This window comes from Trachinotus anak, unplaced genomic scaffold, assembly GCF_046630095.1.
Source record: "Trachinotus anak isolate AG129_WGS33_773 ecotype Australia unplaced genomic scaffold, CSIRO_AGI_Tana_v1 ptg000008l, whole genome shotgun sequence".
Classification (NCBI taxonomy): domain Eukaryota; kingdom Metazoa; phylum Chordata; class Actinopteri; order Carangiformes; family Carangidae; genus Trachinotus; species Trachinotus anak.
In genome coordinates, this window is record NW_027273859.1 from 21,343,662 (window position 1) to 21,483,440 (window position 139,779).

The following is a 139,779-nucleotide window of genomic DNA, read 5'->3' on the forward strand; positions in this document are numbered from 1 at the left end:
ATTTGACTATATAGATAGTAGATAGTATAGTAGTGACTATAGATAGATGTTATAATTTGTGTGTATACAGAATTTTCATACCCCTTTGACTGTAGCAGTGTGTACGGTGTGTATGTTTATACATGGATCTTCCTGTATGTTTGTTCTTGACACTGTATTGAGAGTCAGATTCATTGTGTGTTTATTTATACAGTACATACCAATAAAGTTGATTTGAAATCCGCTGTGGGCAGGTGTTTTTTACTTCTGTGACCTTATAAGACCTTTTCTCTGCTCTGTGTGGGCATGTACAGACAGCACATCATTTATTTATTAATTGACTGACGTCTCCTTCAGTCTCCTGTTTTGTTGTTTTGGGTCTAAATACTACAACGCCCATGAGCCTCAGTAAACAGTGGGAAATCAAAATGCTTTGTCGTTAAGCATTTTGACAAATGCAAAACAAAACACAGCGCCATACCTGCTAATTCTATCAAAACTGAACTTCTTGCCAATTAAGCTGCAAATTATGTCTTCAGTTTTTTCACCACTGCTGTTTCTGAATCTTCACCACGGTTAGCGACTCATGTGTCTAGGCTACTGATCTAGTTGAAATAAGTTTGGAGCTCTCTCCATAGTAGGACTGGCCACCGGGATTACCAGAACAAATCCCAGTGGGCCCAGATGGCTACAAGGAAAAACAAAAGCATCATCCTCTTTCTGTTTTGGCAGATGTGTTTCCTTTGTGCCGTAAAACCAGCCTTCGAATTTCAAACCCGGTTATTGCACAGTGAAACTGAGGCTTGTAGGGAACCAATCCAAACACAGTTGGTGACATTATTCTATTACATTGGCAAGTCAAGTAGAGTTTTATTGTCATCACAACAATATACTGAAGACATTCAAGATTTTCTTCAAAATCATAAGTTCATGCAAAAACTTGTCTATTGCCACTTTAAGCTTGGTGATTGGATGTTTACTGTTTTCAAAATGCACATTGGGAATCATAGCTAACTTAGACATAGACTTGCACCTTCAAATTTTTATAAAAGAATTCATTACTTTATTATATAGACATTAATCATATGGACTGATGAGTGAATCTAAATAGTTTCATACTGATCCAAACTGTAGAAATGCTCCACCTTTGTTTAGCCCTTGTAACCACTACTTTCCAATTACAACATCTACTGTTCGGTTAATTGAAATACATTATGACTGGAACTCATTGCCTCAATCCACCTCTTACATGCACAGACCCATTCAGGAAATGAGTGAATACAGTATGTCAGCCTACATTTCCCACTGTAAGATGTTCAGCGTGGGTAGATGAAACACACTGTTGCTGGGTCAGCAGCTCGCCTAACCGCTGCGTTCGCTCATTTAGCTGTATTAACTCACTAAGTAACTGTTGAAAATCTTAATCATCTGACGCTGCATTACACTTCATATTTCTTCTCTATCATCTCTTATAGCTACATTTGGGCTTAGATTTATTATAATGTGTGCCCCTAATTGTATCTTAAGGCTGCCGTGCTGCTCTAACATGATAAAGTGGGACATCTATCATCGTTACATGTTACCTTTTTTTTTTTTTTCTTGCTCAAACACACACATACACACACAGGCGTACAAATGGTTATCCACAGTATGACACCACATCAATCCTCTCTCTCCTTGTCAGTCTGTCCGCCTCTGTCTCTAAGTCTTTCCTGTTGTCTCTGCCTCTCCCTCATACATACACAGGATTGTGCACACACACTCACACACACACACTCACACACATCGTCTCAGCCATTCAAATACACATCTCTATCTACCACACACACAAACTAATATCTCAAGTAAGCACAGGGCCTAAAGTGACCTGCTGTCGTGGTGCGTGAATCCACTAAGGCTACGAAAAGGTAATATCGTGCCCTCCCTATTTCCCCTCCATGGGTTGCGCTGTGATGTGGGCGAGCAGGGGAGGTGCAGAGGTGAGGGAGGGGGGCAGGTGAGGAGGAATAAACAGATTTATTTGCCTGCGCCCCTCTCTGATTATTTTGCCCCTGCCTTTTGTTCCAGACCTTATGAAACCCAAATGTCAAGTGAGGCGAGGGCCTCATATCGAGCCCTGTCAATCACGACCCTCTGCGCACCTGAAGCCCTGACGCCGGATTATTGGCTTCAACACAAGGGCTGCCTCTGCAGCAGCCGCGATGCCTCAGACGATTCGACAGCCACGTTTTCTTTGGGGTTTTTTTCTAAAGAGGAACTTCATTTGGCAGCTGATGCACAGGAGATTGCACAGGAGCGTATTTTGAGGGTAGTTGGGTTGCAGGCTGGGTGTGTGTATGTGTGAGTGTGTGTGTGTGTGTGTGGAGGGCAGAGTGGCTTATTGAGGGAGGGGGGGATTAAGGGCGAGGGAGGTAGGCTTGTCGTGGGTAGTGGGTGGCGAGGAAACCTGGCCTTAACATCTTGCTCAGTGCACTGATCCCGACGAGCTATCAGCGCCTGTACATATGTCTCTTAATCTCACTGCAGCTCTCTCTTTCTATCCCTCCCTCCATTTCACCCTTTCACACACACAAACACACACACACACACACACACACACACACCACGTTCTACAGTATCTGCTTATTTTCAATATTACTTCCTCACTAATATGAACCTTAACGTCCATGCATTCTCAAACACACAGTCCACTCGTCACAGTATTTACATTTTGTCGCTCTTTAGCTTCAGCTCACCACCACCAAAATGTGTAATAGCAGCATATACAGTTACATTCACTGCTGTAAGCTCCCTCCATACATCACAGGACAACCAGCGGGGTAAAGTCAGTCATCTATCACATTCCTTCTTATCTAACACATAAGAGCAATTTAAGAGAATCAGTGGCATTCACCTATTTTTAGGTGCTACTTTTAGAAGCTACTTGATGTTCCACAAGACACTGGGGTATTGTGGAAATACCTGACAATATAAGTTAAGTTAAACATTGATAGCAGTAGCTCCAAGTCTGAAGCAACATTCCTTACACCAAGGCTGCCAGATACAGGTAGAAGTTCCACACAGTCAGACTAAATTATCTTGTATTAGCATTTTAGTGCATCAGTTACCAGAAACCCAATTTTTTGTGCACGTGCTCAAAAGCAATGTACCCAAAATAAAAAAAGGTTACTGTTCTTCAACCCTGATTCATAACACTGGTCTCTGAAAGCTGACTGTTAAAATTTTGAGTGTAAGAGTTTATTGAACCAAAGTTACAGAGACAAAGACAGGGTAGAAATGTTTTTTGTCCAATCTTTTTTTGGCAGGAAAAGGGAATATAAAGCCATAGTACTACCTTTTGGAGCCATAGCCACGTATCTGAACCAATTCTGCATCAACAGCTGTTGCAGTGATGTGAGGATCGTAAAATGCTTTGCACAGATAGAATCGGGGAACTGAGAGCTTTCAATTAATGTAGATTTTGTCCAGGTAGTGTGAAGATTGAGTCCGGTACAGACCAACACACACATTGGTGGTAGCGCTACCAAGGCCAAAGTGAACCACAGGTGGGTACAGTGTATTTTTTAATGACTCAAATATGAGTCTCATAAGGGAAATTTGATGAAGCTATTCAGTTTTCAAAAGGTTTAAAGTCTAACTGAAATTGGACACTGAGAGCTGGCTTCACCAGTAGAAAAACTGTAAAAAAAATAAAAGATGTTTTTCTCCTTTTCTTTAAGCCCAGATATCCATTTAAAATCAGCAGTTCAAGCTGTCTGCCCCTTTATGACATTCAACATTGGGAGATCTGATCGTGTTGGTAAGTTTGTTTTCCACTCAGACTGTTGAAGCTAGCTAGCCAAAGTTGCTAATGTTAGCACTGATTCCCTACGCATTGCTCTTGCTCTGAATCTGCTCAGTGAAGCTCCTTGCACCATCACTGCTGTTGGACCCACGCTGTTATAACGATGGCTGGTTATGTTTAACTGTCTTATTCTCACCAGGTCCACTTGTGGTGATGGCAAATGATCACTCAAACAGCATCGACAAAGTTGGTTGAAAATACAGTAGTGTGTTCAGACAATATTATATTTTAATATTTGATTATGTTTCTTTATTTCACTATATTATTATGTCAATATGACATATGACTGCATTGATGTTGCCACTAGGGGGTGTCAAAGTCAGAAATTTTCTAATCCCACACAGGTAAGTCTGATGTGGTTTGACTCTACTAGACTGCTCATTATGCAATAATAATAAGAACAAAAAAGCCTTTTATTTGTCTGCATTGCAAATTGCATTACTTTTTAAAATCATTTCCAGTGTTCATGTTCTTCCCGTTGTTCCTACAACAATAAACAAGTAGAAACAAGCACCACGCTTCACTATCGTGACATTTGTTGGAATGACAACCGCAGACCAGCGTTAGAGCCGGTTAACATTTCCACAGATGGAGTAGAAACAGAAACATTGGTTGATCACCAACACTATCTGATCTCAAACACATTCACAACATCTCATTCATTATGCTACAGAGTGGTATTTAACAGCAACTTCATCTGTTTCACATGCACACACATAACTGCACACTGCAGTTTAAATGAGGAAAGTACATACGCTGTCTCCTCCGCAAACATTAATAGCCCACACTTTCCACTTATCTATCACCGGGGATGTTATCACATATTGTAGGTTGATCAAATGCAAATCTGTCTCAAGTTTTAAATGTCACTTAGATCCTAACATATCACTTTCAAACACTTTATTTATCCAAGGAACAGACACACATCACAGTTAGACCAGGCATGCTCATATATAGCTCATTGTATCCACCGGGGACATTCAAAGTGCTTTATATACAAAAAATATTGCATGAGACTTAAACTACATAAACACAGAACAGAGACCCCCTTCCAAAGAAATTAAAACAATATAAAGGATGAAATAAATCACACACATTTACAACTGACTTCAAGATGTGTCTGCTGTTCCTGCTTCGACAGTGACCCTGAGGGTTTCTGCTGTTGTCCTACAGGTCAGCAGGGTTACAGGGGTATATTTGCCCTCCTTTCACCACCACACCTCCTCTGGGTATATGGAATAATAATATAGCACCTGTCTGTCATTGTCTGTGTATGTGTGTGTGTGTGTGTGTGTGTGTGTGTGTTGGAGGTTCAGTGTCTAACTAATCATACTTCAGTGAGCACTAACCACTGGTCCATGTTCTTAAATCTCTTGTCCTTACAGCAAGCTGCGTCTAAATCCCCCATGGTCGCCCCTTTAACACGTCATTAATACCCGGCAGCCACCCCTTTGAACAGGGAGCTTGTGTGAGGGGATAACCAGGCCTCCTCAGACACAGAGACAGAGAGGCGGAGGCAGCACAGCGCTGGATTTACTCTGCTACCAGCAGGTTAATCCTGCCTCCACACTGAGCGAGAGAGGGGAGGCGGTGTGTGTGTGTGTGTGTGTGTGTGTGAGGAAGTATGTGTCTTTATTGGAGACAGTTAAGGATCGGCTCCATCACGGTAACGACTCTGGGGGAACATCAGCATCTGGTGCTCAAAGTCATCCAGTCCCCCGAAAGGAACATACAGATTGCTGCCATTTCTTTATTAGATTACAAATGGATGAATGCAAGCGTTCCTACTGATAAAACCGAAATAGCACGGAGCGTCCAGATGACAAACAGACCGAGACGCTGAAAGCAGAAAAAGGGAGGCAGACAGGGAAGAAGAACAATTAATTACCAGGGAAGTGGTGACATCGAGAACAGACGGAAAAAGAAATCCTGGGGGCCCGAATAATGCAGCAAGCTAATCAGAGCTACAACATCCATAAATGTGCATGACACTAGTTTATGGCAGGCATTGTAGAGGGAGGTAGAAGCAGTAAGCACTTAGTAATTTGTTTACAACAGGCTTTGCCGCTGTTGTATAGTGATATTAATTAGGTACACAAGGTAACGAACTTATCCTATAAAGGCTTATTTTTACATTATTACAACTGTGTTTCACTATATCTTCATTCATCATGTGTTTATAGACTAGTCTCCACTTATGGGTGTCCACAACAATTTACTGTGTTCTTATCAATGTCGGGTCTTAAAATAAAGTGTTGTGCTATCATGTCTTACACTACAATGGACAAATGTCTTTGAAAATAAAAATAGATACAATAAATCCTGTATCTGGATTAAAATGCACCACTTCCACTCACCTGTGTTTGTGTCACTGTAAAAAAAAATCAATCCCTTAAATGCATCTAAAAAAAAAAAACTTGTGTAAAACTGATAAATGTTATTATTGTTCGGTTAAGTGTATCTCATTCACAAGGCAGCAATGAGGCTGCTAACTTGTCTTTTTCATCAAAAAATTCCTTCCCTTTGTCTGCTGTGTGGAAGACTCTCAGATAGGCAGTTGGACTTTTAACATTCTGTCTCCTCTTCAGTCTAAAAGACTAATCAGCCACTCTGCAGGGCTCTGGCTGCTAACCAGGACTAATTCTGCCTCCTGCTGGCTGGTGACACACACTGGGACAGCCATGATTGGCTGTTTAGCACCGGGGGGTACACCTCTGATTGTCTGCTTAGCATATTTTCTCCCCTCGTTCTGTTGGCACATACTTGCTCTTATTCTCATTGCACGGCGCAATGCAAAGGAAACAGGGGGGAAGTTATGTCTGTGTGTCTGCAAGTGTGCTATGTGTGTGTGTTTTACATTGCGTGCAGCAGGAGCGTGTTTGGGAAAACAAAAAGCTAAATTCATCACCAAGCCAAACCTCCCTCCCCCTCCCCTTTCCTTTCTCCTTTATTGTTCCCCCCTCGTTTTTCTTCTTCTCTTCCACGGCGGCACAGATCAGATAGAATGTCACCTCTACAAACTGCCGCGAGCTAATTAGCTGTTAGCCATGTTTGTGTTCTTGACTGATGACAGGATCATTTACTCTGGTCTCCAGCTGGCTCTGTTTGTCGGAGCCATCTCATTAGCATGGCAAATTAGTCCCACTCAGTCAGGGTTGCGCCTCGCCCAATGAGAAATGATTGGAATGCAAATCAATCAAGAGGGCGGGGAAATGGAAATCACTAAATTGTGGGGAAGAGGGAAGGATAAGAATATTTTGTATTTTAGAGGAGATAAAAAAAAAAAGCAGCTTGTTTGCTTGAAATGGGAGCTAAAAGAAGGAAAGGTCAAGATTGAGCCAATTTGGGATGGGTTTGTTCCTAGCAGAAGTAGGGTCTGAAGAGTGTATCATTTACCTTCACCCGAGCAAAAAAAAAAAAAAAGTCTGAGGAAATCAACTGTAAACTGTAGGAGCATTACTCTGAATTTGTGAGTTTAATTCCCCTAAAAGCTCAGCTTCACTCTCAATACCAGAGCCCAGATTTAATCAACAGCAGCCATACATCAAGTCAGTGCCAGGCCCACCAGGTACAGTATGTCTCTGAATTCAATAAAATCCCGGAGAAAAAAAAAAATCTATCAATAAATTAACAAGGTTCAACATATTAACAAGCACCACCGGCTGGCAAAGCAACCTTGTTTGTCATCATTGCTCCGTAATTCTGCTAAGTGAGCCGTTAATACATTCCCGGCGTAAAACAATCTCTTTAATTCAATATTCTGACATCAGGTTTTTTCTCCTCATCAGCAGGAAGTTATCGATCATGCTCGGGGCTGCTTTTACAACAAGACAGCTGCGTTTTCTCTGCATGTCATTCAAATCAGCAGGTGCATTTGCATTTCCCTGCTCGTATTGCTGTGATTTATTATGTGACTGAAGTGGAGGAAAGTTTGCGAAAAGCGTATAGCACATGTAGGAACTTTAACAGTGATGCTTTTGCTTTTGGTTTTTTTGGGGGGTTTTTTTGTCCGGCACAGAACAAAAGATGACCAAGCCACTGGGGTTTTCTAGGTACATTTATGTTGTTAGAGGTGCAGGGGGTCTCTGTCCATCTCGCTTTCTCTTTTCTGTGTGTGTTTTACTCCTGCAAGTCAATCTCTGTGAAGCTGCCGCTATCTCCAGTTTCATTTGTCGACAGGCCTGGCAGCGGTGGGGGGTGGGGGGGGGGGGCTGCTGGTGGAGAGAAGGACGGAGGTGGAGAGAAGGAGGGGGAGCAGTAATGTAAGAAAATTGGAGGATTAGACGGCGAGCCCTCTTCCTGTCTGCTGCACCCCACACCCCCCCACCCCCGCGCTTCTCATGCCTCCATCCAACCCTCAGACTATAATAACACGGCCTGACATACTGACGAGCAGCTCCCCTCCCCTCTCTTGCCCTTATCCCTAACAGATCTGTCATAGCTCTTCTTTCTCCCTGCCTTCATTCTCCTCTTCTGTTTTGCACGTCTGAAACCTGGACTTCCTCCCTCTTAATTTTTCTCTTTCAGTTTAAAGTACACTCTGTTTGTGTCTCTCTTTATCACTGTCGTTCTCAATTACCTTTGCTCCCCTCCTGCCATCATCAGCTTCACCAGTCTTTACTGAGACCTGGTCTATGCTGTATCTCTTGATGTAAGTCTGAGGCAGATTTTCATTGACACTGTGTTTTTGCATGCGAGCAACAGAGCGTACAGATGTGGTGCTGACATGACACAAAGCAAAGAGGCAGTGGTGCTGGTGGTGGAGGGAGGGTATGAGCAATGAGCGAGAGTTTCAGAGTGTACACGGAGGGGTCTGAAAGGGCCTAAATGGATCTACGATTGGACTCTCTGAGGTCGTCATCAGCCCAGATTGGAGGCCATTAGGGCCTATTTAAAAGAATTACTTCCAGGATGCAATCAAAAACCCTGATAGGTAATCAATGGCAACTAGATCAGGGCACAAAGGCAGTCCATGTGTCTCAATCAGCCACCATTCAGCAGGACAGGCAGATCAGTACTGGCCAGAAACTGCATTCATTTTTTGTAGTACATGCATGCGTGCGTGCACACGCTGCACATAATGTACAATCACGCATACCTGAGGTACATGTACACATGCATGCACACAGATACACACTGTTATAAAAGTGTACAATCTCTGGGATAACACTATTGCCAGAACACACACACACACACACACACACACACACACACACACACACACACACAGGATAGTAAGTTGATCTGCAGATGGCCATGTTACTCTGCTCTGCTCCTAGACAGTGATTTATCAGGAGGCGCGTAATGCCTCCAACACCACCCCCCGAGCTTTGAAAGAAGAATTACAGGACATAAAGGGGAGAGATGGAGAGAGCAATGGAGGAAGAAAGAGAGAAAGAAGGGGGGGAAAAAAGATGAGTGGGGAGGAAAGGGGAGGGGGGAGTAATGGGGGAATAGGTATGAGCGAAAGAAGGGAGGAGGTTGTAGACAGACAGGTTGATTTATTAGACCTTCTAGTTAACAGAGCCCTCTGCAGAGGCGCACGGTGTGCACACACATGCACACAAGCGCACACAAACGCACGCGTGCGCACACACACACACACACACACACACACACACACACAAACACACACCTGCAGCATCCATTGAGAGTGATGAGTGGGGAGAGGTTGGTAATGCTGCTCAATGATGCGTATTGCGTTTAGTTCAGTCTGAGTGCGCCCGTTTCTCCAGCCATGCAGGCTCACAATATGCCCCGGCAGGTGGATAAAGAGAGAGAAAGAGAAGAGAGGAGCGAGAGAGAGAGAAAGCACCAAGGCCACAAATTGGGTCAATATGCCTGGTTCATAAACAGAGCAGAAACCCTCAGAGCAGCCCGGCACGCTGTGGGGCAAAATTAGCACCCACATCCGAGCTGGAGGGACTTCTGGGTGCACACATACATATGCAAACAGAGACAACGTGCAATAACTTGATTTATTAGGTTATATGCACCAGCACATATAAATGCAGAAACACATATACCAATAGGAACAATAATAGTCCTGACATGATAAAACACCATCAAGAAGGGGATATGAAACACACAGCGCTCCCTGCAATAAGATTACAGGCTATCAGCCCTCAGTAGATTTGCCAGCGGGAGTCCCCAGTATAATAAAATCAGATTAAAGGACAATCATATTTATTTCTAGTATATACAATATATCAAGGTTGCTCAGTAGCTGTTATTGTGATAGGCTGTGAAAAGGCGAGCCTCTGTGTACTCTCCTTCTTCTAAGTTGACGTTAGGCTGTGTTTAATGAGCTTCAGGTGTCAAGGAGTCGGGAATGTAACAGGATATGTTGGCGAGGCTTATTGATTTATTGTTTTTCAAGGAAGCTTTGGTACTTTTGTTATTGCCTGGCTGTCACTCGTAATGTCATTTCACAATCATTTCAGGTGAATAAAAGTTGAGGGACGATGTGTAAATGCGAGCCTGTGATTGCTCTGCAGCTGGATAAAATATTAGAAAGTGAGACGACTTGGGGAGGTTAAAATGACTTCTGACACATCTCCTGCTCTGAGAGCAGGAAAAGCTATGGTAATACATGCAGAGATTTAAATCAGAATCGAGGCAAAGGAGTGAAAAATGAAATGGCACTTTCAAATAACGTAATTAGTTGGTTTTATCTGCATTATTTCCAGCTCTGCTTCTGCAGCTACTACCTCTACCAACACTAATACACAAGTATGGAGGATAACAAATGATAACATAAAATTACTTATATAATGTATACATAAAGAAATCAATTATCACATCTGTCACACAAGAGCTGAAAGTGAGAAACTGATTTAGCAGCCTGCACTTTTATGCTTTCTTTACTGTTATACCGCATGAACAAATGTAACATTTTTCTTGGCCGCTGCCCTTCAGTGTGTGGTCTGTGCAGGTGTCCTTCCTCATTAATTAAAATCTCAAAAGGTTACCACACCAAAGCAAGTTACAATGGCAGGAGACACACACAACCCAAAGGAATTGTTTACTTAAATGTCAGCTCAGCCTTGCAAACCCAAAGGTTCTCCTCATGTATGTATGATAAAAGCTTATGATTGAGTTATACAACATTTAAAAAATGTATGACCATTAATGAAGTGACTAAAAATGAATGCAGCTGTTGTGATGCTGACATTTTAGTGATACTTATCTAGAAAAAGTTTGTTATATGAATGTAATGCAAAAATACAGTAGCTTTGTCTTAAAGCAGCTATGAGCAATATTCTTATATTAACAATGGCTCAATTGACTGTATGTAATGCGAAACAGGTTGTTTATGCAGTGGTAATGAATCCACACAGCTCCCTCAGCTCTGCAGGGAAACTGTTTCAGCGACCTTAAGCTAACTGTGGTTTTACAGTCTGTTAATTTACAGTTTCAGTTCAGTCTCATCACTCAGGTCATTTTTAGCCACAGCAGCCAGGTGTTTTCAATGTTCAAGCTCCACAAAGCCCACTGTACACGACCTGCACAGCACCAAAACAGCACACAGCACAGACAAAGTTAGCGGATGTAGCTAACCGTGAACACAGTGGCTAAAGCTGTGCCGGATATTTTTCCCTGGGGTAGATGGAAACCAAAACACTTAACGGACTTATTCATCAAGTGACGCCAGAAACATAACTCCGAATTATTGTGAATGTTGCTCCATAGCTATTGGATGGCTGCACAGACAACTGTTTGCTAACAAGACCACAATATGTACTTAAAACATATAAGTGTTAATATGTCAGGGTCAGTGACAGCTTGTTTCTACTACCCCCAAGTTGTGTTACGTTGTGTTACGGTCATCAGGTAATGCTGTATAGCAACAATAAATGCAAAGTTGCATCACATAATAGATGATACTAAGAAAATGTGAAATTTCATAATGCTTATCTTGTAAATGCAAAAGATCTTCATATAAAAACTGAAATCATTCTGTTGGGAGTATGAGAGCTGTATCTGTTTGTTTTAACTTTAAATGCCAGAGACATTGCTCATCGGACAAACAGACTGTACACAAAAGGCCCTAAATTACAAATAACTGCATTACATTTCAGAGACATTAAACTAAACAACTTCAAATATCTCTTCAAATGTATCATTCTGTATTATAAATTGTATTATCCCGCCAGACCTTTCATAAGAATTTGAGTCTAAATTACAACATGCTTCCTCTCGTTCTGCACTGCAGGGTTTGAGGTCACTTTGTACCACAACTTACCTTCCTTTGGTCCCCATGTTTTGCAGAGAAGCTCTTTTCCCTCCTCTGAATAAAGGAGGCTCCATGTACTCTGCCCCCAGCCAGCTTCGTGCTTATGCAACCAGCTGTTTGTCTGCTTTGCTCATCCTGTCCAGGGAAAGCAACTGTCTAAACAGCACTTGTATCATTGGATCGGAGAGGTTGTTATCTGAGCCTGATAACACAAAAAAAGGTTAAAAGCCCAAATAGATTTGACTGATTCCACCAGAGGTAGGATTGCTTTTGGTGCTAGGTTTGAGGTTAAAAGAAGAGCCATTTCTGCAGTGACCACAGCATCCTCCATCATCTTTGTCAGATCTGGACAAAGGATATTTTTAAGCCATGTACAGACAACACAACTACAACTAAAAACAATTTAACAAAACTTGAATTTTCTGTCCCCAACCCAGACAAAGGTAAAAATGTATTGCAGTCAGTAACTTGGCAAATTAATGGGCACTCAGCAAATTATTTCAACAGTCATATGTATCAATGTTAAACTTACAGCTCTCTCATATGATCCCATTGGCAAGAAGATGTTTGATTTTTTTGGGGGGGGGGCTAGTATGTTTTCTTCACCAAGATGTCCATCAATCCTTTCATCTTCTAAACATTTTATCATGTTCTGGGTCACAGAGCGCTGGAGGCTAGCCTTTCACAGTGCAAATGTTCAATAGCTTATAAATGGAGTTTATATTATTCATCTATTTTTTTTCTGGAAATATAATTTAGACTTTAGCGCTTTAAAGTAGTGAACCTTACAAAGTAACCAACAAACAAATGTCTTGTCTCTGTTACATCTTTTCCTCCTCTGAAGTTAGCACGCTAACCAGCTTAGCCTGGCCCCGTGTTATTGCTTTCTGATAGCGACACTGCAGCCTTCAATCTGCTCTGAAGACGCAGGGTTGCTCGGAGGGCATATTATAACCTCTTCTATTATAAAGACAATGATGGTTGAGGGTCTGATCAAGCAACAACCTCCTCACCACCACCTGCTCCTGCCAAGAAACCACATTCGGTGGCTGAGAAAACTTTCAAGTAGCCTCTTTAAAGATATGGACTGTAAAACCAAAACTGTGAGCTAGCTAACGGGCTAATGTTCAGTAGCACTGAGGGAAACTGCAGAGAGAGTGGTAATCATCTGTGGGTGACCCCTTTCCACAACGCATATTCACTTGATACAAAAGTATTGAGCAGCTGCTACCATTTTTTTTGTGACTGAAAAAATATAATGTGTCCATAGCTTTAGTTTGCTGCACCTGTAATGGACAGGTACTGTAACTGTAACTTGTGACAATTACAAAGATGCACCTTTTTTTTCTTTTGCTTCAATCCGTTTTCAAAACAATCCAAAACGAAGAGGCATCAGATTAATTTTACAGTATACAAGCTTTCACCAAGCTTGCATGAACATTTCTAGTCCACTTTTTTAGGCTCAGGAAAATTGCAACAGTGCTTAATCATTCTCAAATAACAGCCTAACATATAGAGCTGGGAGGCTCAGACTATTCAGTGATCCACTCGCCCACATGATTAGATGTCCCTCTTCTCTGTCTAAATGCCACACAATTATGAGTGGCTCCAGGTTTGGCGGGCCAAGATGGTTGGGGGTTGTTGAGGAGCGAGACTGCATGTGTGAGCGGTTAAGTATGTGTGTGTTTGTGCGTGTGTACATTGTGTGAACAGGGAAGTCATCTTATTTACCCACCTTGGTGTTAGGGGTGGCCGTTGCCCGCCCAGCTAAATGCCATGCAAATGCTGCTGCTGCCGTCAAGCTGCCAATCACGCCAGTGTTGGCATTCACGGCATGCCGCCGGAGCATTTACAGGGCCTGTGATCTTTACTAAATGAGAAATAACCCTAGCCTGTCCAAGCTGGCCGCGACGTTTGAACAACGCTATAACCAAATTCCCATTGGAAAAATGCTGTGCAGTGAAGACAGCGTATTGTGTCAGAGGAATGATAAAGAAAACAAAGGGGGTGGAGGGGAGGTGGGTGGATGTGGGGTGGTAAGGGAGGTGTCTTACTCCCATAGTACAGCCTCATTATGATGATGTGATTTGCTGGAATGGCAGCAGTGGCTCTCGTCACTAATACCAGCTCCCCTGAGCCACGAAACAGCGCTTTATTAAACTTTATGAAAGGCTTAGCTGTCCAATTTATGAGCCTGCCTGCTGAGGACATGAGCACGCAGAGACAGAGGAAACACTGCAGCACCACATCAGATGAGATTACACACAACAAAAAGTTTTACCCCTGACAGTAGTTTTTCTCTCGCTTTATTCAGAAATGCAAACACAAGACACTGTGATAGATTGTTCTTCCAAGAACTGAAGGTATTGTATCAGCTTGCGTAATAAAATACACCCCTGTCATCTTACATTTATGAAAACACTCAAACTCAAACTCTAACAAAAAAGCATTTTATTATGGTTTTATAACAGTTTTTTGTAATAGTAGAATCATAACATCAATGAATATTAATGTGTCAAAGTCTGCATGATTTGCAGGACTACATTATCATAATTTCTGTCAAGACTCGAGGATGTAATCGCTGCCAAAGGTGCTTCAACAAAGTACTGGGTAAACAGTACAGTACTTATTCAGTTTCCTCTTTAAATTTGTAAGAATTTAAAATTCTGTATTCATTATGGGATACTGAATGTAAATTGATGAGGGAAAAAAATAATTTAAATGTTTTTCGCATGAGGCTGCAACAAAACAAAAAGTGAAAAAAGTGAATTGATCTGAAAACTTTCTGAACACTGTATAAGACACGGATTAAGAGAAAGGTCACGTTTCATTTTAAGAGATTGAGGGTTAGTTTGTAGGGAAATAAGTGTTCAATGATCTAACCACTGAAATCTGTGGAAGCAATCAGACAGCAAAGATGCTTAAATAAAGCATCTTCCCTCTTCTCATTAAACGTCTCACTGCAACTTGAAGACATGATTGTGTTTGCAAGAATTACACAAATCAAAATGTGAGGACATAATAATGTAGCATAGGCTACCTTCTCTAAATCTGAAAATGTTGGATAGAGTTTCTCGGATAGTGAAAAAAAAGGTTTGAACCATCTGAGATACACAACTTTTAAAATCTAAATTAGGGTCATGTTGCTTTGATATTTTTCACAATGTGTTATCCAAACATTATTGAGTACATTATTCACAGATTACCCCAAAAATTACAAAAGATCTGTCCCCATTCAGATGAAGACATTGTACGGACAATTCTTTTTTTCATGACAGCTATACAACTCTGGATGTAAACATTAATGTTGGTGGTGTCCAGTGTGTCCAGTAAGGCTGTCTCATTGTTGATTAGAAAATAAGCAACTTCTTACAGAGATTGTGTTAATTTGTACATTGAACAAGTTGTTCACACACAGTTTTTTGTTATACATCAATTTGCAGCACTGGGAGTTTGGAGGAGAGTCCAGCACTGGGAGACAAGGAACCTAAATGAGCATAATTTTTGGTTCCACAATACAATTTTTTTTCCTCTTTATTATCTTATTTTTATTTTCTCAAAAAAGCAGATGATTAATCAATATTATCCTCTCCTACATATCTAAGAAATAAAGATTGTGGTGATTGCTTAATCATGATAAGAAGAGGCTGATGCCAGTCATGGATTATCCGATGAACTGGGTATCTGGGGATTGAAAAATCATCTAAAAATCACTGTTTACCATACTAATTATGAATTTGAGCATCAGTTCTGATACTCTACACTATGGCTGCACAGACTGCACATATGACAGTCATGATTGTACATAGAAATAGTGCTGACAGAGCAGGATGCACCCTGTTCAATCCACACCTGGTCGCTCAAACGGCCTCATTAACTCTTCTGTCTTTGCTGACATTCTGTTATCACACACTGACAGACACACACAGATAAACACATGCATTAAATATTCACTAAAGTGTTTATGTTGGCAGAGAGACAGTTGGGGAAGTATACAGTACACACAGACGCACACACACACACAAACGCACACGATCCCCAGGCAGCAATTAGTCGTGCCCCAAAAGAGTTCCCTCCCTCATCTCTCTTAGCTGTAGGTGCAAATTAAATGCGTCTTAATGCACTGTCACTGGTCTCTCATCATACAAGAACATGTCAGGGTCACACAGAGGCAACAACAGGTGCACTCACACACACTCACGCTCACATTGCGCACACTGAAACAGATAATTACAGAGTATTTTTTATCTCCCGCTGTGAAAGGAAGAATCTCAAGATGAGAGCTGCAGATTTTAATTCGGTCTGTGTGTGTTGAGAGCTGAAAACAGTGTCATAGAACTGATCTTATAGTCAAGCTATAATTTGCTTGCTGTCAGGTCAATTTTAAGCATGAATATAGACAATCTGTTCAGAATTACAGACATCTAAGATATATTTTTTGTGCCAGAATATAAAGGTCTCTGCAAGAGAAAGGGAGATCATAAAATATATAAATGTAGCAGAAGCTTACTTTATCTTATCCCCTTTTAGGTGAATTTTTACTTTTTTTGCCAGCAATTATTTCTGAAGGTGATACCGTACATGTGGAGTGGGTCCATCGGAAAGTATCTTCATCTCATTTCATCATATCATTTATTTTTCAGCCTTGTCGCTGATGCTGTTAGACTGTAACTTCAAGGTGATGATCTCAAGATAAAATATCAACCGTGTTAAAGAAAGATGGAACAAATTCGGTGCAATTTAGTGTCAGACTAATAAGGTGCACTTAAAAAGCTTCATATAAGAATGTTAACCAGGATGTGAAAAATATATTGTTTCAGTTCAGAGCTACAAAACTATATTCCCAAAAGTTACCTCTGCCATCAATTTGCAATGTGAAATTGTATTAACTGTGATCCTAAATAAATTTAAACAAACAAAACAGACTACTGAGTTAAGGAAATAAATAAAAAAAAAACTATGTAATTTGGTGCTAATTATTGGGAAAAAATGCACTGAAAGAACTGCTCCATTTAAACCTGAGTAAATCTTCATTCATTGTTCAGTTAACCCATTACTAGTAACTGTATTCTCCATAAATGTTGAACCCCACACTTGCCTGTAGATCATTAACATTTCTGCATGTTTAGCTAACCTGCTGTGCACTGACTAAGACTCACTAGGTTACATAAGCTATTACTTTAATTAATTAACTATTAATTAACTAATTCAACACTGTCTCTATTATTGCCCCTTTAATTGTGTCAAAATTACACAGCTCTTGTTCAGGAAACCTAGTGAAAATTGAAAGTTTTTGTAAACAATCATCAGTGCCGCTAGATATCATACTAGATGACCACCATCTGAGACCAAAACAAATGCTTCATCAGCCACACCTCTGGCCTCCCTTCTCGTTCTCCCAGTGAAAGCACTCAACACACAAGAGGCACAACTGATCAAAAAACGATCAAGCCACAGCTAGCAATGTTGAGATATGCTCCACAGCAATCCTGACAGTTAGCCAGCTAGAGATAGCAACATTTGCCGAACACATTTATAATATTGGTAGCAGCAAGTTAGCTAATGTTATCATGTTGGTCTGTAGCTGTTTGCTAATGAAAACAGATGTGTAACATTATGTAGCCATCAAGTTACTTACATACGGAGAAGAAAAGCCAGTTGCGAGTCAAACTGGATCTGGTAGATCCCATGGCCAGTCCACCTGTGCTCTGGCCTTATCTATTTCTTTGTCAGAGACCCTTTTAGACCGAAAAAGTAGTTTATTCAATGGAGGAATTTCTGGAAGGTGGCCTTTATCTGAATGATGTTTACTACACTGTGCCATTTTGCATGTGGGCAGTTCCTGTGTGTTAATGTATAAACGTGGGGAGGGACTCACATGCAAAACAGCACAGTGTAGTATGATCACAACACCCTTTACAGGGGTTGTGACTTTGTTCTCTGCCCAGGACGCCATTTCTCCACTGTATCTTTACACGGAAAATAGTTGTTTGCTACTATATTATTGTTTCAAATCACGTTTATAAAATTTTTGAATGGAAATTATACTGATAACGGTGGGCCTATGTTGCAATGTGCAAGAGGTTGGCCATTGCCACGGTCTTGCCACCAAAGAGCCTGGAATAAAAGTGACAGTGTCAGAAATTTAGGACGACCATATCAAAATGTTACTGCTGCTATGACCTTCCTCTACCAACAAAAGGATTGCAGCATGAAATGACACGCTGATCAACACATAGCTTCACTGTTTACCACTGTAGATGCGCAGATGGCTGATGCACACTGATGACGTTATTATACTATAATTACCGCTCATCATAGCCTGATTCAGAAGGTGTTATTATCGTACAGTCTGCAGACATCAATTGCTAAAACCTCGCTGGCACAGGTAGATTTCTGCGGGGCATCTAACAGTAATCAGAATAAAATAAATGCAAATCATAACGCATTATCTGATTTCTTCTGGTAATCTGGTTTGTAAACATAGTCAGTGACTCAGCAAAACCACAAAAAAAAAAATTATGTGCAGTGATTCCATGCACAGACTTAACCAAATGAGTAAGTTAAGCATACTTGTATCACAGCGGCGCTGAATGAATGAGTGGCAAAATGACAATGTAACACTCAAATCAATGGCACTCTGCAGCTAATGAATGACAAGGCTAATTGTGGGAACGGCTTGTTGCTCTTTGGTTTAGATAAATACTCCGACAAGTGAAGTGCTTTAATTATCCCCAGTGTGTTTGTGCCTGAGCGCCGTCGCCACCGCTTCACTCGAGATGCCTGCCGAATGAGACAAGCTAATTAAGAGTGATTTCCCCGCTCCCCACTCATTAATAACACAACAGCAATTAAGAGGAGCTAGCGGAACATGGTGCATTTGGTGCTAACAAGATTAGCCTCACAGAGCAATGAGTTTACAAGAGAGACAGACACACACACACACACACACAGAAAGGGAAAGGTACAGCTGGGAAACGGATTCATTTGCGAGAGAAAGATATTAGAAGGTGTTGGAGAGAAGGAGAGCTAGTGTGGATATAAGTAAATGAAAAGAGAGTGAAGAGAAATGAGACTAAAAGGAGACAAATGGAGAAAATTAGCCAAGAAAATAGCAGCAAGGAAAAGGTAAACAAAGTTAAATGACTAAGACAAGGATGATGAGGTTGCAGAGAAAGAGAAAGAAAGGGGCAGCAGACAGACCTTTTTTTAATTTTGCTGTATGAATCACCAGAGTGGCCTTTAAATGAATTGTCGCATGAAGGACATTCAGTTTCATGAGCTCAGTGAATATTAACCGAGGCAAGGAAGATACTTTGCACCACTGATCATAACAGTGTTTAATTACCAACAATATCTGAGCTGCATGAGAGTGATTATAGAGGTAATAAATGAATTCAGGATGTAAAAAATACAATATGTAGGTTATGTTTACAATCAGGCACCTATTCATTATATGTAGGTACAACAATCAGTAAATATAATTGATCACCCCTTCATAAATCGCATGGCTGCAGTTTGCTATAAAGAGGGCTTTAAAGGAGCTATTTGCACGTTTTGCTATTGCAACATACTGTAGCCACGTTAGCATTAACAGAAACCAACAGAAACATTGCAACTTTGCAAGGTTTCAAACTTCATTCACACTTGCCAACCCAAGACTCTCTCCAGCTGTGAATACTCAACGCCAGTGTGAAGTCTACTGAAGTTAGCATGCTTACCAGCTTCAGTCCAGCTGGTCTGTGTTGTCACTTTCTGATAGTCACCATGGCATCCCATCTGCCCTGAAGAAGTGGTGCTGCTCAGAGGGCATATTATAACCTCTTTTACTGTAAACGCAACAATGGCCGAAGCGCTTGGCAAGCAACTATTACCACCAGCACTATCTCCCAAACCACGTTCAGCAGCAGAGAATTACAAATTGCAGAATTGCATCGAAAATACTGTGCACTCAGGAAGTATTCAGACCCATTCAATTTCTTTCACATTTTGTTATGCAGCCTTATACTAAGATTAAAAAAAACGTTTTCCTTCCTCAATCTTTTAATAATTAAGAATTTTAGATTTTTTTGCAAATTTGTTATAAAAGAAAAACTGGTCACTGATTGGAAGGTCGAAGGTCATTTCGACTCCCGGGTCTTCCTGTTCTCGTGTCAAAGTGACCCCCAGCAACCACATGTTATTTCACACACAGATTATTTCGCTGCGCATTTTCCAACATATGAGACTTAACAATTACATTGTTTTAGATTTAAATTCCTGATCCCACTCCATAAAGAGAAACCTGTACTCATCCCCTTTGAAGTTCATCTGCCGTCATAAACAACAGTACTCAAGTCCAGATTCCTGCTCTGCTGTTCTCTGTTGAGAGTTTAGCTAATCCAGCTAATGTTAGCCTCCGGCTGCTCGTTAACGACGCTAACATTTGATGAACTTGAAGCAGGCTGAGTAAAATTGCATCTAATGTTGTCAGTTCAGCGGTAAAATCCTCCTGTTCTCTTCTATCTTTCCCCTTCTGAGCACCGCTTATTTGTTTGGGCTTGTTAAATATTATGCAGCTAACTGAATCGTCCATTAGATGAGAACTCGCCTCTTGCTAAAAGCTTGAGTAAAACCGGAAAAAAACTGCCATCTACTCACACAAATTTTTGGAAATGACAGGGAGCAAGCTCATTCGTCTGATAGGATTTCCCAGCAGGCCTTACTTCATAATTTTTGACGAAGAAATTAACCAAATTAAATAAATGATAAATAGAAAAATTTTTTAATAAGGACAATAAAAATATAAAAGACTATGACTCAAAACCGTAAGTGTGATGGGTCCTTGACAGCTACTGAGTGCCATGCAGCGACTGTACTTTTGTATACATGGAGTGAACGGAGGAACAGGTCTTACATGTAGCTAAAAAGATAAGAGAAGCGATTTGGGAGTGCAGAGTGTTTATCTTCTAATACATGGGAACCATCATGTCAAACAGGTACAATAAAGTCAGCTTTTCAATCTACAGCCCCACATTTACCTGTAAATCTACTGTATGGAGCTGTGTGGTTTCAGATTAAAGAGAGAAAAACAATGATTCTTTTTTCTTATTTTGTTGAAAAATGTACTAAATGTTCTTTAATGCACACTGAGCAGGTCCAGACAATATGATTAAACTAGTTCAAGGGTAAATTCAGAATTCTGAATCCTCTCAAAGCATACAGCATACAGTATCTATAGAAAACTGACTTCAAGGCAAACTGTGTGTACTTGTATGTGTGTGTGTCTGTCTGAAATAGACTGTGTAAAGGATGTCAGTCACAGAAACTTTTCATGCTGCAAGCATGGAGCTCTTGAAAAGAGACTCAATCAGCAGCACTAAAGCCTGCCTCTGCCTCCGCCACCCTACTTTTTGTGTCGACTAATCTCCACTGTAGGATGTAGAGGAGCCATTTGATATTGTCTTCCCCGGTGTTTTTCATTATCACCGCCTTACTGCAGCCTGCCGGTGGCATTACCTCGACATTAGTGGGCTTGACAGGACGAGAATCACCACACAATCCTGTCACAACCTCCCATCTCTGCTGTAACCCCACTCGCATTTCAAAGCCCCTCTACCTCTTCTTATCTTTCACTTGCTTTTTCTCTGCTTTGAGGTGGATCTGCAGCAGGGTCATGGACAATACTTTTAGGAAAATTACTGAGAGGTTAGGCATTTTGTCGGAATCCCAATTGCATTTAGGCAGAGAATAGAGTATAGAGAACTTGTCATTGTACACCTGATAGAGACACAAGTGCAAAATCCTCATTGGAGAGATTAAAAACACACTGCACAAAGCTATATACTATTCTCTATATACTCTTTTCCTATATCTCCTTCACAAATATCCCTCTACTCAAATTGTTGAAATTCATGAAATTCAACAATTAGAACAATTCAACTGTCTAAACTTCCTGTAACAGTTTTTTTTTTTTTCTCAAATCAACCATTAGAAAGCTTATTGTTACGTTTGTTTTTTGCCTCTGATGTTATTTCTTGGCTGTCGAAACTCACACTGCACAGTTCATTTTGTAGCCACAAGCACAAGCGGCAAGGTTTGTTCAACACAGTCATGCTTTGCAAACATGCACAAATTGTTGACAGGCTTGTTCCAATTAATGCATGACTGCTATTGACTCTTGCACCCTCCAGTGGCTGTTGTAACTCACATTGGTTGATTTTTTTTTTTTTCCATATTTTATATGGACTGTGTTCTGCAGCTTCATCATCAACACTTCTAACGAGTAATCTGAAAACAGTGCTCGTCAGAAGGGCTTCTTGCATTTACACCTCCTGATTTGTTCCAGTCTCTTTCTCCAGTTTTAGTTCCTTGGGCTTTCGGGGTTTAAAGGTTTCTCAGATTTGCAGTAGGCCTAAGACATCCTGTTCAATTTTTCATACCTGAGATATACCTCATGTTGTCGAGACAGAAACAGATAGCACCTCTGGCATCATTTACTGTACCTCAATACCTCAGGCAATGGTGGATCTTATTGTATTTTAGCTTTAGCTGTAGGTCCCCACCTCCCTATAGAGTCTACATGATTACTATTAGCTTGATATACCTGGAACTTAGTGATTTAAGCTCTATTGTTGCTCCAGTTCTCACCTGAGCACATCTTTAGCCACACTAGCAGCATGACTCTAATGCTGTCAGACAGTCCACCACTTAGTTCTTGATGGAAAACTAAACTGCTGGATGGATTGTCATGAACGTTTGCGCAGAAGACAAATCCTACTGATGTTGATTATCCCAAGACTTTTCCATTAGCGTGTTATTACACAAAGCTAAGATGGTGAACACAGTAGATAATATAACTGCTTGTTAGCATGCTGATGTTAGCATCTTGCCACAGGTGCCGATGTGGCTCAGCTCAGCAGCAGAGAGTGGCTAGCAAGGCTGCAGACTGTTGATTTTCTTTCAGTATCCAAAGTTGCATCTTGAGCCATACACAGAATCACAAATTCAAAATTCCATCTTGGACATTGTAACAGCAGGTGTCCTCATCTTATGTGTCCAAGCTCAGTGGCTGTGAATTGTGTCAGACAATGTAACTGAAACTAGGACCCGAGCCAAAAAAAACCCAACAAATAACAAAAATAAGCTAAAAAAGCACAGCCATCTGCAGAGATGGAGCCGCTGAACTTGCAGACAGCCTTGAAGTCTTGGTACACTAATGAAGATGAGCCACCAAAAGATTTAAGCAAAGAATCGAGTGATTTGTGCTGATGCCCCCGGGGCTCTAATCAAAAGTTGCAAAGAAATGTTCATTGATGACTGGACTGAAATGAACATGATGCCAAAGCTCCTGCCGCTGAGGGCAGCATGAATCCTTAACCAAAAGATTTGAGCCTTAAAAAACGGCAGATATAAATGGAAAGAAAATGACGAGGCAGTGTCTTATAGTTCTGACATAAAACTCATAGCTTAAAAGCAATACCTCACGTTGGCAGAACATTTTTACCTTTCAGCACACAAACCTTCGCAGCAGGTCCAACAGCTCCTGCTCTGGGGATCCACAGTCAACACCAGCATTCAGAGTTTCTCCCCTGCTCTTGGTATTGATATTTGCTAACAGCCAAAATTACTTTTTGGAAAGAATCATCAGGGATGTTATATAAAATAATAACTCCTGGATCAACTTTACCTTGTGTTTCATTACATTTCAAAATGAAAGTAAGAAAATAGCTGGTCGATTTTTTTTTTTCTGTAGTCACCAGCTAGTCATTGAAACAACTAAAATAGAGTCAGTTTCAGAGGTGACACTTCATGATCACCTAACATCTAGAAGATTTCAAAAGGTATATTATGTGAGGGAAAAAAAAGAACTTCATGGGAAATATCTTGCTTTTACAGAAGTGAGCTGCAACATAATACAGATATTAACATGCAGAGGCTACCAGGTTAACAGTTGAATTCCCACTTATTCCACCCATACAACCATTCATGCTCTGACAGAGCTGTAAAACATGAAAGATAAAAGCGCTGACGAACCAGTGCATCTCATGCTGTGTTAACATCATTCCCACTACACACTAATTGCCTTTTCACACAAGTCTACAACAGGATGACAGTCATCTGGAGAGGAGTTAATCACATTAAATATCCAGCTCCTGGATGTCATGTGCCTCCAACAATAACTGTAAACAAAATGCTTTTCCACGTCTAATAGAAATGTGTTTTCAGTGCTTACAGAAGGAATACGTGTTAAGTGTTAATAGAGAGTAAAATGCAATGGTTCATTGGTTTTCTTTTTTTTTTCGTTTTGGTCGTAACATTGAAGTGATGTGTATTTTTGGAGAGGATACTGATTTTATTCTTCAGTTGAGGGCCCTCTGCCTGTGGTGGTGAGTTGACCTTGTCAGAGGAAACCACACAAGTGTGTGAGTCCACGCAGGCGTGACAGTACAAATACAATTCAATGAATACAGTGAGTTTTTCTTCTTTTCCTCAAGTGAGCGATGACCAGAAATTAATTAGTTGTTTCAATCCATGTTGTGATTACTGTTTTTGTGTGTGAACACTACTATTCTATTCTAATATAGATTATTATTTCATGTCCATGTATTTATGTATATGCTGCAGCAAGATATCATGCCAATAAAGCCGCACTCAATGGGGTGGGCAGCACTAGACATCTTTGTAAAAGGGGTCAGACACCCATTTGATCATCTCTGTGTTTTTTGCAAACATACATTTCTTGATGAACACTTCCCTCTAGAGGTAAGCTGCAGAAAAAACATCTAGTTTCATTTTAGCTGAGGCTTGCTAGCAGCAACAACACACACAGCTGAACTAAATATTGGGGAATCTCATTGTATCCATTTGCCCTTAAATCTCTTCTTACAACATACTTTTACTTGAGCCTTTCTTTTTTCTTTTCTCTTCTGTCTGTCTCACTTTCTTTCTTTCTTTCTTACTTGTTTTTCTATGATTTTTGTTTTCTACGTTGTGTGAAACACCTTGAAACCTGAGGTTTAAAAGGAGGATTATGTTCACTTGCTTATTAGAATTAGAATTATTTCAGACGCATACCTGCTATATCCAGTTACAACAGACAACTGCGGGCATTTTGAATGGTTAGCAGACCCCTGCTACCCTGATATGTCTTTCTTTCAGACAGACAATTCAAGCGTAAAAAAAACGCCTTTTTGAAGGATAGAATTGAACTGTGCAGTGATACCTGGCTGCCACCTGTGTCCTTTATGTCTGCTACAACATCTGAAGCTTGGAGATGGAAAACATGGGGGCCTGTTTGGGAGGTCTTTAAGTATTTCACATCAAACAATCTGATATTCTTCTTTTTATCTGGTGGGCTTATGGGTAAATGGGTTCATAAGCTCCAGAGGCCCAAAATTGTAGTTCTTCATAGATAAAGTGATGATGAGTGATGGATCAGATGGTGAAGAACTGGAAAGGAACTGTTGGCAGGTTTGGGGTTGATCGTGACACTTTCATGCAAAGTAGGAATGAGTCACAAAAACAAAGTGAACACAAGCCCTATAGCTGAGCCAAACTCTCCTCTTTCCTCGGTTGCTTCCTCTACAGGGAGGTCAAAGGTCAGAGTCAGACACAGTCAGTTCTCTTGGAGTTGGTACTACTCCGGTGTCATGCTGAAGAGCAGCCTCAGCGGGGCTGATGCAGCAGGGATCTGGCCTCTGGACGTCCAGATGGAGGACAGTCTCTCTCGCCATGAAGCCGTCCTGCCTCCCTGCTGATGTGTGCAGACCTGTTCTTGCTGCCAGCGGGCAGTGAAATAGTGGGAGGTGAACGTTTAACCTCACAGACAAAAGACTGTGCTTGTAAAGTAGTTGTGCTGCATAATATTATTTAAGAATAACTTAACACTGGGCTAAAAGCAAAAAGCAGTTTTTGGGGATATTAACGGGTTAATTCACCCAGATCACAAAAAGCATCTCCCACTTACCACTGCTCATTGATATTGAGTCATGCAGATGTGGTTGGTTTTTAGGTCACAGGCTCCTTCTTGACCTTGAAAATAGGAGGAGGAGGAGCTGGTTGACATAAAAGTGTCTCAACAAAAGCTCCAACATACTTATGTTTCTGAAGCTTTCAATGCACCCGCTCAGTTGTCATGGAGATGGTTTAGCTGTTATCAGGTGTCTTAAGGCCACACGATAACCACGATAAGCCATGTAGGTTGGGTTGATGGGTTCATCTTCACAGATCCAATCTTTCAACCAGTAAAATTAGATGAACCTTGTGTTTAGAGTTCTTTTGTGAACATTTGGTTTTATTTGCCCAGGTTTTGAGATGTTCATCTCTGAAATTTTCTGCCTTCACTAAAATACATATAACACACCTGTGGCTTAGCTGATACAATTGATCAATTATTGATCATTAAAATTACAATTCTGATAACTGACGAAGAATTTAAGTAATTTATTTAAGCAAAAATGCCAACAATTTGACGGTTCCAGCCTCAGATGTAAAGAGTTGCTGCTTTTCTGTGTTTTTATCATTGGTAACAGAATATCTTGGGGTTTTGGACTATTGCTCACAGATGACAAGACATTTGAAGAAGTCATGTTGGGCTCTGGGAACTTATGATAGACTATTGTCCTTATTTTACATTTCACATTAACATTTTATAAGATAAAATATATAATTCAAAATAATAAAAAATTGATAGATTAATCAATGATGAAAAAAAAATTATTAGTTTCAGCTCATGTTGTAACACTGTCATCATCTTGTACGCTGAGGGAGACCATCCGAGCGAAACATCAGCATGTGAACCCTTTAATTCAACTGCTGCTCATTTAAAGATCTTTAGCTTTGAGGTTTCAGCACCAATCCATCAGATTGCTGGTGGTAGTTTTTTACATAAGTGAAGCCGTGGTGTGACTCTTCTGAAGTTTTTTTTTTTTTCTTGGAAAAACACACAGCTCAGTTCAGTTCAGTTAGCACTTCTTTCTCCTCTTATGAGTGAGGCGTTATCACTTTTAAATTATTTGATGGTTTTAAATGACAGCGTTCAGGACAAGAAATGACACTGCAAAATTAAAATATTGCCAAGTTAGATTTACTGGAATGTAAATACATTTTAAACAAGTAACAAGAATTACCTACAGTATGTATATCAAAGAACTGTTAGTCAATAAATCCATTTAAATAGTAATTCTATGAAACACAAGAGGGATTAAGACATTACTGGCAACAGCAGTGGTTAAAGCTTATTAGGACCTTTGTATGAGTGTTAGAAAACAGGTGTCTGAGGGTGCACTTTCCAGAGCCAACATGGATCTCAACTATAGGTAAACTTTTTTTAAACTGTACTGTAGTAATGACGTGCCACTGGCTTTGTTTTATTGGTGCTCTTTGAGGAACTCTTTCATATAGGCAGCCAGGGCCTCAGTGTCCTCCAGTGTTACAGCATTGTACAGAGATGCACGAATTCCCCCAACTGACCTGCAAAGGAAGACAAATTGTTTTCATTTCAGGTCTTTGAATGCAAAGGCAGCTCTGAAACAGGGCCATTACAAGAAATCCATTATGCATCCAGCCGCTGGTGTTCCTGTCTAACTTTTACATGCCACAAACATCAGGACCCAGTATTCTGTCTAATAATGTAAGTATTAATGGAGCAACAAGAGGAGACTTAAACTAACCTGTGTCCTTTCAGTGATATCATCCCACGTTTGGATGCTCCGTCCAGAAACAGTTTTTCCAAGGCATCGTCTCCCTCTTTCTTCCCCACGCGAAATGTTGCGTTCATGCGGCTTCGACAAGACACGTCTACAGGACACCTGGACAGGTGGACGCAGCAGGAAGTAGTTCTAATTTTAATTTTTTCACTTCAGTATTTGAAATCAGTTTCTTCACAGACAGTAACAGTGTGCGGTTGTTAAGGGTGTGTGGATATGCTCCAAAAAAATGAAAGGATAAGACAGATAGGTCCATCAGTGGTGTTTAGTTTGGTTTGGTAACCTGTACTTATTTTGTTGTTATTCATGTGTATGCATTACTTTGGCATTTTCTTAAGGCTGTGTCATTATTTTCCCTTTAGCTATATTATGAGGGAGAGATCTTATTTTAAAGGGAAATTGCCAGTGTCAGGACAGTAAAATTGTGTTTTGCGTTTGAGTGTTAAGTGAGTGTGTGTAGCCAGCACCACTATTTCTTCTTCTCTTCTCACCAAGCAGCTGAAGTTCCCTGGTTGAGTTGGCTTTGGTGGTCTCAAACAAGATTGGGCCTATACCTAGTATATGACTGGACCGCATATGAAATGCTATTTAAACTGAAACGGATACAGGAAATTGCTGATCAATGGCGTAATCATCACTCAGTCACGCTGTCAGGGACATTTGTGTTTAAAGGGCTGGCTCTGCTGTTGCAGTCCAGCCAAAAATGCTGCACTCTGAAAGTGTCTATGGCTGTAGTTACAAAATATGAGGCGAAGCGTACTTAAGTAAAGTGAAAGTGTGATTTGCACTGGCTATTGGTGTCAAGTTTATCTTGATTTCAGCTGAACAGTGATTTGTTTTTAAAGAGGCTGACCTGTAGCCCTCTATCAGCTAGAGCTTAACATTTTGTCAGGCTTAAGAGGTAATTTATGATTGAAGTATAAATAGTAATTCATCATTAATCTGAGTTTTATCATACAAGATCTTAAAATCTGTGATGTAATGTCACTTGTTTTTCGTGTTCAGTTTTATGTATTTAAATCCTCTATGATACCTTTTGTGAACCAGCTGGAACGTGAGACCATCACCCAGCTGGGAAATCTTTCTACAGTATTTCACGTTGATACAGGTAAAGTACAGCTTTAAATGTTGTCATTGTAAATAAAGAGTGAAGTTGATGGTGGACCTGGACTGTCACTCATGGTTCACAGTGTCTAACATTCGTAGAAAGTTTTTACCTTCACTGAATTTCCTATTTTAAAATCTGCCTCAGAAGTATTTTGATACTCACACATAGAAACCATTAGAGGCATTGATGATGTCATAAATCATGGAGGACTTCTGCTTGTTGAGCGTTTCCATGGCAGCGTTGCCGCCGTTGTTCTTAATCCACTCCAGCACCAGACCCATGATGTAGATACTGGACCGACAAAATGATTGAAAAAGTCACACACAATCAAAACTGGTTATACTCTAAATGAATGGTTTCCCTAAATGAAATCATATAACTTTATATTAGGATTATGAGATATTTTTAAATATCCTTAAAGGAATAGTTTGATATTTTAGGAAACAGGTTTATTTACTTTGTTGCCAAGAGTTAGCCTCAAAGATACTGTATAAGGCTATAGCCAGCAGCTGGTTAGCTTATCTTAGTAATAAAGACAGGGGGAAAGAGTTAGCCTGGCTACGTCCAGGGGTTAAATCTTGTGTCTCATTTGTATGGAAGGTAAGAAAGGCCACACTTGCAAATATGTTTTTATCCCATTATCTTGAGATACCAAAGCTTGTTATCTTGAGATAATGACATACTACCATATTATAACAGATATTATCAGGAGAAGACAAATTTTTGCTATCCCAAGATATTTTCTCTGTTATCTTGACATAACAAAACTCTCGAGGTAATATCTCAAGAGAAAGAAATCGGTTTTCCCCCTGTTATCTCTGGATAAATCATTTTCTCCTGATAATATCTCATTATCTTGGGATAACAAAAATTAGTCTTCTCCTAATAATATGTCGTTAATGAGATAAAGAGCTTTGTCATCTCGAGATAACAGGTAAAAAAAATATTTGCCTAAAATATGGCCTTTCTTGGCTTCAGTGCATTTGTTTCACATAGCCAAAAAAATCAAGCTGACTCCAGAAAGTAAGTGGTCCCAGCTAAGAAAAAGTCCAGCATATACACATACGTTTTTGTAACATTGAAACAAACAACATGTTAGTTTGTGAGATTTACAGCAGCTGGTGTTTCTGAGACAGCCGAAATCCACAGAAAGTGGCAAGTTCTCCAAGATTCTTGGAACAACCTCCCTACTTGCATTTTACAAATGTCTGTCTTTTACCTGGCTGACAATCATAAACTCTTAATGCTCAATGTGTTTTAAGAACTTCTGCTGTTAACAGCAGAGGTGAGTCTGTACCTGAAACATGGAGGTGTGTTGTAGAGGGAGTTCATCTCAGCCTGCACCTTGTAGTCCAGGACAATGGGACACTCTTTCAGAGCGTGGCCCAACAAGTCCTCTCGCACAATGACCACCGTCACCCCGGCACAGCCCACGTTCTTCTGAGCTCCGGCGAAAATCAGCCCAAACTACACAATGCAAGAAGACACATTATACGACTAATACGGCTTTGTTTTAACCACGCTGTCGAGTCATGGAGTAAAAACTGTTCAATTTGGCTCGAAGGAATCACACGAGGAGAGGATGTGTTTTTTCAAAAGGGATTATCCTCTGTACAGTGGCTGCTTCAGGAATCTCTGACTCAGACATTGCTGGGCTGGGCTCAACTTTGTTGAGTCTAAGGTATACACATGTTTTCAGGCTCAGATGTACATACTTAACTGCTTAGGAGTTAAATGATAATCTTAGCATGTTGCTATACCACCATTATCATGTTAACATCGTAACAGCTATATGATATTAACATGCCGATATTTAGCATCTTAGCATGCTAACAATGCTAATATCAGGTTTTCATTTGTCTTGTCCTTTTATTTTTATATGATTTTTTTTGTATTTTATCTTACTAATATCTAACCTTGCTTTTTTTTATTATACATTTTTATAATCATTTCATCTCATTTTAAAATCAGAGTGTGTCTTGTTTTGACTTTAACATTGGAGCTGCTGCTACATCATCCCCTGAAGTTCAGAGATTATAAAGTTTTTCCAGACCGTTCATATATTTTTATCAGTATTTTTTATTAATACTATTTTATCTGTATCCTTGTCCTTACCTTTGACACATCCACAGGCCGGGACAGGAAGTTGGAGGACATGTCGCTGACGAGGACCACCCCGTTTGTTTCAGGTGTGAAGTTGTACTCCACGCCGTGCACGGTCTCGTTGCAGCAGTAGTACACGTAGGAGGCTGAGGGGTTCAGGGTCCAGCTGCTGGGATCAGGGATTTCTGGACACAGTAAAACAATAACAGTTAACCCAGTGTAAAGAATCTACAGCCTTGCCAACCCTCACCCTAACCCTGTCTAAATATGAACATGCTCACAATGCCAATGCCAACATGCTGCTTTTTAACAGGAATAATGTTTGCCATATTCACCCAATGAGTTTGCTAATTAGCAATTAACTCAAAGCGCAGGTGAGAATAGATTCCCCCTCTAGCCACAATAGATACCTGTACCAAATTTCAATCCATCAAATAGTTGTTGAGCTATTTGACAACCGGCTGGTGGTGCTAGAGGACAAGGCAAAGGATCAACAAAAACTATGGAATGCATCTGTGGGATGCAAACCATGAATTAGACATTCATGGCAATTCATCCAACACTTGTTGAGATATTTCAGTCTGGACCAAGTGGTGGACTAACACTGATCGACAGAGACACATTGCTAAGACCTGCAAACATGATCTTGCATTTCTTTGGCAGTAATATCTATGTCATCCTGAATGCTTTTGCAAATACACCTCACACTGCTGGCCTCAGTCCAGTTTCTTTGGTTATTTTGAAATCCAGTCCTCTAAACCACACTTCAGTGTGCAAAAAGGTAACTATAGGGAGGACCGAGAAACAAGGACAGTAAAAACCAGATGTCTACAAGGCCAGGAGCTCAGATAAAACATGCAGGTTAAAAATGAGAGACTCCTCTTTCTGGTGAAGAAAACTCTTTAATATCAACCAGCCATCTAAGGACAGACAGAAATAAACAATTAATGATTTTTTTTGTTTCCAATTAAATGATATTCTAAAAGACTAGAAAACTGGCTCCAAAAATTAGCATGAACAAGAGCCCAACTGAAAATCCCAATCAGACACAACCATGTGTAAAAAGGCTGCTCGCATACCAGAGTCTTTGGTAGTCGCCTCTCTTTGTTCGTTATGTAACAGCCTGGAAACACAGCCAGATTTTGCAGAGGGACTGGCCCAATGGAGCATGAATGACAATGGCCAACTCAACCTAACTTAACCTACTAATACATGTGATCAGAAAGATGACGGTGGTGATTTCTTATTTAGTTTTCCTAAGTTCAGTTCTGAATCTGTATTCACACAAACAGCATTAAGAACCAGACTTACTTGTGTAACTATCCAGCTTCGGGTGGACAATGTTGACTTTGCCGTATTTCTCCGCTTCTTTTGCTGCTTTTGCCGACCACGTGCCAGTCACCAGGTAATCGGCGCACTTGTCCTCCTTGAGGCCAATCAGGTTGAGAGGAACAGCGCTGAACTGCCCAGAGCCGCCGCCCTGCAGAAACATCACCTTGTAGTTGTCTGGGATATTTCTGTGAAGACAAAGGTCACTGTGTTAAACACCACACACAGAGCAGACATCACCGCGTGCAGCGGTAAACTCAGCGATTGATTTGATCCACTGGTCTGGATCAAATACAAATATCTGTTTCTACCAGTTTGTGCGCCACCGAGGTTCTCAAGTAGTAGTTTCACCATCTGTATAAGAAGGATTTCTAAAAACTCACACTGTCTATTTTGACCATTTTAGAGATAATTGTTTATTTTTAAAGAGGTGAAATTTTAGCGTGAAATAAATTATTTTTTATATTGGAATCCCTAAAAAATATGGACTGTAAAAATCAAATTAATATATCAGTAGTTTGTACATTTTATTTTTAGCTTGCCAATTTCTTTGTGATTATTTGTCACATTTTGCATTTGTAAATGTGTTTTTGTCTTTTCAAACTTTTAATTGTAAACTTTAAGGTCTATCAGGTATTTATTACTATGATATGTTCTTCAGTCAGTGTCTCAGGCAGATGGATGGATGAATGTACTTTTTTTGAACTTTAATGTTGATTGTTGTCCTGTCTGTCCTGCACTCTGAGCAAGACAAGCTCAGCATTAGCATTACAGCATTAGCTGTAATGGCATTAAGCTATCTCAGCACTTTTATGAGTTGATAAGAAAGTACTGCAGTCTGCCAGCAAGGCGTCTCAGTCATCTTCTCCATCTAACTACACTCATTTGTGTTTGTTCCAAATGAAATCCAAATGTATAAAATCCTTAAGAGTAAAAAGTACCAGAATTCATAAAATCTGAAAAGTCAGTTGTAAAATCACAATCTTCTTAGAGAGACTGCAGAAAGAGTAGAGCAAAGTTCAACTCCTCCTAACGAATCCTGTGTGAACCACATGGAGAGACACACCTTCTAACTGACAAACGCAGCCTGAGAACAGCCGAACCCTCAACCTATTTGGCATTTAGCCTTCATTGACTTCACATGTAGGTACATGATATTGTTAATAAAGAACTGCAAGACTGCAAGAAACATGGATGAAAGCGCACAGGCACTTATTAATGATACAGTATTATCATTCCCATCATTCTACTTGTAATTAACCATATTTTACTCATATTATTCTGTATTTCTGGGTTTCCCCATGAGATTTGTTCAAACTAAACATGAAATTAAAAAAAAAAAAAAAAAAAGACCCCACCCCAGAATTTCTGGACAAGATGATGGTGCAACCTGACTGTAAAAAAAAATGTATTACCAACATACTGTGTATAATGTGAGCTGAAGTTGTAGAATAAGAATGGACACCCTAGTTTGGACGTGTTACAGTAGTAAGTACAACCTGCGGAGAGAAGTGCAAGAGGAGGATACAGAGCAACAAAAGTCACTTACAACAACTCTCGCAGGAGACTCTCGGTTTTGTTGAGGATTTTGTTGAAGTCTGATGATCGGTGACTCATCTCTGGTTTGAACAAAAGCAAAAACATTTGAGTTTAATCCCGCAGTCATTGGCGTCTATTGATTATATTTGGACACAGATTCCATAGAGTGAGGAAGCAGGGATCAGCTCTGAGGGCAGATAATGCTGTTGATGCACTGCTTTGAGTGGATGTGGAGGTGTTTCTATTATTTTGTCCTCCCTATTCACAATCAGTGAAGGTTGGCTAAATGGAAACACATCTCTGAATAATAAAATACAGTTCACCAGCAACGCAAACTCCTGAACATTATGACCTTCATGAAGGGAGGATTTATTACAGGACTGTTCTATTGGACTGCGTTAGTTTTAGCTGGGTGTACCTAATAAACTGGATACATGCATCCACAATACTTTTGTTCCATAATAACCTAAATGCAGCCCATCTGTAGGTCTACTCACCAAGAACACTAATGCCGATGCCACTGTAGTTGAGGAGCTCCTTCTGTGCTTGTAGCAGCACCTGCAACAGGTCACATATCAAGCGTTTATACCGACGCTATCAGGTGATGATGGCTTGACAGGTTTTCTGTTTGTTGGTTTTTTCTGGTTTTTTTTAAAGAAGTTAAAAAATAAAGTTTGAGCAGCAACAAGAAAAGAAGAAGAAGAAAACCAGTCAAGTCCAAAACTGAGAGGCAAACTACAGGAGCTGATGTGGTTCAGTCTTTGTCAGTCACCAAGATGTAATGACGCAGTAGGTCTTTTAAATGAAGGCCTTTAAACTGTATTGTCACTTGTAAAGCTGCAACTAACAATTATTTTCATTATTGATCAGCCTGCAGATTTTTTTTTTTTTCCCCACAGTTAATCACTAGATCTATAAACATTAGAAAACATTTGTCTGTCCAGTTCTGGGTAGATGTGGTGTGTGAGGTTGAATCTAAAGTTTGGTGAGTGGGAGCTGTGATTTATTTCGAGGTTTTCCTGCCATCTAGAGGCTGTGTCTGCTGCTGCCGGTGAAACACAAAGGAGCAGGTTTCCACATGAATGAAGGAGGCTGATGCAACTCAGCGCTCTGTTTTCAGTCTCTAGCTGACAAGCGCCAAGCGTCGGCAGCACTTTTCTCCCGCAGCTACAAGCCAGAGTCAGGCTCCATGAAGGGAAAACCGGGCCAACAGATGCACGGTGACATGCACTTGCTGAGTTTTGAATATTTACTTTATCCTCTGCATTATAGACATCATTACCGTCACACGGGCAAAAACGACGATGTGGACTTACGGGCTGCGGGAGTTTTGCAGGTCCGGCGCCGAAGTTGATGGTTTGTTTCTGCTCCATGATGTAGACGGTTTCCTGAGCCCAGCTGGTGGATGTCGCCTCTGAGTGTGAGCGGCTTCCCCCTCAGCCTCTGCTGCACTTCTGCTGCTCTGGGTTGATGGCAAATACTCAATGTTGCATTCAGGTGCTGCTCGTAAACGCGTAGACTCGACCAACATGATGGGGGTGGATTTTGAATAATGTGCGCATGTGTAGCACCGCGATAAGTTAATTAGTCGAGTAGTCGTTTGAAAGAAAATCGGTCAGGGACTATTTTGATAATCGGTTTATCCCAAGCATTTCCTCGTCACAGCTTCTCAAATGTGAGCGCTTGTTAATATGCCCTGTCATATCTGATAGCAAATGAGGAATCATTAGGTTGGTTGCACAAAACAATCAATATGAAGATGCCACCATATTGATAACAAAATTATCTGCAGATTATTGTAATTCATTTTTCATTTCAACCCAAAAAAAAGAATACACTTTTCCAAAAAAATGTTGTCTTCCATCAACTGCATTGAAAGTGCATTATGAAGGGATCTCTTAACGCCCAGTATAAACAGGAGAAATTATAACTGCAAGAAAAACCCTGTAGTGGTGTCCATGAAGGCACTTTGTGGACTCTTTTAAGACACTCCTGAACATTTGTCCTGTGTCAATATTTTGGCACAGGACAAGGCAGCTGCCTCATGTGCACTCTGTGGACATGACAAATATTTTCAGCATCGCCTGAAGGCAGCACGACGACCCGGAAGCTCAGCCAGCCATCCCATTGGCTGGTGTCACAGGTTTGTTAGGTAAATGGCTTGTCATTGGTGAATATTGATTTAGATGTGAAGCGATTGGCTCCACTGTCACGCCACGACAATGTGAGCGAAGCAGGAATCAGACAGACACACGGAAAAGTTCAGTACAAAGTTTATTTCAGCAGTTAATATCATAGTTATAGATATAGATATACTTTCAGCCAAATAAATCGACTGAACTGAAGGGATGAAACCCTGCAGCAAACAAAATAACATAATTGTGTAAACTGAAAACTTACAAGTAATTTATCTAATATACTCTGGCCGCTCTCTCCCTGTTTCACATGTATGCATCAATAAATCAATGGGTCCTGCAGCAATTTGGACTTCTTGAAAAAAAAAGTGCAGGTCAGCATAGCCCTAAAGTCTGAGTCAGACTGTGTCTTTAGGTAATGAGGAGAGAGCGGCTCTCAGAGGAGCAGAAAAATCTCATGTATTTGGGGAAAATCTCGACCACATGTTGTGCTTATGTGTGACTCTGCATCTAACGAACTGATTATTTCAGCAGAAAATGAATCGAGGAGGAACTGTGATGAGCCTGCAACCAACACTGAACAAAACAAGAGAGAAGTGGACAAATACACCCTCCTAACATCATTTATTTTCTTAACGACTTGTATGAAAAATTTCATTCCATGTATGTTTTAGTGTGTAAATACAACACTGCCTCCTATTGTGCACATTAGCATCTTGTACATAGGCTGACATCCACACAAGTACAGATTACCTGTGTGTTGACTCACAGACGAAGAAGCATGTTTTAGGCCTGCAGAAAATGATCTTTATTCTCCGCTTCTGCATGTTCTTCCCGACATGCACAAGGAGACGGAGTAGCACAATATGAGCCTAAATAATTTGATAAGGAAATAATTGGCAAGAAACAGTAAAAGGTGTGTGTGCACACGCATTTCCACCTTTTTGTAGCTGGTCAGCACCTTTGCAGACTGGCTCTTTACAACAGATGCTGTAGCTTCATTTACTTGACTCTAACCAGGTTGTGTCACTGGAAGAGCTAGTATTAGTTATCATGCTGTACAAAGATAAAGCTCCATGAATGATCCCAAAATACCACTTGATGATACTGAACAAAAATAAAGAAATAAAAAAATAACAGGATACATTGTTAAAAGAACCAAGTTAGAGAGGATCAGGAGATAACAGTGAGTCTTTGAAACAACAACAAAACAGAGCAAGCACTTTTTGTGCCGTTCAGAAAAGGAGTGTTTAACCCCAGAATCTTATTGTAGCACTTCTAGATATTTCAATTCTATGAAACAAGGATGCGTTCAGTGGCATTTGTAATGACTGTGCTGTACAATTTCCTTCACCTCCTTGAGAAATTGTGACAGAGATAAAAACCAGGGGCTCAAACATTTTGACATCCAGTGAACTGACAGTCATCAGTCATCAGTTATCAGTGCAGCTAAGCTAGAAAAATGTGACAAAGATAATTGTGTTTCAGCAGCTCGTGAAGGTCACGAGAGGCATCTGACTGATTTGCCCTTTTTAGGAGATCACATGGCAGGGATTGCTCGTGTGTGTGTGTGTGTGTGTGTGTGTGTGTGTGTGTGTGTGTGTGTGTGTGTGTGTGTGTGTGTGTGTGTGTGTGTGGTTAAACCTGTTACTTACTGGTGTTCTATATTGTACCAGGATGGTGAAGGTGGAACCATCAGAACATTTTTATCCAAAGTTTTACTTTTTCTATGTATGATTGTGTGTGTGTGTGTGTGTGTGTGTATACATCCATGAACACGTACACCAGAGAGGGCAGACTGCTCTCATGTCCAGAACAAACTATAAATAAACAATGAGTGTCCAAATGCCCAACGTGGCCTTTAGGACACAGATGAAAGAAAGTGCATCTCTGCTTCTCCTTTGGGTGCCTGGCGATCCATTTCTCCACCTTCCTCTGTGTCCATGTTTCCCACCCTGACTCTCCCTCTGGTGCGCCACAGAAACATGGCGGGGAAGGCATGCTTGAAGGCCTTTCTGAAGTTGTTGCCCATGAAGGCGTAAACCAGGGGGTTGACAGAAGAGTTGGAGTAAGACATGCAGTGACCCCAAATCTTCAGCTGTGGATGCAAAATTGAGACAGATATTTTTTTTCCCATTCTGTGTTTCCATTTCAGGTTTTTCTTTAAATGGTGTCCTTAATGTTACTTAACACAGAAACACAAGCCTCCCCAGATAATGTCCCACTCCTACAGGTTTATGTTAAAGTCGCCAGTTCAACTCTGTTTCTGAGGCTCGGCACATGGCTCAAAATACTACAATACCCATAGGCCTCAGCCACTGTTGCTATGGAGAAGAGAAGAGGTGCAAATAAAGGCACTAATGAATTCAAATTTTTTTATTGCTGAATTTTTGAACAAAACACTGTGCATCAGTTACTGAATGGATCCAATTTTGAGTCCGAATTTCAAACTGAATTGAATTAAGCAGCAGATTGTGATTGGATGTTTCTTGCTGAAAGACGCCTGTGGAGTTGAAGCAAACTTCTGCCTCAGTTTTTATCTACACATGCTTGTATTTTATAGTTTGTTTTTTTTTTTTTATCAATAAACCAGATATTTTCTCATGTATTTGTTCTTTGTGATTGGTTAAAGGCACTGAGAGCTTCATAGTGATCCAAACTGTAGAAGTGACCCAACTGTGAGTCATGTAACATCGTCTGGGACTTTCAGGTGGCTGGAGTAGCTTCTCCCACTTCGCAGCTCTATCGCCTCCTTACTGCCACCTCATTTGCCTCATGTCTTGTAAAGAACTTTTTTCCATCAAAAAAAAATAAAATACTGCAACTTGCAACAAAGTGGATTTGTTTTTTTTTTTTGTTTTGTTTAGTTTTTTTTAAAGTGGGCATAATTGGCCTTCCATACTCATGGCCAGAAAATAATTAGACAAAGCTACCTACCTACTAAGGGTCTAAAGAAATAGCCAATTTGTATTAATATCTGAATTCAGAATATATTGGAAATAGGTGCTGCATGTACTGGACATTGAGAGAAATAATTTAATCTGTTGTCTACATGAAATTGTTATTTACTGCAATTTTTGGTCCTCATACAGAAAAAATGCAAATCTACCTGCCAATAAGATAATATAATATTTTAACCATATACCTTGATTAATTGAATGATGAAATATATTTGAACGCTGCATCCACTAAACTGAGTCTAAGCAAAAGCCTACAGCACAGTGAGGCTCATTTAATCAGTCATCAGGGAGAGTAAGTCACCTTGTAAAGCACATAACTGCGGAGGCCAAAGGCTTGCAGGAGGATGCAGACCTGGATGGGGCCCCAGCAGATGAGGAACAGGGCCACCATCACCACCACCATCCGGGAGACCCGCGCCCGCACTGCTGCTGCTCGCTCGGCCTGAGCCTGAAGCTGGAGTTAAGGAGGCTTTGTGATGTGTTTGTAATGATCAAAAAACATATTCTTTTCTCTGTGGGTTTAATACATGAGACATAAGTTCTGCAAGTGAACATAACTCCATATCTTTCTCTTACTTGGTAGCTGCTGTCGATGGGATTCACGCTGGGTTGGCCCATGCGCTTGAGCATGAAGGTGTAACAGGCAGTGATGGTGAGCAGGGGCAGCAGGTAGACGGCCAGGAAGCTGTAGATGATGAAGGCTTTCTGGAGGCGGGCCGAGGGGAAGACCTCGCTGCAGTACGTCTGAGGGCCGAACCAGTATCCTGCCTCCAGACGCTGGTACACAGCTACAGGGGTCGACAGCAGCAAGGAGCCTGGAGAGGACAGGGGACGTGACAGCAAATGAAAAATCCCCAACTGCTCTACAGAATTAGTTTAGGGTTTCTGTATCTAGTTTTATAATGTGTGATTTTGGTGAGGATTTTAAAAAGCACTGTTCCATTAAGAAGATTTTATGGGTAAAACAGGGTTAAGTATGTATGGGCATGTTTCTGTGATAGACAGGTATCTCGGACTATCACAGTGAGACACAGTTTGGTAGTTGCTGCTTGAAAGTCTAATAAAAAAAATTTAAAAAAAGATCAGAAGATCAAAAATCTTTTTTTTTTTCATTCTCTGTGTGAGTGGTCTTATTTCCCAAATAACATGTAGATGATGTTCTGTTTGTATTAATTAAAAGAAGCAAAAATCCCTAATGCTTCAGTTGCAGAAAGAACAGCTAGTTTGATCTGTGTGCATGGTGTCATTTTTTATTAATTTTTTTTTTTGTGTGATACCTATCCAGATAGACACAGAGATGACCACAGCCATGCGGGGGGTGCGGTGTCGCAGTGACTGCAGAGGATAGACAGTCACGTAGCAGCGGTCCACACTCATCGCCGACAGAGTGATACATGTTGCCTGAGCTGTCACCTTAAAAAAAACACACACACACACACACAGATTAGATTTTTAGATTGGATTTGTTTCTGTTTGACACATATTTTCAAGCCTGTTTCATGTTTTGTGCTTTGTAGAATCTGATAAAGTAATAACAGCTTATAATACAAAAATGTATTATGATAACATTCTTTGTAAAGTGAAATATGTTTTTTGTGCTGTCATCAGATTCATTTTGCTGGCAGTTGTTTCAATGAAAAAAATGTTGCTTGTATTTTGTATATAGTTAAACAAGTGCATTTAAAGTGCATGAGCTACAGGAAAGATACACACACTCTTATTGTACCCACTAATTATATTAGATTATTGTAGGCAGGTTAGTACAGCATGAGTTTCTACTACATTTTTTATGATGTTATATGAAGTTATGACGTTATATGCAATTATTACATTATTAGTGTATAGTAACCATTAGCATCTTAGTAGTGGCTCTGATGGTTTCAAAGCTATTTTAATGGTATTGCTATTGTAATTTCCCAGCAATCCCCTGCCTTTATGTTTATGTATCTCACCTGCTGAAGGTAGTTCACCAATCGGCACATAAACTCTCCAAAGATCCAGCTGGGCAGAGGGTACAGGGTGGCAGTGAAGGGCACGCAGCACACCAGAAACAAGATATCAGTCGTAGCCAGGTTGACTAGAAGAGAGGAAGAACAGTTATTCCAAAAAAAAGGATGTAATCCAACATGTGTCAATGTGAGATACCTTTAATGGAGTAAAACGACCATATATAAGTGCATGAGTAGAAGTAACACTGGTAGGTGCTGAGGTTTTGATCATTCAAAATTCAAAAATGAATCTGAGATCTCACTCTTGGACTACTTTTGCATATCCAAATGTTACCTATGTAAAAGTTAGTGACGGTCTTCATCTGCTGGTGTTTGGTGACCACATGGATGACCAGCGAGTTCCCGACCAGGCCGACCAGCATGATGAGACCAAAGAAAGTGGGAACCAGCCAGGCGTCGACCAACACCGGCGGCCCCCGTCCCTCCAGAGCTGCGGACTCGTTGCATACAGACCCACAGTCTGGACCGTGATTGGCTGCTGACTCTACTATCATCTTCACAAGTCAAACCCAGGAATATTTCTGTGGTGCAAATAGAATATAGTTGAGTTTGCAGTGTCTGCTATCATCCAAATGTATCAAAAAAAACCCCCAAAAAAACAAAAAACAATGACCCGACTGAAGTACAAATAAAATGTTTTAAAAATAGGAATTACAGTAAAAAGTGGTGCATTTAACTATGTGCACGAGTTATTTACAGTAAATGAACACCTGCTAATTTGGATTTATGACATAACACAAAGCCAGATTAAATATTTACGCATATGATATAAGCCTTTTATTGTATAATAAGCCTCTCTTACCTGTGTTGTGCTTCTGCAGTGTCTGTAGAGCAAGGTTTGGTCCTGTGCTGGTCTGTGATGGGCTGCTGCTCAGCTCTCAGATGAAAGCTCTGTTATAGACCACCATAACTGGGGAGGGGAGGGGGTGTTTGGAGGAGACCGGAGTCATTTTGCTTTGTGAGTTATTATGTGAGTGAAAGGGCGGGAGGTTGGCGTAATAGGAGCTTTTAAACTAGATCTCCATCATCACCTGTAATTATCCAGGACTGGCTGATCTGTAAAAAGACTGCAGCCAGATTTGAATCAAGTTATTTCATTTCTTCAGAAATGTGGTCAGTGTCGAACTGCAGCTAAATCTAATTTTCACTCAATCACAGTCAAAAGTTATTCTTCCATGTTTCCTTTTATTAACTCTGTACGCTGAGGGATGAGTCACTGCAGAAAACAGGAAACCATAATGACAGGTACAGAGCGTGCAAACCAAAATGAAAATGACTGAATCATGGAGGCAGCTGGTGGTCGTGGTGACGGTGACAGGACGCCTTGATCTTCCGCCACTTTCAGCAGCAACGCTTTTCAAAGCCGTCATTACCTCTGTCATGACCTTGGCAAGTGGCAAAACTTGCCAATTTCACACAGCGATACACGTGGAGGTAAAGTGTTTGAGTACAAAGGTGATGTTTGTTGTTTTTGCTGTTGTTTGACACATTATCCTGGCAATCAGTCATGTAAAAATCTTTTTTTTTTGTGCTTTAGATGAAAACTGGTGTTTGTGTGTGCAATGAGTAAGCCTCGCTGGGTGGTTCATATTTCTTGATCCCAAATCAAACACTTGCCTTTTCTAAATGCGTCATTGCCAAAGAGAGGGACCTTCCACTTAGTTCATGTACATGCGTCTAACAGTCTTGTTTGTTTGTGTCTTTGTAAAAAAAAACAAACAAAAAAAAAACAGACAAACTGTCTTTGCTGCTTTCAGTTTGAGTTTATCTTCTCGTCTTTCTTTAAAGAGGTGGAGGTGTCCCAGGCGTCTGAGAGGGTCTGGGAACTCCATGTTTCTTTGAGGCACCTAAAAACAGCTTCATCTGTAGGTCTGTCAAGTTCTCAAAGAACCATGGGTTAGTTGGCCCTGGATTAGGATCAAGGATTAAACAATTAGTGAATGATTAGTAACATGATAAATCTATTGATGCCTGGGCAAATGTCATTTTCCATGCTCTTTAGAGTGTGAGAACACAAGGCCAAATTACTCACAATCATTTTAGTTTTACTGCGATCACAAAAAGCTTTTGCGCTCCACAAAGCAAGCTTTGTTACCATGCAATAGCGATGACTGTGCCACTTTCTGAAAAAGCATACTTGATAAAGGTTTATGAGTTGTAACAGCTTTATCAATGAATCCTTTAGCAAAACTTTATAGATCAGTAATGAACCATTAGTAGTGCAGATGGTGAGAGCTTGCATAATCCATTTCAGGGATCCTCCTGATGAATTATAGAGACCAAATAAAAAAGGAAAGAGGATATACCTTAGATCAGGGGTTTTCAAAGTGTGGGATAGTGAGCCTCCCCTAAGAGAACTCAAAAGCATGCCACCCCCCCTTCACCCCCCCTAATTATTATTACTATTATTACTGTTATTGTTGTTACTTTGTATGTTCCACACAGGCTTAAAAAAGGTTTTAAACAATAAATGTTATACACATCTTTATTTTTGTAAACATCTTAATCTTAATCATCTTTATCTGTGTATGTGCTTAAATATCTTTTTTTTTAAAAACACAGTATAACATCTGTATGTTTTTAACATATATTTTAAACACACATTTTAACATCTGTATGTTTTTAACATCTTTTTTAAACACATTTTAACATCTGTATGTTTTTAACATATATTTTAAACACACATTTTAACATCTGTATGTTTTTAACATATATTTTAAACACACATTTTAACATCTGTATGTTTTTAACATCTTTTTTAAACACATTTTAACATCTGTATGTTTTTAACATCTTTTTTAAACACATTTTAACATCTGTATGTTTTTAACATCTTTTTTAAACACACATTTTAACATCTGTATGTTTTTAACATCTTTTTTTCACATTTTAACAGTTTTTTTTTTTGGTTTGTTTGTTTTTTGTTTTTGTTTTTTTTTTTTACATCTTTTTGAATACATTCATTTTAAGGCCTCTGTGCAATTCCTCAAATCAAATAATAAACAGATCAACCTCAGAGATGTTTAGCATCACTGCGCACCATGTACAGCGCTGCTTTTCATATCGCGGTCTCAACATCATGCGTAAATCCTGGTGTTGTGGGGTTTCCCCGCCTTCGCGATGCGTAACGCTACGAGGTATGTTGCTTCGGTTGCCTTGGTGTTCACGGCGCCAAACGACTCGATGACTTTCTTCCGTGACCGCAATTCATCAAGTTTCCGATCAAAAAACTCCCGCGGCTTGGTCGTTAAACTTTGGTGCTTGGTTTCAATATGACGCCGGAGTTTACATGGTCGCATGCTGTCGTTAGCTGGCGCCTCTTTGCAGATGACACACTGTGGCAGCGGAGCATCATCAGGACCAATACACCAAAAGCCAAACTTTAAATAATCAGGGTCATACTTCCTCCGTTTTCTGCTCACCCCAGACTCTGTGTCCTCTCTCACTTTCACTTTAGATACTAAAAAACGATCCATTTGCCCCTCGCCAGACGTATACACTCTTCTTCTTTCTTTTCAGGTTTGTTTTTTTTTTCTCTTGCCTCCCCTGAAGCCCTCTGGCGCCCCCCAGGGGAGGCGCGCCTCACACTTTGAAAACCGCTGCCTTAGATAAAAGACTTCTCACAGCCTGTCAACCATTATTAAATGCAATAATAAGTGTTAATAAATGAGTTATTAACATTAATAAACTCATCAGTTTCAACTTACAAATTATATGACATTGTTCTGTAATGTTCATTAAAAGGTATCAAAATACTACATTATCTACATCAGGGGAGGGATAATCATGGCCTCTCAATCCTTAAGCAGAACCCACATCATGAGTGTGTTTTAGTTCACATGTGTGGCAGGAGAACAATGAGGGATACACATGCATATAAAGGTGCAAGTGACTGACCGGTTTGGGGAGACACTTTGGGTGGCATCCACTGCAGTTCACAGGACAGCCGTTTGGTCCAAGCCTGCACACCCAGGATGTGCGGTTGTATCTCCTTCTTTTTAAAACGTTCTCCATCAGAGAGCACTGAGCCAGATGGCAGCATCTTAGATTTTCCCAGCAGGTGTGCAAGGATGTTAGGATTTGAGGACGGTAAGGTAGGTTGGAGTTGTGCCTCCTGAGATGAGGCCACAGCAGTGTTTGAAGCTGGTAAGCTTTCGCTCAGGTGAACCCGCCTCTGAAATTGACACTTGGACAACTGGTTGATGTTTTCAGGGAGGACGGCTCTGGATCTAAAGGTCCCATGGGTGTTCTTTAGGATGGAGAGGGTGGTGCTGGTGTTTCGAGGGTCAATGCGTGTTGTTTCACAAGGAGGGGACTTCCTCTCAGCCAAAGTCTTAAATAACTCTGAAATCTGAGAGAAGTAGCATTGGGGGAGTTTCACAGACACTGACAGAGATCAGACAGTGATTGACAGCTGCTACTGTGGCCACATACATCTTGATATGAATCCAGTTTGACTGTATTTCCTTGGGCTACACTTGGTCTTATACTCTGAGTGACCATGCTGTAATTTGTAACACAAATCAAAATGAGACAGTCAAAGTACCAAACTTTGTCAGGTGATATGTTGTATTCACAGGTTGTTCTGCTGCCCAAAGTACCCAGCAAAATCAGTTGAAGCAGTTTCAATGTGTATTTTCATTTCAGTTACTGATTTTATGTTACATCTTTTCTAGGTAACTATGGTCACCATACAACATAGTCACATATCTGTCTATATCCAAATTTAGCACCCCCTAGTGGTACTTTATATCTGTGCACCCCCACTTTGTTCCTGGGTGATGTCATCCTTCACAGACCCACAGCATTTGAAAACAACCAGTTATTTCAGGGTGAAATTTTCAGTGAAAATGTAATGAAAGGCCTGTTTGTTCTGTGAAAACTATTAGTAAATCTAACAGAAAATGCTGTATTTTTTTCACTACCTTAAGCCCATAAGACTCTCTGCTGTCAGAATCTCCATCCTTGTTTTTATTGTCCATGGGCCCAAATGACCTTGAAAAAAAAAAAATGACCCACCTGTCACTTCATTGATATTAAAAACCTGAAACAGGGATGGTTGGAGTAAAACATTTCAAGATGACTGTACCTCCCTCTCCTTCTGCATCAATAGAAAAGAGGTGACAGGTCATCAGCGTGCTGCAGAAACTTGGACATTATGATGTAACAGTTCTGACTAATGAGTCATCACCATGACAACTGAGAGGAAGATTCTAATGACAACTACACCGTCTCCATGACAACTGGTCAGACTGCTTAACGTAGAAAAAGTGGCCACACGATATTGCTGGATTTAACTATTTATTATTTCATATGTACACAGACATATTGCACAGGTTACACATCTTAAGAGCACGCAGTCTATACAGACAAGTTCCTCGTTTTGATCAAGCAAAAAAAGAAACCAACATAAGCCTCATGTACTCTTATGTGAGGGATACATGTTTTGTGCGTTATTTTGTTTTTGTGCGCTTGTGTGGTTCAAGGGAGATTTACATTCTTTATATGTACACAGAGATAAATATACACTTTAACTTTTCAAAGACTATACAAACTGATAAAGCAGATTCAAGACACTCAAACTCCTCCACTTTTGCATACTGCTGGTACATGACACTGGATAACGGTACACTGTCTTACAGTGAGTTTATCAAACAGCTGTTGTTGGGCTTAACATCTGGATTGGATTGGATTTTGATGGATTGATTCCAATTGAAACAGAATTCTTAATAGTATCATGATTCATCCTCTTAGCTTTACCAAATGAAACCTGATCAGCTCTCCACTTTAGTGAGCATACTCTTGGGTTATGTTGTACCATTTCCTTCTGCATACAAGTCATGGTGACATCTGACTGAATTAATAAAAATAATGTGCGTATGTGTGTAAAATGGTAGACAGTCACTAAATTAAAAAAAAAAAAACCTTGCATTTGAGGTCCTTCTACAGGTTTTTAAAATGCAGAGCTCAGAATAAAAGAAGCAGTTGTCAATATCTGTATCTGAACCTAAAAATCAATTATGGTTTTGTCTACACAGATTGTGTCGAAACCTTCCTCTAAGCACTAACGTAACGTACATACTTGGGCTTCAAGAGTGTGTGTATGCGAGTGGTCTGCAGGAAGAGCAGTGGTAGGAAAGGAGGCACATCCACATATCAAAGATCTCCTCACGTCTGACTTCCTTGTCAACCTTCAGTCTCTCAGTCTTTATGGATGGGACAAGGTTTGGAGCAGGGGTGGTGTGGGAGGGCGGAGGCTCCGTGATGCTCAGATGTTGAAGCTCTCTCCACAGCCACACGTGCCCTTGATGTTGGGATTGTTGAAGACAAATTCAGTGGACAGCTTTGACTCTACAAAGTCCATCTCAGTTCCCAGGAGGGTCAGCTGAGCCTTCTTCTCTATGAACACCCTCACGCCTGCAAGAGAGTCACAGTAGAGCGATCAGTGAGTTCTAATGTAGGCATCAATACTCAGCAAGAACGCTGTGGGTTTGATAATACATTGCAAACAATGAAACAGCAATCCTACAAACACATTTTTATTACAGTCACTATGTGAAGAATTTGAAAATGTCCAGCAACCCCTAGTGGTAGTATTTCAATCACTGTGGCAGACAGCAAGGCATGCTGTGAGAAATCCTCAAAAAGCTGTATTTGTTCCACCTGTCCTCACAACCCCCAAAATTCTAAATCTTTTATTATTAGGAAAAGACAATAAAAAGATGTGACTGACCATCCTGCAGCACTTCCTCATCAGACTTGTCTTTCTCCTTGGTGTAGTCCAGTGTGTAGGTCAGTCCGTTACAGCCGCGCGTTCTCACTCCGACCTTCAAACCGATCTAGAAAAAGTCAGACAGACATAACCATTTTTTGTAACTTACTCTTTACCACAATATAAGATATTTATATTTATATATACACACACGACTAAAGGGACATGGAAAGCAGATGTGTTTGGGTGGAACAACTCAAATACAACCAGCTTGTATAAAGCATTGTCTGACTACGCAAGAAATTATAGGTGCTTATAATTGTTCCAATCTATCACACTTGAAGGCAGCGTAAAAAGCCGGCTATTAAAGAGAGGGAAACACACCGGTGTTTAAATATGGGCATAATGGTACATAATTTCAAACAGTCTCTCCTGGAAGGAATTCACACAATAGAACTTGGTTGTAAACATTAAGAAAAGGTCTTTAAATATTGATACAAGTTAACTTCTTAACAACCCAAAGCAATTGAAAATTGAAGACTAAAACCAACCTAGGACCCTGCTGCCATCACAGAACATGTAGAGAAGCACTGTGTGCTCCATGATAATATTAAGCGACTGTTGTTTATATTATTTACTCACATATTCGGGCTTGTCCTGCAACAACAACCTGATTTTATTCACAGCTGCTGGAGTCTAAAGAGGAGAAAACATAAGATAAAAAGGTTACTAGTCACAGCTTTGATATACATGATATTCAGATAAAAGCAGTGCATTTAGGCAAAACTGTGACCTTTTGCAAAACATATTGAGCAGAGAACGACAATAGAGAAAACAGGCTACAGTGCTGGTTTCAGTGTCTGTGGCGGTTTGGGTGCCGGTTTCAGCACTGTGACAAGTTTTAGTTGTAAGAGCGAACACTTGCCTGAAATTAGCAAGTACCTGCAGTATAATGAAATAGCGTACACCCCTGGAGCTCCTGCTGTATGGGAGAGGATACAGGTGCAAGACAGAGGGATCTCAGAGTTTGGGCTCTCTTTCTGAGGCATTAGGAGACTGAGGTGAACTACACTAGCCATATGGTGCTAATCCCTTAAAGCTGGTGTGTTCATCTGTATTTGTGCTGCCAAATGTACAGGACATCCCAACTGTGTCACAGCCTGGAGTTGTTTCATAACTATACTCTCAATCCTGTGTAATGGTAATGTCCAACACTCAATTGTAGCTCCTTGTAGACTATGTAGTTAATAGCAAGTATTCTGCACTGGATTATTATTATTATTACATTAAGTTTTGAAGTCATATCACATTTAATGCATCATTTGGTTAAAATTTTGAGCAGACTTTCAGACAATTTGTCATTCTGACAATGAAATTACAGCATAACTCTTTAGTGGCACGTCATCTGCAGTTGCCTCAGTTTTGAGGAACGTCCCACTACGTTTCATTTACTTCAGTGCAAAACCTTTATCAGCTCAGGCCACCATATGCACACATTATCTGGAAACAGCACTGAGCTCGTCACCATCATCCCACCCATAACAACGAACCATGACTCTGCACTGGCAGCTTGCTACACTGAGTCTGTTTCATTTACATGAATATCACTATGAGTACTTTCCCATTCACTTCTGATTATTTTGTGGTATGTTTTCCTCTAATAGACAGCTGACAGTAAAGTTTGGGAGATGTAATGAAGCGAGGACATCACAGTTAGAGAGACAGGTGACAAAGTATTGGAAAAACCTAATGAGTTTGGTAAGTTGTTGGGCCTTCATTGTTTGGGTCGGGTTGAAACAAAACATATGAAGAAGTCGCCTTCAGCTGAGCTAATATTCTTTCTTTTTTTATGCTTCATGAACTTAATCGATCAAAAAAAAATTGATAATGCAAATTATAATTTGTTGCAGTCCTAATATATTAAATAGCTCTGAATGTTGTTCCATTGATTGGAATAAAAACAAAAACAAAACAAAACAAAAAAAACACCTTGAATTCTGAGAAATTGTGATGGATATTTTCAGAATTCTTCATTCTTTGGATATTTTGGCCGGGACTTCATCCCTTTAACCTGTTTTTTTTTTTTTTCAGCTCAACTTAACGCAATACGGTATACCTTTACAGCCCCCAGCCCTGCGTGTTGCAGTTACTACCTTTGTAAATTACCCCATTATTGTAGGTATTGTTTTCAAAATTATAATAGAGGGTTAAATTAACGCTGTAAGGCTTGAAGTCGTTTTCTCTATTGTGTCGAATCGCTATTATGCTGTAAGAGGTCGGTATTGACAAAAAGAACACAGACAAGTGACAGCTTAGCTTAGCAACCTAACGTTACCTTGCCTTGTAATTATATGAACATCTAATACAGAGAAATTATGATTATGTGGGATTATGTCATACATGTATAACCACCCTAGTGTGAAAATAAGATAATGCAAGCTCATCGACACGATGAAAAGTGTCGTGTTTCTAGAAAGTTGTTCTGCGCGCACCGCTCAAATCGATAGTTAGCTAGCTTAGCTAACTTCTGATCACGTAACGTTGGCCAACGGACGCTGGTGTTAACGCCAAACGTCCCGAATTAACTCGACTGACCGGGCAGAAAGGCGTTCTGGGTTAGTTCAGAACCACAGCTTTTCACTTACCAGTGTCAGTGCGGCTCTTGCTGGTAGGATCTTTCTTTTACTGACCGCTCGGACGGTCGCTCGCACCATGGAGGCAGACATGTTGCTTCAGATGAAATCACAACATTTACTTGCGCAAGCGTGTAAAAGAAACTGGCTACCGCCCCCAAATAAGCTGCCCGTTCAATGATTGGCTGTTGGAATGACGGACGGGCGCGACCGCCAATAGGCGTACAGATGAAAACCAAACCGAAGATGCTCGCAGCTTTTGTTGCGTAACGGCTCTGTGAAATTATCTAAGTACTTTATGTATTCTTGTTTTTTCAATAAGTTATGCTTTTCTGTAACCACTCTTCTGAGAATTGTTTTCCACTGTCTTTTATTAGTCCATTTTTATAATCCGTTACTCTGGCAGAAAGAAAATAATTTTACATCAGCTTTTCCAGCACTCAGGCCCTCTCAACAATAAAAATGTCTGCTTTGTTTGTCGATACTGAACTTGTGTCGTCTTTTAAAGTTTTTAATGAAAAGAAGAAAAAATAAATAAAAACACACACAGTGACCAGTGTGGACTATCTCTATAAATTGTTATCTTATTCAGATGTTTGTGTAATTCATTAAATTCATTTTCTTGTAAAATAACAATATCAATTTTAGTTTTTGGTGTTTACTGGCTAGCTGCAAATGCATTACAGCAAAGACAAAGAAAAATGTTTTAAGTTCTTAATCTTTCCATAACTGAAGCTTTGTCAGTTTTGTTATAAGAGCTGCTCCTCACTAATGCGGCTTATAATGCCAACAATTTCTTCACACACCTATAGGTCTTGCAATATGTAATGTACCATGAACTGACTCCACAAGACCTAGAAATACTGTTGACTTGAGTGCTTTAAACGCACAAACATCTCTATGCTGTTTTGAAAGAACAAAACAATCAATAAATCTTTACAAGCACATATTCAATAGTGGGATTTGATTTTAGTTTAATGAATTGTGAGACACAAAACGGATTGCAAGCCAACCTTTCCTGGCAGGATTAAAGTTCCCTCATAACAAACTAAACCTCCCATTTGCACACAACAAAAGAAACGTAGTGAGGCTGGCATTAAAACAAAGTTACTTTAAAATGGGAATTTCCGTATAATTCCATCAACAACACTTTTTTTTCCTTTTTTTTTTTTTTTTTAATAAAATTGAGCCATATTAGGACAACAATAAAGCCAGACAGTCCATATTTGAAGTTGAATGATAAGCAGGTCTTTGAGACATTAACTAGCAGCAACATAATACAAGGGTGTGGACCCTGACAGTGCAGCTACCAATTTGTGGCACCATTACTACAAAATGAAGCCATTGTGGCAAATAAATACATTTATCCCTTCACTCAAATGACTGAGATTACCTCTAGTTTAGGAGTAAGTGAACACTACGTTTGCAGCAGTATGTACCATCAGCTTGACCAGTTGATTGGTCTTTTTAAAACCTTGACCACTGTGTAAGCATGAAACTTCCTCAACTATATGTTCTTGCAATACAGTTACAACACTTCCTAGCATGTGTGGAGACACATACAGGCTAGGTTTAGCAGAGAAAGTACAGTTTTACTGTAATTCTACCTTCATTTATACTTACAGGCACCTGAGGGGCAATGTGTATCTATGAAATAGGGGTGGATCAGCAGTCTCAAAAATAAAACTTATGATCCTCAAAAAATATCTACAAGGTGTTTTCTCTTACACAGAGACACACAAGCGCACGGAGACATCCTGCATGGAGAGCTGCTTTCAAGGCTGAAGGAGACACAAACTGCTGGACGTCAGTGCAGATGACAAATAAAACAGGATTTAAAAGAAATTCCATAAAAAAAAGATCCTGTCCTTAACACTGCCATTCAATTATTTTTGAACCTATATTGTAAATTATTTTTGGTTAAAACTTAAGAATAATGATTAGATAATTCATCCTAAACATCCTTGCAATTAAAAAAGAAGGAATAAGTGAACTGATGAGTGACTTTCCGATTTAATCTGAAACGGCCTCGATCTTCATGACTCTTAACTGACCTCAAGTCACTTTAAGTAGCAGACAACATACCAAACCATCACCATGTCCAATTATCTTACAAATGAGGCAGTGTTTACAAACACTCTGTCTTACCTGTGAGGCCAGTTCAGCCTATACAGTGTAAAGAAGCATTCGAATCAATTACAAAATAAACTGTTGGTATATTGTCTCCAAAAGATACCTTCTGATGGGGATCAAGATCTAAGCAATTTACTATTAGTCATATAGCAGTCACTTCAATTACCTACAAATTCGAATTTAAGCAATTTCACACGGAATCTGCAATGACATTGTTTGAAAGGTAATGAGTATAAAAAAAACTTGCCTGGCAGTGTAGGTAAACAAAGACATGAGGTCCATGCATAATGGCTTTTCATGTTAAAATGAAAGCTTTAAAAAGCTCCTCTGAGGAGGAGCACTTTAAAGAGGGGGGGAAAAAAACAACACACATAAAAAGGCCCTATTTGGCTTCAAGTCAAGGCGTCCTGGCTTTGGCTTTTTAATGGGCTCCCAATGGCCCAACAGTCCCATACAGATTTAAGGGTTTGTGGACTTTGTCTGCCCGGACAAGAGTTGAACCTTGTGGCTTGTGTAGCCACAGCTGCTGCTCATTCCACCGGGCTCTTCCTGTGACCAGAGCGACCCAAGTTTCGGCAGGCTAAACTTCCTGAAACAAACCAGGATGGAATTGTCAAAAGTTATTCCAAAACGTGCTTCAAACCTGCACTGGCCTCTTTCGTAATGTAAAAATATACCTGTGCTAACTGGCTAAATGACGGAGTAGGCCACATTGCCACAATGTGATAAACTGACAGATGTTATGATAACAGTATGATAACTCAAATAATATGTTTTTGGATTGTATAGAAAACAACAGATGAAAACAGGAGCAAAGTGCTACACTTTAGCCAAAACATTAGCAAGCATTCGCTCTGTCTAGAAAAAAGATGGCTCAACCTGAGCCTGGTGACCCAAGATACAAAACAAAAAGCAGTCAATAGTTTTTACTGCAACATTTGTAGAGAGTATACAGAGCACTTTGTAAACATATTTTTGGTCCAAACATGTTGTTGGGGTTTGGCATATACGGAATAACAGTTGAGACATAGGCTGACAATGTATACTGAAGGCAGAGCTTAATGGGGAAAAATGTGTTCTATCACAGGTGAGGTGGGGCTTTTCAAATTTCTTCCTATATTTTACAAAGTAATTTGAAAACAAAGAAACACCTTTTTAAAATCAATTGAAAGTTAAATTAGCTATACAGTGAGCCTGTGAATATTCTCATTTGTCCAGGTCATAGTATCTCAAAGGAGTTTTAAATCAAAAGCAACTGGACTTGGTTATTTGTCTAGGAAGACGTTTCACCTCTCATCCAAGAGGCTTCATCAGTTCTTTCTCGCACCTGACCAGGCTGGGACTGGTCCAACTATCCGGTGTGGAGACCCAGGTATTTTTAACCTCTGGGAAGGGCTTTCACAAGGCTGATGATGTCATTGGTTCCTTTTGTGCTCCATGTGCCAATGACAGTCGTTAGAGTGACTGTCTTGGTGGAGAGTTGGTTTCGACTTCGTTAGAGCCCTATTGTGTTATAACGACAGTCGTTGGCACATGGAGCACAAAGGGAACCAATGACATCATCAGCCTTGTGAAAGCCCCTCCCAGAGGTTAAAAATACCTGGGTCTCCACACCGGATAGTTGGACCAGTCCCAGCCTGGTCAGGTGCGAGAAAGAACTGATGAAGCCTCTTGGATGAGAGGTGAAACGTCTTCCTAGACAAATAACCAAGTCCAGTTGCTTTCGATTTAAAACTCCTTTGAGATAGCTATACAGTGACACTGACAATGAGGTGTGCCACAAGAATTTAAACTGAAGCTATAAGTACTGTAACTTGACATACCTGCTTGTGGACTTAATATCACATTTTGTTGCTTTCTCTTCTTCTTCTCTTCTTGTGTAGGTAAACCCTGAAATAAAAAACAGAAGGTAAACAGGACCACAGGTGTAGCTGTGTACATAGCCATCTACACGTTTATGAGAATATTTTTCCAGCCACAATTATACCTGTTTCTCCTTCTCCCTCAAATTCCTCAAGTGGGCAGAAGAGGGGGAAGTAAAGTTTTCCATCTTCACATTACCTGCCAAATGACCAATGAAAGATTAAAAGAAAGCAACTGACTTTTTACCTCCATTTTATGAAGAACATTAATGCATAATAATGTATTGTACTTAATATTTATAATACATTAGAGCAAAGTGGGAAACTACCAGTTCACTACTATGGAGTTCAGAAATATCTATCAAATAACAACTTTGTGTGAACCTGCAGGGCTTCTGTACAGCTGACAGTCCTTCTTGATGTGGGCACTTGATCCACACAGGTAGCAGCAGCGCATTTCCAGTGCATCTCTTTTCCTCCAGTGCTCACGCTTGTGTCTGAACTGATCCTTGTTGTTCTCAGCTGTATCCATTTTGTCTCTCAGGTGCTCTGGCCTTTTTTCCGAGTCCCTTCTGTGCTTGGACCTGGGCCAAAATTATCCACAACACAATACAAACAGGTGGCTTGACACATGGTGCGGATAAACATTAAACTATAAGTTAACAGTGTGACAAACTCAGACATGTATTGCGATTGTACCCACTTCTTTCGCATGGGGCAGTCTTTCATGAAGTGGCCGATCTTGCCACAGATGCGACAGCAGCGATCATTGGGGGCCACTTCTCCCTCAGTGAGAACTTCAGGATCAAAGAAATACTCCTGATGAGGATAAATCACAATGTCAGTGCTTAGATAATGCCACCACCATATGCAGTTATGATGTTTCAATGGTAAGTACTAACCATCTGACTGGGGTACATGGGAGGAAAGACTTTGTTGGGTGTGCCAAACACTTTTCTGCCATTGATGAAAGCCTTCATGATGAAGTTAGTCACTGTATTGATGGAACAACACAAAAAAATACATTTAAAAAGACAGATAAATAAAGAGAAAGAGACAGCAGGGAATGAGACTATGGGAGACAGAAACAGAAATAATCATACTTTTCCTGGAAAGACCAGCACCCAGATTATGATTCAGGTCAAATGGATCTGTAATATGAACACAGAAGAGAAAGCAACAGAGTTGATAAATATCTTTTATTTTATTTATTTATTTATTTATTTATATATATATATATATAAATATATAAAGAGCTATTATAAAATAGTTGATTAAAGTCTTTTTATAGTAATAGTCTGAACGCGGAGAATGTCACACACACACACTCACCTTCAATGACAATGTATTTGGATGTCCACTGCTTGTTGAAGGTGGTGAGGCGGCACTGCTGACGGATACATACGACGTGCTCTCTGAAGTCGAAGTCCTCTGTATAAAAGCGGAGCAGGCCAAGCCACAGCTCCCCCACTGTCTCAGTGTTCTTCCCATTCTGTGGCCAGCGACTGGGCTGCAGGTGGGAGAAGACAGGATTGACATGTTACTAAGACAATATGACATGCTTATTCTCCGAAGTGTTTAGAAGGATAGTCACAGTGAATATGTAAAAATAGACAATACTCACTAATGTTTTTAAATCGTCAAAGAAGTACACGTTCCAGCCATCGACTACAACTTCCGGCTTCTTCTTTCCATCATAGATCTGCAACAAACAGCTCAGTGAAGTCGGAAAATTGTCCAATTATTAGCATACACAACTGAGGTACATCTTTAACTGTCAGCCTGGGAATATAATATTATATGTCTGGATAGAAAGCTGTTCTTCGATAACACATCACAACAATAACACTGCTTCAAAGAGAAATTTATTTGAGAAATAAATTAATCATTATAGCTCTGAAAAGGCCTGCAGTCATGTTTGGAACTTAAAATATCAAAATCATGAGAATTTTTTTTCAATGAACACGGTTTTTCGGAGGAACAAAGAGATGCATAATTCTGTAAGGTCAATCTCGGTTTGTTTCACATATCTAAATAAAACATTAGTGTGTGTTTAGATAGGAGAGATAAAATACAGTTTCTGGGATAGTTAAATCCTAATTCATAATATTACTCTCTGAGAAAATCTGATGACATACAAAAATGAAGATGTGGAAAACCCCAATTTGAACCCCCAAACGAAAAATAAGCTGATTTGAACATTTTCACAAATTGTCATATGTACCTCTTGTAACACAGGAATAACTGGTGGGTCTCTCTGCTGAAGGAAGAACAGCACCATGAGTGTGTAAGCGTAGGATGAAAGGCTGCCACGTGAGGCATCCCCAATGTCACATATCTGTTGTGGGACAAAAATAAATATGACGGTTATACAATAACAAATAATGGTACTGCAGAAACATCAACACTTGACACATTATATAGAGGCCTTGGCTACCAGTGTTCAAAGCATATTTACCTTGGCAAAAACCTTCATGACATAACAGAGGATCTTCACTCTCCTGTCAATGGCAGCATATGAAGCTAGCAGGTGTGTGTTGTGCAGGGCCTGAAAAGAACAAAGTCACCAGAAGCAAATCTGAAATTTGTGTTTTTCTACTCGCTCTTATCAGTTTTATTTTACTTGGAAAGCACTGCACTGCACAAAACAGGGAGGGAGAGAGAGCCCTACCAGTGTGTTATAGAGGCTGATGTCTCCCTCCAAGCCAGTGCGAACATGGTAGAACTTCACAATGGGTACTTTTGCTGTAGTGATGGGCAGGATGTTCTTCAGACCTGGTGAAATGGTGCAAACGAGGAAACAGGTTAAAGGGATGGGGAAATGCAAAAACATGTGACACACTAGAAGTGCCAGTAATCCAGGTCTGCTATGCCTTACCTGGGTGTTTCTTCAGCAGTCTTGCCAGGCTTTCAATGATAAAGATGCAGTGTCCATCCTGTGTATTCAAAATCAGAATAATATCACCAAAGATGGTAAGATGTCTCAGAACTGTATTTAATCCCCATTGGGAAATTTGGTAATGTAGCTTACAGAAATCCCAAATAAGGGCTGATGCTAAACAGAAGACTGTTACATTAGCAGTGGGATAAAAAAAATAACTTACATCTATGGCATCCTGCCCCTCCAACACCATACAGATGTCAAGGTCACTCTGTCTGAAGCCAAAGCCATTTTTGGATGATCCAAATAGTTGTAGTCGAGCTCCTGAGCATCAAAAAAACATGACCTGTCAATTTCATTGTTAATGGGCGAGTAAATTCTAGGTCAAACTGAAGCTGCTAAACAATGAGTATGGTGGATTAACATCACCAGCAAACTGTCGTCTGACGAAGGTTTCCAGGTCTTGAAGGATGTGCTCTCTTACACTCACTTCCAGTTCATCTGGGGCAAAATCAGCTAAAAAGGAAACAGGCCTATATTCAGATCTGGCCACTGTCATACGACAGTGTCATAATGATTTCACCAAGCTGTTATAAATAGCAGCTACATATACACATTACTTCCTTTTTTTTTTTTTTTTTTTAAACCACCAGGGGATAATGTGTATCAACATGAGGATGACTGAATGAATGGGATTAGTATAAAATATATGCACACAAGAATGACAGGTTTCAAAAGTAGTACTTATTCTATATGTGTGCAACTCTCCATCTCTGCTGTACACTGCTGGTCCATGGTGTATGGTGACGAAAAAATTACTTTAAAATTCTAAAGTAAGTTAAGTGTTTAATTCATTTAACTAGCATTTTATATTCCCATAGAAGCATAAAAGCTACTGGACCCCAAAAGCTGCTACTGACAGTGCTACATTTGTTTCCCTCTGCTGATTTCAGGTAATGTAGCTCTGTCTTTTTTATTTGTTACTCTTTAGAAACACTTTTAGTCTTACATAGGAATTTGAGGGTGTTGTTTATGCTGATGACGTCCTACTGCACTTACTTATCTACAGGTTAAAACCTTCAAAAATGTTAATATAACTCCATACTTTTACCTGCATAATGGCATTTCATTTCAAGACACTGACTTAAAGAAAAATTGGAAAATTTTAGGACATTGATTTAACAAATATTATTTCATTGGCTTAATTCATTGCCATCAAAGTAATCACCTCTGACCCAAAATACTTATGTAATCACATAGTACTCACTGTAGCACTGCTCACAGACTTTGTTAAGGACACTGAGAAACTCTGGTGTCATTGGGGGCAAAGGATCCAGCTGCACTTTCTTGAAATCTTCCGGGCAGTCCTTTTTCAGATGTCCATCACGCTTACACAAGCTACACACAACCATGTGTGACTAAAAGACATTGAAAAGATTTAACTGAGAGGATGCACACAAGCTGATTTGCCACAATATCTTGTCTAGTTTAACTTCCAGTCACCTACAAACAAATCATTACCACACAGCTTAAAAAATGTTCACTCAACTTTGATATTTTTTCATTAGATTTTTGTTTTCTCACACCATTAAAAAACTTGCTTTCAAGAGGCATTCATATATACTGAATGTTAAGTGGAAACAAATGAAGCTGAACATACCCTTCCTCTGGTGAAAGCTTGCCTGGTGAATTCATAAGACGGTCTGCTCTGTTTTTGGGTTTTATTTCCTGGGCTCTGGTCTTTAACTGCATCCTCTAAAGGTGGAGGTGACAGACTGAAAGGTGCAACCTCTTCCTCCTCTTCCTCATCCATTGAACAAGGTGTGTCCAAATCTGGACCTTCCTCATCAGACAAAAGCTCCTCCCCTGAAATCTCATCCACTAGGAAAATATCTTCATCCTCCGTGGTGAAGCTGTCCAGGTGGTGTCTGGTATGTGAATCCTCGTCAATATCTAGATCCTCATCCTGCTCCTCCTCATCCTCAGAGAGACTGCTTTTGCCCAAGTCCTCCTTTTCATTCTCCCTCTCTTCATCTGAGTCACTGTATTCTTCAACTTCCTCCTCTTCCTCAATAATGCAATCAGAGTCTTCAGGGCCATTTTCCACAGCTTTAGGTTGACTTGCGTGTTGAGACTTAATGTTAATTTGACTGAACTGGCCTACCATCTCTTCATTCAAAGCCATAGTGTTTGCCAGCTGAACAGGTCCACGCCGTGCTCCTCTATTATGATTAGCAGCTGACGGGTTGAGGCACAGTGCAAAGTACTTGTATGTGGTCTTGAGGCAGTGGAGGATGTACTCATACATTTGCTGGCTGTTCACTGTGCGGGCCACATTTCTCTTCACGGCAAATGGGTCTGATTACAGAAACACATACATGTTTTAGAGATAAACCATGGACAGGTAAGACTACTAAATCTCATTATATATTCAACAGAAATATAGATCGTGTTCATCCCCTTAATACGCTAATGACTTGTACTAACAAATGCAGGGTTGGGTAGCATTTGGAGCTTTTCAGTACCACAGCCTATCAACAAAATCCCAAAATGTCACTGACAAAATCAACAGTCAATTTTTGGCTGGGATAGAATTAAGCCTCAAAAGTGGCAATTCATTGGAACTTGTTTGTTTCAACCTGGGCATCAGCATTGGTACGCTAGCCCTGGGTATTGTAAAAACAATCCCAGTCAAAACTAACCAAGAACAATATTCATGCTACACATGAAAAAGCTTCTGACCCTCCACAGCGATGCGTTTCTTTGGCCAGTCTTTGATCTCTCGGGAGAGGACGGTACTGGTCCGCACACTTATTACATTGTCAGCCATGTTGAACTCCAGCGAGTAAAAGCGAAACATTTCAACCCAGAGAAGCCCAACTTCCACAGGCAGACGAGGGCTCTGAAACACCAGTGGAACCTGCATTGAAACATATTGGACAGCATATGCAGTCAAGACCATACATATTTGGACAGTTACACTTTTCAGGCTCTGGGCTTGAACACATTCAGTTTCAGATAAAATTATGGATGCTTCGTTAATGTGACAAGTCTTTGGTTTAATTTGAGTAAGTTTACATAAATATAGAAGGTACTGTGTGGGAGATATAGCCCTCTGAACACATAGCAACCACATAGTTCAGTTTGAACTGTACCACACACAGGCATATCAGACTATGTGTCATATTGTCTTGAAACATCCATTTGTTTTACCCAACACATTTTTCCTCCTCCCCAATCAAAAATCTACATGATCCATCTTTTCATCCGGGACTATTTTCTGTGTTTTGGGTGTCTTCAAATGTATTTCGAATGATAGAGCATGACAAATCTATTCATTTCGCCAAAAATAAACCTTGGCAGGATGTTTTCTGTGGTGAATAACTCAGGTTTTTTTTTGTTTTGTTTTTTTTTTTTTAAACTGTGTTGGAAAAAATGAATGTCTCTGATATAAAAAAGGCATTTCATTATCAAAATTATAAAAATAATACATCAAACCGCAAGAAAAAAAAATAGAAAACCACACAATCACAGACAAACACTACATTTTTGTCTTCGTGATTACCTTTCCCTTTATACAGGAGTCCTCTGCTGGCTGTGATGATTCTCTGGAGGAAGGGGTGTAAGCCCAGTGTATATATCCATCCTCTACATGAGTGAGATTGAAGTCTGACAACCTGCTGAGCGAAAACACCTTGATCTAAAAATAAAATGATTAGATTAGTTTCCATTGAAAACAACTACCAAGGACCAATAGTGAAATTAACACTGGATATCTTATTTCAGGGTCAAGATGAAAAGAAACACACCTCGTGGTTCAGGTAGGTAGGCAAGAGGGAGTCTTTGCGCTGCTGTAAAAAGTAGATAACCATGAGGGCGAAGACATACGGTGGCAGCCCACCTTCCTCTGCACGGTCAATCTCACAGATCTAAACCAAAAGCAAGAAGACATTATTTAAAACAAAAATGTTTTCTTGGACAAAAAAAAAACAAAAAAACTGAGGCATACGGAGCCTTTTTTACTAGTTGCCTGGCTAGTGTGACCAATAGGTCAGGGTCTCAACTGGAAACATACCTGAGCCCAGCGTCTGATGCCTATAACCAGTGGGAGGAGGAGACGCTCCTGACTGGCTAGAGCAGAAAGATAGGAGGTGGTCTGGAATGCATTTTCATTCCCTGCACTCACTTTGCAGAGCAGGCCACTGTTGGGAAAAATAAGTTTCAATTTCATTAGTGGTTTACTGCTCTTGCACATAAGGAAATATGATATGAGCAATATGAGTTTTTTTTTCTCTGTAGGTAAGAAAACCCATTCTGCTAGCTTTATGTCTTGAATTATGGTGAACCCGAATATCTTTCATGACATCTCAGTTTCTTTAAATCATAGAGTTCTATTAATCAATTTCTCTTACAATAATCCAGTAACTGTGAACAACTGTTGGAGATACCCACCTCTTTTTCTCTTTGCAAATGACAACAGGCACCCTTGCATGAAAATCAGCTTCCAGTTCAACAAAGAGAGCTGAGGACAGAACGAGTTGTGTTAAATTTAAAGCGTCCCTGACAGCCTAGCACCTGACTGACTTTCCTATGGTAGAAAAACTTCATAGGGAAAAATGTTGCGATTAAATGAATAAGAGGTGACTCACGGCTCACAGAGAGGCTTTCCTTGACCAACAACAAGACATCTGGCTGGTGCATCTGTGAATACATTCCATTTCAAAGCCTTTATACAACATAGATACAATATAAAAAGGACACATGAATGTGGCGTGTCTTACAAACAACATCCACAAATTTGAAACATTTGAAACCTAAACTGTAAAGAAAAGACTTGTATAACATTTTGCCATCTACACTCTCATTACTATCTGTGTCCTTCATTTATTCTGTTACTCTACAACAATGTGAACCTGAACCCTTGCATTTTGTGATTAACAACTTGTAAAATTCAAATATTGTTTGATGGCAGCTGTTTTTGTTGTGTCCATTTTCCTGGGAGGTGTTGGGGTTTTCTTAATTTCATCAATCAATAAAAACCTTGTAATAAAACAGTCTTCACACTATCAAACTCACACTGGTTTACTCACATGAGGTGGATACTGAATGTCAATGTTGACATCAGAATCCTTAAATCCAAACTTAGTGCAAGATGATCCATATAGCCTGAGCTTGATCTCTACAGATGAGCAAAATATAGTGGGATTAATATTAACATTAAAATATAATTCTAACTCTAACATCACACTGAAATTATTTAAAGTGCAGGAGACGCCAGTTTGCTACAAAGCAATATCACCATCAGGATGAACTTAGATCATGTCTCTGTCACCGAACAAATATTTTGTCTTCAGGTGACTTACCAGGCAGGACGGACAGAAGGAGGTCTTGCATGATGGAGACCACACTCTGTCTCCTCTCAACATCCTCGTCATTCATCCCATGTTCCTGGACAATTGCCTCTAGTGCAGCACTCACTGCAGTTATCTGCTCTGGGCCTGGAGGCACAATCTCAGTCAGCATCACCTGCTCTTGCTTCTCCTATTGACACAAACACATACAAGAAAATAGGGGTTTATTAATACATAAAGACTATTACTGCACAGTGACAGTATGGTAGCATCATATGTCTACTGTAATCATGTAATTGGTGATTTGCATAATGAAACCATTTCTCACCCTTGTCCTTCTTTTATGCCGTTTGTCTTTGATGTGCCTCTGCGCATCAGACACAGATTCCAAGAGAACATCACATACAGCGCAGGTGTAAAGTGCACTGGGGTTACTGTGGGACTTCTGAAACAATTTAAAAGAGGGAAGTACAGACATCATGAAAAAAAAAAAATATATAGACTTGGACATATATTGTATATATACCTTATATTATCGACTTACAATATAGATTACTAAAGCAAATATGCTCAAGGCTGTGTATTTGGGCAACAACAACAAAAGTCTGTACCTTCTTCAGGCAGTAGATGTCATCTTTGTTAAGTCGCCTTTCTGTTTGCTGCAGGTTGCGCAGCTCTTTGGCTGTTAGTGTTGGGTCTTCATTCACAGGGCCCCTGTTCTCTTCAGCAAAAGCTTTCTTCTTGTGTCTGTTTCTCCGTCTTCTCCCTTTGAATGGAAGAAATACATGTGTCAAAAATATGCTGACTTAGTTTTTGTGGAGATGTTTATTAGTAATGTGTTTATGTGGTGAATGGTAAAGTACAGCCCGTTCTTACACTCACACTCAAGCTAAATTCTTGTTTACAGCGCATCACTGTGTAGCACTTTAGGATCGGAGTTGTGGGGAAATAATGAATTACAGTGTACCCCCTTTTAAAAGATGTCCATTGAGATCACTGACTTAGTCAGGCTGCCTTCAATTTTTTTTTCTTTTAGGTGGGGATGTCCTTCCCCAAAATCTGATTTTCAGATCCTTACCTGATTTAGGAGTATTGCCCTCTGGGATCTCTCTCCTCCCCTGCTCCCTGTCCTCCCTTGGACCCTCTCCTTGGATACCCCTCCTCCAGTAATGCTGCTGCTGGGAGCGCTCTCTCCAGTTTTCTTCTCGACCCCCAACAGTGTTCTCAGGGCCTGAGAACCAACGGATGTCATCCTTCTGCGAGGGGCTGTGACCACCTCTGAATCCACCAGGGGAGTAGCTCAGAGGTCCCAGTGCCCCCTTCTTAGGGCTGGACCAGTAGGGCCCACCCTGATTCTTCTTGCCCTGTTGACCTCCCTCTGGTCTGAAGTTCTGTCCTCGACCCTGGTCCAGGATCCTCCAGCTTTCTGTCTTGTCTGCTGCTGCTCCCCTCTCCCAACCGCCTTGCCTAGCCCGGTAAGGCCTGCCTGAGTTTTCCATGGTTCACTTATGCTAAAACTGCAGGATGATATGTTCAATTATTATAGAAATTGTTATTTTGACACAAATTGTTTGCCAAATGGCAGACTTTTGCAAATGATACTTTTTTTGGAGCAGCAGCATGACATTTAAATGGCTTTACATTCATTTGTGCAGAAACGCTCATTAGCTCCGACAGGTCAAAGCTTTAACAGCTTGTCATTTTTTTCAGACCAGATTGTAGTAGAACTTTGTAGCTAAATAAATGACGACCACAATTACCTCAGTGCCTGCTTAAGTAAGTTGAGACAACAGATAGCTGGCGATAAACTGTGTCGTATTATCTTAGCTGGCCGACTTCTACCAACTCAGGTGAACTGATAAGCGAAATTTATAGCAATGGACGTTGACCGTTTAAGATCAAATTTGACCGCCGTGGGAAAATGTTGTTTCCACGACTATCACTGCTATAACATAAACGTTAGGGTAGTCACGGTGAATGTTTACACACAAATGTAACGTTAGCCAAACACTCAAGTTGCCCGGCTAACTGTGACGTTAGCCACCTCACCTAACGTTAGCTGACTTTGTTATGGCAAGGTGTTAGCGTATGCTAGCTTACTTGCTTCTGCTGTCTGATTTGCCACTAGCATTACTTCATCCTCTTCCTCGAGTTGAAGGCAAACAACTCCGTCAGACATGTAGCTAACACACCGTCAATAAGCTAGTGTAAGTCACGAAATTTAACGCTGGCTAAGTTGCCACATATAGCCTAGCTAACGTTCCTACTTTGCATGTTAGCTAACGTTACGACACCCGACGTCTAGCTCCTTGCTAGCAACAGCTAGCGTTACTGTTAATTTGTTTTCAAGCTGTTCAAACCTGCAGCTTCGTGAAAGGCAGCCATGGGGTAAAATGTCAGCGATACATTTCAATTAAAAATGGTCTTTAAAATACCTTTCGTACGTGCACAGGGCGCATACTTGAAGCCTTGTTTAGGTCTGACTTGGCATGATCGTTTGTCTCGCACTGGAGTTTGAAAGGTGAAGTCCGGACTGTCTGTTTTGTAGCAGTCAGCGTTTAAGTTCCGCCCCCCGAAAAAACAGGAGAGGTCCCTTTTAACATTAGACAAAATTATTGTAAGTGTATACAATATTTCATTATTATTGAACTGCACCTAGGGAGCACTGTGAAACAAAGTCAGCTAAGTAAACTTTTGAAACAAAATTTGGTGATATAAACAATTACATAACCTTAGTCTCCACCCATCTCCACTACAGTTGCTATTATAAGACGTTCTTTTATTTTGAATAATAATACTAATGCCACTACTATTACTACTACTACTACGACGACGACGACTACTAACCTACTACTACAACTACTACTACTACTAATAATAATAATTTTATTATAGAAACAATAACAAAGCGTAAAAAACCCCATACCCTTACAAATAGTACATTTTAATTCATCACGTAATTCATCACTTCACATGTTTAGCTATCACAACTACAACACCATTTCACCTGTGAGAAATTCACATACAGGCACATGTGGCCTAAATGTGAAATGAATATAATCACGTGAAAACAAACAGCAATTCCACATAAAATAGGCCATCACAAGTGAAAAAAACAACTGACGTTTGACGAGCTCACTCCCACATAATGTACATTTTCGGACATTTTACACATGCAGCCTATTAAGCCTGATAGCTCATAAAAAAAAAGATGTTTCCAGTGTAATATCAAACAATCATTTTTCCAAATGTGTATTTCATATAAGCTACAGTCTATGGTGGTGTAAGGATATATTTATGTATTTAATTATTTTGTCTCGTGAAATAGGCTGTAACATATGGTTTAGGGTTTACGATAATTAATTCCGACATGGGACAAGCGTGTTTAGCCTCGGTTGCCCGGGGCGACGGGAGAAAGGTGTGCTGCAAGAGCGGGGAAGACCCCGGGAAAACTGACGTCAGCCGACGGAACCCCCCCCCCCACCACCACCCCGCACTCAGCACCGGGAGCCCGCCGCGGTGTGACCCGGCCTCAGTGACTCTCAGCCGGTGCAAGGGGCTGCCGATGCGCACACGGGCTTCGGTGGGAGATAGTGGAGATGGTGTCGTTTGTGAACGGCGGATCCGAGACTGTTTACAAACGGAGGCGGATGGACGACGCGTCTCCTCTAACAGAGGCGCTCACACCGGCTAAACAGCGGCAGACAGCCAGACACAGGAAACAGAAGCTCATGTCCAAACTGAGTGACTCCGGATTCGAGGAAGACTTGGGACCCTCCCCAAATTCATTCCCGGCTCGGACAAATGTGTCCCCGCTCCGTTTAGATGAACCGGAGCGTCCCGCGGAGCAGATGTCCAGCTGGTACCTCCAGTACGGAGACATCGGGTACAGGATCCAGAGGGAGAGAGAGGCGCAGTTTCATCTCTGCAACAGCTTGGCACGTCAGCCACAGGTAGGCAATAAGACTGAATGAAAATCAGTTGGTTATATAGAAATATTCAAATGTGTGTATTATTTTCATTATTATTATTATTATTATTTTTATTTTTTTTTTGCAGAAATTAGGCAACTTTTGCTTTTTTTAATAGGTATGGCCTACTTTCATATTCTATACTAATTAAGAGATCAACATCTGCAATATAATATTATTTTGTCAATAGTAATATTGATTCATCTGTACCTAATGTCAATGTCCAGACCAAAACCTGGACCTCTGGATAACTAATCATGTAGTCTTTACTATGGCTGCCTCTCAAAATCCCTGCACATGTTGTCAATGAAATCCAATAGTCTAGTCTTGACACAAAAACCATGCCATTGTGGAAGTAAAGGAGCACATGAGTATTGGCTGAATGCATGAATAAGCCTTCTTTAATTTCTTCATTAAATACTAGCTATTAGCCTACCTTCATCCTGCTGCTTATTGGCCTGCTTAAGGATTCTGTTTACTTGCAGGTGAATGCAGAGGCACGGTGCAAGCTCGTGAGCTGGCTCATCTCTGTACACAAACATTTCCGCCTGTCCTTTGAGTGCTGCTGCCTGGCCGTGAACACCATGGACAGGTTCCTGGCATCCACAGCGGTGGCTGCTGACTGCTTCCAGCTCCTGGGTGTCACCGCACTTCTTCTCGCATGTAAACAGGTGCGTCTTTGAGTAAAGTGAATGCTTGAGGAACAGGTAGTTTGTGTCTTTGGATTTCATTAGAATAAACTCTCTCCCTCACTCTGTGTCACCAAGGTGGAGGTTTGCTCACCACGGATCAGCCATCTCCTGTCACTGTGCTGCGATGCCTTCACTAAAGAGCAGCTCTGCAACCTGGAGTGTCTCATCCTCGTCCGTCTCAACTTCCGCCTCGCTGCACCCACCCTGGCCTTCTTCCTGGACTATTACACCAACTGCATTGAGGCTGCACAGCATGTGACTGAGAACACAGGTGGTGACCGGTTTGCAAAAACAAATCCAGGCACAAAAAGACCCAGGCAGTGCAGCAATCTCGCACGAAAGGTATGCGAGTTGAGTCTAGCAGACTATGCTTTCAACAAATACCCACCATCTTTGACTGCTAGCTGTGCACTGAGGCTAGCCGGTGAGTTACTGAAAACTGAACAAGGGCTTGCTGAGCACGCAGCCATCCAATCACAGGAAGACCAGTGGGACAGTTTTGTGGATGAGTTATGTAGCCAACCAGCCTCTGCTCAACCATCTGAGAGCCCTGAGGTTTCTGAAAGCCGCTCTCCAACGGTGAAGGGCCACTTCCTGCCTGTAGGTCAGGAGAGCTACGACCACAATCTGGCGCAGGAATGCAAAGACAATCTGAAGCTGCTGGTGTCACTAAACCAGGAGACACTGGAAGAGATGTCCACGATGTGACTGCAGGGTGCCACAACTCAGACCTCAGCAAAATGCCAAATTCCCCAACATTTTTGGAGGTTATATTTTAGGGGTTATTGTAACAAATAGAGGTGAGGATAAAGTGCCCCATTTATATGTGATAAGATGAAGGTGATATTATTCTGAAGCAAAATCTGGAGTTCATCCAGTCCTGTGCACTAAACTTCCTGTACTGTACATCTCACAGACAATACTTCATACAAGCCACTGAATTTCAACAACTTGTTATTGTTATTGTTCTATATTTATTGATACTATGTTATTGTTATAGCTACTGTTTTTATTTTAATAAATTCTAAATCAAAATCATTATTTACTATAATCTATATGCACTGACTTGCTACAGATTACTGTTGCAACCCATTAATGAAGGACAAGAAAAACTGTGCTGTAATGAATTGATTGATATTATGAAATAAATGATCAGGAAATGAATTTGTGTTGGTCTGCATTGCTGATGAAATATGAAATTAATCACATTACCTTTGAAATGGTGGGTGTCGGCTGTCAGGAAGCCTTGATGATATCAAAAAGAAATCATAACATTTGACAAAATGCAACACAATGTTGGGAACTTTGTTTAAATACAATGGACATAGCAGCTCAGTGTAACTCTACTCTTCACACAGACAGCCTATCCTGTAAGAGTAACATAAATGTAATAAACCACTCTACAGTATGTGGTACTAAAGTGCTGTAAGTGTGAGGATATAGGGTCCCTTAAGTGATAACAGCAAAAATAAACACTTTTCTCAAAGTGTAACTGATTCTTGTGGCTTACAGGCTATTGTGGTTGTTTGCCCAGAGGTCAGTTTACCCACGTCTTCATTAAATGTTGCATCACTGTCTGTTTTATTTGAAACTAAACTGTGTCAACACAGCCTGGTCAACAGATCTTATTTTCTGCAATAGCAGCCAATGGAATGTTTTGACTTCGATTGTTGAGGGAAACAGGGCAGCGATTGCTTTGGGGGTGACCTACAAAAATCCACCATCCGTGCAGCTCTCTGTTGAAAGGCTTTATCTGATAATCTATTATGTTTGGCATGTCGACCTGCTGATCAGGGGTGTAGTGCTATTTTCTAATTACCGGAGGACACCTATGATACATACATTTCTAATTTTCAAAGGTTATGTAACTACTGTTCCTGTTCCTATGGTAGACAGTTACATTAATAAACTATAACGGATCAAGTGTTCGACAAATTTATAAATAGTTTGTGAAGTTCTAAGACAACTGTGAAGTCTGTGGGACTCTTTCATCTGTAGTGGGGGCAGTTTTTTATCAAATCATTGCTTTTTTTTTCTTTTTATGTGCAGCGGTGGCCATTATTCATGAAATCATAGAGAAACAGTAATTTCAGTCATTCTTAATGTCCTCTTGTGTCTGTCTTTACACCATAGCCCTATAGACATTCACCTACACCTATTCATTCTTGCAGTTATCCCAGCCTCAAATACAGCGATTAATTATCCCTCCTTCCAATAGACATACTGATACTATCTCTTCTTCATGTGCATAGTTTTTTTTATATCAATATCTGCAATCTTGGCAGAGTCCCTTGTTTAGCACCCCTTCCTAAAACCACTCAAATAGCACAAATTAACTCCAACGGTACAGGAATTCTTCATTGACAATTCATTCTTTTAAACTGAGTCTAGAATTCTGATGACAATGTTTTTGTGCATTAACATGAGTTTGATTATGATCAGGAACATCTTATCTGTGATATGGTGCCCTGTCCAGTTAGTGGATAACCTCACACCTGTCCGGTGGGATACACATGAACCAAGACACTGAGGCATGTAAAGACCATCCTGTCTTCTGATGAGTTTTGGATTTATGTCGGCCCCATAGGCCCAGTGTTTTAGTCAAAACAACACTCTGGCCTTGGAAGCACTGCATCAGACAGACTATGTCAACAGGTGTCAATAAAAGGGTTATTTAGAGTTCATGAAGTTTACTATCATTTATAATCATGCACAGTACAGAGAGAAACCTATTCTGCACCTACCTGGGTTTAGAGGCAGTTCAATTATGATTTAAGGGGACTGTTAAGTCTCATAAGACATGCTCATTTTACCATTTGAAAACACAAAACTCACAATACAGTCAGATGGAAGCACTGCAAAGAAATCCATTGTTTTACTTTTCTGTATTATTTGCATCTTGGATGGTTTGATATGGATGAATTTTTTATATATATTTTTTATTCATGTCAAAAAGGCCATACATTTTTTTTCAGGGGCTAAAAATAACATATGTTGTTTCTACAGCAAAAACATTGTAGAGACTGGTTCGTCAGCTTTAAATATGGTGAACTGAAACTACAGCAATCGCCACTTTGGATTTGACATTTAAAAAAAGAAGAAGAATCAATTTTCTAAATATTGCTACAGACAAATGCTGCAAAATTTCAGGTATGATGCAGAAAAAACATCAAATCCTTCGCTTTGAATATCAATATGACGACTTGCCTGATGTACGCTGTAGTGACGATTGGATCTTCAAGCTCTTAAAAAAAAAAAAGAAAAAGTGTCGGTGCTCTACACCTGACACAGTGTCGACCACACAGGTGCATTCAGCGTTAAGTGCAAGGGGACTTAATCTTGTTTGTTTACCAATAGAGGCATTTGTCACGGGTGTTTACTGAGCTGTCTTCTGTAATGACCCTTTTCCTTTTCCACTTCGCTTTAAAGGTGGCAACAGGCGTTGACCTAACGGAGGCAGCCCGCAGACATTTTACGCACAGTTGGATAGAAATTACACACTGAATGATATGGCCATCCACGTTTTAAAACTGCGACACCCGAAATAAAGAAATGAAACAGCATTGATAATAAAAGTGTTCTTTAATAGACCTTATAATAATAAATCAACATATAATGCCTTGCGTCCCTCTGAAAGCAATAAAGGCACCGGATCCGTGGTTTTTATGTTGTGAGTCCTCGCCATCTCATCGGCTGCTCTACTTTTGGGATTTTTTTTTTATAATCATATGCATGGTCGGAAGAAGCCATAGCAAGCTCTACATGCGCCTCTGCCAGGGCGCTGGGAATGTTTGGCCGCGGGCAGAGGGAGGGCAGATCTGGCGCAGGGAACACCTGCTAAAACGGCGCCGTTATGCGCGGTACCACTTCACACCCCAGACCAGAGAGCCGTTAATCTGCTTCACTTGAGTCTCCGGGGACGCCGCCACTCCCTGGAGACCGGATAGGTGCATTTGATTGGGCCAAAAGTATGAAACCGCGGCATGGAGAGATGCAAACCGGGAGAAAGTCGAATATATCAGCTCCGTGTCAAATCATGTCCCCTCAGTTGTGCAGCCAGAGCTGAACTGATGGAGATGCCGAGAGACGGAAAAGCGTTTGGTGCTTTCTGCCACAACCAAATGACCCTGCAGGGGAGGAGAGCTGCAGTAGACAAAAAGGTACAACATCTTTCTGCTCGTCATGCAGCACACAGCGCTGCTCATCTCTGAAAAGATGACTAAAATGCTCTCTACCTGTAGGATAAAGCGCTGCTGCCGCGGAGCAGCAGTCCTGTCACCGTGTACGTCGAGCTCCCCTGCATCATTGAGCAAGGTATGTGCAACTTCTTGCGTCCTAATGCATGTGAGTAAGAAGAAAGCATGTGTAAACAAATAAATTCCAAGGGGTTTAATCGCTCATACTTTTGTTGCAGCTTTTTCAACAATTGCATGGGATGATTTAGAGGACTGCGCCTCAGCAGTGCGACGGGAGGGCGATTCCCTCGGCTCTCAGGTGAGGGGAAAAACTTCATCAGTGGTTAATTATTTTATAATCCACGCATTTCCAACATTTCACATCTGTCAGAGGGGGAAAAAAAACCAACAATCTGGCGGCAGATCAGCAGTTCTGCATCACTCCTGGGCTGTTAATGTTTGACACGGTGTGCTGGAATCCTGCACGAATGGCATTGTAGTTTCCTCATGACACGCAGGCTACTGCTCATGGGCTGGACCTCACAAGTTCTGTTCACAAGCGGCCTCTTTGGCACAGATCACTGTTCGCCCGTAACGCGTCTGCACACTCACTGAAATGACCACCGGGACATGTTCTGCTATAAAACCCCATTACACAGCTTGGTGGGATTTTCAGGTAGAGCTGTTATGATTTCTCCATCGACTGATTATTTCAAAAAATTCATCCACATGTGTGTTAATCTTCAGTTTAATTCGTCCACAGGTGAATGAATCGGATCCAGATGACCAGGATTTTGGAGATTATGCGCTGGATTTCATGGCAGGTGAGACATATTTTTTTTACTAGATAGAGGTGCTACATTAGAAATTCAGCAGTGAATGTGCTGTGTTTGCCACTTTTGCTGCTATATTATTATGATCATCATCACCTGTCACCTGTTGGCTGAATCCCTGCATGTTTGCCTCCTCTGTCAGAGTCTCCCTCCACACTGGAGAGCAGTCTGTCTCCAGCTGAACTGGTGCCCTTTCAGGGATGCGTCATACCTCCACTCACCCCCCAGTGGGACTTCTCTCCGGAGGACAATTTTATTAACTCATCCACAGAAGCGGGGCACCCTCCTGCCCAGGATGCAGCTCTCTGGAAGGGCATCGCCCACTGTCCTGTCAGGGCACTGGATCATTCTCTGGAAGCCAACCATCAGGTAAATCCTTGCTATGAGCAGTTTTGATGACTCCCGTGCCCGTGATAAGACAGTATTTTATATAATCATTTAACACAAATAACTTTTGAAATAACTATGTGCAGTGTATTCATATAGTATCAAAATCCACAGATTTGCATAAATTGATTATGTCCAGGTAAAAGGAAGGATTCTCAAACCTGAGAAGCATGAGTGAACAGATTTTGTTTCTTGTGTCTGCAGCTCCACGAGACTCTTCACAGACGACAGGAAGAGATCGACTCCCTTCAGGAGAGAAACCTTCACCTCAGGCAGCTGGCCAGTCGAGCCAAGAGCCTGGCCACAGTGCTCGAAGTGAGTACATGCCAGCACAGCTATATACGTACATACGGTTTCATCCTGGATACTATCTAATCTCTTCTGACTTTATTTCTGCTTGTCTTGTACTTCCACTATTTTCCCTCAGAAACTGATGACAGTCAGAGACCCAAAGGCAAGCGAAGCAGTGCTGCCGTGTGGTGATAAAACCTCTCTGAGTCCCTGTAAGCGACAGCGACTGGACGAAGGCTATGAAACGGAATCATCCTCTGACTCAGTGGAGGACATGCTGAGGGACGTCAGCACGCGCTGCAATGCCGTCCTGCACAGCACCGTGACTGGAACGAGAGCACAGCAGGGATCAGAGACTATACGCATGTTCGGTGCATTCTCAGGCCTACAGACTTCTGTTTCTAAAGTTGGTGGCGTGAGGACTGACGGAGCAGAGGCTGAGGAGAGCGTCTCATCTTTCAGAACTTCTATCAGAGAACACTGCACCATAAGGACTCAGGTGTTTCCTCATGGACGTGCCTTTACCTCGAGGACTCAGGAAGGTGGATACCGCTTTCGCTGGGTTCCCAACCACAGCTGAAACCAGAAAACTAGATCCATTATGCTTCTAATTAGTGATTTGAAGGTCTACTCAAGACTGGGAAGGGAAGCGTGGGTGGGCAGCGACTGTTAATGCTTAACTAATAATCTGTAGTGATATCTGTAAATGATTAAGTTATGTCTTCCTCAGGTAGCCTCTAAGATAATCAGTCAGAGGTGGTGCTTAACAAAGGAAATAATACTGCCCGAGTTGTTGTTTACATTGTGTGTCTGTTTACATGCCTCAATGTCATGTTTAGTTTGCACCTAACAGCATGTTTTTGTCTTGGAAAATACAAATGATTTTACAAGTTTGGGAATAAAAGTTATGTTTTTGACTATTAAACTGACTTGGAGAGATTTTTTTTTATATGGAATGAACACTTGGATGATATCTAAACAAATGGGAAGAAACAGTTTTCCTTGTTTGAGCAGTGAAACAAATGTGACCCCATGACCCCCTTTAAGAAACAGTGACTTCCTTCCCATTTGTCTTTGTCTGAGTGACTGTGTGGTCTGGAAAAAGGGCCCTGAGTCATGATGTATTGCAGCCAACATCCTTGTTTATATCCTTCTTTTTGGAAATTGAAATAGTTTTTTCTTTCCAGATTGCATGACTTATTGGTTAGTAGCACATTGTCTGTATAAACAGTCCATCTCAGTAAAAAAAAAAGATTCTGTGCCAATGCTGTCACATCTTTGCATTTTCTAAAACTTGGATAAGAAAAGAGGAAATCAAAATAATAATAAGAGATGAACTTATCTTAAGAGGATGTGACCCTCTGACCTGGGTATCTGCGATGCTATCTTCCTTCAGCCTCACTGTAAAAAGCAGGAAAGTGTGAGTGGTCCAGAGGACAATGTTGAACCTCAGTTCAAACACCTGTTTAAACTCCTGAAAACCTGAGCCTGTTTACTTTAGAGCAGTGAAGGCAGCACTGCAGCGGGGGACAATTTACAGTACTGCTGCTGCTGCTGCTGTCATGAAGACTGCAGCTAACAACACAAATCAAGATAAGGAGAGGCTGATAGTGAGCTGGGAGCCCGCCTGACATCTCATTTTAAAATCATGGATGGGTACAAAACAGAGGATTAGGATTAGGATTTTTTTGGTAACTAATAAAATTTGGATGATGAATTTAAGACTCCACAGACAACCCCACAGCTGTTCATCGATGTGAAGAAGTTCATCTTTACAAGTAAAGTCGTAGTAGTAGCCTAGTAGTAGCAGTATTAGTAGTAGTAGTAATATTTAATTGTTTGTGGTGGTGCTTAAATAAAATATTTACTCTTCCATATGCTTGTACACAACAAATTATGTCAGCACAAGAATCCACAAATCTATCAATCTATCAATCTATCTATCAATTAATCTATCCATTCATCCTTCTATCTATCTAATATCCAACTGTGAAAGTAATCTGATAATGGACTAAGCAACCTGTCATTTGACACATTACTGATCAGTAGGCTATTACTGATAAACAAGCCTACTGAGCCAAATTATTGGACTAGAATTATGACGTAGATATTTCTTGTTGGAAAGTCAAAGTAGATGCAATACAACAACAGAGATGCAGAATGAATACAAATGCGACTTAAAAGATAAGAGATGTAAAATGAAAAAAAGAGACAAAAAAGGAGGATGCAAAACCACCACAAAGAGACACAAAGTAGCCTATGTACCTTACATGCAGGTATCATGTTTGGCCAACCCTGACTTCACTGGTTGACCAAAGACTAGGTCACCGTTAACAATTCAAATTCCTGCTGCCAGCGTAAAGCAAACAGGACGCCTGTTGTCAGACCTCATATAACCGCACAAACCGCACACGTCAGCTTAGCTCGACAGCCAGCCGCGCCTTGAGCCGCTGTTACCGCAAACAAATCCGTCTGTCATTGACCAGCAGCGCCGCTGAGAGCGGGCACAGGGGGCGAAGCTTTGTCCAAGCCTGGCTCTGACACATTTGACCGGTTAAGCTACCGCCAAACTGCGGGGGGACAGTGCGGGAGGGGAAAGGAAAATACAGACACAATGAGTCTCTAAGGTGACTAAAACCAAACCTGAGTGGAGGCTACAAACCAGACAAGAGTCCCGCGGGAAACAGGGCGGAGAAGGAAAAAAAAAAAAAAAAAAAAACACATTTAGGCCTATTTTTTCCTGCGGAGGGATGCTGAGGACGGTGCGCAGGATTACAGAGGTGCGAGGCCTCTGGGCAAATATAACAGAGTGAGGATTTTTATTTTATTTTCTCATGCAAGTGAAGCTACAAAGACACAGGCCTACATTTTACAACACTTGATAATACAAGTAATAAAATGAGGGGAAACAGGAGACATGGGTAGCCCACAATTAAATTTTAAAAAGCCCACATTTTATTAGTAGCTATATCATGAACATTTACTAAAGCTCTTTTAATAATTGTAAACAAAAATGTGGTTTAAACACAGTTATTCTGTTAGTGCGACTTGGAGGAAGCCCAGCATTTACCTCCAATGATGGATTTAGTAGCAAATGATTCCTCGGCCTTGAGTGAAATTCAACTCTCGGACATCCAGCCTATCGATTATCATTGATAATGGACAAATTGAGGGGGGTGACCTGGTTCTCAGTTGTTATCACATAGGGCCGCAGCCCCGGGTACACGGCGGCCTGCTGGGGCCCACCGACACGGAGCTGCTCTCTCCGTGTCAGTGAAGGCACCACCTGTCGCACCGCGTCTGGCTCGGGCGCGGGCGCGCGGCGTGGGCGCATCTGGAAGTGGCAGGTGGCGAGAACGTGCGCCCTGCTCGCGCCTTTCAGCCCACTCAGCGCCGTCGTCATCATCTTCATCACCAGAGGAGGAGGAGGAGGAGGAGCTGTGGGCCACAGGGCCGGCTGCTGGCGATCCAAAAATACTCATCCAACTAAGTGTGTTTTATTTTAATGGTGTTGGTTTGTTGTTTTCTTTTGAGAAAATGTGCTGAAATCTTTGAACTGTTCTATTTTCTATGTTCACTCAAATAAAATAAGCTATAAAGTAAAATATTTTGCATAAACCCCACCCTTTCATTAGCTAGGCCTAAAGCAAAAATACTTTTTTATTTAACTTAACAGTTGCTAAATATTTTTTTTTCTAAAACAATATCATTATTACTATATTGTTGTTATTGTTGTCTATTTTTCTGCCTATTAACATTGTTATTATTGAAGTAGAAGTTGCTTTACAGTAGCCTAATGTTGTTGCCTGTGTTTGAAAGGTGCCACATAAACCTGTGTCGTTGCCTTTCCTAACAACAACCACTAATTATCATCATTGGTGGTTTAGAGTAATGATTTCTTCAGCTGAAGGACAGAGGCTAAACAACGGGCTGGGTCTGATGAGACAAACTGTCCTTGTCTGGGTCATTAACCGATAACACGCCGCCGCCTCCACCTTTAAAACATAACCGCAATGCTCTTTTTTTGTGTCTATTGTTTTCAATTATTGTTTCCAAGAGAAACCAGGACGCGAAGGGAATCCCTGAATAGGAGTTACTACTTAACTGAAAACAAACACACACACACAAAAAAAAAAAAAAAAAAAATCTCCACCCAACAGCCAATAGCAGAGCAGAGGACGGTGCTTCCCGCTCCGCCGTCCGCCCGGGGAGAGTATTTAAGAGCGGAGCCCGGACAGGAGGAGACAACAGGTGCACCGGGCACGACCGGGTCCGCCTCCTCACACACGCTCAGAGGGAAGGAAACACACTCATGGGAACTGGAGATGCGTCCAAAACCCACAGCTGGAGGTCCAAATGAATGGGTGAGCTTTCTTGTTTTTATAATGACATAAATACAGTCTAATAATAAGCAGATACAGGCCTAGTGTTTCCTTCACTTATCGTCTGTTGCTGTTGCTGCTGCTACCAGGCAACCGCCTCAAACTCCAAACACATGGCTGCTCCTCTTTGCTTTAACATTAGTTTAACCAAAGCATACAGCAACATTTATTACCAGTCCTCATTTTGCCGAATAGTTATTTGAAAGTGGAAATTACATTTTAAGCTGTAACTTAGCATGTGAGCCAGTTGTACCTGATCACGCTGATGATGATGATGATGATGATGAGCATCACCTTGACTGAATCTTTTGCTCATTTGTTTTTCCATGACCAGGACAATATGAGGGAGATGTTCAGAGATTTTATAGGAAAGAGGAGGCAGTGCCCCTTCAAGGTAAGAGGGGAAATATCAAAATGTTAATTATGCTGACTGCATCCATCTATCCCCCCCCCAAAAAAAGCCCCTGAGCTGGTGGTGACAGTGTGGCAGTGTACCGCTGCTGGCTGTGCCACTTTCTGACTGACAGCTGCCAGCTGCACTCCTCACTGCTGCTACCGACGGACCTCAAAGACCTGCTGCTGACACCGCCGCACAGTCCACTTCACTCACCTGTAAAACCAAAAGTCAACAATGGCATAAAGCTGGCAGGGAATGAATGAGAACACTTTAAAAAGAAATGTTTTTAACACAGCTCAACATCAGCTCCACATAGTCAAATCCATGCATTTGCATGTGCAGTACAGGCCTGTGAGTTGTGACTGGTTGGGAGGCAGTGTAATGTTAGCTGACGTGTCTTTTGCCAGCTCACACTGCTCTGCTACCTTAACAGTTACATTTGACTATACTCATGTGTTTATTACCTGTTCTCTGCAAGCTCAGACTCAAACAGATACAAGCATCCCGATTCCCGAATGACATCAGACAGGGGGATGTTTGGAAACAGCAGAGTCCAATTAGAGGCTCAATTTCAATGTTTGAGCTTCTGGTGTCAGAAGAGCTAAAACAGAACAATTTAGACGGATGATATTACCTCATATTTCAAAGATGTAGTTGTTTTTCAGTTCTCCTGTTGTGGGTGGCTGGTAGGCAGTGTCTCGTTAGCTGGTTGATTGTGTGTGTGCCAGCTTACCTGCTGCTGCCCTCCAGCTGCCCATTTAAATCCACACCAGCAACACGGGGGACGTCTGGGATTCAGAGCTCCGGTCGCACGTCTGATAAAACAGCATTTTTCCTTGCAGCCACTCATCAGTTTGTAAAATGTTCAGAGTGAGGACACTGTAAAATGTTTTAAATTATGTCAGAAACAAAAAAAATCAACTGTAATACACAGAATACAAGCACCAATATGCATTTGTGTTGCACTGGTATTAACGCTCTGATCCTGCGTCTTAATTTATGAGTTAATTAAGTAGCTCTAAACTTTTCTTGCTTTTAAAACATCAAAGACCCTGGATTCATTAGCTCAATCAAATCATTTTATTGCTGGATGGATGTTTCACAATTTGCTGGGCTCAAATCAGTCAAAATGGCCTAAAATGTTGTGCTTCACCTCAAGAAACAGATTTTAATGTAAACAATGCAGAGTAAAGACTAAATCAGTCTGAACGTATAAAAATCCAACACCTCAAAGGCTAAACAATCCTTCAGCCGCAGCAGTGGTCATTATAAGGAATGTTCATCAGCAATGTCACTTTTAAGTTACACACACAGACAAATACAAACACATCTTGCACGTCTCTGGAGCGAGACATCGCCCAACTACACTGACTGCAACAGTTCACAGTCCGCCACTTGTTTATTCCTGGCTGTCAAGGAAGCAGAGACACAACACAGCGGCGTGTCCAGTATCCACCGATAAGCTCCATCATAGCTCCACCCGTTTCTTGAGGATGATTTCTCGCACCAGCGCCGTGGCCTCTTGTCGAACGCTTTCCATGGGCTCGTCGGCTCGCCAGAACCGGATCACTTTCCCCTCAGGATTCACCAGGAACTTCCAGAAGTTCCACTTCGGAATTTTCTGCACAGAATCTGAAAAATAACACATTAGCTTAGAGTCATCGCTGGTGCATCTTACAGCCTAAATTTAGCCATAAACTCTGATGATGCTCTGATTGGTTCCACACCCAGTACCAGTTATTAATCTACTTGTAAATACTATATACACAGTGGGGTCCAAAAGTCTGGCACCACCTCATCATTCGAGTGAATGGGGAAAGTAGTCTCAGACGTTTGGACCCAGTCATCCAGTCAGTGTGTATGAATAAGTACAAGATTTTACACTGCAGTAGCCTCAGGAGTTCACAGACTAATTCTCCATCTGTGCTTTCAGATGCATGTCCATAAATATTAATTTAGCTGTTTTGGAACAAATGAGCAAAGTCAACTTTTACAGTTCCCACATAAGTATGTGTTTATGTTTTTTTCTTCCCTGAGAAAGTTTAATTGTGTATTTTGGAAGACAGGGAGGAAGACAGGAGTAAATAAAAAACAAAAAAAACCCAAAACTGAAATATCAAACATTTGCTGGCTACATCTTCACAAAGACCTTTTCATTGTAAACTGAATACTTCTGACTGCAGGCCTGGACTAAAAGAACTTGTGTATAATCTGAGAGATTGTGATAGTGTCCTTCCCTTTCAAATACTGGTGCAGTCCTGTTATTTAGTGTGCAACAGACAGATGTGGTTGGATGTCTCTCTGCCAACCTGTGAGGAACTTGAAGGCCGGGTCCGCCTCTGAGCCCATTATTTTGATCTTGCTGAAGAAGGGGAAGGTAACACCATAGGTGGACTTGGCGAAAGCCTCGATGTCCCGGCTGGTCCCGGTCTCGGTGTCCCCGAACTGTCCGCAGGGGAAGGCCAGGACGTTGAAGTGAGAGGTGCCCAGCTCTCGGTGGAGCTCCTGCAGAGACCTGTAGTTCGCCTCCGTGTGCTCGCTGTGACTCGCCACGTTTACAACCAAAGACGCCTGCACAGGAGTGGGAAACAGAGTGGGAGCGTTTCTAAACGCCACAACAAACACGCTTTACGCAGTGAAAACCAAACTCAAACCCACAGTGGATAACTTAGACAAAGCCTGCGCAGATTACAGCTCAGAGTGAAAGGACTGGTGATGATGTGGACTTACTTTTCCTCGGTACTTCTCCAGAGGAACCGACCTCCCCTTCGCGTCTCTGACCTCGAAAGAATAAAAGTCCCTGGGTTTCCTCGGCTTCACCAGCTGGGTCTGCAGGAGGAATAAACAGCCCACACCGACTGTCATGCTCAACAGCACCGTTAACTTTTTAGCTTTTGGGTTGGAGGACTTGGCAGGATAGCCCCCTAAGGCCTCCATCTTGGAGGGGGAAGAACAAACCGTAGTCGGTGTAGGGGCGGGGATGGGGGGGGGGGGGGGGGGGGGTCCTGCCAAAAGTCTCGGGGCGGACCGGAGGTAAATCTCCTGAAGAAAACCAGGACAGAACCGGAAGCTGAGCGCTGACTCACTAAAAAATAAAACCAGTATTGAAACATCTTAATCTTTGTTTTTATTGTTTTTATTTAATTTTGGTTAAAAAAAGAAAACACAAGATTATCACTGTGACTGTTGGGTGAAGTGAGAAAGCCTTAGGTCTATGTACCTAGCATGTAAAAGAACTAAAAGGGTTATGAGAAATGAATTTTAGTCATATTACCTAATGTTAAATGATTAGATAAAGTTGAAGAGAAAAACTTAATTTTATGAGGATGTACTGAGGCGCATCTGCGTTCAGGTGTTGGGTAGTGTGCGGGTACATTTCACAGATAAATGTTAGAGTTGTGGAGAAATTTCATTTCTGGCTGATCCATGTTGCATAGCTTGTCACTGTCCACTGTCACTGGGTCGCTTGAATTTTTCTCTGTGTCCAAGCACTATAGCATCTTATCTTCAGCTTTGAGAAGATTGCTATCCACCTATAAAAGTTATCAGCAGTAACCTAGTGACTTTTGCTAAAAAAAAAAAAAAATAAATAAATAAATTGCTGGTTTCTTGCTCCTAAAAGTGAAGATTTGATATTTCTTTTTGATGTACGTGGCACAAAACACTTGAAGACATCACGCTGGACCATGGGAATAAGGGATTGTTTTTTTAAATATATTTTCAGAAAATCTATAGACAAAAAGATTAATTAATTGAGAAAATAATCAGAAGATTAGTCAATAATGAAATAATGAATTGCGTCCCTACAGTTACAGTATAACATATTATATTTTAATGCTGACTGGTATTTTAAAGAGGAAGAGCTTAATGTCAGGGCCTTTTGTTTTGAAAGTTTTTACAGGAAGTTTTACTTTTTATGTACTGTGCTTGACACTAGTGAAGTTTTGAGGTTTGATGTTTCTGGTGGTGGGAAGTCTCTGTCAGTTTGCAGTATTCTGAGACTGTTAAGCCTGACGGTATTATTTGTTTAATTATTTACTTTTTCTTCTTCTTCTCAGGGACAAAACGATGCTCATCAATTGTCGTACAAGCGTTTCAGGAGGCAGATCAACCAGAGGAGCAGCACACAGGCTCCTGCTGTGAGTACTCCTCTGGCCACTGAGCGGCACTGTGAGCTAAGCTTTGAGTTTGATACAGTCTGTCAGAGACTGGACCTGGATTCTCCACCGAGACACCATGAACCAGCTCGGACAGTCCTGCATGGAAACCTTCAAGGTATGATTTTAACAGCACACCACATCACAGAGGAATGTAGAAGACCTGCCTGTCTCTGATAGTGATCTCAACCCACACACACACACACACACACACACACAAAACATCAAAAACATCATCAAAACTGTGATCATTAAAACAAAGAATTGCCCAGACCCGGACATGGAGAGAAAAAGAAAATCTCCTTTTCATTCAGTCTTGTATTCAAACCATTTTCAGCCATTTTAAAACTTATTTTAAAAAATGAATCTAAGCAAAGTTTTTCACTCATAGTGTATACAGACACAGTTTGCCTGCCACTGGTTTCCAGTTTATCACCATAACATTTTAAAATAATGTATTTAAATGTCTTTAATTCAACAACCTTTTTTATTTTCAGTGGTATAGAGGAATACTTAACTTCCACCTACTGCACATGCAAGAGGCCTGATAATATCTTCACACATAATGTAGCTTTTAACTGCATTATATATAATTTTTGGTGGATGTGAAAAAATGCTACAGTGCTCCAAAATGTTTTGGTAATTTATGTTTAATTCGTGTTTTGGGGAACTGCATGCCCTGCAACTTGCTCCAAATGTTGCATTGAACCGCACTTCACACCACTGTGGACGTCACCTAGCTTCAGTGTTGCATATCACAGCTGAGCAGGCGGTGTTGCAGAGTAACACCTTTATAGTTTAACTGGTACCAGGATGCCCCCAATACATGTCTTGCTCTTTTGTTACCACATTTGAAGACTGAAGAAAAATCATAAAATCTAGATCGATTTTTATTTGAATAATAAACATAAAGTTAGTCTAATCTCCTTTAATGGTATCAGCAACGACTATTCCCATTGCTAAGGAGCTGTAGTTAACCTGTTCTTGTGGGGCCATAGCTACAAACCCTATTGCATCAATTCTTTGCTCTTCTTACCATTAAGTCCAGATGTCTCACCATACAGACACAGTAAATTTATTCCATACCCATTTTATGATTGATGTCAATGTCATTTTTTCTGTGATATCATCTTTCCAAATCTGAGACAGCGTTGGAGGGAAGCGTGTCCCACTGTGGAGCTGTCACACCACTGACCACGCCACACACCATCTCTGCCGGGGAACGACCTGCCACAGAAAATTTCCCAGAACAGGTTCGTTTAAGAGACTTGTACTTGTGCCACTGCAGTTTGATTTTTGCATGTGTAGTTTCCCACATGAAAACAAAACAAAGGATGTGCTGAGAGATTAAAAACTTTGTGGGAGTTTTATATTCCTACTGCGGGCTATTTTTCTTCCTTGCATGATAGTTTCATTTATTCACAGTGGTTTCACAGAGCCACAGTGTAACCTGCTGGCCACCGAGCAGCTCCACTGGAGCAGTTGGGGTTAAGGGCCTTGCTCAGGGGCACCACAGTGGTGTTGATGAGGGTTGGATAAGTGCTGCTCTTTCACTTTTCCTACCCAGATCTAATCCTGTCTGTGTGTCTGGGGATCAAACCATCGCCTTCCAGTCATAAGCTTTCTCCTCTAACCTTTAGGCCAAACTGTGAGACAAGGAAAGTGAAATAAGAAAAGCTGCAAGATCACTAAAAGTTAACTACAGAACCTGGCTGTTCCCACATAAAACTAAAACACCACTTATTACTAAAGGGATTTAGTGATGAAATCTCAATTTTACACATTGGAATAAAAAGAATTAAAAAAACACTAAATTTTAATAACAATAATGACATTTCTTGCAGGGATGGATGTGGAGAGCTGCAGATCAAGAGCATGATAATGCACAACAGACTGGTACAGTCAATTAATTCTTTCAGTGCTTCAACACACACACACACACACACACACACACATACAAATGTTGACCGATACTACATGATGTAATTCCAGGAAATGAGAACAACTAGCTGATTTGCATTTGAACAGTGTAAGATATGAACGTTTGATAGAAATCGTTTAAGTCTCTTTAATCAAGTCATTAAAGGGTAGGTCTTTTTCCAAGACACATAACACACACACACACACACACACACACACACACACACACACACATACACACACACACACACATACCCAGGGTTGTGATTCCAGGATAATTTATTCAGACTTACCATATGTACTTTATAGTATGTGTTTCTTATCTTCAGTGCAGCAGACAGATGAAATATGTCAATAACCATTAAGTAACAGTAACAAGTGTTTGATATTTAATATTTAATGTTGCTGTTTGCTGCAATTCTGAAGTAATGTTTTTTTGTTTTTTGTTTTTTTTTTAAATGGCACAACCAGAGTGCTTTCACCTTCGATGAGTGAGAGAAAATGAATTCAACTGACATCATCAACAGTAAAATAAAGATTCATTTCTTTGGTGTTTTTGTGTTCATAATATTTTTCCTTTGTAGGTTCTGATGTGAGAAGACACAATTTGCGGCCATTTGCTGTTCTGGACACAGCTGCCGTGAGTCTGCAGGGAAAGTCAGTGATTAAGTTGGCAGCACCATCACTGCAGAACGACTACTGTAAGAGAAGATACAAGTCCTGCTGTATACTCACAAATACATGAGAAAAAAACAGAGACTCAACAACACATCACTGATCAACAAATCCAGTGAAAAGATCAAAGCTATCAGTGTGTTAGTTTGTCTCTTAAAACTTCCTGTGCTTTGTGTTTCACTCAGCACCAAGCTCATTTCTTCCTACTAAAGATGTTAATCTTGAAAAATGGGTCACGGATATATAGTTTCATTTTTAAAAGAGGCTAAATAAATTACTCACACAGCTGAACACTGTAGATTTCAGCAAATGGTGTTGCTTCAGTGGGTATTTATAGCAGCAGGATGGTGTTTGGGTGTTTGTGCACCTCAAAATGAAAGAACATGTCACTTAATGCAACAGTAAGGCACATTATCCTTAATATGAAATAGAAATCTCCGGCCTTATGCTTAGAGTGGACCAACACATACAAAACACACAAGCTTTGGATGGACTTGTCACCTCCAAGTATTACCTTGGAACATAGAGGGACTTGTGTGTTTTTGTGTGGATTTTAAACTGTGATTATATTTACATTATATAATCAAAATTACAGTATACACATGGAGGTTATTTTATAAGCCAATTCCAGTGATTTTAGATTCAGTTACATTATTCCCTAGAATTGTACTGTGGCTCTGTGGAGGAGGCGTTAGAGCTTCATGTTGGAAAGTACAGTAACTGTAACTGAACAATTTTTAATAATTAAGAACCTTTTTTGGTTTCTGGTAAAAAATGATGTTAGTGTGGTGTTTGTGAGCACACTTACGTCCTTCTAGTCCTTTTTCCATCTCTTCCCTTTCAGACTCTAATGTTCTCGACTGCAGTCGTACTGGTATGGTTGCATTAGCACTGGGCTCTTCTGTTTACCTCTGGAATTCAGAAACTCGTGCTCTGGTGGGACATTTGGACCCGAGTACACAAACAGGACGACCGTGTCTCTGGTCGATCTCGTGTCTGTGCTGGAGCAGAGATGGCAGAACTCTCTGCATCGGGACCAGGCGAGGGGAGATACAGGTAAATGCTTTGAAGCTTCAAGTAAATGAGTACACAGATGGTAGAACTGAGTCATATCAGCTGCGGTGAAGGGGGCTTCTGCCAGGGGAAGTGTTATAGCTAGCTAAATCAGCAGGATGACGGTTTGTGGTGTCTGTGTCTCTGACTCTTTAGTTGTGGGATGTTGAATATAAGCAGAGTATGAGGTGTCTACCATCACACCTGTCTGTGGTCGGAGCCCTTTCCTGGAAACATCAGTTACTCAGCAGGTACTAGTGTGTGCATGTGTTGTCAGTATGCCTTATTACACAGAAAACGACGTACTGAAACAATCCTCAGTATCATGTTGAACTTTATAAATGTCACTAAACCAGGAAAGGACACAAAAAGATCTCAGTTGTTTAAGGAAAATGGTTGAATCTAAATTGATTTAATCCCTTTCCTAAAAGGAATGTTGGTAAATTAGCTCTAAGTGTAAAAAGTCAGAAGAGTTACTATGAATAGAATCTATCTATTAAATGTATTATTTATGTTGGGAAATAACAGTGTCCACCATCCAACAGTGGTTCTGTCCTCGGACGTATACATCACCTTGACCCTCGGACTCCTGCACCTCTTGTTGGTGCAGCCGTCCAGAAGGAGGGGATCTGCAGCCTTCAGTGGTCACCAGGAGATGACTGGCTGGCCAGCGGCTCAACAGGCGGCCTCCTGCGTATATGGGACGGTGACATCGCAGGGTTCGCAAGGTCAAAACAGCCAGTGACTACAATGACACAACCCAGTGCTGTTAAGGTCAGTTCCCAGTCTGCCAAATGTGATACAGTTAAACTCCCCTTCTACATGTAATTTGTTTTTTATATTTGTGAAAGTTTGACGTGATGGTGGTGCTTAGGTTTTCCCTAAAGTATTACAGTGAGGGGAATGTGAACGTGTGCAGCAAATGTCATGTTAATCCATCTACTTGTTTTCAAGATATTTCAGTTGTGGTTGACCAACCAAGTGACGCCGCCCTCCGTACAGCCCCACTGCTCAAAACATAACCTTCTTACTGATTTGTCGCAGTTGCTCTACTTGCAAAAGAACACCTGCCTCATTCACAGGGGGGCAGACATGTTGTGTGCTTTTTAGTATTGATGCGATTACTTTCATTTATTGCAAGCAAACGTGTGTTCTGCTGATGACTACTGGTAGCTTGTGCAAACTTGGGTAACATGATACCAGGTGGTTATATACCTTAAACAGAAATATATGTCATCACAGACATACATGGGATATTGCCATATATGTCCCCTGTAAGGGGATGTATTATTATTACGTAGTTTATAACATATATTTCTTATATGGAAATGGCGTACGTGACTGTTAGTCGATACTGCAAGTGGGCGGTCTGTTTAAACCATCAGACAATCTGCTGACCATTGTGTGCATGCTTGCGTTTTCATTGTGTTTGTGTGTTTAGGCGATGGGATGGTGTCCATGGCAGAGAAACACCATCGCTACAGGAGGGGGGTGGAAAGATGGAGAGCTGAGAATCTGGGACACACAATCAGGGACTTGCATGACTTCTGCCAGCACAAACTCACAGGTGCAGATTCCTCAAATGATAGCAGAGGTGTTTTTTTTTATTTGTTTTTTACTGTGTATACATTTCGGATATACTACCCCTAATGACTCCAATTGTAGATCTGTTCTCTACGATGGGCTGAAAAGAAGAGATATCTGGTCACTGGTCACGGCCTCCCTCATCACCAAGTCATCTGCTGGAGCTCAGAGTTTCCCTCCGTCTGCCCAATCCACCAGCTCACAGGTTAGAGAGTCTGAAATACGATTCATGATTTCACAATTTCTCATCACCCTCATAGGAATAAATGTATGGCATCACTATATATATGCATGCTGAGTAATAATTGGTGTGACAGTTGGCTCGTTGCTGCAGCTCTGTCATCTGTCCCTGACATTCTTTTAGCCCTTTGGTGCTGATTCATTCACAGGCTTCCAGTGATTGTGAAACAATGAATGAAACACGTCAAAGATTATTACATTTTATATGAGGTATTGAGGTATTGTGAGTTTCTGGGGAGTAAAACAAGAAGATCCAAGACCTACCTGTCAAAAACACACTTTAAAACACATTCATGATGTTTGCAACTGTGTTATACATTATACACAAATTGCATTAACTCTGTTGGTGATTTTGCCATTTAGTTTCCCTTCATTACTCAGTGTGACATTTGTCTGTTTGAGACAGGAGTTTAAATTTTCTATTATCTTGAGAATTTGGAAGTTGTTATTTCTCCAAGTGGGCTGACAATAACATAATAGTGCTTTGTAATAGTGGTGCAAGTAAACATTAAGACACCGTTTGTTGTATATGGGAATCGAGGTATTTAAAAGGTCAAAAATTCAGTCATGCCGTTGTTGTTTTTCTAGGTCATTCTCATCGAGTCCTGCACGTGGCCTTAAACCCTGACAACACTCAGATTTTCTCTGCAGGAGTGGACCACTGCTTTCATGTCTGGGACCTTTAATTAGCGGCATCACTGAACATAGATGGTAAATGTTCTTGGTATTTGGTAAGACCTTTCTTAAATTTTTGTCCGCTCACTTTTCCTGGTAATGCGACTGTGTCACTGTGGGCCTCTGCACATTTCCTATCCCCTGCTCTGAGCTAACCACATTGCCAAGCCAGCTTACCACCAGGCCAACCCTGTTGTCACACTAAGATTTTTCACACACCGCAATGTAAAGGTTTCTGTGGCTCCTTTAGGGTAAAGGACTTTTTATATCACTCATAAAAAGACAGTTACGTACATATAAAGCCGCCCAGTTAATGTCCAGTTAAACACTTCATCTAAGAATGCAAATAATAATAAAAACAAACAGCAAGGCGAGTCTATAAAAATGTGTTTTAATGCATGAAATAAAAGCTTGAGGTTGATCGTGTTGTGGCTCTCACTTTATCAGGCTTGTGTGAATGTACTTGATGATGTGTGTCGCTTCCCACGGTGAGCCAGGAGTGTCTGAACTGCCACCACTTGATTTTATCTGGCAGATAAACAGAGTGCATGTGTGTTGAGAGATGCCTCACTTGCAAATACGTGATCAGACTTGAGAGAACACTTTGTGCCTGTGGTGAAGACTTCCTTTGAACATGGAAAAAAAAAAAAAAAAAAGCAAGACCCCCATCTAATGCGTTCATGTACACTGAGGTATAGTGCAACATGTGAGGTTTAGACTTTGTCTGTTTCTCAGACTACACCACCACACTTCTCATCAAGAGATAGACTCATGGTTAAATGCAGCAGCCGCAGATGTAAAAAATTCAAAACATCAACACAAAACACAAAACACCGAAAGGCATCATCCCTCCAGCAGAATAACCTACTGTGAAGTATCTACTCTTTCCAAAACACTGACTTTATAGTACAACGTTTTTAGTTCCAAGTCTTTTTTGATTTTGCATATTATACAAATAATGACATGTTATAACAGAGCTTTATGAACCCACAGTGAAAAGTTGTAATTTAGGTTGTCTCTTCCTCTGTTTTGCTGTAGTGTAGTTGTTGAGTATTGTTTAGTAATTTGTGTGTTTTTAACAGTTAGGTAGTGACGGATTTTACAGTGCAATTGCCAATCTAGTTTCTCTTACCTGCAAGGGCAAAAACAAATAAGCAAAATCAAAATCCAACAACATCTAAAGAGTGAACGCACGAAGGAAATGCACATAACATATGAACAAAAGTGAAACGATGACAGAAAAGAAAACCATGAACACTCTTGAGAGGCCTGCAGTAGTATTTCTGTGTATCTGCAGCAACATCAAAACTCCTGAACTGCTTCTGCCTTTATGGACATCTGAGCATGCAAGAGAGAGATGGAGAGAGAGAGAGAGAGTCATTCACCATCAGTGCCAGATACTGAGAAACACTGCACATCAGGGCAAGAATAACTTGGCCAAACAAGTCTCCTACAAGAATGTGCGTCCTGACTGCTGCTGAGATATCCCTTACATGGTCTGTTTGCAATGAGGTTACTTTTACCTGTGATAAGAGGTGCCCGAATCATTACTCTTACATGATACTTGTTCTTCCTGTAAACACTTCTCTTTCACACCCAAACCAGTTTAAAGTATTATTTTGGTGTACACAGAGTAAGGTCTTGGATTTTTCCTCCTCTTGCACTTCTAGAAGCCGTGTCTTGTTGTGGCTATTCATTATCTCTTTGGAATTTCAAAGTAATAAAGAACGCTCAAAATAACATTATCTAAAAATAGGCTGCAGGGTGGAGCTACATGACTGTATTTTTAGCACCTCCTATAATAGTTCGTTACAGCCATTACATTGTTCAGCCTGTTCAGACACTTGTTTTGCCCAGCCTGTTGTTTCTGTTCACTACTACCATCAGAAAGTAAAGATGTGGGGGTTTTTTTTCAGACATGGTGCAAAAGTCTAGTTATAGAATTACAGTCCTGTAGTGGCATTAGAGAAATGAATAATTGCAAGGAAATGAGCAGGAAATAAGAATGTAGGCGAGCTGACACATTTTCTGCATGATGTCTGAAGTTTCCCGTTGAGATAAAGTCCTGACACAGGTAAACACTCAACATGGCCACTCCCACTTATTCCACCTATTGCATCACCGCACAGTCAGAGCCACGTTCATAAACTTCCCAGGCAGAGCAAGCTTTAGGCAGATGAGAGTGGATGCATCGGATATTGCAGAGAATCTGTATAATCAGTAAGATTTGGGAAATACTACTGGATGTAAAAGGAATGAAAAAAAATAAATCTCACCTTTCAGGAAAAAACACAGATTTGTCTGTATGTTTGCCTGTGAGACACCGATTCTGCAGCGACTGGCTGTTCTGGGTAACTCTTTTCCAAACAATCTTTAACTTTCACATTCCACTCCATCAGATTATTGTAATTTGGTATCATGTTTCACCATTTAGAGAAATCCTGTACGATGTAATGCCAAGTGCAACAGCTGTTGTAATTTGTATTAGTTGTATTATTTTTGAGTTATAACTGTATGATTTATCACAGCACAGACTGTCATAATTACAAGAACTTAAATGTGAAGAAGAACACAACAGCACCTGCAGTACATTACTTGAATCTTTAGACTGGGCTCCAAGCATGACTTGGAGTGTCTGCAGCGGCACTTAAGGAAAGATTACTCTATGAGACAGGCCCCCTGGGCACATACAGTACATGTTAAAGGGCCCATTGTGAAACACAAACAAAACATTTTGTATCTCTTTGTAGTTGCTTTGTGTGTCTCTTTCTGTCTCTTTGTGGTTATGTTGCATCCTGTTGAGGTCGGTGTCTCTTTGTTAATCACTCTGCATCTCTTTGTTGTTTTTATCTCTTTATTGTCATTTTGTGATTCTTTATGGTTTTGTGTCTCTCTGTTTTTGTGTCTGTTTAGACGTTTTGCATCTCTTTTGGTTGCAGTTTGCGCCTCACGTGCAACTCTCTGTTCTATTCCCTGACTCAGTGATGTGCCATGGTTTAGCCGTGGGTCAGATCACCTCACATTACTTCCTGGTTCAGAAACCCATGTCCTGGTCCAAAGCCTGGGAGTTCTGTCAGAGGCACTATGTGGACCTCGCTGTCCTAAACACAGAAGGGGAATACTTCACTCTCGTCAATGCCACGCACACAAACAAAGTCAGCTTTTGGCTTGGTCTGCAGCGCCAGAGCATATTCACTGACTGGACCTGGGTGAGTGGGGAGGTGTTGAGCTACAAACACTGGTACAGGAGAAACTACGAAGGCTGCTGTGCAAGTTTGGAGGCCATGCTGGAGAAAGACAAGAAGATGCTGGCTCGCTACTGTGATGAGCAACACACGTTTGTCTGTCAGGGTGAGTAATGCCTAATTGTTATTATTTACAAGTTAGGAACATCATATATATGGGTACATATGCACATATACATTAATTCCTCTACATACTGTGTATCATACAGATATATACGCATATACTATAAATACAAGGCTGAACAACCTCTTTTAGTTAGGGCTTTTATTTTGGCAGAGGGAAAAATTTCCTGACAGTTATGGCAGACATAATAATGAAAAAGAATCCTGTCCTCAAGCTTCTTGATAGCATAGCATGACACAGAGAAGATGCTTTGTTTTTTCCTATTTACCTGTCCATCATTGGTTATGTTCGAGGAGGTAGGTCGTAGAAGAAAAGCACAGGTGTGAATGATAAATGAATGATAGCTGAATTCCATTTAGCTGCTTTATTTCCAGGGTTCTTGTATCGTGCATGCTGAACCACTCACAGCTTACTGGGGCACTTGAATAGAGTAGAGCCATTGGTGAGGTTATTAATATGATTGCATTTACTCCCACCTACCTGGAGCTAACCTCCGCCTGAACTCCAAACATTCATTTTTTGTGATATTGGATGTTAAGCAGCCCTAGCCCTACCCCAAGCAGTTAGGTCTGTGAGGTCATACAACAACAACATAACATACAACCTAACAAACACCAATTGTGGCAGGCAACAAAACTGGAACCACTATTCAAAGGGGAAACAGACTTCCACATGAGACCGGCCCACATGAACTGGACTACAGGTGTGAAACTGCCCTGACTGACTTCTTTATTCTCACTCACAGGTCCAGTTTCCCCACAGCCAGTGGCGGTGGACTCAGTGAGCGCTGATCAGTTGAATCTTAGCTGGAACATCTCTACCTTTATGCAAAAGACACCGCACAGTTACAACGTGACGACATGCACCAGAACATGTGACACACTCCTTTACTCCTACACCGGTGGCTCTGCCTTCATGAACATCAACATCTCCAACTTAACCTCAGCCACTGAGTACTTCATCAAGATCGCTGCTTTTGTTGTTCGGCCAGACGGTGTTACTGGTGGAAAAACAATCCTTCAAAGTGGCCCTACAGCTCTACAAGTCAAAACTGGTAGGACAGACTTAAATGTTATTTGTGTGCCATGAATTTTGTATGAGCTTTAGTCTGTTTTGTTTTGCTGCAGGTTTCTTAGCCTATGATATATTTGATAATCAACAATTTCGATAATTAATTTGTGCTTTATAGTAATTAATCAAACAAAAATGCCAGCCATTTCTGACATGTTATTATAAACTGAATCCCTCTAAGTTTTCATACACTGTGGTAACAATGGGCATTTGTTCTTAAATGGAAGTTGGCCTCTACAGTTTGACCATGAGAATGCTAAGATTGGCTACTGGGCTAAAATGTATATATATTTATATAAAACATCATTTGTTGGGATTATTTATGTGGACATCCCCCTTTCCAATAGAAGTATACAGCACAATAGTTCATCAACACTCAAAAAAATTGCCTGTGTAACACATTTTTTTCTTTTCTCCTTCAAAGCCGGTTCCTATCAGCAGTCCAAAGTCATCATTGTCATTTTGAAGTTACTGAAGCTGTTGTCACTGGTTCCTCCACTGTGGATTCTTTGCCATATACGGAAAAAAGAAAACTCTCTTTTCTTGTGTAAGAAAATTAATATACTGAAAAACAAACACACAAACAAGCATGTCAAATATATGTCTTTCAAATGTCCTTTTTTCCTTCTCCAGATGATGAGGCAGCTCATGAGGTGTCATCGGTGGGGTTGTCAACTAAGGAGACGATTATTGATCTGATACCTGAGAAAACAAGAGGAATCAACTAAAAGGAGGAGGTGTGTGTGCGTGTGTGTTAGGTGTCGGGGGGGGGGGGGGGGGGGGGGGGGTTCTATACCTTCACAGGCAAATCCTTGATACTGGGGTTTAGATGACAGAGAAAGGCTGTTTCATCCTCTAGTAACCTTGTTCACGATGCCAAGATTTGCATACAAATGAAAACATGAAATATTTGAAGTAGAATATATAACTAATACAATTAATACAAAGGGATGAGTTTTCTAACCTGGAATACAGCGCTGAAGAGAAAACAGTGAGAAAAGAAGATGTGGTCATAGGTGAGTGGTTTGGTGTATTAGAGATGCAAACTGAAGTCAGTTTTGCAGTCTTTGACCTCAGTTGCTTCTTCTCTTCACGTTCTCAGTCAGCAAGGTGTCAAGAAGTCCAGTGAAAGTGACCACTAAACACAACAAGAAGCACAACTGAATTAAGTTACCCAAAAAAGCAAAAAAATAAACCATTAGCCCACACTAGCATAGCTGTGATATGTTCCACAGCAATGCTGGCAGTAAGCCAGCGAGCAATAGCAACATTTGTGGGACACCTCAATGATATTGGTGACGGCAAGTTAGCTAACATTATCATGCCAGTCTGTAGCCAGTCACTAATGAACGATGTAAATGAAGACTTGACATTATGAAGCCATCAAGGTACTTACTCATCAAGCTAGAGCCCTTCAGCAGCTTATACGGTTCATCTCAGTAAAGCCAGAGAAGCACTGGCTCCACAGTCAGACTGGGAAAGAACTTCAGCCTCTGACTTCACATATGTAGTCACAGTAGATGACCCACAAAATCCAAAGTAATGAAGCACTACTCCACTAAGCTGTACACTCAGAGAAGGCCAAACCTATGAGCATTTTTAATTTTTTAATTTTTAATTTTAATTCCTATTAAGAGTAGGAGTATTTTGGGAGTATTTTTGTGTCATATTTATTATCATCTTACCATATCTTCCGCTGAAACTGACAGACTGAACACAAGGATGATTGCAGTGGTCAAAAAGACTTACTGAAAGCTGGGAAACACATTGTAATCTGCATGTGAGGCCCAATTTCCTTCTAGATTAGGTTCAGTTCTGGATTAGTACTGTAAATTCAACAAAGGTAACTAGAAATATGGTCTAAATGTAGTTTTATTATTGAGACATGTGAGTGCAGCTGAGAAAGAATGAATCCTTCTCCTTCACATGGAGAACGAATCAGCGTCAAGAGGAAATTTAAAATTTCTTCACGATTTTCACACAGGGACTATCCTGTTTATTTCAAAATGCAAAAGGTTAGTAAATAAATTTCATCTGCTGTCCCTGGCCAGATGTAACTGTGACTAAAGCCTTGGTTGTTTTAGTGAAACTATACTATGATAGAATTTCAAGGGGAACATTCATGTGAATGCAGCTACAAATTCTGAAAGTATTAAGACTAGGCATTATTTTCACTTTGCATTTCTATGTTGTTTGTGTTGTTTTTTTGTTTCTGTTTGTTTTTGTTATTTTTTTTTGTTTCAATTGATGCATGTTGATTACATTAGATAGAATTCTATATATTCTTCAACACATTTTTTAGGAGACAGTGTCAATAAATCACACCTAATGTATCAAATGTACTGAGGCCTTTGGGGGATTCACATTTCAAAGCAGTGAAACAACATTTAAAGAAGTCAAATATTTCAAAATGAAAGATTTATCAAAAACTAAGCTAAGCCTACAACACAAGAGTTATGATTTACGTAATGAACACCCTTTACATAAAGAAAATATTTTGACTGCAAATCTTGCTGCTCTCATAAGCCTCAGGCCTTTAGGTTAGGTTTATTTTTTTAAAGATCTTTGTTGCATGACATTCTGTTTGGGGTGTAATACTTGGGGTTTGATAATACTGTAATAATACTGTAATACTTTGTTTGACAGTAGAAATGTACTTTACAGGATTCCTGTTAAATTCAACATGCTTTTGACACCATATGTATCAAAATGCAATTTATTACCTATTTCCGAATCAATAGCAATCAGTAAAATTCCATTCAATGGATGAAAGTATGAAGGAAAACAGACAATATAGCCCACAATTATTTATTGTCTCTCTCTCTCTCTCTCTCTCTCTCTATATATATATATATATATATATATATATATGTTTAATATATATAATATTTTTTCAGTACTTTCCTGCAGTGCATAACAATAATGTTATACTGTGAAGTGTTCTGACCCCTTCAATTTTTTCACATTTTGTAATACTACAGCCTTATGCCAAAAAAAAAAAGAAGAACATTTTTCCCTCATCAATCCAAAGATCATATGAGGAGATGGGAGAAACTACCAGAAAGACAACCAATTCTAAACATCACGTCTAGTTTCCACCAGACATGATGCTTAGAATTGAGGTCAAACAGTTCAGTCTTGGGTTCATCAAACCACAGACTCTTTTTTCTCACACTCTGGAGGTGCTTTATGTGTTATTTTGCAAACTTCTACTGAGGGGAGGTTTCCATCTGTCCACTCTGCTATAAAGCCCAGATCGGTGGGGATCGATGCTGCAGTGATGGTTGACTTGGAAGTTTCTCCTCTCTCCACACTCTGGAGCTCAGCCAGAGTGACCATAATGTTCTGGGTCATCTCTCTTTCCGAAGTCCTTCTCCCCTGATTGCTCAGTTTTGTCTGGTTGTTACAAGCTTCTTCCATTTAAGAATTATGGTGGCCACTGTGCTCTTGGGAACTTTCAGTGCAGCAGAAAATTTTTGCAGCCTTCAGCAAATCTGTGCTTCAACACAGTCCTGTCTCTGAGCAGGCAGTTCCTTCTACCTTATGGCTTGGTTTTTGCTCTGATATGCATCGTCAACTGTGAGACCTTGCGCAGACAGGTGTGTGCCTTTCCAAATCCAATCAATTGAATCTACCACAGGTGGACTCCAATCAAGATGTAGAAACATCTCAAAGATGATCAAGAGAAATGGGAGGCACCTGAGCTAAACCTGAATGCCTGAATACTAGAAATGCAAGAAAAAAAAATAAAAATCTAAAATTCAGTTTTCCCTTGGTCATTATGGGGCATTGATTTTAGATTGATGAGGGAATTTTTGTTATAGTGTAACGCTGTAACATAATAAGATGTGGAAAAATTGTAAAAAGGGCTGAATACTATCTGAATACAACATATTTAATTAAGGTGGCCTAGACCTGAATAAGCAAAATGAAATGGATGGATGGATTAACAGATTTAAAATAATTAATTAAGGTTAATTTAAGTTTTACAAGTTTAAGTTTTAAGTAAATTAGTTTTCAATCAACAGCCATTATGAGACAATAAACTTCCTTGCTACTGTAGCAAGCTAGACTTTGAAAATCCACAAGATGCTTGTACACTCACATATCCTGACTGTAAGCTGCTTGTTGCTGTCTTTGGTGGCTGCTCATGTAAGTAAGAGGTGCATTAATAAATGAATATTTTAATATAGTTGACATGATTGTTTTTTATTGTTGTTTTTTTGCTCATTTGGAGAAACCTGAAGCAGAGAGTCAGTTGAGAAGATTTATCTCATACTAATTTGCGGACAACCCAGGGAGCACCAGGACATTTTATTGTGGCCTCAGGGTTGTTTTGGCCTGAGCCATGAACAGCCAACTGGAGCAGTGACAATATAACAACATAACAGAAATTAGTTTACGGTCCATTTGCATCACTTACCTGTGTATGATGGCTGCCTTGCTGAACCACTGAGTCTCTCTGATGTGTCTTCTAACACTAACCATCTTAAAATGTGCTGCTCCTTCAATAGTCTCTAAAACCTTGTCAGGACAGAGAGCGAGAGTTTGCACTGCCACTAACACTGTGTCAGCTACTACCAGTTACAAGCTACAACAGACAGCCAATGAAATACTCTTACCGTTCTGATACGTCTTCTAGTTGCAGATTTTGGTGCGCAATAAACTCCTCAAAACTTCTGAGTCTGTGTCTGACTGAGGGTCAAACGTAGCTGAGTCATTCCATCTGCTCATCATATGCAGCGTGGTGGTGGTGGTGGTGGTGGTGGTGGTGGGGTGGGGGTGGGGGGTGGGGGGGGTGGGGGGTGGTATGGTAAGTGTAGATGGTTTACAGCCCAGATTTTAGTTTTTTTTTTCACTTTTTATGTGAGAAAACCATGGAAAACTAATATTTATCATGGCAGACTATTTTTACATAAATGTTTAAACATTTAAAACATGTCTGAAGAGGAACTTTAAAGTATTTGAAAGATGAAATAAATTAGCATCCAATTCTTCCAGCAATAAACCCTTGCTGTGAGTTTTTTTTTTCTTTATTCTGCATTCCTTGATATTTCACTTCCACCTGCCTGGTTTCATGTCAGATGTTTCACTTTTCTCCAGCAGTCTTTCTTTCCTCTGAATCATAACGTGGCGTTATTCAAATCACTCATAAGTGTAGGTGAGAATATCAGCAGCCTTCACTTTTAGATTATGTGAGCTGCATAGTTTTAAACAACCACACAGCCTGTGAATAAAATGGGTGTGATGACCGGTAAATGACAGCAATGGTTACCACAAGCTTCTGCATGAAGATAGTACTCATAAATTCTCATGTCATACTTACGTCCATTATGCTGACTCATGCGTTTCCACGGTCAGACCACATCCTTTGAGCTTAACACATAAATACAGGCGTGTGCATCGAGGTGGGCTTCAGTGCATCTCACTATCACCTCAAAGAGAGAGATAAGAAAAAATGTATCTGAGGGGTTTCAGTGTTTTTTTTTCTTGCACAGTCCTCCTCATTGTCCGGTCAAGTGAGTAATGTTTTTTTATATGTATGTCAGAAATTTGCTTTGTGCAGTTTTGCTTATTCGTGTAAACATGCTGAAACCAAAGTTATGCTGTCTTTCAGTATCACAGTGCAGCTGGTGAAGAGTGTTGTTTTGTTTGGCTGACTAATCAGTGAATTGTTGTCTGAACATTTTTTTTTGTCTTAGGCCATGGCTCTGAGATTATTGATGGAAAAGAAGTGGAGCCACATTCGCTGCCTTTCATGGCTTTGCTGGAGGGACCACCATCAATCTGTGGAGGGATACTGATCAATCCATCATGGGTCCTGACTGCTGCCCATTGTCAAAAGTAAGAACAAAATACATACACATGACTGATGAATTAAATAAAACAACATTTAGTGTCTTAGAAAGGTGTTGGGGCACCATCTTCCACCAGAATAGCTTCAGTGCTCCTTGGCATTGACTCTACATGTCTCTGAAGTCTACTGGAGGGATGAACACCTTTCTTCCAAAACATATTTCCTAATTTTTGATGATGGAGAGCGCTGACTCCCATCAAAAATCTCCCATAGGTGTTCAATTGGATTGTGATCTGACTGTGAAAGCCATAGCGTATGATTCACAACATTTTCATACTCATCAAACAATTCAGTGACCTTGCGTACCCTATGAATGGGGGCCTTATCATCCTGTTCCTCGACTAATTTTTTATTTCATTTCATTTTAATTTGCCGCTTGTCTGCATGTTCTTAAAATGAACAAATCTCAGAATATGCACTAAAATTAATCTTTTATTTCCAATGGGCAGTGTAAAAGATATTGTGTACTAGTTATTTCATCTTCATCTTGAAATGTCCACACGGTGCTTCATTGGACTGAGTCATTACAAGCAGATATTGTAGCACAAAACTGGATATTTCTCTTAAAAAAAAAATATTCTGATACCTTTATAAACATTTATTTAATAGAAAATATAATGTGGAGACATGGTTAAATAATTGATCTTTTGTCAGTGGCTTTGCATGAGAAAAAACGTTTGCACTAACTTAATTAAGGACATATGGACAGTGGATGAGACTGCTTTGCACACTGAGATTTAAAATAAAGCGGCTTCTGGGGCGGCCCGATGGCGGAGTGGTTCGGGCACATACCACTCGGTTCAACTCCCAACCGGCCCGACTCTTTCCTTCATGTCATTCTGCCCCTTTCCTATCCCTCTCTACTGTCCTGTCAAATAAAGGCAAAAAATGCCCCAAAAAATAAAATAAAATAAAGTGGCTTCCTTGGAGGCACAGAGCCATTGTAGAGAATCTGATTAATAAAAGAATAACACGTGTGACGTTAGTAAAGTATTCAGATAGCAAAATGGCATGTAAAGTACAGGCTAGACAAACGTCTGACAGATGTTTGTCATCAAACACAAATATCACTCACTTCAAGAAACCACAAAAGACACAGGGCTTGAGACAGAATGCACCCCTGAGCCTCATAACATTTGTACTTGTTCTTTGGGCAGTTTTTTTCATTTGCACAACAGAATCAAAAAGGAAACAAACAAATGCAGTTCATAATCTACATAATGTTGTTTTGGGGAATTGTGTCACTAATTTCCTCAAATTTCTATTATTCAAAGTAAAACAAGGAATGAATGACATTTGAGAACCACTGGTGTTTTTGTCTGTTCATTTTAAATTAGCCGTCTCTTGTTTGTTGCACAAAGAGCAGACTAAAAGCGGCAGAGTGGGAAAAAATGTGCTCAAGGGCAGAGACTGCAGCTTTGTCAGAGGAAGATTCGCATACTATTAGAAATGAAAGCAGAGGTGTAAATGGAAAATTCTGCCTGTATAAGTTTAACTGTGGGCAAGTGAGAATAAACATTACTGTTTTATTTCAGTCCACACCCATTAAGTCAGTTTTACACCTTCCAACAACTGCCACACAGTCATATCAGCAAACTCTCCATTCAACATCGATCACCGCTGAAAAACGACACAGTGGGCCTGCATGTGTCTCTGAGGATCACAGTTATGTGAACGGTAATCTAACACAATACTGTGTTTTTGGTCCTGCAGCATGAAGAAGGTGTTGCTGGGGGTGCACTCCATCAAAGCGAAGGAAAAGAAATTCAGGCAGGTCCGAAAGGTTAAGAAGGCTATTCCTCATCCCGGCTATGATGCAAACGATAGGGTCAATGACCTCATGTTGCTCAAGGTAAGGTGACATTATGGTAATCAGGTGTGAACTGCAACCTCGATAAAGCATTTTTGTTTGAAATCAATATTTGCTTCCTTAGTTTGTTTAGGCGGGAGAGAGATGTCGTGCAAACCAAATTTAGTCCAAATCACACAACTGCCAGTGCACAGTCCGGCAGTTGCTTATCTTCACTGCTTATCCTCAGTTTCCTACAAATGTGGACTGTATCCAAAATCAAGTCTTTTATCTGAACCCATGAACTGGACAAAGTTTACTTTCATGTCGCCTTCACTGCTGTAATTTCTTACATTCTTAGTCCTTTTCCCTGCTGAAGTTTGTTCAAAATGCAGCTGCTGAAATTTTCACTGGCAGCAGAAAGACAGGCCGCATGAATTCTGGCTGGTTTTTCACCAAATCCTGCCATGTCGGATATCGGGCTGGGCTTAGGCCATGGCTGAGAGTGATGTGTAGTTGTGACATCACAAAGTTATGGAAGTCCTGAAGCCTCGTTTTAAGGCACAGTTGTTGGGTGTATTTCTCTGTGGATTGATACTTTCCCTCTATTAATATAGCACCCAGACCTCATTTATAACAGAAAAAGACGTGGAAATCTCACTTTATACAATATGGGACCTTTAAAGCTTTCAGTCTGTTCTATTTTGAAACTGATTTGTTAGTAGCACGGCAAAATTTTCACGTTTTGCTGACTAATTTTACTAAAATACTGCATGATACAAAAAATAATCTGGTTAAACCTACAACCTCCAAAGTCCCCATGTTATTATAGATACATTGATACTCAAATTTTATGGGTGGAATCGTATTCAGGAAGGATGCAAAAGGAAGGATAACAAAACATTTTTATGTCCATCCATCAGTCCATTTATCCATTAAATCCATCCATTTATCTGAAGAGGCATCGTAAAAATAGTCAGAACTGATAAGTAATGTTCCTTCTTTTTAAATTCCAGCTTGACAAAAAGGTGAAGGAAACCAGGGCAGTGAAATGCCTCAAGTGGGATAAAGCCGTCAGAGAACCAAAAGCTGGCAGCAGCTGCCTGGTGGCTGGATGGGGGAAAACAAACAATGTTGCCAAACAAAATTCGGACGTCCTTATGTCTGTCAACGTGACGGTGATTGACAGAAAGAAGTGCAACTCTCCTGAATATTACAACCACAAACCTTTCATCACCAGTGACATGATATGTGCTGGTTCAGACGGCAAAAACAATGCCGACACCTGTCAGGTAAGCAGCCTTTGGTTTTTTTTTTTTTTTCATGCAGACAGTAAAACAGACTACCGCCCTTCATATCAGTGCCTGAACTGTTTGAAATTGACTATCATGTATTATTCCTTCTGTAGGGTGATTCTGGAGGCCCGCTGTTGTGCGGAGGGCTAGCTGGAGTCACTTCTTTCGGAGAGAAGTGTGGCCTGATTAAAAAGCCTGGAGTGTACAGTTATCTCTCAGAAAAACAGCTCAACTGGGTCAAAAAGACAATGAAGAAGTTTGAAATATAATTTACCCCCATTGTTAATTATTTTTTCTTTTTTTTTTTTTTTTTTTGCAAGTTAACAACGTCTATCTTTGGGCTTCTTTTATGCTACACTCACTTTATCCAATTTATGTATACTAGGAGGATTTCTGCCATAGATATCTGCTTCTGCTGCAATAAAACATGGCATAATATTTTTTTATTATTGAAACCAATGAGCCATCTCTTTAGCATGAAAGCAAAACCAAAGTAACATTATTCAATTTGTCAACCAGACAGATTCACCACTTCCTATATCAAAAGCTTAAACTGATACTGAAGCTTCAGCTGAAGTCCTGTGGAAAGGTTTCGTCTTAAAGGTCATTTCTCAGGCCGTATTATTTCCTCACCGTTGATCTGCCTCAAAACCACACAGTGACATTTTCTACTGTCATAAAGGCAGAGTCAGAAACATAAAAGGCATCTCGTCTTTCTTCCTCTCTCTCTCGTTCTTAGCTTTCCTTTGATCTTTGTACCACCATATCTCTTTTTCATTACAGTAGCTCCAAACTTCACATCTCTCTGGCATCACACGTTTGTGTTTCAGTTCTCTGGTTTCAGGTTGTGCGAGATCAGTGTTTGAATTAAAAACAGAGCCTTCTCCGTGTTGTGCTTTCTTCCCTCCTCCGTTTGGGGTCATTGGTAGGTGATGCTTTAACTGTTTCCTGCCCGAGGTAATTACTGTCATGTCAACACAGCGAACATGAAGTTCTGAACCACAACTCTCCGTATATTAAGACCCCATACAGGAAGTGTGTGCAAAACGTCACAATGTTGCAAAGGCGCATTACCAGTGAATACATGTCAAACACTTCCACTTCCAGTAAACGGAAATGTTTGCCATTTAGCAGTCATTAAAGTTGGCACAGTAACATTTTTGGGAGGATTATTCATCGTTTTCTTTGTCTCCCTTATCTTTAATCCCATTGATCTTTAATTCCTGAGAGCTGACAGCAGCACATTTGTCACACTGCAATATTTGCTCCGTCTGCAATATTTGCTCCACTTTAAATTCCTGTGGTTTTGTCAGCTCAGCCCTACAAATCATGTCTATACACCCAGTCTTTATGTCCAGGGACTTTCTGACACTCAGTTCTCATGCTCCATCACTAGGTGGTGCTCTCTGCTGTAGTGAATGGTGCAGTAATTTACAGACAGGAGATTCCACTCTTCAGGACCATTTCACTCAGCTGAAATTAAAACTAAAAATGAGTTTTGATTAAAAAAAAAAATAAAGCTCTGTTAACAAGGTGGATAAATAGAAAAATGCCATACTTCCTTTCTCTTTATTTTGACACCTGTTGGCTAATGTGACAACATGAATATCTGCTGTTCCTGAAGCCAGTGAGAATGTGATGGAGAATGGTCCGCATAAATTCCAGCATCTGACTTACAGTGAGACTTGACAATACTAATTACTAATTAACTAATTAACTATGAGACAAAAATGACAAGTTAGAAACACACCTTGTACAAAAACATAGCTGTACATCGGTAATGATCCAAAACAAAGGTATATTTCATTTGTTGTGAGCATATCAACCAAAGAATGATTTTTTTTTTTTTTTAGTTTATTTCAAATAATTTTAGATACCTGAAGAGGTAACATGACCAAGTTATTCAAAATAAAACAGCAGAACAACAGAATAAAAGAAATATGGACATTATTTTGTGTAGCAGAAATATGTTTTATGCTTTCTATCCTCACAATCATCTTGCAACACCCAAGATGCATTTTGTGACCCCAGGTTGGGACACATTGCTCTACATAACACTCAATCATTACATCTGCTTGACGCAAATTTGCTCTAACTTTTAAAGACACATTAGGAGAATTGACTCAACATGATTTAGGCACATACTGTATGTGTTTGAACGGTCCGTTTTGCACTTAAAGTTTAGGCAGGTGAGAGAGATGCCATTCAAAGTGCAAACTAAATATGGTCCAAACCAAGACAAAGGAATGTTTGCTTGCAACCATATCGTGACATCTCCTAATCTCTTTAAGCACACACACACAAAAAAGGAAGTACTAAGTGAAGTAACTTACTTAAGCTAACGCAAAAAACAAATCTTATATTTAGCAACAACTCCATTTCTTGTCTAAACATGCTCTACTCTCTGACTGTTGATAATTAGCACTAATCATGATTCACAGCTGAGAACATCCGATGGGACTGTCGTTACTTTTGCAGGTATTTGGTCATGATCCTAAGTCTCTGACGAGTTCAAAGGTTGACCTGGTGGTGGCGCCAGAAGCAAGCTTTAGGTATCAGCAAAGTTTTTATAATTCAGCGTGAGGGCAATCCATTAAGTAGTTGTTGAGATAAACTATAATTGTCAACCTACAAGTCAGGGGATCTTGGGACCATGAATGCCTGTAGAAAACTTCACAGCAATCCATCCACAGTGTTGGGAGGGTTACTTTTAAAATGTAACCTTAAAATGTAATTCACTGCAGATTTGAATGATGTACTTTAAATGGCTTGAACTACTTCAACATTGTCATGCGGTATGATTACATTTAACACTGTGAATGAATGAACCTGAAGTAGACTGAAAGCAAGAGTCACTCCGATGATGATGTTTTCTCAGGTGAAAAGGATGAAGAGTTTTTCCTTGAGTTTTTATTCTCCACGGCATCATGTTTGAGTGAAAATCAGTAAACAAGATGAAAATAAAAGCATGTGAATTTACTGTTCCATAAATGTTTTGTTTTCACTTAAGTCGCCTTGCAACTAATCCTCTTAAAGTAAAAATGCACCAGAAAAAGACGTTTTTACCTTTGCTGTTTTACCACAACAGGAAATGGGTGAAAAAGCTGTAAATAACAATAACATAAGTCTGGATTAAAAAAACATAGTACGCATTATGCATGCTGTAAATTTGCTGGTCTCCACTTTGTGGTTTGTTTGTTAGCTAGACACGCTCAGCTAGCTACTATGGCAGCAATGCTAACAGGCTGATCTGAATTCGGTCAACTAAACTACGACTCGGCTACTTTTAAAATTCAGAGTGACTAATGCAGGCATAAAACAAGCAGTACCTTCATGTAATCTATTGATTCTATTCATGTAGCTCTGTTAATTAGCACCTATTTAAACTGTGACTGTAACTAAATACACTTGCTTATAATGTATCCGAGTATTCAACTGTGTGACATATATTCTGTTACTCCCCAACTCTGTCCATCCAGTTGAGATGTTTCAGTCTGGACCAAAGTGTGTGGGGCGGGGGGCAACTGACTGTCATCCACAGAGCCAGGCCACTAGCAGGAATAAAAACTACCTGCTTAATTACCTGTGTCATTTTGGTGAATTAGAAGTCTGTGTGAGAAACGAAAATAAAGATAATAGTCAATTAAAAAAAAAAAAAAAGTGCTGTCCTTGGCAACTGACCTGCTCCTTTGTAAAGGTGGAGGAAAAAATGTTACCACGCCCAGGAAATTCCAGCATGTCCTTTATTTGAGCTCTAAGTGAATTATCACTGACCAACCATCTGCCTGCATGTTTACTCTGTTTCCATAGCCACCCACAAAAGCTCACAGGCCCACCTCAGTGCCACCGAAACTATCAAAGCTCACCACACCCATATTAACTTATATTTGTCAAATGGCTGAATGCACGAGTGTTTATGACGGTTTTCGGCATGTTTAAATAACCATTTCTGGCATGGGGATCACTGTCTCACACACGCAAGAGTAAATGTTTACTTCAACTTGCATCACCTGCGTGTACTGGATGAGCTGCCCACCTTGCCTCACCTTTTCCCCACTAGTGACGCAACGCCACACACGCACACACAAACAGAGTGAAACCTTATTTTATTAAGGTAACTGGAAACTGTTGTGTCCTGGCAGGTGAGTCAGAGCCTTTGTACGGCAATTAAAGTGCAAATACTGGTCTTGTATCACATTATTCCAAACATCCGATCATAAGGCAACTGTCCGTTTAGCAACATTTGTTTTCAGATAATGATTTAAAGGAAAGTTTCAGACATTTAGAAGAATTGTTTTGATTCAGTTAGCTAAGCACAATGACTGGAAACAGTGGGGGAACAGCCAGCCTGGCTCTGTCTAAAGGTAACCAGTGCCTCCAAAGTTCACCAGTTTACAGCAAGACATAGTCCCGTACGTATGTCAGTCAGTAAAAAAAAAAAAAAAAGGAAAAATCCCTAGTTTGTAATCATTCCTCGCCATGAAGTGATCCCTTCCTGGTGTGACTACACTGCCCTCACTGTTTTTCCCTGTTGAGCTGCGGCAGAGTGATACAACCTTGTAGCAGCATGAAAGTTGTCACGCCAAAACACCGGCAATAAATAACAGAGATTCCAACTCAGTCTCTCACCCTTAACATCCTTCTTTAAATCCCACTGATGTGCTGATGACGAATCATTTCAGCTCAAACTGTGCAGCCAAGCTTTTTGTAAACCCACAGAACTTCATTGTAAATACCAGATTTAAATCCAGATTCCCCCAAAGACACCAAATATGTCAGGTCAAATTTTAAAGAAATGTGTGCAGTATAAAACGTTGTACACAACACCTGGAATATTCTCATTTTATATAATGATGCAGACATAAAAGGTGTAAACGTTGTACAGCTCAAATGAAGAGCTGAAACAAGCTGATTCAGAATATATATGATACTGTAAGACAAAATGATTTTAATAATGTTAAAGCAACTTATTGTGAGATATAGAGGAAAGAGGAAAAAAAAAAAACTTTACTAACTAAATTTACTGACTGCTTATTCCAAAATATGCATTACGCATATTTATGCAGGATTGCAAAGGGAATAGGAATGTTAACAGTGTGTGGACTACATATATAATGTATGTAAATCATGCAGGTCAAACCTTCAAACAGTGCCATTAAAAGGGAAGTTTGTTTGGGGTTGACACTCTTCATTAAAGCTCAACTTTAAGCTTGACATGTTTTTATCCTCTTTTTGCATGTAAGTATTTCTGTTTTCCTTCCATCCTTTTTGTTTCTTTCAATCAGCGACTCCTGATTTCTGTGCTGCACTTTGTAACAAACCTGTGCTTGGGAAACTCTGTTGCCTTCTTTGTGAACAGTATATTCTGAGCTCCTTTGTCCTGAAGCATCTAATTATGTTCAAGTCTTTGTTTGCATTTGTGTTAGAGAACTTCAGGTTACCTGGACAGTCTCTAAATAGCTCAGGTCAGACACGCCTCTGCTTATTTCCCTAATCTACCTGAGCAGCAGTGCATCGACTGCACGTCCAGCTTTTGGACGTCACTCGACTGTTTAAAAACACTTGCAGTGCCATAGCAACACAATGGCTTGTGTGTTTGTGAGTGTGGTTTGATTCCGGTGTACAGCATATATCTGTGTGTTTTTACTCAAAATAAGCTGGTTCCTCTTCATATGCTTAAGCACTGAATTGGTACAGATTGATTTGACGGTCCAGCGTGTCACACAGACACTTTCCAGTCTCTCATGCTTTTGTGTTGCTCTCATGATTCTCTGAATTCCTCAGTGATGCCAGAGAGTTTTCTGAGAGCCTGTCTCCGGGTTATTCTTGTCTGCTGAATCTGTGTTTGGCTAAAAGGCTGAGGTGTTTGTGTGAGCAGGCTGCTGGGGCATGGGATGCATCCAGAGATGGGAATGTAAACACAAAAGCCAGGCATGAATAAATACCACTTTCACATAACACTGAGACACTTTATTGGCGATCAAATTCCATCCCTTTTCCAGACTGAGATGAAGAGTGTTTCTCTGACCTATAACAACAGCAGTGCAATAAATAAAACCAAACCTACAGATCATCAAAGGACTGAATGCTCAGCATTCTCACATAATAGACATCATAACAATAGACCAACATGAAAAGACTCACACAGTCATTAGCAATAAATAATCACACTGAATAAATTACATTCTAACAAGTCCTGGACAGTGTTTCTTTTACACAGCATTTAATGAAGCAGTCTATCAGTTCTACTTCTTTGTCGGGTCCTCAGAGTCCTCTGGTCTGCTTCGCCTTTGAATCGTGCAGATGGCTAAGGGAAGATAGAGAGAAATCAAAGGTTAACTGATACGAAAACAGAAACAACATTTTAAAAGTAAAAGTGAAATCTTTTCCTTAAAAAAAAACAACCATGTAACAGTTATTTTAAAATAGCTTAAAATAACTGCACAGACAACATGTTTTTAGCATTGAAAGTAAAAATTCAGAATTTCACCAAAATTCACCAAATAAAGTGGTTTAACTAATCTGGATAAACTGTTGTAATCTGTCTAAATGTCTCACATTTCCCACATCAGGATCCATATTTCAGCAACTGTCTTGGTGAGTAAGTCATAAAAAAATAAAATGATCCTTTAAATACTTGAATAAAACTATTTAAAAGCCTGCAAACTAATAAGCATGTCATAATACTGTAGCCTATGTATGAGTCAGACTTGCTTTCCTCAGGGTTGACAGTGAGCGAAACACAAGCTATGAGGAAAACGATGTGCGGCCGCATGTTTGTCTTGAGGCTAAAATTTCTGTGTATCTAAACACGTGAAGTCTGCACGTGTGTGTGGGTTGCTCAGTGAGATCTGACCACATGTAAATGTAGTAATTAAGCTCTTACAGCAAGGTCATCACGTGTACAGTCAGTGTGTCAGTACTGTTATTGTTTGGACACACAGGTGAATGTGTACAATCGAGCGTGTGGTTTTTCTTTACGCTGGTATGCAGCGCCGCGATGGGATAGGCCAAGACACCCCTGGCTAATCCTGACTAATTCTTCTAGTGGGGATTCCTCTCAGTGTGATGCAACCTGCTGTATTCAATAACAACAACAAGCGTACTCGAGCTCTTCTGTCACTCTCTGAGCCCACTCTTTCCTGTTTGATTCATGTGAGAAGAGGCCAGACACCACCCTCTGAGGATTAAGTCCTCAGAGGCAAGATTCATCACCAGTTAAAATTACAACGGGGGCAGTTTTATCCCCAACATTCGCATTAATTATCAAAACAAATGTATGCGGTTTAAACAAAGGTATGCAAAAACAAAAGCTACTCATTTTATAATTCTTGCATAAATTATTTAATTACTGTAGCTAGTTAAGATAATGTAAATTGGTGGAAATGTCAAAGACTTACTTTTTAATGGCCTAGCTAACTCATTTCAAATTGAGAACTCTATTATGGGATCTTAAATATGCATTTTGGTTACATAACTGATAAAGAGTTAAGAGACCAAGGCTTATTGGCCAGGATAAACTCTCAAGGGGCCCTTTGCAAATATTTGTTGTTGGGCCCTTACTGCCCTCCATAAAACAACCAGTACAGTAAAGAAACAGCTGATTGAAAGTTAAGTGGCAGCTATTCAAAAATGTGATGCGAATGCAAATTTGCTAATTTCCCAATTTTCTATAATAGTACACACAACAGCTTTAGCTTTCTGGCTGTTGGTAAAACAGCAATTTGAACAGTGACCTTTCTGTGTGTACTATAACAGTAAAAGATCAAGCAATTTGACCAAAAAAAAAAAAAAAAAAAGAGCACATTACACAGTTCATGTCTTAAAACTATCTTTTTACACGGGGTCCCTTTTCAAGACTGGGACCACAAGACAAAGCTGCTTCACAGCTTCAGTGTGAACTCAGAGTAATAGCGGAGCTGTAAAGAAGTACATAACTTGGTCAAAAGTTCAATGGCTTGACACTTACCTCATTGTAACTCAACGCCCTCACACCACGACGTCACCAACAGGTTTCTGTAACTTCTCCTGCTCCGTCCCAGTTCCCAGGTAGGATGCCAGGTAGTTTTTATGTGACCTGTAACTACAAAGTACATTCAACATGAGTATAAAAGCGGAGTATAACTCATGTGATTATCAGATGATCACAGTAAAGTTATTTTGAAAGGCAGGAATGCAGAATCAGCTACATAGCTTTGATCCTGTCTAGAGAAATTGTGTTTTTGTTTGTGTTTTGGCAGTAATTCAATGGATGACAGCCAATAAAGTATATTGATTATTAAAATGAATCCTTTTTCAACATTACTATCAATTTTGTTTCTCTTTCCCAGTAAAAAAATCCACTCTCCCTTCACCCTCACCCACTTCAGTATTGCTGGCTCACACTGGCTATAAAGCTTTAATTGCACTGTTGCTGTTATATTTGCACTCTCCTGGACTATTGACTTTGTCCCACATTCAAATAACAGCTGTGATTCAGTTACACATTGATAAGGAACTTGTGATTCTACTGAAAATGAGTTGTCAAAATATTACAGGAAGTAATAGATAATTTAAAATAAAGTATGAGTAATAGATGCGTTCATTGATACGGCACAATATGTGGTGAAATTGTAGATTTCACCTCCAGTGCACAATGAAAGTAAGAATGGGACATGAACGTTATAGAGGACGTTGAGGCCTTCTTTTTAGAGTGGTGAGCAACACCTTTATATTGTGGGTGTGTTTGGGTGTGTTATGTGCCCTCTGATGTGTCAGTGTGTCTGGATGCCAAGAACTGTTTCAAATGTGTGGGTTTTCTAATGTGTGTTGGGATTTGCCGGGGTGTGGAGGGTTGCCCTCATGCGTATTCACTTAAAGCTGCAGTAATCTGCTCTATACAAATGATAAAGGATGAAGAAGAATAAGACAACCTTATTTTCCAAACCACTGGCACCAGGTCTTGTCTTTTTATACTCCCAGCTATTGTGAAACACAATACCAAATATCACACTGATTATCAATATATTGTGACCTGGTTATATATAGTCTTGTGAGTTTTGATTCTTAAATTTAATCCACTGAAACCAGAGTTGTCTCTTGACTAGGCTCGCAACTCTACACAGCAGCAAGAGTTAAAAGCTTGAACATTTTTATGTTCAGTACCGAGAGATCCTGCATAAACTGCACACAGCATTCTCGTGCTAATCAACCCCATGGATTAATAATACTTTATAAAAATGGGGTGAAGCAGCCAAAACATATAATGTCGGCGATTCCAGCTTTTTCTGGACACATCTGTTGCTGTCACCCACTTTTTGTTAGTTGTTAGTGTCAGTTTGTGGACATCTCTCTTCCCAATAATATATATAATTATCGGAAACAGGGTAAATCTTGAAAGTCTTTCCTTGTCACCTTTCTTCATGATTTGGGCCTGAGATCCCTCACTGGCTTCCCACCCACTACCACTACCCTCTGCTCCTTCTGAAAGCTCTGTAGACGAGGACTGCCTGTAGTGCGGCTTTGAAATCAAAGTGTGTGCCACGTGTCTGACACATGCGTACTCACTGAGCACAGGTCATGAGCAGGATGGCGATACAGCTGATGACTGACAGGACCACAGCAATGATTACTAAGACCGTCTGCATCAACTCAGTGTCACTGCTCTCTCTGGTCCGGGTCTCCAGAGTTTGGATCCCACAGCGCTCCCCATCGTAACCCTTCATACATCTGCAGAGCAAGAGGTAGCAGAACAAACTGATCAGCCAAGAAGTACATTTTGTTAATAATGAACAACAGGGCAACAGAAGCAGTAAATGTGGCGTCAGCTGCTGAACTTTGAGTAGTGAATACTGACTATGCCCAATTATTCAAAAAGTAAAACAGCAGTATTCCTACAGTAATATTATATGGTTTACTAATATATTAATTTAACCATATAGTCATACATTTTTTTGTTCTTTCCTGTTGGAAACTTCGGATTATTTATTCTGATGATGCTCATTTTATCCACTATTGCCTCTCACTAACCACAGAGCATGCAAACCCCCAAAGTGAACTGACGCTGCACTTACATGCACACTGGCTCCTGCAGGCCCTCTATGTGCTTGCAGTAACCATGAATACAGTAGCCCAGGTGGGTGGAGGTGCAGGGATCCTCTGTGGTGGTGAGAGTTGACGTGTATCCGTTGGTGAAGTCCGTGTGCTCGGGGTTGAAAGGAGTCGTGTTTTTGCTCCTTTGCCTGCTCCTCCTCTTGCCTTTGGCTTTCCTTTTCTTCTTCTCATCTTTACTGGGGTGTGAGTCTGCAGCAGGAGAAAGGTTCATGCCATCATTTCAATTCAAACTTTGAGGAGTTTCTACATCGTAGTTTCAAATGGTTCACAAGATGAATTTTATCCTTACAGGGTAGTTTGGCTGTTTTTTGTTTTTTTGGGGTTAAAATGACAAAAGGAGCTATTTGATATCATCATCTTTTAGCTGTCAACATTACTACTTGGATGTTTTTACTAACGTGTGGGTAAAATAATGTATTTCAATTCAACATGTATATGTAGGTCAAGAAAATGATCAACAAATTAGTGACTTTTGTTCCACACTATCTCAAAGCCCATTTAAGGAGGAGAAATGTCTTAAAATTAGCAATTTTCAAAACTAATGTCCTAAGCTTTTGTTGCTCAACTGAACACAATGTACAATAACTGAAGAGTATCATCAGCCAGTTTTGTTTCTTCACTTCCCCATCACACTTAGACAAAGTATATTTACTGATCACAAACTACCCAGAATTTGAATAAAAAATAAAGTTCAAGAGGAAAAGAGCTTGTTTTGGTTGTCGTACCATGAAGGCTGAAATTTTCGTTGTCCCCTCCTGAGAGCTCCTCGTCTATTTCCAGCTCGTCATCGTCGCTGAGCAGACTCTGGAGGCCCTCCCCGGAGGCTGGACCCCCAGTCACTACGGCTAGTCCACTGGAGTATGTGTCGTCAGATCCCTGTGCACCTAGAGAACTGAAGACTACTGTAAAACCAAAAGGACACAAAGAAAAAAATGAGTGAGATTACGTCAAATATACATAGAGATATGAAAATGATAAGCAGCAAGGAGCGATTAGGGTCAAGGTTTGCATCACGGGACCTCAGTGTTTTACGTCTACAGTGTTTGGGAAGATAAAGAAGGTTCTTGCGAAGCTAGAAACCAAACTCAGACTAGAACCTGTTGCCGCAAGTTGATGAAATGAATGAAAAATATCTGGGAAATGTATTTTTTATGCTTTAAAAGTAACCAGGAAAGAAAGTGATAAAATGGCAGCCAGTATTTTTATTCTTCTTCTATGGTCACCAGGAACCTAAGCTTGCTTGGTTACTTTCTATCAGCATTGTATTCAGAATTCTTGGCCCCTTGACATCTGACTCATCCATTCATCTTAAAATATTGAGAGTAATCCGAGCCCGCAAATCAGACAGATGCTGTATTAACACTAAAACCAGTACAACCTGTCCACATCCCAAACAGTGCTGTACCTGAACGCATCATTCACACAAAACAAGAACAACACTGAAGTATTTGAAATATGTTGACCTTTTGAGCATCTGGTGCTGTTGTACAATGACTCGGCCTGGGAAGTGTTCAGATACATCCTGAGAACCAGAGGCGCTGCACTTCTCAAGAAAACTCTTTTTTTAAAACCTGCCTGACAAGTCCTCGCTTGCAGAGACATTTCTTCCTTTCTTGCCCCCAACCTGTAGCCCTCCCCCACCCCCTCCTCCTCTGTCCTCATACCACTTTACATTTCTCTTCTTTCCATTTCATTCATTTACTGGCTCTGTACACACACACACAAACACACACACACAGAATAAAGGCCCAACTTACCGAGGCACAAGAGACAGGTGAGGACGAGAGTGTTCATATCCCGGGAGGAGAGTGTTTTGTGTATGACAGTCCTGTGCAAATCAATGTGTGTGTGTGTGTGTGCCTGAGTGTGAGGCGTCTGCTTGTCCCCTGCCGATAGAGATTGTGCTGTGCTCTCTTTACCTCTGCTGGGTGCAGCTTTTATAGACCAACGCCTGCCTCTCAACTCCAAGGAGAAAGAAGGGTGTGTGTGTGTGCGTGTGTGTGTGTGTGTGTGTGTCTAGTGATTAATCTGCCTCAGGCAACACATTTTGCACCTCAGCTTTTCACACATGACAAACTTCTGTTGGAGAATAATTAGTCTGAATGAGATTGAGACACAGAGCAGTTTGATGTATTCTGACTTGTTTCTCGTCCCCATTAAAACACACACAGACATTTGCTCCTGCTTCTTTAATTGTTATTGCTTCTTCATTTCTCCCTCTCTGGTCATGAATAAGGCAATAATTACACAGTCAATCCATTAGTGACACACACATGCACACGCACACACACACACACACACACACACACACACACACACACACACACACACAAACACACACACACACACACAGCCCAACACACTCATCGTCCTCTTATCAGGTCAGAATGTTGTGGAGTGTCTACTTAACCAGAAACTGAAAAAAACTCAGATTTATTTTACAGTTTATTTTTTCATTCTTCAAATCATTATTGGCTTTAATGAGCTTAAAGAGATGAAAAATGAAAATCTACCAAAAACAGATTAAAAAAATAAATAAATAAAAATAAACAGTTGCCAAGTGTTCTCACTTGGCAACAATGATACACACATTTTGTAATCATTGTGACCGAGATCAGCTGCACTTTACTCAAGGTACAAAGATGGTCAGTGATGGCAGTAAGCATAAAATAAGTTTTTATGATTGTGTGTCATTGATAATTAATTAGTTGTAGTATGTACATATAAGGGAAAATGGTGAGGAGAAGGTCTAAAAATGGTAATGTGATAATCATAAATAAATCCACCTTCTGCTTTTTCACTGTGAGATTTTACAAGATAAATCATCTTTTAATTGTGTTTAATGGTGAACAGCGGGCAGAATGACTTCTTTTCACAAGTATATATTATTTTAGGTCAATTCTTATTCTGCCGGTTATTAAAATGCACCAAATCTGTTATGTTATTTTAAAATTAAGTGTATATGTCGTATTGTTTAACAGGGCGTCTTTCTGTGTCTGAATTATCTCGTGTGTGGTTTGATTAAATGATGGCAAGCGTTACTATTTTAGTACACTGTAACCAAGAGGTGACCTTATGGCTTGGGTGGGGATGCTGCACAGAAGGGTGTGTTGTTATGTTGTTGTGTCTGCAGTCAATGCTTGTCCCATAATTTGTGCTCCTGTGGAATCCAATAGAAGCCCTCTAGGAATGCTGGGAACTTCTCCATCTCATTCCTTGGCCTCAGCTACGACCAGAAGCTCCTGACACATTTTGTTTATAACAGCCGGAATTAAATTGTTTGGATTATGTGTAATGGCATTGAGGATGTGTGATATGAATGTGTGGAAAGTCTGACACAAGCCTGGAGAGAAGCACCTCATAACAGCCGCCCACTGTAAACACGCTACTGTGTAGCTAATATAGCGTGAGGGGCGAAAACTTTATGACACACAATTACAGCCGTATCTATTTGGATAAAACTTTGAATCATGCATTTTTACACAAGCTCAGTAGCCATTATGATTAAACCACCTCCACCTCTGGAGAAGGGATTATTGCCCACATGAAACACAACCTGAGATGTACGAACATGTAAATACAGAATAACTGTAAACAAGACTAAGCGTCTGCACACGCATTAGCAGCTCGGTGAGGCTGGTTGCATAAATGCCATTCAGGTGACTGTTGTATTTCAACCTGACAAAAAGCAGTTTGTGTTGATTTCCAATAGTAAGTGTTATAAATGTGCAGTCAAGGATGATGGCAATGAGAAAATGAAACTTCTGGCCTAACATATGCCTGGGTCCTTGGTCCGAGTCTGGCCTATATACTTCAGCATCCAGGCTGTTATTCGCTGACAGAAAGAAGAGTTTCTGCTTGTGCACCAGAATTAGTCCAAAAGGTGGGAGTTGTACTATCCAACAGTTATCGAGCCATTTCCCTCAAACCCATGAATATCAACCTCTTACGATTCTGGACAGAGAGTCAGGGGCTCAAAGTTAGTAGCATTCCTCCTCTTGCCAACATGAATGTCTGTAAATCTCATGGTGGTTGTTGAGATATTTCAGTCTGGACCAAAGTGGTGAACCAAACGACAGACCGACCTTACCATCTCGGCAGCCATGCCACTAGGGTGTCTGACAAAAATAACACTGAAAATGAACCAGTGTTGCGCAACAAAAAAACAAATGTGTATGTGTATGTACACGTGGACATTTTGTTTTGTTAAAGAACACGCAATGATGCAGCTTAGTGTGGCTTCCACCAACCACATTACTCACTGCATGAGTAATCTACTATTACTTATGCAGTAATTAGGTAATAGCAGTTACCTATAATGAGGACACTGTGGTGATTAAAGCAGCATGTCCTGAACTTCCGATATGTTTATCCACAGGTCTTATATTTAGAACAAATTGTGGGCGTGTTTGCGGGTCTTTGTGTGTGTAAGTACATTCTTACGTGTTTTTACATATGCTGTAAATAGAGCAGCGTCTGTAGGTGAGTTAATGTTTATGTGTGAACACTGCTGTTCATTAGCATACAGGACATATAACGATGCTTCAGTGAGGTGTTAAAAACAGCTCATTGACTCTGGTTGAAGCACTAATGAGGGTGCAAAGACTAAAGTGGTGTTGTTGATTAACTTGACACCGGACACTGCACTCAGTGGGTCAGATGATGACTGCCATGCTACAAACATAGAAATTGTTTTGTTGTTTTAAGAGGAATTATGAAATGGCAACACTTGAGTTTGAGTGCACTTATCTAGCATTTATAATCAGTACATTCATATTTGATAAATGGTTTGTAGCTCACTATAACTTAGGTTAAAGCAGATGGAAGCATTTATTCATCTGCTGTTAACTCCTCCTGTGGACACGCATAAGTGGAGGCTGGTGTATAATTGGTAATAATGACAATATAGTAAAAGAAAGTTGTAATAATATAAAATATGTCCTCATAGGAATCCTTAATAAAATGTCTAAACATTTGTGGAATGTTTGTATACTGCTTATAGATACTAAATAGGGGCACTCAACGTGTTACCTGACGTTCCTGTAAACTATAAAAGAGATAAACACAAAAATAAAGACTCATAAAACAGAATCATTTTCATTTTATAATCCTTCAGTATCATTAGTGTTTAATCAGAGGGATCAAGGTATCTATTATGCTTTTAGTTTCACACGTAGTCTCTGTGCACCACTCTCGAGTGAAACAAGTAATGTGAGTAGTAATATAATGTAGTAATGTGATTGTATGTAAGTGTCAGTGAAGGTGACTCTGCTGACTAATAAGCACCCATTATAGTTTGATCATTTTCACAGATTCTTCTATCCGTCCATCCTGGCATCATATAGGAGTGTATGGGTCTTGACAGTTTTAAGTGTGCACAGGAACATGTCTGCATTAGCACCAAGTATGGACGGTGCAACAGTAGGATCTTAGATTTGTTAAAGAATTTTTAAAGTCATTACAAGTGTTAAACATGTGACTTTCATTTCAATAAATTTGCACATCCCTGAGGTGATTTGCTTTCAAATCCTCCTAAACCTGCAAACCTAACAAAACATCTAGTTCCCGACAGCAGGAGATAACAACGGTTACCAGCCAGGTGATCCAACCTCTGTAAAACATTTTGTTATGACGCAGCTAGGCTGAGTTATACTACACTTTCCCACTGCTACCACCGTGTGTCAGTCTTATTATTTTCATTGTATTTTTTTAGAAAAAAAAAAAGAACTACAGATCTAAAGAGGTTTTTAGGATATGTGAAGCTACACCATGAGTCTTTAAGCAGAACTCTACCTGAAGGAGCTACAGTCTGAGATAACACATACTGTCCTCCTGTAACCTACATTTGGAAACTTATCTTACTTTCAAGATGGTTCACTTTTACTAACTGTAAAATGTTACTCAGCAGACCAACATTTTGAAAGTATTATTGTGGCAAAAGACCAATGAATACGTACTTGGTACAAATTAAATTTCAAACTAAATCTGAAATCCAGAAAAGAATCTCTGTTATGAACTGAGAGAAATGAAAACGAAAGAGGACAAGCTGCAAATTTGAAATGTATTTTCTTTAATTATATTTAACACGTTTATACAGCTAATACTGCTATTGCAAAAATGTCATACAAAAAAGCTGCAGTCATTGTGCAGCATTTGGTGATCATCTGTGTGGTAAAGAGATATTTTCTAATTATTGATCACATGGAGGAAAAATGTGAGAACTGCATATATCAGACATGAGAAGAATGTGAAGACTCTCAGCTTTGCCCTTCAGACAGCAGTGAAGTACGACAGAGGGCACTGAAACAAAGACAGAAATTCATACAGGAGTAAAAAAAAAAATCCAGCTGTATTCAGGTTTGTAGCAGTAACAGAGTTTCCAGTGTACACATTAATACTTTAAAATAAATTATCAAAACGAGAACACATTCTGACCAAACAAAGACTCAAATAGTAAAACACACAACTGTTACACTCAGTGGCCAGTAATAATGACAACATTGGATATTTTTTAATATTTGTCATAGCTAAAAAAAAAAAACAGGGCACAAAGCAACAATAAATAAAAGCTAAACAAAGCAGAAATACTAGCTATAACTTAACAACAAGATTTAACGAATGATAAAACCGTGTCAATCTGTGCTTGAGCACGCAGTTTAAAAGAGGGAAGGCAGCACGATGGTGAAGACCTGAACATTTTTTATTCTCAATCAGTTTTATTTTTGTCTCTGAGGGATATTTAAAAAGAGGATACAAGATATGCAACCTCGCTGAACCTCAAAGATGAGCTCTTTGAAATCCTGAAATCAGAGCTTACGTTCAGCCTAATGTGAAGAAACTAAAACATGATGATATGATTGCAACCATTCAAAACCGGGATCTGAAGTGTGGAAGGCTTTTGAACTGGGAAGCTGAAAAAGGCACACAGGGAGGTTCACCGCTTGCTTCTTCTGAGAGCACAGTTCACTACAAGGGATCCGAAACACATTCATTGGTCCAACTTTTACCCCTCTTTATGGTTCATTTTCCATTAATTTTCCATGACCCTGTGTCACTACGGGTGGAAACTGCTTTTGTGTGTCTCAGTATTCATCTTTTCATACATGAGGGTAGCTGAAACATTAGACCCCACACACACAAAGCCGTTTCTTTTTTTAAGTTTTAATCTCTTTGTGCCCATCTCCCCACTTGATAAGGTGATCCAAAGCCTTGTAACATACTGTACTGCGAGCACGCACAATCCAGTAAACCAGCCACTGAGTGTAGGCTAATGTAGCGAGTCAAGTTACATGGCTGTATGTTGAAATTTTGCTGGTTTGCTGTTTTCTGCGGATGCGGTGGGTGTATGTGTGACGCTCTAAACCGCCTGGACTCCTTTGTAACCCTGCCGCCTCTGGTGAGGCAGGAATCTGTTTTTCTTATACCTGGAAAAAAAAGAAAACACAGCACATCATTTAGTGTAGCTCAAAAGGCCACATGTCCATCCTTTAAAAGAATCAATCTGCAGGTTGATGGAGTTTCAGTGTCCAAAGAAATAGCTTTGAGATCATTATCATCCTCTGTGGTTTGACGTGTCCCTGCATGAAACAGGATGTTGAGCCAGACCTTACGTCATGAGAGGCTTGAATCACCCTAAAAATCTATGATCACACTCTCTACAGCTGAATTTACATGTCACCAAGAACAAAATGCAAAAAAAAAAAAAGAAAAAAGAGTTTCAGTGTAAATGCAGATACTGGCAGAGGACACAAACATTTTTCATGTAACAAGAACTTGAAAACAAGCTACTTTTCATTGCACTTGGGGACCACATTTGGAGGAGGCCAATGGATTATTATAACCTGTGCATTAACGTGTGATCAGCATTTGAATGTCAGCTGGTTGAGCCAATTTTAATACTTCATATATGATCTGATCTGAGGTGATGGAACATCCATCTCACTGAGTTATTTATGATGAGAAACATGCCAGTCCAGTCGGAAATGAACTTATTCCAATTACTTTTTAGTTGTTATAAAATGAGTATAAGAATCTTGGGAGAAGACTTGCTACAGGGTTACTGATTTTGAAGCTAAATGTCACCTTGTTCTATGAAACTCATAAAAAATAAAAATAAAATAAAATACAATAAACTTATTTTACACTGGTTTTAAGAAAATAAGTTTAAAGTGAGACTTGTCTGTAAAAGGAAGAACATATAAAATTACTCCAAAATGCAGTGGAGTAGTAGCCGATAAAATAATATAAAATAACAGAAAATGTTCCAGTAACGTACAAGTAGATAAAAATTGTTGAAATCACTCATTTTTTGGCCACTTCAGGGCAGCACAAACAAGCCGTTAACACAATGTAGACAATGTAGACAGTGTGCAGGAGGAGAAGAGGGAGTTGGCAACAAAGCTAGTCTCCCACATTTGGAAAAGGCCAGTTCAAAAATAAAAAAAAATGAAATGATTTGGTGTCAAAAAAGGAGCTGGCTCACTGTCAGGTGAATTCCTAGGTACATCCCTAAAATACAGGCATTGATAACAGCCACAGCATCATTCCCAGCGTGAACAATAGAGTGCTTATTTCACACACACGTTCAATCACAGACTCAAGACTCACCATTTGAAGCAGAAGTACAGAGCTCCAGCCAGACCTATAATCAGCAGACTCACACAGAAAATGATTAGAATTATCTGCTCCTCTCCCATTGGCTGCATGACGAGCTCCGGACTGGCACACCTGGGGCCATAAAAGCCCCTCTCACAACTGCAAGACAAAGAGGCGAGTCATACATAATTACACATGATGTTTAAATGTAACAGACACACACACACACACACACACACACACACACACACAGACGGGATCATACTTGCAGTGGTGCTCGTTCATGTCCACCAGCAGCATGCACTTGCCATTGTTCAGGCAGTAGTTGTCAAACGAGCTGTCACAGCTCTGTGTTGACCGCTTCACCACACGATGGCGCTCCTCTCCCTGCCCTGAAACACCAACAACAAGACACCTGTGAGAAACCTGTTCATTGGCAACTCTGCGTCATTCTCACTGAGTGGCACTCTGCAGGCCCTGTGATAGACGTGGCCTCATTCCTCACAGGCTTGCAGAATCGGTTACATCTTTTAAATCATTAAGTCTTCAACAATGTTTGCCAATTTTTGATATTTTCAACTTGTTTCAGAGCTGCAACAATTAGTCGATTGATTATTTAGTCAAACGAAAGAAAATCAATTAATTATTATTATTTAAGTCATCATTTAAGTCATTTTTCAAGCCAAAAACATCTGATAGTTCCATTGGATTATATACATTTGATTATATATGCTTATACATCTATATATTTTTTTGTTGTTTTGGGTCTGTATTTCAGCACCCTGACTTTCAGCTTTAATGGTGTCTGTAGGTCATCACATCTGTATCATGGGAAAAGTGTACAACACATATCCCTTTGTATTCATTGTCAATTTTAACACCATCAAATGACATGTATAAGACAGCGTTTTTGGGTTGCAACTCTTATCATCAAATAATCTACCCATAATTTTCTCAATTCATTAATTAATGATTTTATCTACTATGTCTGAAAATTGTGAAAATCCCCAGTGTAACCTCGCAGAGCTCCAGGTGATATCCTCATATGTCTTGTTTTGTCTATATATATATATATATATATATATATATATATATACACACACACAACACATAAAACTATATATATATATATCCAGGAAAATTGCACGTAAGATTTCACACAAACAGTTGTCGGGGTGAATACCTGCATGTAGAGAGGAGCTGTCTGCAGTTTGCAGTCTGGATGAGACACTCTTGGTAAGTACATAGGGCCAGAGCAGCATGACACCTGTTGGACAGAAAATATTTGTCTCATTAGTGACACTGGATATGTGATCTGTTTTGTATGGATGCTGATTTTAACCACAGGTTATCCCTGTAGTGTGTGTGTGTGTGTGTGTGTGTGTGTGTAACTGCTCAGTGTAGGAAGCAGATTTTTTCCTGCACTTATACTGCGTAATATACGGTAAAGCTGTGAGAAGACAGTACAAGAAAAAAGTATAAAGTATAAGAAAATGAGTGAGGCAACATCTACCTCCCACAACCACGGTTCACTCCAACCATCTCTCCGCAGCCGTCTCCAGGGGAGAGACAGCCACCAACGTCAAAGTTTTATTGAAGGACATGGGGAAGAACTAACAGACAACATTGTGTGTAAGGTGCTACTATAACTAGCTGTAATTTGCCTATCGATGTCATATCAAGCGTCAGCAAACTCTAAAGACATTATTATTTCTACACTGTCTTATGACAGCGCTTTGTTCTACCTACCTACCTACCTCTCTACATGTGCCTCTATATTTTTTATTGCCGGACAATCCCATAATGCACTGGTTCCAAATAGTTTCGGCATGTTTCGCCTTAAAATGAAGCCAAGTCTATGTATGGTCCTTTTACACAGGTAGATTGTGTAAAGGGTTGTTTGACACATTGTTATCTTGGTCATTCAGTCCACAACAGCCACAAAATGATTTGTGTTTGTTGACTGTGTTTACATAACACTAAACATGCCACACTAGCCTAAAGGAAATATTCAAAACTCTCAAAAATCTCAAACCATTCCCTTTTGGAGAGAAACGTCAGATTCCCGGCCAATTTTTTTTTTTTTGTGTAAACTACCCCACCTAGCACATTATGTGGTGTGGCTCGTGTTGCCTGGCCCACATGCCTGTACCGGCCTGCACAACTTAATAATGCGTAGCGTTTGCAGACGCCCACATTCCTGCAGGCAGGACAGAAAAACACATGAATCTGGATGCAAGATGCGTCTAGTTATGGCTGGTTATGAATCTGGTTATACTTGCTGTAAAACCCTGTCCTTTGGGTTTCTGTTCCCACCTGTTGTTATGGTTGCAGAGATATTTTTCCTCTGTGTTTTCGGTGAGAGGAGACACGCTGGTTGTTGGGTGTTTCTGATGTGGCTGATTGGTGTAAAGTACACAAAACACTGGAGCTGAAAGTGGTGACCAAGCAACTTTTCTACATCACTTTTCAGTCTACATCACCAGCCACTGACTCACTCTTATGCAAAGGCATGTTATGTTCTCAAAACCCAAGATGGACATCAATGAGAATCAAACTTGTATTATTCCAACATTTTGTACAAACAGGTGAAACACTCATTCAAATGAAAACACTCAGGTGTGAGGTAAGAAGGAAAACAACAAACTTACAGTGGAGTATATGACCCACGTGATCGAGAGCAGTAAAGGAAGGAATGGTTATCAGTGGTAAACTGTTATCATGATAGATTACCGATTAATCAATAATTCTCAGTCAAAGTAATCCTGGACTTGCACTGAATATATACAAACCTCTGAGGTGATTTATTTATTTTTAGAAACTGCTAATGATAAAATTATTACATTTATATTTCTCTCAGGACTTGCAGCATTTGTTCATTCTCAGAGTATTGGAAAATACCTACATATATTTACTGAAGTACTGCTCTCAAGTACAATACTGAGGTTCGTGTACTTTTCTTGAATATTTCCTTTATATGTTACTTTACTAAGAAAAGAGCAGAGAAAAGAAAAATACAATATTATATGATACAAATTTGGGTTGTAGAACTTTGTTTTTTCTTCTTTCCTATCCCATTAATCATCTTATGACCCCACAGATCAATTATGTGACCCTCGAGAGGGGGGTCTGACCCCTCACTGGACTAAACCACTGATTATATTATTATATTGTATCTGTGACTATTCTGTCAAACAAGTACTTTTACTTTTCATACTTTAAGTATATTTTGTTGATAACACTTCTAAGGGTTGTAAATGAAGGACTTTTGCTGGGAGTAATGGAGTATTTTTTGTTGTATTAGTGGTCAGGTAAACAATCTGAGTACTTCCACCACTACAAGGTACTCAATAGTCTATATTACCTAGAATGTATTATTTCCTACTTAAGTTCATTATGTGACTTTTTGATGATTAGAATTAACCCGAACAGCAAGAATGCTAAATGACAGATTTAATCAGACTGCATGCACTTTCAAATAATAAATCTCCCATTCATGGTTTATTATTCAAACATCCCTCAGCATCCCTCAGGCTCTGGGCTCAGCATGGGCGTCAGCCTATTCACACAGGTATGTGGCAAAGTCCTTCATCTGACTCCTTCATCTGTAATGACTTGTTACTGAAGAGGCAAACTTCAAAGTTAACAAGTGGCAGAAGAGGAAATCAGATACTCTACCAGGTATTATAAATTGCTGCAATAGTCTGCCTCTATGTTCATGCTTCCAGCCCAGATAGAGGATTAGATGTACGGGTTAAGAAATGATGACATTTCAGACATGTTTAATCTGACATTAGCTACTCTAACTACATTTGCCCAAATACTGCACTTGAGTACAGTTGTCAGGTATTTGTACTTAGGTTGACTAAGTGACTTGACTTAAATCTTTGGTCGTTTAAGTACATTTTACTGATAATACCCCTGTACATTTTTCATTTTACTTGTACTGGAGTATTTTTCCACTGTCACTGGGACTTTTATGTTGAGAGTCTGATTATTTCTTCTTCTGCAAGCTCCAAAATAGCTGTAGTGAGCAGCTGTCTGATAAATGCAATAAAGTACCACACAACAGAGTGCAAGTATGTTGTAGTACTCAGATCCAAGTATTCAAACTATGGCTGATAGTCAAGACTCTGAAGTAATGGTACTCATTTTACAGGAAAAAATGGACCCTGTGAATGTTTTATTATGATACTGGATTATTACCACTAAGTTTAATTCCAATTCAACAGGGAGCCAGTTTAAACTACTTTATATACTGTTTGGTAGTTAAATGTAATTCATTGTTTTTTATTAACTGATCTAATGAGTAATTAAAGCTGTTAAATAACTGTCATGCAGAGGAAAGCCCCCACTTACCGATGAGTGAGAGCAGAGCTGAAGCTTTGCTGTTCCCCATGTCAGGAGCGACGGGTCGTGGACAGGATCGAGGAGCGAGGCTCGGTGGTGCGGCGCGGCCTCAGAGGGATGAGCCGGTCTGGATCGGAGCCGCTTCCGACCTCACAGATGAACTATTAGGGAAAGGGGGCAGGCGATGCCTCTGCTGGCAAACACGAACGGGAAGCCAATGCGCTCAGTCCTGCAGGTCTGGGTGTGGTGACGGATTCCTGTGATTTAGATCATGTCCCACTTTAAAGGCCCAAATAAAAAGACAGACCCTGCAGGCAGCACGGCAGCTGAGGGAGGAGCCGCTTCCCCTCCTGCCATCCTTCAGATGGAAGTCCAGACTTTACTTATCATTTCTTGCTTCAGCAGACGAAGAAGTCTCATCATCTTTTTCTTAAGAAAAAGTCATTGTACCAAAAATATAATTTAGCCTAATTACAGTGCAGTTTAATCAGCTACTTTCAAATTTTATACTAAAGGCAAAAGCATTTTTTATACTAACCTCATATGTTCTGTTGGTCTATAAAGTAGTAATAAAATAGCTGAAAAATAAATATAGAAAAGTAAAGGTATAGCCTATCTGAAATGTAGTGGAGTAGAGGTATATAAAGTATGGTATTTAGACAATGTACTTGGGAAATACTAACCTGACCTAAAATACCTGTAATATTAATATGAAGAATGATAATAGTAATAAAGTTTGTATTATCAAGATTTTCAGTGATGTATAAGAATGTTAAAGGACTTAAGTAACTTTGTTAATTCAAAACCATCGTTATTGAGTATTTTAAAAACAGCCATATAAAGACTTGAAATTATTGAGTCGGGCTACTATTTAGCCCGATATTTGATATTTACATATACTTCATTTATAACAGAAAATCTTTTTGTTTGCCATTTGTTTCTTTTCTTGTTTGTTCACATGTACTTGTTCACTGATGTGATGTGATTGTTGCATGATGAATGCTCTGAGTTTACATTTCTTTATTGCTTTCCTGTGTTTAAACAGATTTTATTTTTATTTTAAGATGCATCTTCAACATTAACTTTAACTAGTTGTCTTAACAGATAAAGTTACATTATAGTTATATCCCCTCTCTGTTTATTTAGATGGCTACATTACATTGGAGACATTACGATTCAATCTTTCAGTTTATTTTTAAATTATCTTTTCCAAAATGGTAAAAACAGTATCTCCTTCTAAGATAAAAATGCTTCTTGAGCCTCTACTACTTAAAAATCTTAAGTATTAAGTTACTAATAAGGTGTGTTTGTGTGTGTGTGTTTATTCTCCTTTTACCAACAGAAATTCAAGCCACACATAAATATTCATTTTCAAAAATTTATTAGAAAACTTTAAATAAACACTTTCAATAAGTTAGTTGCTACATTACAATAAATAGATACAAATATATTTCTCACCCTCAAACTTTAAAGGACAATGAAATGATTAATACCTGACCCTGTTCAATATAAAAGGCCAAATCAGGTCTGACACAGTTCGGTTTTTTCTCGTCCAGATCTCTTCATTTCACAGCATCTGCTTGTTCGAATCATATCATGGCCTGTTTCTGCACATCAAATGAAAAGTCCAATAAAGTACAAAAAGCTTTATGGAGTCGCAGAACTGCTTTGCGCGTCATAACTGACAATAGTGGTGACAGTGATGAAGATGATGAGGAGGAGGAGGAACAATGAGTTGCAGGAGTCACACTGACACCTCAGATGGTGCAGATTTTATAAGTGGTGGTGATTTGATACACCTGGAGAAAGAAAAAAAAAACATCTGTATTAGAATTTCAACATGTTTTTTTGAACCTACAATTGTTTTTTACTCATAATGAGATGCAAAAAATGTAAATTCATAACTGTAAATACACCAAACTGAAAAGTAACAATGTAATTTGAGCCTAAACTGTAACAATTGTGCAGCACAAGTCTGAAAACACTGGAAATCCCTCATTTTGTTTGATGTAAAAACAAAACCAAGACAGACTTGATGAGTGATTCCCAGAAAAATCTGGCTCACTGACTCATTACGTCAGAGTGCTGGTATTCAAAGAGCAGATAAATACATTTAAAAAAAAAAACCCAGAGCAAAGCTGAATATTTGCAATAATCACTTTCTAATGGAGGGAAATAAATAGATTTTTTTAAATCTCACATGTCAAAGAAAGAAAAGACCTATACAGTGGAAAACTCACCTCCTGCGGGCAAAGCAGTAAATCATGACAGCCAGGATGAAGATGAGCATGACTACCCCGAAACTGATCCCGATCGCTCGCTCTAATTCAGGCAGAGAGTGAATGCGATCATTGAAGAAATGGCACCGAGTTCCAATGTACGAGGACGTGCAGCTGCAGACAGAGAAATATGTGAGTGCATTCCAGCCCAGGGGTGAACACGAACCGACATGTGCATGTGGATACGAAACAGAAGTTTTCACTGATTATAACTAAAACATTTTCAGGATGGACAGGGCACCTCTATGGAGGGTGTAAATGTCTGTGTGTGTGTGTGTGTGCGTGTGTGTGATAACACTAGATCTTACATGCAAAAAGGCTCGTCACTGTCTTGGGGATACATGCACTCGCCGCCATTTTCACAGTAATTTTTATGTTCGCTTCCGCAGGATTTGTGAGAGCGCAGAACTCGAGGTTCCTCCATGCTGCCTGCAGAGAGAAAGAGCAGCATCAGAATCAGTGATCACATGTCATAACAAAGGTATGGGGGCCCATAATTGAGTGACATAATCTGGCCCCCACAGAGACCAACACTTCCCACACAGACTCCTACAGATCCCTTGTCCCTAGTCCAGAAAAAAGGCGCTTACTGTTGCTGAGCTGTGTGGTGAGAGCTGGATCTGACAGAGGAGGAGTCGCTGTGGTTTGCAGGTTGTTAGTCACAACTGCAGATTGTCCTGCTGTGGTGAGGAGAAGCAGCGCTGCCACTGCTGAGAAGATGGCTGCAAAACAAGAAAATATTCATTTAGATGATTAGAAATGGTTTATTTTTGCCCTGTTGTGCTGCAAAACCTATTGCTTTCTAGTCAAGATTCTTCTTTTGCAGTTATTGTGTTTTTTTTTACTCTAAAACATGGTGCTTTAAAGTAAAACAATTTGGTGTAATTTCTATTGGTACTTGGTATGACCTCTATGGAAAGGGTTACATCACACTTTAATTGCTTTGCTATAATCAAGGACTATTAATGCACATTGATACACATCTATACATCAAGGAGTAGAACATTTTACTAAGATGAGCAAAGACACTTACCCTTCTCCAGGTAGGTCGGTCTCTGTGTGAACATCTTCTGTCCTGGCTGTGTGATGTCTGATGTTATCAGCTCGACTCCTTCTGCCTGAGCACTGTGATCTACAACAGGTTTCTGCTGAGCTTTTATACTATACTCTCAGCCAACGAAACAATTTAAACAGCCAATCAATCAACCAAAAGGTTTCGAGAAAAATGAGAAGCATTTCCTTAAAAAAAAAAATCCATCTGCATCATTTCCTTTATTTGCAGCGACTCTCTGCATGCAGAGACAAAGTCTGAAGGCTTGTTGATAGTGGTGGTGGCACGTTATTACCCACAGGCTCTTTAACTGTGGTTTCTTCTTTGGAAGTCTCTGAACCCACGCATGCCCTTGGCAGATTGATAGTTTCGCTCAAATGCCTCCTTTGCACTTTTGGGAGGTTGCTTCATTGACAGTTACAAGTGTTGTGAAAGCCTTAGGTATCATTACAAACGTTTTTGCCAATGTTTTTTTTTTTTTTTTCATAGCTGCCTCTAATTTTATGTGTGACAGGTGACAAGATAATGTTTAGAGAAGAAATACAGAAACACAGATGACAGACAGTGTAAAGATGAAATGCAGAGCTGGCAGCCAAAGGTCAGATATCCAAGACAGAGGAAGGTTTAACAAAAGGTCTTCCCCATGAATCCCTGGCCAGCAGTCATCAGGTTTGCCGCGTGGTTGCATAGCAATCTTTAAAAATGGTACATTGAAAAAACTTTGTCGTGGTGGGGGACCTCCTAATGCATGAAATTCCTCAGTGTCAGGTGAACAGAAGTGACTGTCGAGTCCATGTGTAATCAGAGACACAACAAGAGAAAACTAGGAGTCTGCAGCCATGAGAGTGGCTCTGTGAGGCTGTATTTACACCACATTCGTGCCAGATTGGAGTTTTTCCAACTCGTAAATAGCATTTATGACAATATCCAAGATGTAATTACAACTGGTAAAGTCAAACTTTTTTCTCATAACTTTTGGCACTTACTAACACAAAAGTGTCTGAAAATCAAGCCAATGTGGATGCCTAATGTCAGCCAAAGCCCATTGTTTAATGTAATGAAACCAAACTTATATTAAATAGATGCAGTACTTACTACCTACACCAAGTTCTCCTACTGCACTGAAACTTTAGTGATGTCCCTCACTTGTAAGTCACTTGGGATAAAAGTCGGTGAGTGAATATAAATGTAAATTGTGAGAATATGTTTTCACTTGGTTAATGCACAGTATTTCAAATCCTCACACAACCAACTCTGTGATCATATGACCTTCTCGAATCATCAGATGACCTGAACACTCGAAGAAACATGGAAATTCTTCTCATCTCAGCATCAATCCCAGGTGACTTAAATGTGGGAAAAGGTAGAGCTTTTGGGTTAAATGCTAAATTATAATTTGCAAATGTTTTTGCTTATTTTAACATGTTAGCATTTGCCAAATACCACAGAACAGAAAGTACAACTGATGGGAATGTCTGGACATTTGAACGCATTTGGTCATAAACCAAAGAATTGTGATTAGGATTCAGCCTCTAGGGTCAATGGTAGTCCATCCAAAAATATCAGAGATATTTCAGCCCTTTCAGGGCTCACCTGACTGTCCTTACTGCAGCAGCCTGTTTTTGAATTTGACTCAGGCCCTTTGCTGCATGTCGTCCCTTCTCTCTCGTCCCTAACTTGCCTCTCTCTCTGTGACTGTCCCTGTCATAATAAAACCAAAAATGGCCAAAGAAATTACTTCAAAACAAAATTGATATAGTGTACATCCTGTGTTTCCCTGGGTCAGATGCATTGAGGGTGATGGTGTCTGTAGCTTGCTGTGCTGCCCATGACAGTGTCTTTGTCTTCTGTCTTTGTCCTCTGACTGTTAAAGCTGTATATTAACTTCAGCTTAGCTTTGCAGTGCATGGCTGTGGGTTTTGTCCTATATGGGCATACGGCTATTATTCTAAGACAGTCCTAAAAGAAAGAAAGTGAGATTGTAGTACTGGCACAGCATTGTTTTTTATTTAATATTCCTTTTCCAGTGAATCTGGAATGTTCAAAAATGAACCAAAACAACTTCAGTAGAAAAAATATGAATCTAAATTCTCAAAAAGTGAATTCTGAAATAAATTACCTAAATAAATAAAGGAACAAATTCACAATATAAACAAATTACATATCAAGTAAGTTTCCCAGCAGGTATGGAGACTTGAGCTCATGGATTTTTAAATAAAAGTGTGTATGTATGTGTGCGTGTGTGTGTTTATACCTAAATAAATTGATGTATCTATATATGTGTGTATGTATGCATATACTGTTTGTACCATATAGCATTCATTCAAATGAATGGCTTTATACTGTGTCTGTGTTTAATGCATCAGAGCGTTTCTGGCAGCAGTCACAGTGTTCTTCATCAGCATGGCGACCGTCATGGGACCCACTCCTCCGGGAACAGGGGTGATGACACCTGCCTTCTCCTTCACTCCTACAAGTCAAACAGTGTTAAAACACTCTTTTTATTCCAGGAACCAGATCTAAGATTAACAGGTGTATCTCTGTTTGACCTTTTATTTACATGGAACAATACTACAAGTGTTAAGCTGAGTCTGAATCTCAGGAATCCCAATATCTGTCATCGTTCAGAAAGTGTGTGCTAGACAAATTAATATACTTTTACAGAAGGGATTTTAAAAAAGGGTTCAACAAATGATAAGCAGTGTAAAAATCTGATATCATTCGCAAGGTTTGCAAAAGGAAATTTTATTTATTTATTTATTTATACTGCTGTTTAATAAATTATATAAAAGGTGGAGCTTTTACTATAATGAACTTTTTGATTATTTACCCTCAAAGTCGACATCACCAATGAGGCGCACTTTTCCCGTGTTCGGGTCCTGGATACGATTTATACCCACGTCGATGACTGCTGCGCCCTCTTTCACCATATCTGCTGTGATCAGCCTGGGAATACCTATACACAGAAACCAAGGAGAGGTTTACAGTTACAAGACAATCTGATGCTTAATCAACTGTCCCAGGGAGAAGTGAATATTATTTCTTATTATTTTATTTCTAGGTTTTCTGGCTGGAGCCGCTTGGTTGTGCAGTGGTTAGCGCTGTTTGTATGCACGCTCACACAAGAAGGTTCTGGGTTCAAACCCCGGGCCTGGGGCCTTTCTATGTGGCGTTCGCATGTTCTCCCCATGTCTGTGTGGGTTCCCTCTGAGTACTCCGGCTTCCTCCCACAATCCAAAGACATGCAGGTTAGGTTAATTGGTGACTCTAAATTGCCCATAGGTGTGTGTGTGTGTGTGTGTGTGTGTGTGTGTGTGTGGTTGTCTGTCTCTATGTGTCAGCCCTGCAATAGACTGGCGACCTGTCCATGGTGTACCTCGCCTGGGATTGGCTCCAGCCCCCCAAGATCTTGATACAATATTTCCAGATCAGGAAATAAAGCAGGACACACCCTAAGGCCCTTATCGTGTCTGTTGCATATTCTCAAAGTTAAAGTCAATCAAATCATCAAAAACCTCCCAGATCAGTGAACCATGGCGGTCTTGGATGCACCTGGAGGTCTGGGGCCATTAGGCGGTTGGCTGCTTTGCCCAATTGGTAACTCAGTCTTGGTACAAGTGTAATTTTTCAGCAGAATAAATGTTTATCAACCGTATTGGAGATCTGCATGAACATGTTGATTTGACTCAGACAACCTGACATTTAAGTTTATCTGCAGCCAGCATGATGTTCTCATGCCAACCACCATGCCAGTGTAAATGACCCACATCAAGAACAAAATAAAATTGCTGCGAGTTTTGTTACGGTATCATTTCAAAGTCTCTGAACAGGAGGCTGTCTTTTCCTTTCTGCGGTGATGCTTGTCATCTCCTTTTAATCACTGGTTCTAGTCCAACACCGAGACAATTACTGCGTCACCTTGAAGAGCAGAGCAGAATAAGATGATACCTCAGCTGACTGTCTATGAGGAAGGGAATAATTAAGCATTGTATATTTATTTTGATAATCACTCCCCTTTGCCACAAAATTGTCTATTTTAACTCCTCAGACTGCAATTATAGCTGCTCAACAATGACAACAAGTCTGAGCCAAATAACAATTAAGTACCAGCTTTAACGGTAGAAAATACCACTGCTCATGTATAACACAAAGACACTGGAGGAGTGACACCATAACCCCAAACTACACCCAGAGTCTGATTACCAACTAACTGGAATTACTGCATGTTCCACAACAATTTAATCCTCAACACACACTTGATTTTCAAGCCTAACACGTGCTTATTCCCAGGTGACATTAAAACAGCTCAATAGCCGGGGTTCACTTAATTATACAGTAGAGCTTACATGCCAATTCCTTACTTCCAGAACAGAAACCTAACAACTGGATGAAAAGAAAAGGAGGTTCTCCTCCCACAGAGCTGCTTTCAGTCATTAGGAAAAAAGCCCATTCATAAGAAACTTAAAACGGCATGACACCCCTTTAAGGCATTATGTTACGACATACATTGCGGCCCTACATTGATTGATGGCCCCACATTCCAGCTACTACAGATCCCTATTGTTCTACAAGAAAGCTGCCACCTGTGACCATAGATGGGGCAGAGTAACAGGTAAATATACAGGGACTTTAGTGTTGATTATTTAGCCTCCAACAACATCACTTCAAGTAAGGGCTGGTTAGCACTTTCACAATAGCTCCTCCCTCTTGCATTACCAGGCCACATAATCCCCTGTATCGCAGCTCCAACATAATGAAAAGGCATCAGGCAGTGGTTTAAGGAGTGTTGCAAGAGCAACTTCAGCAATACCATAAAAAGAAGAATCACTTCCTTTAAAGTTATATGTATTTCATTTATAATGTAAATGTGTAGTTGAGGGGGAAATGAATTTAAAAGTTTTCAAAGGAAAGCAGCAGGAGTGGTTACACACATTTTAAACCTCTCGACTTTAACAATACGAGCTAATCCAGTTATTTGAAAGTGAAAACAAAGATGAATAATACAGCTATTACTCAGACTGTATGTTGGAAACGCCCATTTGATTTTGCAGAGTGACCATGTGGTTCATCTTTGACCTAATGTGCTCATTGTAGTTGTGTTTACAACACAATGGACAACTGTACTGGTCATAGCTGGGCTTCTTGGGAAGCACAGATTGTCACATTGCAGCCTCATATAGGTATGAGAGAAATTGATTTGTTAAAAAAAAAAAATTAAAATCTGATTAAGCCAGAGCTCTAATCACCTCTTTTTTTCTTAATTTTCTTTATTCAGTTGTTTTTATTTTCATTTGCATAACATAAGTTATGACAGGTGAAACTATGTATGCATCTCCATATGTGTTGTATGTTATGTATGTTTATGTATGTGAAATAAATAAAAAGTTTTAAAAAATCATTTTAAGTGACTCCATTTTAATTGGCTTTTAATTGTCACATTTGAACAGAAATCGTTCATTATGAATTAAATTCATAAAAATCCACCCAGATGCTTTTCTGTTAAACAACTTAATGATCCTCTTTGTAATATAGTCCAATATACTGAGCAATGGACATCATTTTAGTACTGTCCCTACTACCAAAAATCATGAGAAAAATTACTACCAAATACAATTATCTATCAGTAATATTAACAATCTATTAATATCTATCAAAAAAATTTATCGGCAACTATTACAATAATTGATTGTTTAATCATTATTAGTTGCAGCCCAGAAAGCTTACTGATACATTGTGATACCCTGTGCATGTTATTGTATTGTCATATTGGTAATCTGTTCTTGAGGTTTTAAAAGAGTAAACAGGAATAAGCCTTCCTGGTGTCTGGGTCGTAGTTACCTGTAGCTGCAATAATGATGTCAGCCAGGCTGGTTAGCTCCTTCAGCCGCTCCCTCGGTGTACATCTGTGGGCAATGGTCACTGTGGCATCACCTGAGAGGAAACAGGACTCTTTTGGGTCTGTTCACTCATATAAAACAAAGTATATTTTCTCAGTTACCTCAAAAGATATCTAACCCTGCAGATAACTTTGCTTTTAGGTGCCCAAGTTTTGAGGTGTGTAGGTGATTTTACGAAAGGTCTCTGCTGACAGTTACGTAAGGTTCTCCTGACTAACAATTACATTTTTTTTCAGCGTTTTCTGAGGCGTGCCTCATCAGAAACCAAGACAACTCCTGCTAACATCAGACTACCTTAGTGCAGTATATATGACATTAACCTTCAGGGGCAAAAGAGCAGAGGCACTATATCACAAGGTCTCTTATTGAATGAGGGAGGACCATCATCTACCTGAAATTAATTAAGTTTATTGGTATTTTCTAAATTTGACAAGCTCCGGTTTATACAATTTGTTATTTAATTTAGTTCATTTCATTTTCATTTCACTTACTACCATCGAGTCATGTTTTACAGTACCAGAATAAATCCTTTATTTAAAACCAAAACACTACAAGTCAATCAAGATTAGGGAAACATTTTAACTCTTCAGAGCCTGCTGATGAACATTACAAGTGGACAACATCTTTATGATTTATGCACCTTGGCACTTTTCTATAACTATGGTATTTACTCTGTCACATTCCGCAAAAGTTAATAAGGAGGTAATGGTGACTGATTGATCACATTTTATGTTCACTTTGCAATAGTCACAGAACAAGCTTCCAGTCGCCTCTATGTTATTGAGTGGGCAGGACAAGTTTTTAAGGAAGATATCTAAAAATATAAATATGTTAAACCTATGTTTTTTGCATGGTTCAACAAACTTAGGGGTATGTGAGAAAAAATGTATGTAATTCCGATGAACTGTCCCTTTAAATATATAACGTTTTTGCTCATCTAAATGTAAGTATTCCTTTCTTTGATTTAGTAATAGATCTTTCAAATCCACATCAAACGACTGATGCATTCTTCAGTGCACTAAGTGGCGAGCAGAGGAGGGGTAAGGACATTTGATTTAGTCAGTAATTGCACAATGAGGATAAGAAACATGACGATAGTAACCCTAATATTTATCTAGGATGTGTGAGGACATCCGGCATAGTCATAACTGAACTGTGACCAGGAACACAGGTGTGGCGGGAGGAGAAGAGGATCAAACAAGGAGGGCTTCAAGGAAGATAAGAACAAGAAGGAAGAAAAGGCAAGTCACAGCACATCAAACCTGTAGCTCACATACCTACAGGGATGCGGGATGTGTATGTGTGGGAGAGAGAGAAAGAGAAAAAAAGAAGAAAACTGACCCCTACATGAAATTAACTCAATGAAACTCAACAAAATTGAGGACAAAAATCTTTTTTTTTTCAATATTTTAAAGTTTGGCAGAGTCTTAATTTTGGAGAATTGTTGCTTGTTTTTAGCTCCTTCAGCTTCATGTCCTTGTGTGCTGGTGCACATTCAGTTACTCTCCTCCACAGCCTTCTCTTTCAAGGAACAGTAGAGCATAACAAGCCAAGTTTCCAAAATACACAAAATTCCACTTCACTGACACAATCTGATATGAAATGAACGTTATCTTCAATAATCCCAGATCTTTAAGATGTATCTGGGGTGTATTTTGATATGCTTTCCCTTGGTTTACAGTTCAATAAAATGCATGATGGAAGGTCTGAGTAATATATGACTGTTAGATATTATCTAGGTAAACTTAGTTTGTTGACAACTGGCTTGCAAATAATAACAAAATATTTTTATCTGCAGGAATGTGATTGCATCAAAGACACCATGGGCACTCAATGTGCACAACTTTACAAACCTAAACATTTCAAATCACGTTTTTCTGTCTGATAAGGGCATTTGAATCCTTGAAAAAATAAAGTATCCTGTTGGTCCACAAGTCTATGACATATATACTATGACCACTTCAGTTGCAGCCACGGACTCATTCATACCAGTATCTCATCACACTTTCACTCCTCACGTTTTCTGTCCCTTTCCTTTATCAAGAATTTTACTGAAATGCCACATTAAGAACATGAAAATACAAACATTGGACAAAATAAAAGGAGAAGGTAAAACAATTTTCTAGACCTGTCTTTAAGAGCTATTGTAACATTTTTTGTTTGATACGTTATGGTGGCTGGTCTCGGTGACTCATATACTCTAAAGTGCAACACGCATTCACAGTACATGATGTGTATCAAAACAGCCACATTAGTTGTTTTACATCATCCCAGGGTGACATAGGTCAGTGCGTCAGGAATACCTGCTGCTCTTTTCCTGATTACACATCAGCTTAACAGAAAAGTAGCAATATTATCACATTCAACCGGACTGGCACATCCTGAATACCACACCCTGACTACAGTTTCTGGGTGTATGACGCGTGTTGTTACGGGCATGTGTTGCACTCGATTGAGGAGGCCGTGAGTTCGGTGCACCAGCTGTTTTTAAGTTCAAACTTAGCCTAGTTCTACCATAAATGTCAACTAAGTGGAAATTAGTTGTTATTAGCTAACTGTTGTGTAGCTAACTACCTAAGTGAACCGCCACAAAAAACTAATGTTGCTAACCCGTTTAGTGTGATGAGTAAACGAGGAACAACCCAAATTATTGGCAGTGTTTTCAATTGGAGAGAATTGTAGTTGATCTGTTTATTACCAGGCCTCGTGCATCTATTACCTTTCCGGTGTGCAATGTGTAACTGAACCCAAGATCCTTAATTGATCATAGAGGACACTTTCCCCATTGACTCACACTTGTGCAACTGACATTACTAAGTTATTTACATTTGTGTGTTAACCTGACTTGCAATACTGTTATACTATGACAGGTCAAACATATCTAGTTTCTTAATCGAAGCGTAGCAGTAAATTCCATGCAACGCGTTCCTAAAGCCCCTCCTTTCTTCCTGCATCCTTAAAAGGAAAGTTGATCCGTCCTTGAGTGGTGCACAATGCCAAAAGTCTCGCCCTGTGCCTTTCCTTCACACTCCCTGGTTTTTTTCCTTCCTGAACCATTCCAGCAGGACATGCATCAGCATTTATTGTTTGGTTTCATAGGTGAGGAGTCATTAAGGCCTTCATTTATTGATCACATCCTTACCATCAAACATCCTTCAGGGAAAGCCAGGATGGTGCAACATCATTTACCTACAAAAAGCAGCACTGCAATTACATTACAATGCTTGCTGCTCTGCTACACCCACCCACACACACACACACACACACACACACATTCACACACATGCACACACATGCACACACATGCACACACTTACCGCCGGGGCGTTCATGGTTGCGATCAGTGTGCAGCAACATTGCAATGGGCATTCCAACATTTTTGGAGCGACCTGCAACCAGCACATTCTTTCCCACTGTCTCAATACCTGAAAACACATTTTCATGGGAATATATTTCAATAAATATGTTTGATAGGCTGTACTGCTCAACTGAGACAAAGAGAGCTTTAATATGCAATAAACAAAATCATCTGATAAAGATAAAATATTGAACGTCAACAAAAAATATCTCACAGAGAGCCTGCAGCAGTATTTCACCTTTGACTGATCATGCAGGTATGTGGGAGGGAGGTTATTCCGCCAGCTGCACCGCAGCCTGATACCACAATGTCGTGTGTGTGACAATTACTATATTGATGTCAGGCAAGACCAAAGTCATTAAATTGATTAATAGTGGGAAGATAGGTATGTTGGTATTAAACAGCTAATACATTTGCTGATTCCTGTTCTATATTTGCATGATGCTGTCAACTAACACAGCTAGATAGCAGCTACATAGCAGTCTATGTAGATTTTACCCATTTATTTGCTTCTTTAATTATGTCTGTGTGCATTATTTGTTTGTGTAACGGCAGTATTATATCTAAGAGTTATCCCAGTCAACATATACTCAATCAGTTTCACAGTTAGTAAATCCAGGTAACCTTAGCAAGCCCTGTGTTTAAACAACGCAAGGGGCTGCAGTGGTGGGGGTGTGTTATTTGAGCTACTGATGAGGCATTTTATATAACAGGAAGTCTGGTTTGAGAAATGTCTTCAGCATCCATGAGACTGAAGGCTTATCAGATATGAAAACAGTGTTTCATAGTCCTCTGAGACAGGACTTTAAAACTCAACAGCAGCCATTATACAGGTGCTGGTCATATAATTAGAATATCATGAAAAAGTTGATTTATTTCAGTAATTCCATTCAAAAAGTTAAACTTGTATAATGTATACATTCATTCCACACAGACTGATATATTTCAAGTGTTTATTTCTTTTAATTTTGATGATTATAACTGAAAACTAATGAAAACCACAAATTCAGTATCTCAGAAAATTAGAATATTGTGAAAAGGTTCAATATTGAAGACACCTGGTGCCACACTCTAATCAGCTAATTAACTCAAAACACCTGCAAAGGCCTTTAACTGGTCTCAGTCTAGTTCTGTAGCTACACAATCATGGGGAAGACGGCTGACCTGACAGTTGTCCAAAAGACGACCACTGACACCTTGCACAAGGAGGGCAAGACACAAAAGGTCATTGCTAAAGAGGCTGGCTGTTCACAGGGCTCTGTGTCCAAGCACATTAATAGAGAGGCGAAGGGAAGGAAAAGATGTGGTAGAAAAAAGTGTATGAGCAGTAGGGATAACCGCACCCTGGAGAGGATCGTGAAACAAAACCCATTCAAAAATGTGGGGGAGATTCACAAAGAGTGGACTGCAGCTGGAGTCAGCGCTTCAAGAAACACCACGCACAGACGTATGCAAGGCATGGGTTTCAGCTGTCGCATTCCTTGTGTCAAGCCACTCTTGAACAAGAGACAGCGTCAGAAGCGTCTCGCCTGGGCTAAAGACAAAAAGGACTGGACTGCTGCTGAGTGGTCCAAAGTTATGTCCTCTGATGAAAGTAAATTTTGCATTTCCTTTGGAAATCAGGGTCCCAGAGTCTGGAGGAAGAGAGGAGAAGCACAGAATCCATGCTGCTTGAGGTCCAGTGTAAAGTTTCCACAGTCAGTGATGGTTTGGGGTGCCATGTCATCTGCTGGTGTTGGTCCACTGTGTTTTTTGAGGTCCAAGGTCAACGCAGCTGTCTACCAAGAAGTTTTACAGCACTTCATGCTTCCTGCTGCTGACCAACTTTATGGAGATGCAGAGTTCATTTTCCAACAGGACTTGGCACCTGCACACAGTGCCAAAGCTACCAGTACCTGGTTTAAGGACCATGGTATCCCTGTTCTTAATTGGCCAGCAAACTCGCCTGACCTTAACCCCATAGAAAATCTATGGGGTATTGTGAAGAGGAAGATGCGAAATGCCAGACCCAACAATGCAGAAGAGCTGAAGGCCACTATCAGAGCAACCTGGGCTCTCATAACACCTGAGCAGTGCCATAGACTGATCTACTCCATGCCACGCCGCATTGCTGCTGTAATTCAGGCAAAAGGAGCCCCAACTAAGTATTGAGTGCTGTACACGCTCATACTTTTCATGTTCATGCTTTTCAGTTGGCCAACATTTCTAAAAATCCTTTTTTAGTATTTAGTAATATTCTAATTTTCTGAGATACTGAATTTGGAATTTCCATTAGTTGTCAGTTATAATCATCAAAATTAAAAGAAATAAGCATTTGAAATATATCAGTCTGTGTGTAATGAATGAATATAATATACAAGTTTAACTTTTTGAATGGAATTACTGAAATAAATCAACTTTTTCATGATATTCTAATTATATGACCAGCACCTGTATTATCGCCATAAACAGTGGAAACAGCAGTTACCCCACAAAGGAAGCTACCATGAATGTGCACTTTCACCGACCCGACTGGCCACTGCAGTATCCTGCCATGACACTGCATTGCGGTCTGACAAAAGTTGAGTCAGGTTCAGCTTGCCTACCTGACGACGATGCGTTTTTTGCTGTATATGGCCCCATTCAAACGAATGAGGGGGATGCGTTGTTTTATTAAAGTCAGTTTGAGCACGGCCTTAAAGTGCTCCTCATGATGAAAAAGCTGGCTTAGGTTGAGCAAGGAGCAAAGATACTGGGGGAAAACTAGCTAATGGCTAACACCTAGCCCCCCCAGATAGCTCTATCTAAACCCTTTTATCAGTTGAGGTAAAATATTTCACCTTTCGGACCTGTTAAACTTCA

At 40.1% G+C, this 139,779-nt stretch overlaps 14 protein-coding genes and 2 long non-coding RNA genes across 21 annotated transcripts in view; 5 read left to right on the forward strand and 11 right to left on the reverse strand.

Moving 5' to 3' along the window:
• The first annotated feature begins 3,037 nt into the window (after positions 1-3,037).
• LOC139623459 (uncharacterized) lies at positions 3,038-6,720 on the forward strand. The gene is made up of 3 exons (XR_011691512.1): positions 3,038-3,524; positions 3,704-3,778; positions 5,209-6,720. It is a non-coding gene; the product is annotated as an uncharacterized lncRNA (long non-coding RNA).
• Positions 6,721-27,110: 20,390 nt separating this feature from the next.
• psat1 (phosphoserine aminotransferase 1) lies at positions 27,111-35,308 on the reverse strand. The gene is made up of 9 exons (XM_071483442.1): positions 35,144-35,308; positions 34,325-34,385; positions 33,838-33,907; positions 32,271-32,476; positions 30,972-31,144; positions 30,154-30,323; positions 29,019-29,147; positions 27,713-27,850; positions 27,111-27,512 (listed from the first exon to the last, which is right to left on the reverse strand). The coding sequence occupies exons 1-9, from the start codon at positions 35,198-35,200 to the stop codon at positions 27,410-27,412; spliced, it is 1,107 nt and encodes a 368-aa protein (XP_071339543.1). The 5' UTR covers positions 35,201-35,308; the 3' UTR covers positions 27,111-27,409.
• A 742-nt stretch (positions 35,309-36,050) lies between these two features.
• kiss1rb (KISS1 receptor b) lies at positions 36,051-41,495 on the reverse strand. Its single transcript, XM_071483443.1, has 6 exons — positions 41,206-41,495; positions 40,875-40,999; positions 40,200-40,335; positions 39,499-39,737; positions 39,224-39,376; positions 36,051-38,060 (listed from the first exon to the last, which is right to left on the reverse strand). The coding sequence occupies exons 1-6, from the start codon at positions 41,423-41,425 to the stop codon at positions 37,824-37,826; spliced, it is 1,110 nt and encodes a 369-aa protein (XP_071339544.1). The 5' UTR covers positions 41,426-41,495; the 3' UTR covers positions 36,051-37,823.
• A 1,102-nt stretch (positions 41,496-42,597) lies between these two features.
• Positions 42,598-46,084, reverse strand: LOC139624374 (uncharacterized). Of its 2 annotated transcripts, XM_071483449.1 has the most exons (4): positions 46,021-46,084; positions 45,857-45,926; positions 44,829-45,282; positions 42,598-42,838 (listed from the first exon to the last, which is right to left on the reverse strand). In XM_071483449.1, exons 2-4 carry the CDS (start codon positions 45,911-45,913, stop codon positions 42,714-42,716), a joined length of 636 nt encoding a protein of 211 aa, XP_071339550.1. In that variant the 5' UTR covers positions 45,914-45,926; positions 46,021-46,084; the 3' UTR covers positions 42,598-42,713. The 2 variants fall into 2 exon arrangements, with proteins under 2 accessions (XP_071339550.1, XP_071339549.1); XM_071483448.1 differs by having other exon boundaries at positions 42,599-42,838; positions 45,857-46,028.
• A 135-nt stretch (positions 46,085-46,219) lies between these two features.
• On the reverse strand, positions 46,220-50,444 carry isca1 (iron-sulfur cluster assembly 1). Its single transcript, XM_071483450.1, has 4 exons — positions 50,289-50,444; positions 48,286-48,339; positions 47,665-47,770; positions 46,220-47,348 (listed from the first exon to the last, which is right to left on the reverse strand). Exons 1-4 carry the CDS (start codon positions 50,367-50,369, stop codon positions 47,200-47,202), a joined length of 390 nt encoding a protein of 129 aa, XP_071339551.1. The 5' UTR covers positions 50,370-50,444; the 3' UTR covers positions 46,220-47,199.
• Positions 50,445-51,364: 920 nt separating this feature from the next.
• tut7 (terminal uridylyl transferase 7) lies at positions 51,365-65,078 on the reverse strand. 2 transcript variants are annotated; one of them, XM_071483444.1, is made up of 29 exons: positions 64,939-65,078; positions 63,582-64,020; positions 63,115-63,269; positions 62,832-62,948; positions 62,516-62,693; positions 62,243-62,331; positions 61,802-61,853; positions 61,605-61,674; positions 61,228-61,354; positions 60,962-61,081; positions 60,718-60,852; positions 59,895-60,072; positions 58,813-59,510; positions 58,420-58,570; positions 57,582-57,668; positions 57,376-57,476; positions 57,150-57,207; positions 56,943-57,046; positions 56,730-56,819; positions 56,496-56,609; positions 55,896-55,973; positions 55,604-55,781; positions 55,375-55,422; positions 55,174-55,265; positions 54,975-55,090; positions 54,656-54,855; positions 54,397-54,470; positions 54,233-54,299; positions 51,365-52,998 (listed from the first exon to the last, which is right to left on the reverse strand). In XM_071483444.1, the coding sequence occupies exons 2-29, from the start codon at positions 64,000-64,002 to the stop codon at positions 52,940-52,942; spliced, it is 3,957 nt and encodes a 1,318-aa protein (XP_071339545.1). In that variant the 5' UTR covers positions 64,003-64,020; positions 64,939-65,078; the 3' UTR covers positions 51,365-52,939. The 2 variants fall into 2 exon arrangements, with proteins under 2 accessions (XP_071339545.1, XP_071339546.1); XM_071483445.1 differs by having other exon boundaries at positions 52,807-52,994; positions 54,229-54,299.
• A 925-nt stretch (positions 65,079-66,003) lies between these two features.
• Positions 66,004-68,017, forward strand: LOC139624373 (cyclin-O). The gene is made up of 3 exons (XM_071483447.1): positions 66,004-66,456; positions 66,960-67,145; positions 67,242-68,017. The coding sequence occupies exons 1-3, from the start codon at positions 66,103-66,105 to the stop codon at positions 67,872-67,874; spliced, it is 1,173 nt and encodes a 390-aa protein (XP_071339548.1). The 5' UTR covers positions 66,004-66,102; the 3' UTR covers positions 67,875-68,017.
• A 2,486-nt stretch (positions 68,018-70,503) lies between these two features.
• On the forward strand, positions 70,504-74,220 carry mcidas (multiciliate differentiation and DNA synthesis associated cell cycle protein). The gene is made up of 7 exons (XM_071483453.1): positions 70,504-71,326; positions 71,408-71,480; positions 71,581-71,660; positions 72,105-72,165; positions 72,317-72,543; positions 72,766-72,876; positions 72,989-74,220. The coding sequence occupies exons 1-7, from the start codon at positions 71,150-71,152 to the stop codon at positions 73,430-73,432; spliced, it is 1,173 nt and encodes a 390-aa protein (XP_071339554.1). The 5' UTR covers positions 70,504-71,149; the 3' UTR covers positions 73,433-74,220.
• Positions 74,221-75,692: 1,472 nt separating this feature from the next.
• LOC139624376 (cell division cycle protein 20 homolog B-like) lies at positions 75,693-88,356 on the forward strand. 2 transcript variants are annotated; one of them, XM_071483451.1, is made up of 12 exons: positions 75,693-77,216; positions 77,569-77,628; positions 81,690-81,906; positions 82,938-83,041; positions 83,633-83,684; positions 84,293-84,409; positions 85,228-85,439; positions 85,593-85,687; positions 85,982-86,210; positions 86,878-87,003; positions 87,102-87,225; positions 87,849-88,356. In XM_071483451.1, the coding sequence occupies exons 1-12, from the start codon at positions 76,866-76,868 to the stop codon at positions 87,944-87,946; spliced, it is 1,785 nt and encodes a 594-aa protein (XP_071339552.1). In that variant the 5' UTR covers positions 75,693-76,865; the 3' UTR covers positions 87,947-88,356. The 2 variants fall into 2 exon arrangements, with proteins under 2 accessions (XP_071339552.1, XP_071339553.1); XM_071483452.1 differs by having other exon boundaries at positions 75,693-77,628.
• On the reverse strand, positions 78,697-80,612 carry gpx8 (glutathione peroxidase 8 (putative)). The gene is made up of 3 exons (XM_071483454.1): positions 80,362-80,612; positions 79,941-80,202; positions 78,697-79,263 (listed from the first exon to the last, which is right to left on the reverse strand). Exons 1-3 carry the CDS (start codon positions 80,566-80,568, stop codon positions 79,100-79,102), a joined length of 633 nt encoding a protein of 210 aa, XP_071339555.1. The 5' UTR covers positions 80,569-80,612; the 3' UTR covers positions 78,697-79,099.
• Positions 88,357-93,382: 5,026 nt separating the features above from the next.
• Positions 93,383-97,106, reverse strand: LOC139624380 (uncharacterized). The gene is made up of 3 exons (XR_011691651.1): positions 96,998-97,106; positions 96,799-96,899; positions 93,383-93,513 (listed from the first exon to the last, which is right to left on the reverse strand). It is a non-coding gene; the product is annotated as an uncharacterized lncRNA (long non-coding RNA).
• A 524-nt stretch (positions 97,107-97,630) lies between these two features.
• Positions 97,631-102,202, forward strand: LOC139624381 (granzyme A-like). Its single transcript, XM_071483455.1, has 5 exons — positions 97,631-97,894; positions 98,078-98,219; positions 99,946-100,084; positions 101,038-101,313; positions 101,430-102,202. Exons 1-5 carry the CDS (start codon positions 97,834-97,836, stop codon positions 101,583-101,585), a joined length of 774 nt encoding a protein of 257 aa, XP_071339556.1. The 5' UTR covers positions 97,631-97,833; the 3' UTR covers positions 101,586-102,202.
• A 5,062-nt stretch (positions 102,203-107,264) lies between these two features.
• areg (amphiregulin) lies at positions 107,265-113,338 on the reverse strand. 2 transcript variants are annotated; one of them, XM_071483458.1, is made up of 6 exons: positions 113,166-113,338; positions 112,134-112,310; positions 111,369-111,597; positions 110,863-111,024; positions 109,286-109,399; positions 107,265-107,623 (listed from the first exon to the last, which is right to left on the reverse strand). In XM_071483458.1, the coding sequence occupies exons 1-5, from the start codon at positions 113,200-113,202 to the stop codon at positions 109,306-109,308; spliced, it is 699 nt and encodes a 232-aa protein (XP_071339559.1). In that variant the 5' UTR covers positions 113,203-113,338; the 3' UTR covers positions 107,265-107,623; positions 109,286-109,305. The 2 variants fall into 2 exon arrangements, with proteins under 2 accessions (XP_071339559.1, XP_071339557.1); XM_071483456.1 differs by having other exon boundaries at positions 107,486-107,623; positions 112,134-112,307; positions 113,166-113,307.
• A 4,119-nt stretch (positions 113,339-117,457) lies between these two features.
• LOC139624384 (proepiregulin-like) lies at positions 117,458-124,741 on the reverse strand. The gene is made up of 5 exons (XM_071483460.1): positions 124,363-124,741; positions 121,187-121,270; positions 120,269-120,395; positions 120,016-120,162; positions 117,458-118,832 (listed from the first exon to the last, which is right to left on the reverse strand). Exons 1-5 carry the CDS (start codon positions 124,400-124,402, stop codon positions 118,766-118,768), a joined length of 465 nt encoding a protein of 154 aa, XP_071339561.1. The 5' UTR covers positions 124,403-124,741; the 3' UTR covers positions 117,458-118,765.
• Positions 124,742-125,717: 976 nt separating this feature from the next.
• Positions 125,718-127,825, reverse strand: epgn (epithelial mitogen homolog (mouse)). The gene is made up of 5 exons (XM_071483459.1): positions 127,666-127,825; positions 127,223-127,354; positions 126,941-127,061; positions 126,594-126,746; positions 125,718-126,152 (listed from the first exon to the last, which is right to left on the reverse strand). The coding sequence occupies exons 1-5, from the start codon at positions 127,697-127,699 to the stop codon at positions 126,098-126,100; spliced, it is 495 nt and encodes a 164-aa protein (XP_071339560.1). The 5' UTR covers positions 127,700-127,825; the 3' UTR covers positions 125,718-126,097.
• A 1,843-nt stretch (positions 127,826-129,668) lies between these two features.
• The window catches only part of mthfd2l (methylenetetrahydrofolate dehydrogenase (NADP+ dependent) 2 like), a 14,531-nt gene continuing 4,420 nt past the window's right edge, over positions 129,669-139,779 (reverse strand). Inside the window, exons 5-8 of one of the 2 annotated variants that reach the window (XM_071483462.1) lie at positions 136,898-137,005; positions 133,522-133,614; positions 130,514-130,639; positions 129,669-130,153 (exon numbers count right to left, since the gene is read on the reverse strand). In XM_071483462.1, the coding sequence (XP_071339563.1) occupies positions 130,038-130,153; positions 130,514-130,639; positions 133,522-133,614; positions 136,898-137,005 (443 nt within the window). In that variant the 3' untranslated portion in view covers positions 129,669-130,037. The remainder of the gene's footprint in view (positions 130,154-130,513; positions 130,640-133,521; positions 133,615-136,897; positions 137,006-139,779) is intronic. The other variant, XM_071483461.1, reaches the window with a different exon arrangement.

Coding starts and splice junctions, on each gene's coding strand:
- psat1 (XM_071483442.1), bottom strand. CDS start 35,200: ATGGAGCAGAAACAAACCATCAACTTCGGCGCCGGACCTGCAAAACTC. Junction 30,324..30,971: donor GGCCTGTGGATGTGTCAAAG/GTAAGGACAAGG, acceptor TGCATTGTGTAG/TTTGGGCTGATTTTCGCCGG. Junction 27,513..27,712: donor ATATCACTGAAAGGACACAG/GTTAGTTTAAGT, acceptor CTTCCTTTGCAG/GTCAGTTGGGGGAATTCGTG.
- kiss1rb (XM_071483443.1), bottom strand. CDS start 41,425: ATGATAGTAGAGTCAGCAGCCAATCACGGTCCAGACTGTGGGTCTGTA. Junction 41,000..41,205: donor CGTCACTAACTTTTACATAG/GTAACATTTGGA, acceptor CCTCTCTTCTAG/TCAACCTGGCTACGACTGAT. Junction 40,336..40,874: donor TGGTGAACTACCTTCAGCAG/GTGAGATACATA, acceptor GTTTTTTTTAAG/GTGACAGCTCAGGCAACATG.
- LOC139624374 (XM_071483449.1), bottom strand. CDS start 45,913: ATGGACAATAAAAACAAGGATGGAGATTCTGACAGCAGAGAGTCTTAT. Junction 45,283..45,856: donor GAGAGTCTTATGGGCTTAAG/GTAGTGAAAAAA, acceptor TACTTCTCTCAG/ATTTCAGAGTTATTTAAGAC. Junction 42,839..44,828: donor CAAAGTGTCTCCCCAAACCG/GTCAGTCACTTG, acceptor ATCCTAATCCAG/GGCCAACTAACCCATGGTTC.
- isca1 (XM_071483450.1), bottom strand. CDS start 50,369: ATGTCTGCCTCCATGGTGCGAGCGACCGTCCGAGCGGTCAGTAAAAGA. Junction 47,771..48,285: donor TGCAGGACAAGCCCGAATAT/GTGAGTAAATAA, acceptor GACTTTTTCTAG/ATCGGTTTGAAGGTCGGAGT. Junction 47,349..47,664: donor TGAGGAAGTGCTGCAGGATG/GTCAGTCACATC, acceptor ACTCTCTTGCAG/GCGTGAGGGTGTTCATAGAG.
- tut7 (XM_071483444.1), bottom strand. CDS start 64,002: ATGGAAAACTCAGGCAGGCCTTACCGGGCTAGGCAAGGCGGTTGGGAG. Junction 61,355..61,604: donor ATTTGCAAAGAGAAAAAGAG/GTGGGTATCTCC, acceptor TTTTCCCAACAG/TGGCCTGCTCTGCAAAGTGA. Junction 54,300..54,396: donor TGAGGGAGAAGGAGAAACAG/GTATAATTGTGG, acceptor TTTTTATTTCAG/GGTTTACCTACACAAGAAGA.
- LOC139624373 (XM_071483447.1), top strand. CDS start 66,103: ATGGTGTCGTTTGTGAACGGCGGATCCGAGACTGTTTACAAACGGAGG. Junction 66,457..66,959: donor GCTTGGCACGTCAGCCACAG/GTAGGCAATAAG, acceptor GTTTACTTGCAG/GTGAATGCAGAGGCACGGTG. Junction 67,146..67,241: donor TTCTTCTCGCATGTAAACAG/GTGCGTCTTTGA, acceptor TGTGTCACCAAG/GTGGAGGTTTGCTCACCACG.
- mcidas (XM_071483453.1), top strand. CDS start 71,150: ATGGAGAGATGCAAACCGGGAGAAAGTCGAATATATCAGCTCCGTGTC. Junction 71,327..71,407: donor GAGCTGCAGTAGACAAAAAG/GTACAACATCTT, acceptor CTCTACCTGTAG/GATAAAGCGCTGCTGCCGCG. Junction 71,661..72,104: donor GCGATTCCCTCGGCTCTCAG/GTGAGGGGAAAA, acceptor ATTCGTCCACAG/GTGAATGAATCGGATCCAGA.
- LOC139624376 (XM_071483451.1), top strand. CDS start 76,866: ATGCTCTTTTTTTGTGTCTATTGTTTTCAATTATTGTTTCCAAGAGAA. Junction 83,685..84,292: donor TGATAATGCACAACAGACTG/GTACAGTCAATT, acceptor TTTCCTTTGTAG/GTTCTGATGTGAGAAGACAC. Junction 85,440..85,592: donor CCAGGCGAGGGGAGATACAG/GTAAATGCTTTG, acceptor CTGACTCTTTAG/TTGTGGGATGTTGAATATAA.
- gpx8 (XM_071483454.1), bottom strand. CDS start 80,568: ATGGAGGCCTTAGGGGGCTATCCTGCCAAGTCCTCCAACCCAAAAGCT. Junction 80,203..80,361: donor TGGAGAAGTACCGAGGAAAA/GTAAGTCCACAT, acceptor ACTCCTGTGCAG/GCGTCTTTGGTTGTAAACGT. Junction 79,264..79,940: donor GGCCTTCAAGTTCCTCACAG/GTTGGCAGAGAG, acceptor GTTATTTTTCAG/ATTCTGTGCAGAAAATTCCG.
- LOC139624381 (XM_071483455.1), top strand. CDS start 97,834: ATGTATCTGAGGGGTTTCAGTGTTTTTTTTTCTTGCACAGTCCTCCTC. Junction 100,085..101,037: donor ATGACCTCATGTTGCTCAAG/GTAAGGTGACAT, acceptor TTTAAATTCCAG/CTTGACAAAAAGGTGAAGGA. Junction 101,314..101,429: donor ACAATGCCGACACCTGTCAG/GTAAGCAGCCTT, acceptor TTCCTTCTGTAG/GGTGATTCTGGAGGCCCGCT.
- areg (XM_071483458.1), bottom strand. CDS start 113,202: ATGAACACTCTCGTCCTCACCTGTCTCTTGTGCCTCG. Junction 111,598..112,133: donor CGAAAATTTCAGCCTTCATG/GTACGACAACCA, acceptor CTCCTGCTGCAG/ACTCACACCCCAGTAAAGAT. Junction 111,025..111,368: donor CTGCAGGAGCCAGTGTGCAT/GTAAGTGCAGCG, acceptor CTTGCTCTGCAG/ATGTATGAAGGGTTACGATG.
- LOC139624384 (XM_071483460.1), bottom strand. CDS start 124,402: ATGGGGAACAGCAAAGCTTCAGCTCTGCTCTCACTCATCG. Junction 120,396..121,186: donor CAGCTCCTCTCTACATGCAG/GTATTCACCCCG, acceptor TTGGTGTTTCAG/GGCAGGGAGAGGAGCGCCAT. Junction 120,163..120,268: donor ATGAACGAGCACCACTGCAA/GTATGATCCCGT, acceptor TTTGTCTTGCAG/TTGTGAGAGGGGCTTTTATG.
- epgn (XM_071483459.1), bottom strand. CDS start 127,699: ATGTTCACACAGAGACCGACCTACCTGGAGAAGG. Junction 127,355..127,665: donor ACCGACCTACCTGGAGAAGG/GTAAGTGTCTTT, acceptor CTTGTTTTGCAG/CCATCTTCTCAGCAGTGGCA. Junction 126,153..126,593: donor TACTGCTTTGCCCGCAGGAG/GTGAGTTTTCCA, acceptor TTCTTTCTCCAG/GTGTATCAAATCACCACCAC.